At 35.1% G+C, this 144179-nt stretch overlaps 1 protein-coding gene across 1 annotated transcript; it reads right to left on the bottom strand.

Annotated features, from left to right (window-relative positions):
* Nucleotides 1-30215: 30215 nt before the first annotated feature.
* On the bottom strand, nt 30216-142320 carry LOC149083416 (guanylate cyclase 32E-like). The gene is made up of 22 exons (XM_089236706.1): nt 142020-142320; nt 130997-132579; nt 109824-110124; nt 92023-92175; nt 89007-89179; nt 77976-78111; nt 74935-75104; nt 73537-73636; nt 69480-69549; nt 65252-65369; nt 60139-60315; nt 59778-59882; nt 57305-57376; nt 56883-57048; nt 55790-55939; nt 51388-51571; nt 45416-45556; nt 39847-39970; nt 38680-38923; nt 37275-37373; nt 35467-35558; nt 30216-34225 (listed from the first exon to the last, which is right to left on the bottom strand). Exons 2-22 carry the CDS (start codon nt 131432-131434, stop codon nt 33803-33805), a joined length of 3636 nt encoding a protein of 1211 aa, XP_089092832.1. The 5' UTR covers nt 131435-132579; nt 142020-142320; the 3' UTR covers nt 30216-33802.
* Nucleotides 142321-144179: the final 1859 nt, after the last annotated feature.

Genomic DNA, 144179 nt, shown 5'->3' with positions numbered 1-144179 from the left:
AATGCAAACAACGTTCGTAATGACCGTATAAGGGGCAAACAGTCATTACATGGAATTCAGCGTTGTGGGAAATGCCTCGCAAAAACGCGTCATTCCCGATTTCATTACACTTTTGTCTTGCGTTTCACGTTCAGCGATGGTGAAAAAATGTAGCTTTGTGTCACATCACGATTTTTTTCCTGCACAGCACTCTCATTAACTATTCATATAGTCATTCATAACATTCAATCATCATACAAGATTCATAATATTCTCGGCCAAAAGAAATCTCTTAGATCTCGCATCTTACTTCCACTGTTTTTCCAAGAGCGAAATAAAAGTAATGAAGTGATGGCGAACGTTGATTAGAGAGAAAAAAAAAAGCATCTATCATTAAAAATCATTTTTAGTGTTATTTATTTGATAACTTTTTTGTGTTTAATTATGTGAGTTTAGCTTTTACGTAAATTTCTGCAGAAACATATATATTGGAAAAAAAAAATCTTCAACAAGTACATCAGATTTGTGTTGAAATTCCCTGCTTTTCGCACTCAACAATTGCTCTAAAAATTCTACTAGTGGGAATGTGGAGCCATTCCACACATAGTATGAGAGAGAGTTTGATACCTCACATACTCCATCTCTTCAAAGAATTGATTTCGTGCTGACAGTTACGTGATGTCTCTCTACAGAGAGCGGGTAGGCTTTAATATGATACATAACGTGAAAATATTCAAGCATTTATCATGCTTCGATATACGGCAGTAATCGACCATTGAAAAACCGGTTGCACCCCGCTTCACCCCTCACAGAGATATCGACGCGTTCCCGAAGGTTGGGTGTACCTAGGAACTCATTGATATGGACGAGAGATAGCGGCACTTCTCAAACACGAAACAAGTTTAATTCGGTCAACATAAATAAGTTGGGGATGGGGCATACACACAAACATTCCAGCATGTACCGATTCATTAGAAATTTCGCAAAGGAACTTGCACGAGGTGCATGTACAGTTAAGCAGTATTTAAGTAGTAGTAGTGACGTGTATCAGCTGCCACAACACGGATGTAATAGCAAGGATATGATTTTTTCCCGCTGGAATAGAAAAGATGGCGTGATGATCATTGATCATTTTTGTCGCACCACGGTCATTTTCTGCACACGAGGGCTAATTAGACCGGGATCTACAATTTATTGCCAATTCCGGACGGCAAGCTTGTTTTATACTCATCGAGGGGTTGGTGCGCTAACTCCTCGATGTGGGACTCCCTGCGGTAGCAATTTTTTCCGTGGTGACATCGTCGTTTTTTGTTGTACCCCTGTGTCAGGAAATTTTTCTGACAAGGACGAACCGGGTATCGAACTCGCGACACCTCTAAACATCTTTTGGTATTTTAGGCGAGCATCGACCTGGGCTACCACGCGTGTAATCATATAATGATTAATTCCATATAATTGAGGAAAATGATTTTATGTACTTATCATGAATAAATGTATTTTTGCCCTTGGAGGAAATACGAGTAGATTCAATGAAAACTGGTAATGATTTCATTCCATTTCGGTGATTTTTTTTCATAGGTGTATAAAGATCATGGCACAATTAATTAAATAAATTCGTTAAATGGATTCATAGCCATTTGTTACAAATAATAACCAATTTTTGTAATTAGGTCCATAATAAAAACAATGCATTTGAAAATTAATTTATATCTGTGAGTAAAATATCTGTAAACCGTTTGAGCAAGTTTGTAATAAATTAACTAAAACTAATTATCAATTAAATTAACTTTGAAACTAAAATTTCTCGCATGTGTTCATGTAACACGAAGCAACTTTAATACTTGAAATAAAAAAAAAAAGAAAAAAAAAACTTGAGCTAACAATAACCACTAACAACTTTCACGAAGTTTTCCTAACGTTCAGGCTACTCACAAAGCTCATTTCCTAAGCAAAATTAAAAATGTATCACTTCATATATAACACATCATAAACACAAAACAACATGTTGAAAAGAACGGCTTTGAAATAAATGAAAGATTAAAAGAAACATAGGATGTGTTGAGTTTGTGATATGAACTGAATAAGATACGTATCAAAAATGAGTTATGGTGTCATTGTGTTAACACACACACACACACACACAAAATAACAAATAAATAAATAAACACGTAGAGCAGAATTTCTTGCGACTACTTTCCTCAACCTTAATTAATACTTAAGAAGAAAACGCAAAGATTCACAAGACGTGAAATTAACGAGGTTGTTTTTCGAAAAACGGGTAAAAAAAACTCTCTCTGTGTGTCCTTGAACGACTTACTGAATCAAGTAAAGGAAAAAAAAAAGTTAGTGTGTGGGAGGAAAAACTAAAAATTAATTAACCGAATATGTTTACGCGGCTCATCAAAGAGTAATTCCAAAACTTCTTCACCTAGAATAAATAATATTTGAAGTGAAACACATCTAATTAACTGCGGAAATTTCTTTTTTCCTCCCTCACTCATGTAAAAGTTTCCTTTGAACGAATCCTCATTCGGATACGTTATTGAGCAAAAAATAATATTAAGTGACGGGGAAAATATTCTGGAGCTTCCTCGATTGATTTCAGAAAATTTGTTTTCGAAGGAGATAATTTGCTACTTCAAGCAGATTTTCAACGACTCGTGACAAGTTCGAGACCCGAAAGTTCGCAGAACCGGTAGATTTCAAGATTCGACTGCTCTCACATAAATTGCCCACTATTACATGCATCTATTAGTATCTTTTCACTCTAATGCTGCAATTTCTTACCGGCGTGCTTAGCACCGTACGCTGACGCGAGATCGGTCAGGATTGTTTGCGAGATTATTAACAAGAAAATTAATTTGGAAATTCAATTTACAATTATGTCCAGCTAAAAGACTTTCCGTTTTCCTAAAGTGATTCCTCCACTTTTCCGTTCATCATGCACTACAGCATACAATCTTAATCTACGATCCACGGGCAAAATGTGGCCCATGACATTCAAACCCAATTTTGTAAAAATGAACTTAGTAGCACATTTCCAGATAATTTAAGGCAGTGTTTCTCAACCGCCGAGCCGCGGCCCGGTACCGGGCCCTGGCATAAGTCAAACCGGACCGTGAGTAGCTCACCGATTCCTTTTTACCCATTTATACTCCATTAGGCGTGTGTATGACCGGGCCTTCCACTCGTATGAGAGAAATCAACCTGGCCCCGGAGTTCCAAAGGTTGAGAACCACTGACTTAAGGGACCCACAGCATACTCACAGATCGCTTGAGTGGCCCACGGTGCAGTTTCACGTCACTTTAGCGGCCCGCAGGACATTTCCATAATTCTTCGATGTGCCCGCAGTATATTCACAGATCACTTTAGTGACCATCGGTACAGTTCCACAACCCTTAAAAGACCCGCAGGACATTTACAAATCCCTTGAATGGCTCGCAGTGCAGTTTCACATCACTTAAGTGACACAACTTATGTATGTATAATATGTATTTACAGATCACTTAAGCGACCCGAGACGCGTTTTCAAACCAATGAAGAGGCCCTCTCTCTCCTAAAGGTTGAACACCCTTGGACTAGAGCAGTGATTCCCGACCTTTTTTTTCCTTCCCGCAAGCCCAGAGCAATATGACTTACCTTCTCGCACCCCTTGGAAAATACGTCTTTTTTATGTGCCAGAAAATTTAGGGTCTTTTTTGTGGAATTCATTACATTAATTATCCCATAATTAATTTCTGTGAATTCTTTTACTTATTGTCTATTGCCTTTTCGGCTATAGCTAATATTTAATTTTGGGTTTATTTATTCTTTTTTTCTTAAATTAATTCAGAAACGAAACTAAAAAAAAACCACTACTTTTTTAAATTTTTTTTGAGAGTTGGAAAAGGTGATTCATTAAATAGTTCTTCACGTATTGATTCCAGCAACGATTATGAATTAATGTTTCTTTGACACTTGACTGAATTTGTTGACGTTTTTCCTGAGTCGTGTGTTCACGACCGTATCAAATCTAAACGCAACATGCTAATAACACGAGGTACCAATGTAAATAAACCACGAAATTGTTTAGGTAAATAATGGTATATTTCCTCAACCGAAATGGAACATAAGTACGATCGCTAATTAAAAAAAGAAACTTTTACAACGAAAAATTCGTATAGCGCATTTATGGGAGCAGAAGTCAGAAGATGTGTGTCAACATATTGGTATGATTCATATTTTTTTAGGAATTGAAAAATTTAATTTTTTATCATCATTTCAATTTTCCTAAATAATCAGTCAACATGTAAACGTTTTTCCCATCTCGCACCCCAAATTTCTTTCCCGCTCCCTTAGGGGATGTGCGCACCCACGGTTGGGAACCACTGGACTAGAGTACGCCGTAAGGATTTGGAGATTATACTTACAGAAGGACATTGACTTGGTTGAGGGAGTGTAGAGAAGAGCCGTATGTGCTCTTGTTGACACACTGGGCTTGAACTATGAAGAAAGACGACTTTATGAATATGATTACATTGCAATAATGTGGGTTACGGAGGGGAGGTATGATCAATGCGTTCAAAAAATTTTATGGATAGGATGGACCATGAGTTATTTTTACAGCATCAATCGAGAGTACTTCGACAAAGAGACGCCATTACCGATTGGTAAAAGATAAATGCGGGTTGTGGTGTCACTGGGAAGATTTTCTCCAACAGGGTTGTGAATAAATGGAATAGCTTACCCACGGGTGTCGTGAGTTCTACCATATATGGCACATTAAGAAAGAAATACCATAAACATATTGGGATAAATTGGGAAGTTATCCATAGTTAGATAAGAAAATCATGTTTTTATGAGCAGTATTTTGTTTTATCATAATCATGAGTTTTTTGGTGGAAATTGCTCATATATTCTGGCTGGATATATTTTAGATATATTTCACATCGACATTTTTTATGGGCATCTTTTTTGTCACCTTCTTGGGCATTTTGCTTTTTGTGGCCTGTGTATTTGTATTGGAAAAAAGGTATCCAAAAATTCGTACTGTCGACAGCTGCTTCGAGACGAGTTGCAGCAGTTGCGCTGACTGTCAGCATGGAGGGTTCTCACTGAAGATGGTTTTCAGTGACCTTCCAACTTTAAGGTACAAACGCGAGATGGCCTCCTATTTCAAAAGTCTCTGTGCAAAGAGCAGTATAACATTTAAAAATCCCCGTATAGTACATGATACAGGCGAATAAAAACTGCCGAGTCATTCACTTCCGAATTCAGATGACAGCACCTTTAGAGCACACAGGTATTCTTCAGAAATAAACTTGACGATGGTACACAACGAATACACGGCACATTCCGACATGCATCAATTCGTTAGAAGTTTCTCAGAGGAATGTTTACGAGGTGCATGTACGAAAATAGTTGTATTAGAATGTGAATACAACATGAGGTTCAGTGAGTTTTTAGGCTGGCTGAATTTGTGACGTGTTTAATGTCGGGTACAAGCAGCGTGTATATAGTCTGCAGTTTATTCAATAACGCCTGTGAAATACTACTGAACGATTAGTAAGAGATCGTGTACCATTTGCACATCTGCAGAGCAAATAAAGGTGCTCACGTTGATCAAAATTTTAAGGCATATTTTTTGCAATTTCATGATTTTCGATAAAAAGTAAATTTTTTCCTCGATATTCCAAGCCCGCTTTAGACTGGTTTTTGCGGTCTTTGATTCTGACGATATAAATTTGATAAATTTAAATTATATAATAAATTTATTATAAATTTAAATTAATTTATAATTTAAATTCAATAATTATCATTATTGAATAATTATTTATTCATTTTTTTAATTTTTTGCTTTTCTAAAGCTGGATACATTACTTAGCTAAGTATTTTTACCCATAGATGGAAGCAGATTAATTCTAAATTTGTAGGGAAATGCTCAAAAAAAAGAGAGAAAATTTTGAGGGAAATTTTGGCTCGATGGGGGGTATTAGTAAAACGAAGAATTTCTGTTCATTCAATAATAAGTAATGGTTCAAAATAGTTTATATAGCATCAACACTTCTCATTCTCATAATTATTTTGCTGAAACTAATGTTATTTGAGACCGGAATGAAAAAAATTTAGGACATATTTTTATTTTTTATTTGACATATTTACAGTTTTTAAGAGCAAAATGCATATTTTATAGAGCATTTTTTAGAAGTTTTTAGAGCATAAAAATTCTAGCCCTAGTAATCATGTGTGGTTCTCTCAATACATTAATTCATTATTTTCGGCCAGGATACCATGTATTGAACCTACTATAAAAGAACAGTGTCTTTCATCCAAAGTGCCACAGTAATTATAAGTGAGCATCGAAGTGCTTCGAGATCCATCCGCAATGTATTCAATAATCTCAAGAGTTCTCCAAACATAGAAGTTTGGAAATCCCTGCCGTAAAAATCACATTTACGTGATGAAAAATATTCCAACAAATTAACTCCATAATTTTCCCTAATCCTTAGAAATACAATTTTTTTTTACAACGAATTAAAAGCATATAGATGATATTTTAAATAAATGGTGAATAATAATTTAAATTTACGAAAAATTATAAACTAATCCTTTTAAAAATCTAATTGGATGAAGAATATCTCTTCTTTTACTTTCATTGTTTCGATCGATGGAAAAAAATTAATTTGTTATAATATTCTGAATTGTTATGATTGAATAATTCAAATGAAAACTGTCTAATAAATTAATAATCAGAAGTTGAAAAATATTTCTGTCCTTAAAATGAAATAATTCTCAAACTTCACTTTCAGAAATTTTCCTAACTCATTATAGTTCATTTCAATCGTTAAAAGCTTTCAAAATAACCGAATATCTGATTTTATTTTATTTTATAAAAAAAATACTTATTTTATCCTGAATTATTGAAATAACATTTTCCCTTTTCAAAATAAGAGCTTCATTCAAGTTTATATTCCGAGGAAAAACTCATTATGAAAAAAGGTAAAACTTTCAGTTCAAACCACTTGTAGAATATACTATAATGAGAGTAATTTTTTGCTTTTACGAGTCAGTTATAGAAAATTCTGGTTTATAAACTTATTTTTATTTTCGAACATCGGTTGTTGAACTCTTTGGATTTTTTTTTCTGAAAAATTCTAGAAACCGCTTACGGATATGTAAAAAAGTAATTCAAAAAAAATATATATATATGTAATCCTTCAGAGATTCAAAAGATGAAGAATTCACAATAGAGAGTAAACTGCAGATTAAAGTGAATCAAAAACACAACTTTCAAGAGAAATAGCTCTGAGAGAATAGTCTATCGAGAATCTCGAAAAAAAAGAATTGCTATCCAGAACGATTCCAGTAGGACATCTATCGGTAGTGAATCTGATTCATGTGGACGTGTACTCCATTTAAATTCCAAAATATTCCGGAATCAGCAGGGTTTTGTAGAGTTGCATGTTTTTTTTTTTTTCTGCTATGAGTACTTACGCTGAGAATCAATTCCCCCAAAACGGCCAATTTGTCTGAATGAAAAGAGGAATAAAATCTAAAAAAAATAGATAAATTTGTAAAATTTTTTATCAAAGACAAAAGTTCTACCAATATAAAAATACAATCGACGCTCGTTATAACGACCCCTTCGTTCCGCGAAAAACGGAAGTTGTACTTTGAGGTCATTGCATCGAAACTTTTAAAAAATCATAAAGGTTAGCTTCCGGAAAGGAGCTTCATTAGGTCCGGAAATTTTATTGACGGAGTAAATATATAATTCATTTCTTTGGTTATAATGTTGCGAGGAAAATGTATCTGGCTCAAAAAAATTAAATTAAATACATAATACATTGATTGTATTTATGAAAATACTGAATATGGCCTAAACTTACTTTATTATTTTACTACATGCAGCAATATAATGAGTTCACGTGCCTGTTTTTCTGCCACTGAGAAATTAAGTAAAAAATTGTGCGTGAGTGGGAATCAGTATAAGAATTTATAGCAGAATGGTAATTAAACGGGGGGGGGGGAATAAAACCCACACAATCCAGTCGACCCAGGCGATTTGGATTGCCCAGTTTCCAGATATGGCGCTAGTTAACCACCTGGTTTTCCGTAGATATGCCAACTCTTTATCTTTAAACCATCTTTGTTTCATACCATTTCATTTCCAAGCATCTAAGGCCAAACACAATCGCCGAAGGATTTTGTTCATGTCTTTCCAAGAAAAAAAATGGTGGGGCGAGTTGAATTCGGTCGTTGTAATAGATCGAATGATATTTGCCAGTCGTTATATTGGATAAAAATATAATGATGGAAATTGTGGGTGGGGTATTTGGAACCTGTCGTACTAGTTGCTATAACGGGCAGTCGTTATAACGACCCCTTTTGTTCTAGGGAAAGCAGACGTTATATTGGGAGGTCGTTATATTGAACGTTTTCAAAAAAAATCAAAAAATTTAGCTTCTTCGCTTTTTACAAATATTATAATTTTTCCTCTCGTAATAGACTAAGCAAAGAAGTAGAAAAACCCCAACTCTTCTGCTTTCATAATTGAATCACGGTTTTTAATTAGGGTGAACATTCAATGATTAGGCTATTTCGGTTTTCGACATCAATTTCTAGTCAACTTCCGCCAAAACGTTCGATTTGAAATAACCCTACATTAGCCGGAATGTCGCAAAACTCGAGGGTCACCAGGTCATCGAATGTTTGGTTTTGGTGCGTTCCCGGCATGCCGTAAAAAGCAAGGATTAATAAGGATCACAGTATGCATTCAAGCAATTAATTGTTTTTATAAAAAAAAGATATTTAAGAACTATCCGGAATTTGTGATTCGGATTTTCCGGTATATTATGCTGCTCTCTCTCGATGTTTCGTGGTATACCGGCTAACGTGCAGGAATACGGTAAAAATAGAGTACCCCGTTAGTTTAGTACAGATATGTCGAATGAATGATTTCCAGAATGAAAACATAGGTTCAGTTAACTGTATATTCTATATACCATTGAGAAATTAAGTAAAATTGGGAAAAATCAACCACGTGGGAAGTGAGCGTGAGAAAATAAAACAAAATAGTCAGCTCAGGTTGGGGGGGGGGAGGAGGGAGGCATCATTTAGTCGACTCGTGACTTGCTAAGACTCGCTCTGTTCCCAGTCAGGGTGCTACTTAACTACAGAGTTTTCCGTAGAAGTGACACGACGCTTTATCTCTTTCCTTCTCCAAGCATGAAAAGGTCAGTCAAACAAACGGAAGCGATGGATTTCGTCCATCTATTTGCAAAACAAAACGGGAGGCTGAGCTGAGTTCGATCGTTGTAATGGATTTAATATTTTCTGGTGGTTATATAGCTTAAAAAATAACATGACAGAAATGTGAAAAAAAATGGGACCTGTTGTAACGTTAGTTATAACGGACTGTTGTTATAAAGAACGTCGACTGTATACATATATTTTTGCAAAGAATGACTGTTCTGTGGTACAGGTATACTAAAGTTATTTTATGCGGTTTTCTTCATCTTCGACGCGTGAACGCGAGCCTGTCTTCTATTTGAAAAAGTCTCTCCACAGAGAAAAATCAGACGTTCAACACGATGCTGTATAAGTGAATAATTTTTTTCTGAATAAAAATAAAACCTTCATTAAAGTTTATATTCAGAAGAAAAACTCATAATTTAAAAAAAAAGTCGAACTTTCAAACCACTCGTTCTGTTTAAAACCACTTGTATAATATTCTGAGTAAATTTTTTTTTTTTTGTATATAAAAATATTTTTCTTTTTCTTATACGGCTCAAATAATTATAGAGATAATTCTAGTTGGAAAACTTATTTTCATTTTCAAACATCGGTTGTTGAATTTTTTGGATTTTTTTTGTCTTGAAAGATCTAGAAACCGCTTACGGATGCCTAAAAGAGGAATTCAAAAAACATACACGTAATACTGTATATTCTAAAATACTTTGAATAATGGTCTAAAATAAAGGGAAAAAATACACACATATACAATGAAAACATTTTTTTTAAATCTCCAACCAGTTCAGCACGACTTCTGAATTGCACACTGTAATTTCAAGAGTGCTTACCAGCTTGTGAGGGTTTCTTTCCAAGTTTCATGGAGTTCCCCAAAAAAAAGCATGCTCTTTGACGCCAAACAAGATTAACAAGATATTTATTTATAGTTGGTATAACATACTTAAGTCGTATCCATTCATGTTGAGAAATCTGATTAATGGCAGGCTTGTGATGTGGCAGAACCATCCATTTCCGAATTCATCATCATTAGCTTTCACACGAAAAGTGAATGATGATACACTCTTATGGTTATCACATTTACATGCCCAAAGAACCGGTCAAAATTACTGTTATGCGGAAATCCATCGAATCGTTCGTTTTTCTTCATTTCCAGTCATGCGGTACTTGCTTTTGAAATACCTCTCGCGCATGCATTTTTTATAATTGACTCCAAACATATTAATCACTTATGCTTCTCAAATACCTCCCCTAAAGGATGTAATTTGGTAAAAGAAAAGTACATCAACACTGAACAAGTCTAAAACGTTTCCGAGTCAATATTGCAAAAACATTTAGGCTACGGAATCTTTGTCGAATGGTTAGTTCCTGTAGTACGTGCACAACACGATACTTCATTCACGAATCAAGCATTTGCCATTTTCACTTCAAAATGTGGTAGACAGATGGTAGAAATAGTATAACACGAAACAAACATAAATCCGACAACATAAATACGTTAGGACCACGCATGTAATATTAAACATTTTTGGCTGATGGAAAGGACTGATGTCCCTTGTGGGGTGCATAGTTTTTGTTGATGCACTTTTCTTTTTGTTGTTTTATTTTTTTTGTTTTTCTCATTCTTCGTTTATTATTTTGTGTTGTAGGAGTGTTCAAGTCAAATAAATAATTAAAAAAAAAACCACACGCACACAACACGATCCCGCGTGAAAACAATTCGTGCACAATATTTTCAGTCCGCGGGCCAGATATGCGGTATTCCTGCCGCTTACGGAAACTTGTATTTATAGCTTGCCCATATGACCCGTATTTTACGGGACATTCTCTTAATTTTGTGTGATTGTATCAACATTTTCATTAAAAAAAATGTCCCGTTTTCTCCCCTTATTTTCAACGAAACTTACTTGAATTTTTGAAATCAAGATTTAAGATTATTGTCACGATTTACAAATTACGTCTTTTCGTTCAATATTTTTGGCTGGTATTAGCAACTTTACTTTGGGAATTTTTTCGAATGTAATTTACAACTTCACTTGCCTTTGACAAGTTTTTTGGCAACTTTACTAGGTTTTGATAATTTTTTATCTGTAATTGGCATCTTTACGTGCCTTAGAAACACAATGGTTTTTGGCTGCAATTTTCGATCTTAATTGTCTTAGACAATTTTTTGACTGCAATTGGCAACTTTATCTGTATTTGATAATTTTTTGTGATAATATTCCGTATGGGTCCCAATTTACCGTATTTTTATTAAGGAAATGTGGTCAGCCCATGCTTTTATCGTGTTGGGTGTATTGACACTTTTCTACCGGAATACCTTTCGTGGGTCGGAGGTTGTGCACCCTGCCTGAGAGGAATGTATACGAGTAGCATTTCCGATTATAAGTAGTAGTCAGTTTCTTGGGTGTTACCAGCCTGTATTGCCATGAAAATGTTTTTGAAATCTAATTTAATTATTCTAAATAATCTCATTTGAGAAGGTGATGTTCATATTTTTATTCGCTACCTAGAGGTGCAGGCATATCCCTAGTCGGCTATGAGACATAACCGAAGACTTTTGCACTTGGCTTCTAGCCATTTGAGATTCATGTAATGCTATATATTTCAATACCAGATAAAAACTAACACAATAATTAAGAGATGGTATGTTTTCGGCCCGAAATATACAGAGAAATTGAATTTTCTGGATGTTATGCCGAAAGGTGATGTTTGCAGAGACTGTTTTTTCCAAATATTAGTTTCGACATAACATCCAAAAAATTCGATTTCTCAGTACACCATAATTATTCACACTGCATTGAGAATTCCAAAAGTTACACTCATTTATTCAAATTAGCTCATTATATGAGTAATTTTAAAATAGTATTTCTAAGATGTGCAGGTCGACTGCCCTTACGCTTTCAGAAACAGGAGCCATTTGCGCTCACTTCAATTTTTAAGAAGAACAAGTAAACCCTTCATTTCTTCTGAGGGCAATCGACCTGCTCGAGAAAAGCGTTGGAAGATGAAACCCTTAGATTTTGAAAGCAAGACCGAACCCCTTTTAAAGATAGGTTTTGGCAGCCATCATTTGTTAATAGTAATTGGGAAAACGTGTGCCAACATTAGTAAACTAGTAAAAATGCCCGTCCAAGAAAAATTTTCAGTAATTGACAAGAACTGACAAGCTATTGCAAAGGGATTAAACACATTCAAAAACATATAATTAGGGAACCACGGCACCTAAAGTAAACATCCCAAAAGTCATTGTCAAAGCTGAGGAACTATTTTCTCCCGGGCAGTATTTCAAAAACTCGTTTAGCTCTCAAAAACTTTTAAAGTAGTCTATTATTCATGTCGGTTCCTGTTTGGTAATACGCAAACTTCGGTCAAAAAATCGGTCCAAAATTGTAGATTTGTATTAAAACAAACAAATACACGCAACGCACACATACAAACAGAAAATTAATTTTGAATACATAGGTTCATCATCAAGCCGAAAATCAGTTATGCCCACTAATCTCAATTTACAGTACACTGACTTTTATAAAATTTAATTTGATGAAGTGTGAAAATATACGCGAATTCAAATCCTAAATATTTCACTTCGCGTAAAAGAAATGATAAACCATATTTTACGCATGAATACGAGTAATTTCTTCATGAGTTAGTTATTGCATTAGTTCCGCAGGAACAACTTGGGTATTTATATATTTTGAGGTCTCTCATGCTGCTATTATAATAATAAGTTACGTTAATTCCTTTCAAATTACTCAAGATTTTTCCTCGAGAAATTATCGAAGAAATTATCGTAAAAAACTGGTGTAATTGCCATATCCGCGAAGATTTCACATAGTCGTTCAAAAAATCCCGAGGAAACATTGCTTAATTGGAATATGTGTGTTTCTCAACGATTTATTCTCAATGAGTACTTCATTAAGCTCTTCGTAGAAGGCAAAATGGCTCTTTTGGCTAATGATATCATTGAATTCCTTCACGTTTCAAGTTGGAAGATAATGGGATTTTTCGTAGTTCGAAGTGAAAGGAATTCTAATTAAAAGCTACCGTCATTAGAGAGTGATTTTCTCATTTAGTAACTGAGTAATCGAACGTGACTCCGATATGCACGTGTCGTTCCATTCAGTGTTTTACGCTTGAGGCATCAAATTAGAGCTCTTTATAGAATAATTTCAGGGTTTCTGCCAGTTGCGGAAGGTGGCCATTTCGTAGGATCCCAAGTTATCCAAGAAAGCATAATAAAATAACTATAAATAATTTAAAAAAGGTTTTAATTGTCAAAAAAATCGGTTGATGTTAGGGTTGGAAATCGATCAAAATTTTTACCTGGTAAATCAAAATTTTTTAATCGATTAATCGAATACTTTTCGTAACCATAGCAACCCTAATTAATGCTTTAAAAACACTCACTATTCACTAGATGTAAACAAATATAGGAATAGTTTAAGAAATTAAAACTGCCCACTTGAAGAAATTTAATATGATGAACATATTTTGTCAAAATACGAAATTTCTTTTCCTGGATCTTGTCGGATTTTTTAATTTGCTATTTGAGGCAAGTCATTTATTTCCAAACTGCTTTCTATTGTTGATTGTTTTTCTAAAAACTCACTTCCCAAATGGTACTTGTGAGGAGAGAGGAGCTGATGCTTCCAAGAATATGAAAAACTACTGTTCATAATGGAAACAATAAAGTTTGGTCTTGTCTCCCATCAAACTCAATTTGGAACTGAAATCGCCAGTTTTCGTTGAATCAACTTATATTTTCCCATGCCGAAAAATTTGATCAAAATATTGATTCAAATATTTTTAAATATGATCACTTATCCAAAATATTAGGTATAGGTACATAATTAATGACATCTAATCGGTTTCGTAAACAAATCAAGTTAAATTACAAACTTTATGTCCTTGCCTCAATACCTTAAAAGTAACCCCCCAAAATTATGTAGTTTTCTTCGCCCTAAATCAGCTGACCCTTTTCCCCTTAAAATTGATAACATTGACCTGGCTTCTCACCTTGATATCGCCACAGAATTTAATCGGGCTTTCTCCTCTGACCCAACACTCCTTCTGAGTACTCCTTTTCCGATTCATTATTCAACTCTGGTCCTGTCTTCTTCACTAAATTAGGCCTTATGAATTTTTTAAAAAAATTGAAACTCCACTCCACTGGCTCCGATTTGATTCCAAATGATATTCTTAAATTTTGCGCTGATGAAAAATTTCTAATTATCTTTTAATTATCTTCAACGTCTCATTAAACTCCTCCAACTTGCCCTCTGACTGGAAAAAATTAATAAAATTATCCCAATTCATATATAAATCCGGTTCTCTTTCAAATTCCCTTAATTTCAGACCAGTCGCTATCACCTCTACATGCTGCAAACTTTTTGAGCACATATTTGCCAAGGAAATCCACTTACTTCTTGATTCAATAAACTTCTTTTTCCTTAATCAACACGGCTTTCGATCATCTTTATCAGTAACTACACAATTACTCTTTCCATGCATGATTTATGAACAGTATCGACAAAAACTGATCGTCCAAGCAGTATCGTTCAAACTGATATAATTTTCTTGGATTTCTCTACAGTTTTTCACAGGGTGCCCCACAATAAACTTCTGCTTAAACTCCAAAACCTTGGCCAATGTATTCAACTGCTTAAATGGGTGGAAGAATTCCTCACCAACTACAGTCAGTTTGTCTCCTTCAAGAGCCATAACTTCCCCATTTCTCCAGGTTAAGTCTGACACGCCCCAGGATTCGGGCGTGTCAGACGTTTTAAATATATAAATATCTATAACAGAGTTAAAAGAAGAACACCTATAAATGAACAAAATAATTATGATGAATCGTAATCTAAGAATCGAAGTCTAAATAATATTATAGTGCCTTTAGCTCGTCTGGAACTTGCTAACTAAAGTCACGTAGGTGTCAGTCCACGTCATTCAGTGTAAGTTTGATTCATACCTGAAGTAATGAGACAGCTACTAAAACGTGCGTGCGTGTTGTAAATGTTTTTCTGAGGAACTTCTAACGAATTGGTGCATCTCGGAATGCGCCGTGGATGCACCTAACGTGAGGTTTATTCTCTGGGAATGCTTGTTATTTGTTTCAAAAGAAGTTCTACTACCCCCCAAACCGTGCATACGCCCCACAAACATTCTTCTAAGAAATTTTTAACGAATCGTTACGTGCCAGAACGTGTGAACTGAGTGTATATGCAACTCTAACGTATTTATGTTGGTAGAATTATGCGTGTTTTTTGGTGTTTTGCTGGTGCTGCCAACTATGTCCATATTTTGAAGGGAAACGACAAGTGCCCGAGTTTTCATGTTATGTAAGTATCGTTATAAAAGTCTGCCTGTTCTCTGCGGAGAGAATTTGTTTAAATTAGGGACCGGCCCACAATCGGTACCTCGAAGTTAGAAAACCGCAGAAAACGAACTTCAGCCAACTGCCAGAGCGCCACCGGGGGGGGGGGGAAGGGAGGGTTCAAATCTGAATTCTGACGAGGTGAGTCAAGCATGATGCTTACACGACCGCACAGCGGCTAAATAATTCAATCGTCATGTCGATTCCTAAAAATGAGAAAAAATTCAAGAAGTGCTGTCACCTGTCGCATGAATTCGGAAGGAAACAACTCAGCAGGTTATTTTGACTGTTGTATTATGCGTGAATTAAATTTCAAACTCCGTAGGCCTGATTACTTTCTTTGGATAGACTTTTTTGAATGGGAGATGAGATCAACTCACATTCGTGCCTTTAAAGTCGGAATACAACAAACGAGTGGGGGCTCGAACCGGGATCTCGACGATGCGAATTGCCCATCACCACCTAGGAGAGCTGAAATTACGCCGGTGGTTCTGTTTGTACATCTAACGCTTGTGATGCCTATTTTCCATCATGAAGTTTAAATTCATCTGATGTTACTTCAGACTTCAATATTTAGGTGTGGCCGCTGTGGTGGTCGAGTGGTCATAGTGACGGACTCGCATCGCGGGGACCCGAAACCGACCATGGCCCCCGCTCTGTCCCCATAGGGGATATAAGCTGGTCACCCAGAGGGTTTGGGCCATGGTGGAAGAGCGATGCAATATCCGGAGCACTAAGCACCCAAAGACCACCAGCGGATAAGAAGACAAAAAGTTGAGGTTACATGGGCAGGTGCATACGCACGTCGCCAGCAGGCCACGAAGGGGGCCCACAAATAACTATAGACACACATATATAAGATACATAAACATATATATACAAGCACTCATATATATATAATATATACAAGACAGGCGACATTGTACATTGACAGCAACGGGAATCAAGGAACTTCATTGTCTATCAGAAGTCGCGCACAAAGACACCGTGAGACAATCCCAAAATATCGCATTTCATGCCAGAGGATCATAGTCTGAGTCTGATGAAGGGTTGTTATCAGCTTGTGAGGGAGCTGAAACATTCGTACTTTGGCACTGTTTCGTGACTGTTAATTTGTCTTCGTTTGAAATGACGTATCTAATAAGGCGCTTAATTCTTTCGATTCTGGAGTGTTTTCTCAGTAACTGTTTCTTCCAAGTGGTGTAATTCTGTGGCGTAGTAGAGCCAAAATGAAAGTCCTTGGTATACTCGCATGCCGTAGCATAGTGAAAGACGGTTCCCTCCCCTCCACATTTACACATGCTTGAAAACCTACTCTTATGAAAACGATGAAGATAGGAGGGGAAGGGGCCATGCTCTGAAAAAAATAAAATAGCCTCTCTAGACCAGCCATAACTAGAGCATTTAACTTGTGGGAGAACTTCATATATCTTACGACCTGTTTTCGTGTCATTTGACCATCGCGATTGCCATTTCTGTAACAGATCATTTTGCAACTTCTTCATCGCCCACGACTTTGGAAGAAGGATAGAGAAATCTGTTTCTGGTCTTTCGGTCGCTCTTTTGGCTAACCGATCAGCTGCTTCATTCCCAGTATTTTCACTATGCGCTTTGATCCACGAGATATAGATATGTCTATTTGGCAGTAACAGGTCTCTAATTTTCCGAGCCATCATGTGGCGTGATAGGGGGTCTAGAACCGCATATAATGAAGAAAGTGAATCAGAAAAAATGTGTGTTTCTTTCTTGCTAGCGCTTGCCTGTTGCGTAGCTGTGAGCAGCGCAAACAGCTCCGCCTGAAATACCGTATTTAGATCATTGAGTTTATTGCTCCAGTTACTTATCTCCAAGTCATCCTGAAAGGTAACCATGGCCGAAGCCACTCCATGCTCAGTCTTGGAGCCATCAGTGTAGATCTTATATTCAGCCTGTGGGTGTATTTCTCCTTTTAGGTCAATGCGGCATTCCTCCACAGATTGTGAAGGATGCTGGGACCATCCTGTGATTTTCCTTTCCATCTGAACGTAGGAAAGTGTCTCGCCATTCCCCAGCGTAACAGGAGTTTTCAGACGGGTCAAGAGGCTAAATTTGGCTTCACATTCTACCAGGAGACTGAGTGGGGGCAATCCCAGTATGACTTGTAGTGCATTTGTGGGCGTAGTTGAGTAGGCCTTAGAGATATATAGCAGATATCCCCTCTGAATTGAGTCAAGGCGCTTCTGTAGGGATACGGTAGCATTGGCTCCCCATATGGCGGCTCCATACACCAGAATACGTTGTGCGACCGTGATGTAAAGAGTCCTGCGCATCCTAGTGTTGATTCCCCAATTCCTGCCTGCTATGCAGTGAAGCCTCGTGAGTAGTTGATTGGATCTTGTGTTCAGCTCTGTGATATGGTCTTTCCAGTCCAATTTGTCGTTAAAATGGATACCTAGAATTTTAATTTTGCGGAGTCTCTTGATGAAGTTGTTTGACGAACGAATTTGTGGCGGACGTTTCCCTTTGGGGGAGACCCATAGGAAGTTTGTTTTGTTGGTGGCTAATTTAAGGCCGTTCTCAGTTAGCCAGTTGCTGATATCAGCCAGGACGCTGGAGGCGTTTTTACCAACTCCCTCCACCGTGGGGCCCGAGACCAATACGATAATGTCATCCGCATAGGCCTGGACCAGCACGTTATTTGGCCACTTGAGCTGGAAGATGTTGTTAAGTACCAGATTCCAATATAGTGGGCCAGAGCAGGACCCCTGTGGGCAACCTTGAGTTAATTGTTTCGACACTGCTCCACTGCCAGTAACTATTGAAACTGTACGGTTAGAAAGAATGTCTTCGGCTATTTTCTTTAGCTGGGAGGAAATTGGAGCCTCGTTTAATCTGCTGCGGATAACTGGATATTTAACAGAGTCGAAAGCCCCTTGAACGTCAAGAGTTATGATTGCCATGTCGTGCTTTTTCTTTTTCTGTGTATTAATTTCTTGCTGAATGGCAACCAGAGCGTGTTCAGTGGAGACACCATGTCTGAAACCAAATTGGTGGTCATTGATCCAATTAACTTTGTCTAACTCGAATACAATTCGTTGTGCAATTATCTTTTCAAATATTTTTCCTACAGTCGACAGGAGATGTATAGGCCTATATGACTCAGGTAGGCTAGGATTTTTATCTTTTTTCAAAAACAGTAATACTTTACTGTTTTTGAAGTGTGTAGGAAACAGCAGAAGTCGGAAGCATCGGTTGTACATTACGTACAAAAATTCAGGGAACGTCCTGTTGATTCTTTTGATCAGGATATTGTTGATCATGTCCATTCCAGGCGCTTTTTTGTCATTTAGATGACTAATGACTCTTTTGATTTCGCTAGAAGTAATTTCTGGTTCAACAAAACAAATGCGCTCGCAGTCAGCTGTCTGGGAAGACTGACCTATTTCATTTCCTTCATCAGGAAAAATGTCGGAAAGTAATTGTTGTGCTTGCACGCGTTGGCTGTCATTGTCTGGGTTATATGAGAATATTTGAGGCGTAATTTTTTTTTGCCTTATAGCTGCCTTGAAGACCTTGCCAAATGGATTAGTAGAAGCCTCACAAAATTGTTTCCACGCTTGGTGTTTGGTCTTTTTGATAAGCTTATTATGCAAGGCCCTTCTTCGATGGAAAATCTCTTTCAATACACCTCTATTCTGATCGGTGGCCGCGTAGAATTTTCGCTTGCTAGACCGTAGAGCTTTTCTCGACACCTCCAGTTCTTTGTTCCACCAGGGTGCAGCTTCTTTGGTGGTTGTGGTTATTTTGAGCCACCTATTGCCTATTGATGATATTAAATTAAACGAATTTGAAATAGAGTTGTCTAGCTCTTCTCTATTTCTCGCATGATGTAAGTCACTAATGATATCAGGCATTTGTCTACCGAGAGTTTGAAGAAAATTTCTAACTCTTCTTTCAGAATTTGAATACTTGGCGATGGTTTGTAAATTAGCTTTTTCGGTCAGAGCTAGATGTATATAGAAGTGGGGACTCAAGCTGTCTTCATCAGAAATGCTCCAGTGGGTTCTCCGAAAGATATCTACATCGTTCGTTAGCGTGACGTCAGGGCTGCCCGAAGCATCCTCCCAACTATAGGTGCAGCTGCCATCATTGAGAAGTGAAAGATGTTGAGCCCTGAGTAGATCTAAAAGTTTACGTCCCCTGCTGTCGATGTCCTTGTAACCCCAATGTATATGGTGAGCATTCATATCGGCACCGATGATTGAAGAAGTTTTGCCAGTTGTCTGGGAAATAATATTGAGTTCAGTGATAGTGTCTTCTATTTTTTGGGATGGGGAGGCGTAAGCTGATGTCAGAACAAGCTCTTTATTTGTCAAACAAATTTTTACGGATACACTGTTTCTGAATGTCAAGAAACTTGATGCAATTATTCTGTTATTCGGAATTATTATAGCTGCTTTACAATTTTGTGAATTAAATTTCATCCACATACCAGGAAGGCCCTTAAGCATTCCTCTATACTGCCACGGTTCCTGGATTAAGGCTATATCTATTTTTTTCTCAGAAATATGGTGCACCATAGTATAAGTGGCAGTTTCACTCCTGTTCAAGTTAATCTGAAGTATTTTAAGGTTTGTGAACATTAGTACTGTTATAGGCTAGAATACGTAAGTTGCGGCACCCTTTGCCGATAGATGATATTTTAATTTGAAGTTATTTCCAACAGCGACACTAATGACCTTAGCCGCTAATGAGTGGGCGCATTTCACTACTATGTCGTTTTTCCTGGGTATAATATCATATATATAGTCAGATAGTTGCTCATATTCCATTTGTTCATAGAAGTCATTTAAGATGATTTTTCGATTGATGTAATCATCTTCAAAGAATTTCAAATGCAGAGGGAAATTGTTTATATTTTCCAATGCATCAGCATATGAGACCGTCCTCTTCGGATAGGAGAGTGTGGTGCCATTTGTCAGCTGACGTTTAGGTATCATCCCACCTGCAGTTTTTGACGATGAATAGGATGTTATCGTGCCACGGCCAGAAAGTGACGTCCAAATTCTTGGTTGTTTCCTGCTGGCTTGACATCCTTGTTTTTCAAAGGATCCTTGATTTTGTTGTGTCGCTCTTCGACCCTGTTTCACTGAATTAGGTCGTGGCAGATGATCATCTGGAATTACGACAAAATAAAGTTGCCTCAGGATTTTGTCATTTAAAATCCACCGCTTAAGTTCCAGGCGATCGTTCTGGTTTAAACAGTCTATTGCAGTTCCACCTTTAATATTCCTGATGTTACTGATTTTGCTGTTGAAAATATGAAGGGAAGTTATATTACTAGTGGCTTGTAGATTTTTCATAATTTTATTCCTATACAACAGCAGGGGGAAAGTTTTACCACTTGTGGTTTCATTTGCTGTGGTCCGTTGCTTTCGCTTTTGTCTTTTGTTCAGTACTTCGGTGAATGTACCACTCTCGAGATCATCTTCTGTATCTTTGCCATGGTTTTCCAAATTTCTCCCGGTTTTTGATGTTTGTTGCAGGGACATGTTATACAGCCTTTTCTGTATATTAGTTCTATGTGGATGAGTCTTCTCATCCATAGTTTCTCTTGTATAATCCACTTCTTCGACGGTAACATACTGGCTAGTATCACTGTCATCTTCTGTATCCCTTCTTTGGTCCGACGCTTGTATTGACGTTGGCGTGTGGTTATTGGGAGTTGTCTTATGCGTGATATGCATTGGCACCTTAGCCTCAGTGGTGTGTAGATAGTTGTTTTGTTTATTCGTTGAGCCGTCCTTACATTTCCACTGTTTTGTCTTGTTATTCATTTGCCTCTGTGGTTGGGACTTTTCCTTACTGCCTGTGAGTTCATTGTTTTTGTTAATGCCAAAGACTTCCTCGATCTCCCTCTGCGATTTCTTGTAACATTCTTCAGTTTGTGTGATTATGTCAACTCCAGTGGGATGATTCCAGTCATGCCTTTCGTCAGTTTGCTGTGTTTGGGTGGCTCTTGTTGTAAGAGTCTTCTCTTGGTCACCCAACCACAGTAATAGGATATCAAGCCTCTTCTTCGCTTTTTTCCGGTGCGTCGCTGGTATCCCATATTTGAAATTCTTACCCACTCCCGTAGTGTAATTTATGATTTGAAACAAGTCCTTGATGATGTCATCTACCTTGAAAGTTTTTCGTGCGTTAATAGGAAGCACTTGAGGATTCATTTTGGCGTTGCAGGATTTGTCAGTCCGTTCATGAATAGTTCTCCCAGCTGAGCTAGGTGATATCTCATTTGCTTTTGAGGATTCCTTTTCATCTGTGTTCCGATTTTTGGAAATATCCATCGGATCTCTCTTGGAGTCGGGAGGCTTATTCCACTTTGGTCTGTCTCCATGTGACGATTTATCCTTAAGAAAAGGACTGAGGCTGCTATATATGGCCTCCCTTTTCTTTTGAGAAATGTTCTTTGAATTTTTAGTTTCTCTACTGGGAGAAAGGATATCATCCATATCTTCTTCCTCTAATGGAGCCCTGAAGAATTTGGAGCTCAAGGATTGGTCTTTGTAATCAGAAATTGTATGGCTTCCCCTATCGCCATTTGTCTCATAATTATTTAGGGAACTATCAGCTCCTTTTCTATCGAGTATGTTCATTTGTTCTTCGGGGATCAGATCTATTAATTCATCCAACAGCTGACGAATGGAAGTGTCAAGTTCCGAAACTGTATTAATTCGGATCATGCTGTTGATCATGTCGTGAATCGAATACAGTTGTTGATCCTTTGAACTCTTGCTTGATGTTGTCAATGGACTATGTGTTGCCGTTGATTCATTTTCCTCTCCTATAATTTCTTGTGAGACACCGTCTTTGTCATCATACTGAGTCTGCCAGTCCTCTGTAGATACAATTTGTTCATCATCGTTTAGTGGGGGTGTTAACTGTGTCGAGTTCAGAAAGCTCTCCGTATCCATATACGAGTCGATCTCTAAGCTATGAAAAGTTTCAGACCCGTTTGAAATCTCTACGGTGCTGTCGGCTTGTTCCTCGTCCGACGATGAAATCATTTGGAGGAATCTATCGACATTTTTGTTCTTATTTTTTACCCGGGGAGTTTTCTGTTTCTTATGATGTTGTAACTCAATGGAGTCGTTGATCTTTTTATTTCTGAAATAATAGCGTCCGTCCGCAGACCTCTTTGGGGTTGACAGCACTTTTTCCGTTGGTGGGGGTGTCTTTTCCATTCTCACACTCTCGGATATTTCAGTTTCAATGAATTTTGAGAAACCAAAACGGAACGTATGACCTGGAGTAATATCATGTGTCAACACAGTCTGCAGCATCAATTACACTATTCGAGGAGAAAACGGTACGAATACGGGACAATTGGTCAATGAAAGTCATTTTGATCGGGACACATGGTCATAAATTACAAAATTCTAATCGATATAGTATATCTTTATCGTTTGGCCGCAATGTTTACATAATTGACCAGGGACTCCTGGCACAAACAACATATTTTGAAAAATCATATAAAAACTTCAATTAATCGTAGAAATTCGGTTCTTGCGGCGGAACAATGCAATCAAAACATATTATCCAGGCAAAATATTGTGCTATTTTTAAGGACAATTCGTAAAAAATTGTGTCGCTATAAAGTTACACCATGTTAGACTCTCGTAGGAACCATTACGAGAAAATTTTCAAACGATTGTAAATATTTAACAACTACAGATATTTCGATGCGGTTTGAAGAGGAGAGAAATATACAGGTCTCTTAATAGGAAATTTTCAAAATTATGGTCAAAATAAACATAGAAAGGATTCAAAAAATTTTTCTAATATACCCCATAGACTTAACATGCGCAGATCAAAAATTCATATCTCTAGAACAAAGTCACCGAATTGAATTCAAGTTATCTCAAATTGTTCCTCTGGTTATTACCCTTCTTATTCGCAGATTTAATTGAAGACAGCTCACCGGGAAATTTCAGGAGACCATCTTTAAAAGTCACACTCGATCAGTGACGTCATCAACGTTGTAGCTCCATTAGAAGCCACGCCGCTTCCAGTGTCAAATTTAATCGTCCGTAACTTTTTAACGCGACGTCAAAGAAACACCCGGTAAGAAATTAAACGAACCGCGCACTTTATTAAATCCAACAGCACGTTACTCACAATCAAAAATACGCTGGCACATTTCGAAAGAGATACGAACACAGGAGCTTTTCCTCTCCCTGCATCTTCATCGCGGGGCCCCCCATCGCGGGGACCCGGGTTCGAGCCCCACCGTCGCCACAGTGGTGGTCGGCTGAAGTTGGTTTTCTGTGGTTCCCAACTTCGAGGCGCAAATGCGAGCCGATCTCCCCGTTAAAAAGTCTCGCCACAGAGAGCAACAGACCTACAAACAGTACAAATATTCAGTCACGACACATCACTCACTTCACTTCTGAGATATAGATGGCAGCACTGAAAAATCATACACAACACTAGATACGCACTCAGACTGTTAGGTACACACAATTACACTTCCGGCACAACTCACTAGGTAGAAAATTGCCTATGGCGATAGACCTGAGTTGTGCTCGGTTAAAAAAAAAAAATATTCAGGTGTAGCGTGAAGGTATTTTTTTTCTTCAGAACACGATGCAAGATCTACGCTATTTTACGTGCAGTTCGTGATGTCGATAACGGTTTCTCCCTATCCCCATGTAAAAGACGTGTCAAGTTCATCGACTTCGAACAAGAAAAATTGTCATTGCTCTTTTGTCTGGCACACACATACACACAATGGCTGCTTACACACATCGCGTGAACAATAACCTCGCGTTGTTAGTTACTTGAAAGGTTTCGTGACAAGTGAGACGACACACAACCACCGTGAACTATTCTTCTTTGTCCCTCTAAAAGACCATCCGTTTTCGAACCGTCCGTCAGTTCTATTTTCGGCTTGATGTTGATGGTTCCGATTCACTTTTGTAAAACGCTATTGACAATATATGAGGGCATTGAACACTTGAAGTGGGCGAGAAATCTATCGTAATGTGTTGTTATAGTTAATCGATATAGTAATATATGTCACTCCTATTTCGATTGACTCCAATTTCCAAAAGATTCACAGTATCACTATTCTTCTCTCTCTCTCTGCTTTCTCAGTCAAACAAAAGGTCTTATATGGACATTATGCCGACCACTGAGATCGCAATATTTTTAGTTATCGTTTGGATAATTCATTCATATGAGATCTTCATATTGGAGCCCTCGCATTTACGTATTTTGATAATTGCTGTTGTCAAGGATGCAACTAGAAGACGGAAGCTGGGTCTCATGATCCAGGCGTTGGACCAGGGAAAGGTCGACAAGTTTTTACTCTTTATTTTTTAAAATTACGAGGAGGGAGAGCCAAAATGGGTACTTGTCCCGGGCATAGATGGATATGGAGAAAGGCGAAGAAAGCTATCAACCCCCCCCCCCCGTTTAGTGAAAATGTTATATTAGTGGCTCAGGCGGTAGAGGGGTGGGAGTGGAAATTCGACCCCGTTCACTATAGACACCCTCTGCCATTCACCCCTCCCCCGTCATAAGCGGATGCAGATTCCTCGAACAAAGGGGTGTGGATGTATAGTGAACAGAGGGGCGAATATCCACCTACAAACTCCCGCTTATATGCCAATAATACAAAATTTTCACTGAACTGGGGTGATCACCCACTCCGACCACCGTATCCGTCTATGTCGTGCGTTCGAGGAGTCTGTATCCAGTCAATTTTTGATTCCAGTTGCGGCCCTGACTGTTGCGAAGGAATTGCAACAGTGTGAACATTACTGTGTTTGAAGATATAAACATAAGGTAAAACTATGAATTTTTTTCTCGAAACTATCAACTAACCGACTATATCAAGTTTTTTCGCGATTCGGGGAAAAATTTACGGTTGGGATCAAACAGATAGTTATTAAGAAAAACTGACTTGATTATTAAGTGCCAAACTATCCATGGGTTCAAATACGCCTGATTTAAGCAGTTCTTCAAGAGACTTGCTGAGCGATATTCGTAAAGAAATCATCGAGGGCCTGGTAGCACTCACCATCGAGGAATTCAATGCTTGCTCCAAGACAGCCGGACAAATTACTGATTACCACGCGGAAAGAGCAACGAGCAAATTAAACTTTGGCAAATTGGAAAATTTGGCCATTCAAGAAGGTCGAAGATTCGTTCAGGAATTCAGGGAGGAGATCAAAAAACGCTTACGTCATCCCGACAGCGGCGACGAGAACGCCGTTCCAGTGACGACACAAGATCAACCCTCAACTGGAAATTCAGCCTCAAATGCAAATAATGGTTCTGATCTCAATGAAATGACACGAACTTCCCCAGTGTATGCAATCCTGCGTCACGCGGATTCACAACATCAGCCCTCAACCGGAGACTTGGCTGCAGAGGTGAATAGTAATTTTGTTCCAGGTGAAACAGAGCAAAAACCCTCAGTCTCCGGAACTCCGCATCCATTGGGGGTTACGCAAGATCCATCTTCAACCGGGATCTTAGACACAGAGATGAATAATGGTTCAACTCCCGATGAAACAGGAAGAAAGTCCCCCTTCTGCGCAATCCTCAGTAATTTACAAAATCTTCAGATAAATACGGAGGCTGACAAAATCGACAGCCTTTGCCCACCCCTAGATGTTCAGCTGTGTGAAACTCAGCGTATTGACGATGAAAATAGTCAAATAGTCAATAGTCAATCCGAGCACCTTTCGAGCGAATCGTGCAAATCGAAATTCGCCAAGACTTCAGAACACGATGACGTATCGACGGCAAGAAACATTCGCAAACAATCCAACAAGTCGGATGAAAACAATCGTGAACTCGTGGGTGAAGTCAACTCGGGGAATGCCGTTGGTGACCAAGCTTCCAATGATGTGGACGAGACCGTTAATGCGACACCACTTAGAAAATTCCTACCTGAATTTCTGAGCGAAAGGTACTCGCCGAGAGTCGCAAACCCTGGACAAAACGAAAGACAACAAGAATCGGTGTTTTGCACCCCCGATAGTCAACAATTCCAATCTGAGCAATTCACTGGAGATTACGAACAAGACGATGGTAATAACGATGCTGCTGAAGAACAGGGTAGCACCACTGGTACTATTGGTTCTTTCCACGACACAACGTCTGTAAAGAGTGAAGCCGAAGGTGAGGGTGCGTCCAGCGGCCCAGCTGAAGTGCAGCAGGAACCCATCGTTCCACCAAGTGATTCCGGTGATAGTGTCGAACCGTACCGATTCACGTATTTCGGCATCAGGACTAGATCCTCTTTAATTTCGATACCTAGCACTTCCGGCTTCGAACCGGATCAATCCGGATCAATTAATCAAAAACAGAAACTGGACATCCTCGATTACAGCGAATCCGAAAATCGGAGGGTAAAGATTTATTACTTGAAAGTGATCAACGTGCAATTAGAAAAGGAAAAAAAATGAAAACGTATACAGTGCCACCTGGATTTTGTTTTTGGTCAGAGCCGAGTGAGGAAAAAATTGAAAAGCAGATCAAATAAAAGATAATGTCTTACGAAAACAAAAAAACGATCCATTTCTGAAGTTATAAGTGCGTGTGTATATTAATCTCATTATTTTCTTCGAAATGATGATTTTGAACATATTGAATCCACTAGGAATTTTCTATAATTCTCTTGTATCAGCGAGTAAATAATATATTGTTTGATATCTCAATGTTTTAGCCAAACTGCAAATTGAAGAAGGACGGAAATATTTTTTTTATCCTATTAAAATATATTACGTGTTTTATAAGGTTTTTCGTTTACGCTCATGCCATGCAGACACATTATATCGATAAATATGATTCAATAAACCTTTACTGATTTCCAACTCAGTCCATGACGTTCTGAAGTTACGCAAGTGGTATTGTAGGGTGGGGGGGGGGGGTATTCAGTTGACGGTTGCTGTAGTTCTGTAGATGCCAGATCAGAACAGAAAGTTTCTTCCGGAAAGTGAATGAAATACAGCGATACCTCTGCTAATGAACACCTCAGATCACGAATTTCTAGGACAACGAAGATTTTTTTAATGCAATATTTCTACCACGGTTAGGCTAACGAATATGGATTCGGTTGGGGAACGTTTTAGTTGTGGACGCATAACACAGCATCGTTGTGAGTTGGATTTTTACACAATCATCATTGTTAGAATTACTGTCTATAGAGCCCGAATTATCTAATTAGGCCTCTGTATCACTTTCTATACAGGGTGAAAGCTTGAATCCCTTTGTCCCAAATTACTAGCGAACCGTTGATTCTAGAATCATGCTTCCCGCTAGGAAAAAATACCCAAATCACGTATAGACTTTACATACACCGCTCATATTACAAAGCGTTGTATATAATTATTGAAATAAAAGTATTAAATTCTCATTTGTGCACTATGTTCAAAGAAAACCTAATTAATAAGTGTTGTTGCTCTGTCTCTCTTGAGTCCAATCAAAAACAATTCCATTTTTTTTGAGTAGAATATATATTCGCTGATAATAATTCCACTTAATATATTTATTTTAATTCAAAAATAAGTGGAAAATGTGTGAAAAAAGCATGATGAGTTTATCCGTTAGCTTATGTGCCTCTTTCCCTCATTTTCAGCGATTTTCGAATTCAAGTATCTCAGAGAATACTGCACTTAGAAACGTGGATTTTCTATTTTTTATTTCATTTTTATTTTTTTGGAAGGGAGGCTTAACAAAGATAGGGAAATAAATTTCTAGTTGGGTTTTTAGGTTAGGGTGAACAAATTAATAATTATTTTTTTATTTTAATAATTACACAACCCCCTTGCAATATGGAATGACGTAAATGAGATCCACACGTTATTTGGATACTCGGATGATCCCTCTAGGATCACCGGTTTGCCAGTAATTTGCGGTAAAGGGACTTTGCGCAAATTATATAAAGTTCACCCTGTGTATGCCTCTATTTCTCTTCGAGAAAGCTTTGATTTTGAGCCGTTTCGTGTAAAATGAATGATATAGAACAGGAAAAAAAGAGCATCAAAACTAAGAGCCCACACTTGAATGCTTTTTTGCACGTATTCTTTCGGTGCAACACTCTTAGCATGAAACGGAACTTAAGTTAGACTTTACGGTGATTCTTTACGGTTTTATAGCACTTATCTTGACATTTTGGCCGACCTGGAACGAACTGAACGATTTTTCATAGAAATATACGGAAAATAGCGTTTAGGCTAACGGATGTGGTTCCGGAACGAATTATCTTCGTTACCCGGATATGACTGTGTAAATAGTCTAATTCCCCAAATAAACAAATTTAATTGGTTGATTGCATGCAACGGTGTCACGACAGTTCGTGAAAATGTGGATAATATTTTTTATCTCATTTGTGGCTTCAATATTGTTTTGTTTAAAATACCAAATTGACAAAATTAAAACAAAAAACACGGAAGCAACGCCAAAGTTATATTTTAGCAAGTCTGCTCCAAATTTGGCATGTGGTCCAACTGAGTTAATTGCCTATTATGTTGGCATTCCACCATTTTGGTATTCCCTAGCGTCAAGGGACTGCGGGTAAAAATTGATTTAAAGTTTATGCGGAATAAATTTAGGCCGAACGTGTAATAGCAAAATACATATATTTAATTACACCACAATACGCAAGGAGGTGAGCAAGCTTTTCACGTATTTCTAAAAAAGTGCGCACACCTACTATGCATTTATTCTTAGAGGCATTCAAGCCAGGCTTGGATTCAGGGAGATTCGCCTGTAAGGACGACTAATTATATATTACATATACATATACATATATTACAATATATTACATATTATCCGGTTCTTGAGGGTGCCAATTGCCCCGACTTACGCATGCTTCTTATAACACATTTCTATTGATAAGTAAAGGCTCGTCTACATCCACGTGCTATGCGTTTTTCTTGAGTGAAGAACTATTACGAAGTTTTTCGTAAATACCGTGATTCCCCGAATATAAGACCGGGTCTTATATTAATTTTTGCTGCAAAAATGCATTAGAGCTCATTTTCGGAGTAGGGCTTACATTAGGAGCATCCTGAAAAATCACGCTAAGGCTTTACTTTGGTAGAATAACTCATCTTTTTGAAGACATTTCTCACCAAACGAGTGCCTCCAAATCGTTTATTACGGCAGTATGTGTTCCACATGACCACCACAGGGGATAACACATTGCAGGCGAGTCACAAATCCAGCAACGGAGATTGCAGTAGGTCCACATACATTACAGGTTTACAACGGTGAACTGGTTGTGGATCAGGAGCTCAAGTTCTTATAACCGTCTCATTTGCATATTTACACTGAAGTCGCTCGTACCAGCACCACCTATCGGTTATTTTTGAGTTTTTTTCCCGTCTTAAAAAAAAATTCCCGTGACCTAGCGATGCTAATCACGATGCTAATTTTTCCGGTTTTTATTCCTTTTTGAAGTTTCTACGGACTTTTTGCCCACCCTTAATTTGGATGCACTTAAATCTCCTTTGACCGCGTGATCATTCGTATCCCTTACAATAAGACAAAAAAAATCATAAAATTAATTTGATACAATTTTTTTTTTTTACAAATAAATATGTTTATTCATTTTTTTTTTTAAATTTTGCACAATTTTTTTAAAATATCCAGAAAATAACAATGTCGACATTGACACAGTATACAGTTTTACAAACACGTAAAATTGAATATGAAAAGAACAAATGAGACAGTATAACCGTATATAATCATCACCGGTGGTTGTCGCATCATTAAAACAGGAATGCTGATGCCATCAAAAGTTTTTTTTTTTTTCAATACCTTGTAAATGAATATAAATATTTTCAAGTTATATAGATGACTAGATAGAGATGTGTGTGTGGGGGGGAGGTTGAGAGAGAGAATCTAAATCTAAAATCACTACGAACTTTCTATATAATGTCGTATACATATTTAAAAAAAAGAAACGTTAAATCACAAAAAAATTGTGTAGATCACAAAACTCACAAAACACGATCTGGTCATTATTATCATGGCCTTTTTTCCCATGAACACCATGCATTTTGTTATGTACAGAGAGAGAGAGAGTGTTTCTGTACATATTATGTTTATGATATATATATTATGTTATAACGAAGATTTTCAACCTGAGATTCACAACTTATTGATCAAAATTAAAGGTAACGGAGCGCCAGATTATAATAGAATATGTCACCTTAATCATTGAGATCAATCGGTCATTGACAAAGGGACATTGTTAAATATCTCTTGTCAAGAACACATTACGCGTTTGGATCCTCCAAATAAACAGTTCTTACTTATTTAAATACTTGAAGTGTGACAGTAAATGTCGGTTAGTCTCACATTTTATCACTGCGCCATTTGACTTACACCCAGTTACTATATGTGAGCAACATCGAATCAAGATAGATAATTTCTGTTCATCATGATCAATTTCTCATTCAATATTTTGCGATACAGTCGACGCCGGTTATTAGGATCAGGGATAATTTCATCATTCGGGTATTGTTATCACTTTTGCAAGGAACGTAACGGACCGATGCCATAACGTGGCAAAAATTCGTTTACAGTTATTGGGAATTTCGGGTGATTTTATAAAAAAATTTTCCCGTCGAAACTTTTTTGGTGCATTCTGAAGCTAAGGTTTAACCAACCTTAATTTTTTAACAAACCTGTAAGTTATCGTTATCAGGCTGCAAGACTAGGAGGCTGGAAGGTGTTCTCTTCCTCCTTTGATGACCATCATTTCCGTACTCGATGACTTATCAGTCCATAGTATTCGCTGTGATCCAGCTGCTTTCGCAATCACCTCCCTAGAGTAAAGGCAAATGTATGACAAAAAAGCCCTTTCCTTCAGTTCTGGATCTGTTTCTTTCAGTTGACCAGATTCAATTTCTTTTTTGTTCAGAGAATCGTAATTTGTAATATATTAAACAGTTTGATTCTAACACCCCACAAAGGCAGAAAAAATTTTAGCTTGGTGGGGGAGGTCCCGTTTTATAATAGAACAAAAAAAGGGGAACGATTAAACATTTTGCTACTAATTATGTTGGAAAGAAAAAAAATCGTTCCATTTTACCAATACCTGTTTACCATACATCCCGTTTGGTCGAACGGGATGTATGGTCACCTTACTTGCAAAACTAGACCTTTTCTGTATATAATTACCGATTGGTTATTGTTGTCAGAAAACGCTTGTCCCGATGTAATCACAATAAGCGGCATGGACTATAAAGAATCGCCGATTTTTTATCGATATTTCGTATTCGACGTAAATAAGAAAAGTTCACACACACTAGACCAGTGGTTCTCAACCTTCGGAATTCCATAGCCCGGTTTGACTGATGTCAGGATCCGGGCAGTGGTCAGTGGTTGAAAAAACACTGCCCTAGTTGAAGTTATTAGTAAGGTTAATTAATTTCAATGGTAAGCTCAGTATGAGATCTGATTGTTCAGATGGTTCTGGAGAACCAGTTATCACGAGAAAATGAAGAAAACAATTAAATGTACAGAATTGACCGAAAATTCACTAGACTTTTTTTATGCATTCATTAAGATTGAACAAAAATAGTCATATGGGGTGAGTATCAGATATCTCCATCATAATTTATGACATTAATTCAGATTTTATAGTGCCGAAAAAAAAGTTAAACGATTTACCAATAGCTAGCTAGCATTTCTCCGGTGTGAGTACCTACTCGGCCGCCATGCAAATGAAAATTTCACTTTTGAAACTCTTTGTTCAGAAAAGCAGCTTCAATTTATTATTATAGTTTATGTTCACAGACGTTCGAGATGATTTCTTGTTCGGAATGCGATTTTCCGTTGTGTAAAACACATTAAACTTTCTAAGCGGCAATTGCTGAACACCCCTTCAAAATACTATATCGTTTTCAGTGAAGTAGGATTTCTTCCGATTTCCAGCAAGTGCAAACAACAAATTCAGAGTAAAGTGTTTCATTAAAAAATCTTCTTTACAAAATAGCTGGGCTTGTAAATGCTAAAATTACAGGCTTTTTGAAAACCGAGATATCTTGTCAATGCCGCTTACAGGGTTAAACAGTTTATGTTGTAAAACACAATCTAATAAAGTGACTATTGCACTACTACACAATTGTGCACCTAGTAAACATTCACCCGGGGAAATTCTAACGAATTCTTACATGAAAGAGCATGTGTTCTTGGTGTATGTGTGGCCCTAACGGATTTTTTTTGTCAGAGTTTTATGTAGGTTCTATTGGTGCTGCCATCCGTCTTCCATATGTTTATGTGAAAATGACAAATGCCTGAATTTTAATGTTACGTTAATATATCGAAAATGGGAGAGACCGGCTCACAGACTAAATTCTACTACTAAGCCGTAAAAGCGTGTCATAAACATTCCTCTGAAGAATTTCTAACGAATTGGTGAAAACCAAAAGGGCCCAACTATGAATGAGGGCAAAGCAGGAATTAAGGAAGCTACCGGGTAAATGCCCCACTTACACATGTGGAAATCGAGCCCTGCACTTCGGGAAGTGTTGTCCCGAAAGTATTCATGATGTTAGAAATATTTCATCAGAATTGCCGCCTTCTCTCTTCCATATTGGAAGTGAAAGTGGCTGATTCTTAATGTTCCTGTTTTAGTTTCGCGTTGAAGGCTTGCTCTCTGGGAAGAGCCTTTTTTTAAAGACGAGACAGATTTTCATTTACATATCGGAAAAACGAAGCGAATATCTACCATAAACGTTTTCAAGTTTAAAATTACAACACGAAGTCTTCTAGTTGCAAAATGAAATCCAAATTCCGTGACATGAATTTTGGTATTAGCGAAAACTCGAGAGCCGATTTGTTAAATTTTTATGAATTTTCAAAAAAGTCTAGTGACTGGTTCACCCTGTGTATATTCATAACATTACTAAGCTCTTTTCGCAAATATCTGGAGAGAATTCGATTTTTTTCGACGAAATAAATTTAAGCTAACGATCCATTGAACAATAATATGTACTAATAAGTATATAACGTACAATATATTGTAAAAAATGTTCATTGGTTGATGTTCATCTCTTGAATTCAGCAGTTTGAGTTGAGAGGAAACACCACATACAATACTAACAAGGTCAAATGCACGTTTAGCACCAATCATTGAAAAGAACAACAACAATCTCGATTTTTTTTAAAGTGAGGATTATACTTGTATACGTGAATATTCTTTTTTTTTATAGAAAGTAATTGTCGGAATAGTTGGCAGGCGAATAGAACTCCCTGAAGCTTATGATGGGTGCCGACCTCATACCGTTACAAGGGTTCTTCCTGTTGGACGAATCTTTCTTCTGGGCTTCGATGCTTTTTCTGTATTCCTGGTAGATGCTCAAGCAGCTGTTGAGGCTCGAAGAGCTCAATCGCGTCGCCGCTTCCAAATTATCGAAGCCACCGTCCTTGTTGCAGTTTCTTGCCAGAAGATCCATGTACGGTACCAGACAAGACGACGGGTCTTCTTTCTGGTGTCGAGGCGACGCCGTTTTGTCAGTTGGTGACGAACCACCGCCGCGTTGTTCTTCTTTCAAGAACTTGGGGCTGTTGGAATCTTTGTTTGAATCGGCCTTTCCCAATAGCCAGAATGTTCTCATTTCGCCTTTGCCCTTAAACAGATAAATAGAATGGAAAACAGTGATGTAGAAATTTAGAAATTTCCGATGAGTCAGGTGTTTGAGATTTTTTTTTTGCAGGGTGTTCAACTTTTGTCACATTACGGACCAAATTAAAATTTTCCACGAAGCCCGCAAGCCATTAACTCAAGGTGTGGTATTTAGAAAGGTGAGGGTGTACAGATTCACATGGGAGTTAAGTCAATGTACAGTGGCGTCTTAACGGATGAGCCAACAGGGGTTCCGGATTATTGAAGACAGTTTTAATTCTGAAAGTCTGCATTTCTTTCATTAAATATGAATTTTCAATAATTCTGAATTTATGTTTCCTACCAATTCTGCATTTTTCTTTTGCCTTCGATTAAATAATTATAAAATTGCTTTCATGAATTATGTTTCTCTCATCAAGTCTGAAAATATTGCTAAAAGTAATTATAAAGTTATTTTTCTGATTAACTATAAATTTTCATCAATTATTACTTTGTGTCAATGATTCTGGAATTATTTGTTTTAACAATCTAAACTTAATCTTAAAAGTAATCATGAAATCATATTTGAAAGTTATTCTGGAATAATTTATAAAAATAATTCTGGAAAGAAATAATTTCAGAGTTTATAATACCTTTAGAAATTATATTTCTTTCAATGATTCCTGAAATATTTCTAGAAGTAATTCTGGAATTTCTTTCTAAAACTTATTCTGGAATTATTCCTCAAAGTATCAAATTCTGGAATTCTTTCAATTATTATGCGATTTTTCTAATAGTAATTATATTTCTCTTTCAATGATTCAACTGAAATTATTCCTTTCGGAAATATCTTGGAAATAATTCTGAATTCATCTTTTTCATCAAAGTGATTCTCAGAATTTCTGAAATTATACGTTTCTATAACTACTTTTTGTATCCTAAATTTCACCTTGCGAAATATTCGAAATTAGGATTCCCCAAAAGTGGTAGAGACCTACTCCCCTCCCCCCCCCCCCCGAATTCATTAACATGGTGCTCGCAATGTGTAAAAATCATCTCACAATTATTTATACCGCAATAAAGCACATCCACACACAGTGAAAAACTAATTTCAATTTAATCCCTTGTTCATTGTAAAGTAACGATTATCTCAAAATGGTCGGCTAACCATGGGAAAAAAATCTGAGTGCAATAAGTATACCTTGTTTTAAAAGTATTATAAGTTTATAAGTAATAATATAAGTTTAATATATTACATAAGTTTACCTTGATTTTAATCAGTCCCCTTTCTTTAAGTATGAAGCCACCAAGTTTATCGAGGATGGTCTTGCAGGCCTCGCTGACGTGAATTTTCAGCGCTGAAAAAAAAAAATATTGAATAGTAATATCTTTAATATTCAAGTAAGAAACGCATCAATCTATATCACAGAATGTATGAGTGGATGAAATATTCATGAACTTCTTAAATGCATGTGCATTTGAATTTAATTAAACTTTTAATTACGAAAAACTCGAGAAAAACAGAATCTTCATTTTTCTATTACGTGTTTGCTGAGACGAAAAGCTATCAAAAACACGATGCTTTTTTCTACAAGTTTTTCTTTTCTTCGAAAATTGAGCCGTCCAGTTTCAAAACCAGGTAGTTTCTAGTTTCAACGCAAACAAATTTTTCAAAAGAAAAAAAATTAATTAATTGCATTATTTATTTTTTTATCTTTTTTTTTTACAAAATGATACCAGATAGACAAAAAGTCTTAAACAGTTTTTTTTTAGTTCTGTATAAATACTACTCTAAAAAAAAAATCTTTTAAAGTTATCTGGGGTTTTGCAACTAATCTATAGGAGCTATTTTTATGCCTATCCCCATCTTGATCTATCTGCTTTTGAAACTGATTTCTTTACGTTTCTGGTTTTTCAACCAAACCTACTTATACCGCGGTAAAATAAATAACACCTAGCTACTTTTTAATGTTATGACTTCGCCTACTGATAGGGCCGTGGGAAAACTAAAAATTAATGAGATAATCTGAAAATCGAAGGAAATGGATCTATCTCTGCTTTTGAAACTGGACACCTCAATTCTCAATTCCATTTCACATCCATCCCTCTCATTTATGAAATTGCTAGCTGTAACCCGCGGCTTCGCTCGCGTGGATTTGGTCATCTGAAAATTGATCTGCAATTATTTCCCTCATATAAAATTTGCACTCCGTTGGGGGTAAAATTTTCAGAAATCCCGTTGCACTGAGTCATTCTCTGTATTATAAAATATAATACTCATCAAATTTCATATTTATAGCTTCTACTGTGAGGACTCAATGATGATTACGCCATATAACTTTTGAGCCCCCCCTCTCCTCCCCCCATACGACTCTCTTAAATGTTGAATTTTGAAATATCCCTTTTTAGTGACTCTCTACATTACAAACTAAAACTACTGACCAAGTTTCATAATTATAGCTATAGCTGTTTTGGCTCAGCATGATTTCGCTATATAACCTGTGAACACTCTCCCTCCTTAGCTGTCGAATTTCGAAAAAACTCTTTCGTAGTGGGTCTTTACTTCCTGAAATGAAACTGACCAAATTTCATATTCGTAACTTCAGTGGTTTCGGCTCGTCGATGATGAATCAGTCAGTCAGTCAGGACATGTCATTATATATATATAGATAAGTAACTCGTTAAATCTTTTAATTCAGAGTTCCAGCAACGTTTATAATACAAATACAAACACGAAGGCCGCAACAGGCACATTGCCCAACGAGATGCCTGAAAAAAGATGGCCATTAAAAAATATGGATATGAAATATAACTGAAGTACAGCAACCCCCAATATAAGAGCATATAGGGCACCTAATAATAAACAACACACTGCCCCATAAATAAGATTATGGTTGTCTTTTTTTCTATGTATGATAGATTCTCGATTTATCCCCAATATGTTCATCGTACTTCTTTTTAAACAAATAGAATTTTCTCTTATATGATGTGATATGTGATATCTCTGTATGATGTGAAGAAAAAAAAGACAAAAAATTATGTATTTTTTAAAATAAAGGACGGGGTGTTCTTACCTTCACCCGTTGATTCCATTCGGGATGCAGTGTTCACAGTGTCACCAAAAAGGCAGTACCTAGGCATTTTGAGCCCGACGACTCCCGCGACACAAGGCCCTAAAAAATTTAAATAACTAATTTACATTATTCGCTTTTTTTAGGTTTTCTGATACAGATAAATCTTGTACACAGGGTAAAAGTTCTCCAGTTCTGATTTTTCTAGAGCCGTAACTACTCATCAAAAAGCTGCAAAACTTTGGGAGGAGCTTATTTTCAAAAGAAACGCATTTCCACTTTTACTAAATTTACAAGAGAAGTAAAAAAAAATAGAATCGCTCGAATACGATTTCTTTACAAAAGCAGGAAATAGTGGAACAGGTAACATATATGAATGTCTTAAGAATATTTAAATTCTTAGCTTGTTGATCAACATTCAAGGGAGTTATCTACAGTTGAATTTAGGAAATGTTCCATTTTGAAAGAAAATTGGTGGAAATGTTACTTTTTGATCAAAATTGAAGCTGGTAAAGTCTGAATAATTGGAAACCTCTACGTCACCCATTGATTCCAGAAGGTTTCACCTAACCGAGTGAAGTATCCTTACTTCTCTCTTGCGAATGACATAAAAAACACGATCATTCTACAGTGGATCCTCCCATAATGGATACCCCAGTTAGTGGGCACCTCCACTAACGGACACTTTTTTGAATTACGTTGACGGAACTCAAAGTATTTTGCTTTACATAAATGGACAAAAATTTAGGTCCCCATGGGTGACTGCTATCGTGAGATTCTACCAAAAAATACCGAAGTGAATGAACAAGTTGGATATGTATCCTTCTTGGCCGAAAAAATGAATGAGAAAATGAAATAGAAAAAATGAATGTCGGAAAAAAAATGAAAATGTTCCTTCTGGAAAATAAGCTTCTCTTGTGATGTTTTCTATGCGAATTTTGATGCTCACGTCAAGTTTTTGTAAACCTGTGACCAAAGTTTGGTCACCAAACTGCTCAATCTTGGCAGGTTATGTGACTTTTTCAGCAGATCCATTCCCATTCACATTTCTCTGGTGAAGAAAGAGTATGAACTTAAATTAAAGAACACACATGCTTTGCTCGTGAAACACTTTTTAGAAAACGCTGACTAAAAGCCATGCGCAAATACTTCGCCTTCAAAGAGTTAATAAAAACTTTTTCCATTCCTCATTGAGACGTTCTCAAAGTTTTTTAATTTTCTGATGAGTAGTTAAGGCTGTAGACACCTTAGAACAGGAGAGCTTTCACTATGTACATTCTGCACATTAGTTCGAAGATTTTATCACATATAGTCTATAGCAAATTTTCCACGAATTACTCGTTAGTGTACACATGTTATTCAATGATCTTGAAATTTTCATTAGCGCAAACTCAATCGTTAATCTCACCTGAGTTGATGCCGATCCGTAGACTGAGCCTTTCTCCCGGTCGATGGCGTATTTCGAACGTCCTTATAGCGTCTAGTAAACGGAGAGCGCAAGAGGCGATTTCACTGGCGTGCTTATTTCCATTACGAATCGGCAGACCACTTACCACCATGTAAGCATCTCCAATCGTCTCGACTTTGTAGACATCATAATGACCGATTATGGAATCGAAACAGGTGTACAGGTCATTCAATAAATCAACAACCTGAAGACACGAGAAAAGAAATTGATTATGAAACGGCATTTATTTAAAGTGATGTTCAAAAATAACAATTTTCATCTAATAATCCAGTTTGTTGCAAGTGTCGTGTTTTAATCATTACAAGTTCAGTTAGAAAATTTATAGAAAAGTTATCAGATATGGGACGTCTTTATCAACATTTTGACACGTGAACATTCCTTGTGATGCATCAGTACTCGCATAAGCTGTATTACGATCAGACGAGAGCAAAAATTTAATCACCAACAATTTGCCACTGGAAGATTCAAAGAAAACAGTTCAACTCCACTCAATTCACAAAAAGGAAAATTCGTTGCCACGGCAATTCACCAACATCACAATTCAACGCAAAGGAAAATTCACCAATAAAAAAAACCATCGACAAAGGGACATAGAGAGTGAGTGGATGAGCAAATCCTCAAGTGAGTGAGTAGGTTAGCAGATGATCGAGTGAGTGTATGGGTGAGCAGGTGATCGAGGGAGTTAGCAGGCGAGCAAATGAGTGAGCGAGTGAGCAAAGGAGCAAGTCAAGTGAGCAGGTGAGCGAGTCACTCACTTAGTCATTCATGTGGTCACTGACTCACTCAATCGCTCACACACACGCTCCCGTCTTTCAATCGCTCACTTCCTTGGTGACTTACCCACTCACTCAATCGCTCATACGGTTATTCACTCACCCACTCATTCGATCACTCACTCAATGGTAAAGAGCTGTTGTCGGTGCGTTTTCCCGGCGGTGGTTTTTTCGTCGGTGAATCGCATTTCGATGAAGTTCCAAGCGGAGAATTTTCTTATCAGTGAGTTAAGTGGCGGTAAATTGTGTTGTGTGTGTGTATGGGTGAATCAGGATTAAAATTATATGTATATACTGATTTAGTCGTATACTTTAGTATATAAAATTACAATACCTGCAAAGGCGTACTAACAGCTGACAGTGATGTGAAACCTACAATATCACTGAAATATATTGTCACGGAATCAAAACTTTCGGCCTCGACAGGTTGACCTCTGAGTAGTTGTTCTGCAACCGGCCTGAAAAAAAAGTGTCAAATATTCATTAAGAGTGGAGAGAGATCTTGGCACAAAAGTTTGCAAAAAAAAAAGAATATTCCAATATTTTCAATACCATAAACTTTTCAACGTTCGAATTTTCATTCCATATATTAAATAGTAAAATTATTTATTGCATATTTTCCAGTATTAAGTTTTCCATTCAAATATACTATTTTGTTAAAACTGTTTTTTGCCATGTAGCGAACATTTCTTCAAACACTACTCGTTCAAATGTCTTGAAACTTTGAATGACTATTGGCACTCTACTGTTACGTGCTTTAACGACAGTCTCATAAAAATCATTTCAAACAATTGCATGGCATAAAATATGGGTAAACTTTGGTGATTTTCGAAAATTAATGTTGAAAGAAATGTTTGAAGAAAAAAAAGAAACAACCAACCGTGAAAATTCCCCCCCCCCCCTAAAATCTCTCGTTAAATTGTATAGAAATATTCACAAAGTTCCCGAGAGAAAAAAAATTGATTGCCTAAAGGGAATATATAATTTTTTTTTAATGTTCCTTAAAGGCAGGTGATTGTTTTCCCATTAGAAAACATTAGAAGAGCGAATATCGTGCACCGACCACCGTTAATAGCTCATCTCAAAAGAATTTTATTCAACTACTAATTCAAACTTTGCAACAAATTAGATTTGTTTAACCCGCTACTTAATACGTACAGCAGCGAGCTAAGATGCCTGGATCAGCCGCTAATAAACCGTGTGCCGAAAATTCATTGCCAGCAATTCACCACCACGCAATTCACAGATATGACAATTCTCACACATTTAGGAAAATTCACCTTCAAACAATTCATCGACAAAGTTATATAGTGAGTGAGTGGATGATCAGGCGAGTAAGCAAGTGAGTGATTGATCAAGTGAGTCAGGGAGTTGGTGAGTGAGCAAATAAGCGAGCAGATGAACCATTGAGCGAACGAGCGAGTGAGGCACTCACTCAATCGCTCACTCTCATGGTTACTCACTCACTCTGCCACTCACCCATTCACCGGGTTCACTCATACATTCACTCAATCGCTTACTTATCTTACCCACTCACTTGGTCAAAGTAGTTAATTACTAACTGAGTGAGCAACCGAGCACTCAATTGCTCACTCAATTGGTAATTAAACTTCTCTCTCGATCATTAATACGGCTACTCAATTACTCGGTCACTCACACTATCAGTTGATCACTTATATGATCAATCACTCAACTCAGTCATTCATTCGGTCACATTCTCATTATTTTTTTTCGCTAGTCCATTCATCAACTTATCCAGTTACTCACCCGCTAACATATCATTTCTCTTGCTTAATCATTCGGTCACTCACTGGTGGCGAATTGTTGTCGGTGAATTTCTCAGCACTGGGTTTTCCTATTAGTAAATTTCACGTCGGTGAATAAACGTGATTTGAAATCTTTCACGAGATTTTATTGAAACATTTGCTTGCCATTCAAGTATATAAAATTTAATTGTTTGTCCTTTAATCAATGAATACCCAAAAGCTTTGGCAATTTTCCTATCTCCAAAAAAAAAAACGGAAACAATTATTTTCCTTAATTCCACACTAGATCCACACTAGATTTCCCATCCTAAAAACATTCCCGATAACAATCTTATTTTTTACTTTTCATGCGAAGATACATTTGAAAGCACGCAAAAAACGTCTCTTATTTTCTAATTATTTCCCAACTTCAAAGCAGGACACTATTCAAGTATCCATTTATCCCCATTCCAATAGATACCGCATTGTTTTCTTGTTATTCCGGTATGAAATCTCGGCGGATATAACGAGGTCATTATCCTAAATATGAAATAAACTACAACATGTACAAGTTGCGAATTTTAATAATTCTCTTTTTTTTCCCTCCACGTGGAAAATTTTCAGTTTTTTTAAAGAGAGAGAGAGCTTTCTTCAAGAATCCAAAGAATTTATTTAGTTCAGGTTATATTCAATTTATTTTTTGCTGCCGGAAAAGAAATATTTTGCTTTTTCTTTTCAGTTTTTTCCCACAACAAAATAGAAAAAAAAGAAAAGAAAATGAATATATTGAAGAAGAATGAATGTCATGCGGTGCCAGACGTGAAACTTCCGGGTCTCTTCAAGGCAGAATAATTTTCTTTTAAACTGCTTAAGCACTAGCTTGAAAGACAAGCGCTAATAGCACAAAAGATAAGCTAACGCTGTAAATCATCGCTAATTGACTGCTGAAAAAATGTATCGTGCGTTTGGTTAAAAATTGCCCGGATCGAGTAGTATTTATTACGTGCCTCGAGGTCTTAACACAAAAAGATGGAAATGCCGGTTACCTAACGATAACGTCACGCCGCTAATAAAATAATATTGATGTTTACTTGAATATAAATGATTTTCGTCCATGATTTAGAGTTTCGACCTGAGGAGCCGGAAATAATAGCAATCGATCAGTTTAGGAGTACCCAGATGACAGTTGACGTGAAATGAAGTCATCCTATGATGTTATTCAATTTGCGGAATTTCGATACACGGTCCTTTAGAAAAACAATCGTTCATAATTTCGGTACGCACTATTGTGCTCAAAAATATTAACTAATAATATTAGTTCATAAAGTTCGACCTTATAAGTCAGCCCCGCTTAATTGGATAACGGATAAAAGAATAGCCCGAGTGAACGGAGATGAAATCCTCCAGCACAAAAATTTCTCCTATAGAGACAATGTTGAGTTTCCCCGCTTAATATGATAATTTCAATGACTTCTCCCCGATTAATCGAATATTACGCTTCATATGTTAACTCTTAATACACATCAACCACTACACATACACACATAATGTTTTTATTCAATGAAACATATTTTTGAATCAATTGAAAATGTGTTACACTCCAGGTGTTTAGGCTATCTTCAAAAACTACAATTACTTTTATTTTTTTACTCTATTGAGCCAATAGAGGGCGCTAAATTTTTAATAAAAGTAAAATAACTTAGTTATTGTGATCGTTGTAATTGAACATAATATTCATTTCATTTTTTATGTCTGATTTGTTCGAGAAACTTCATCAATATTGATGAATATATCTTTTATCAGTTTTCAATACACGAGCTATACTAACGTTCTAAAATTTAAATGGAATTGTTCCCCGCTTAATCGGATATCGTGTGGCAGTGCCGTCTTAACGCATGGGCTCACCCGGTCACGGCCCGGGGGCCTCAAGAGAAGAGGGGCCTCACAAAAATGAGATTTGGTTGAAATTTTCTAGAATTTACCAGGTAGGGCCTCAGAAAAACCACTTGGCCCTGTCGTGTGATCGAATCGTGGATATCCGATTAAGCGAGGCTGACTGTATCATGTCATGTGACGTGCAATGCCCTTCTGATTCACTGACGGTCCACAACTTCAGTCTCTCCCCATAATAGTAATTTTACCCATTAACTTTTTGCAGGCCAAATTCAAATTTCGATTGATTTTTCATGTGATATTGATTTGTTTTCCCTTTTATTTCCTTTAGTTTAGAGACATCAACCAAAAAATTCATGGAAAAAAATGCAATGTATGCTGCCTGACTTGGGAATGTCCATAGAAAAACATTGAAAAAAAATGTTATTTCTTAAACAGAGGTGACTAAAAAAATTTTCGTTTACGGAATGAGTGCTGAAATGAATGATATTTTTATTTTTGTTAATAAAGTATGCAATCTCACACCTATAGAAAGAAAAATCAAGTGTTCTCATGAACGAAATATAGTTTTTTTAATTAGTAAATCCGATATTCCCAATTGGAAACATTGACCACTAAAAGGTAAAAAAGGTAAGCCGGGTGGTAATTGTGCCATTAAGTCCATAAGGTAATGTTTGCGTACGTAGAGTAGGTGCCGCTACCTACCTTCCATTTTGGAAGTGGAAAGTTGCGACGTTGAGTTGATATTTTCAGTGTAATTTAATTTTGTGTATCTCTCTCTCTCTCTGTTAACTTATCTGATCATGTTCACTTTATTGAGTTTACAGGGTCCAAAGGGACACTTCTTAAGCCGCGTGATGGCTCAGCCAGGAACCGGCAAAAGCTTACATTCTGGTCTGGTGGTCACTTTATTGAGTTGTGTTTGGAAAGGATCAGATTTTTGTTTTAAATTTTTCATGTTTTGTTTTACTTTGCCAATTTGTTTTTCGAATTTTATTACTACAAATCAAAATATTGCGTGTGTGATATTTTCATGCATTAAAACCTTGGGTATTTCATGTGATACACCCCTGACCCAGCCTATTGGCCATACAGGTTAATTGTAGTTCGGACGCCGCCATTCTACTCAGTATAGATCTGACTGGGAGAGGTGGAAATTGATTCCTGAAGAGTCCGCGGAGCCAGATTCGGGGGGGGGGGGTGCCACTCCTTTTACTGTCCGTGTCGTGGTTTTTAGCTATAGCAGCAGAGATAAAGCCGTTGACCCCAGGGCTTAGTGCTACGTACACCAAGCAGGAGTCTCACCCCACTGTATCGATCTGGAGAACCCCAGCCTGTCAATAGTATGGTAAAACTAACCTATCTCACAGCATTCAAAACCTTGGGTATATAAAACTATGAAATCATTAAATTTTTAAAAGGAAATGTACAAATACCATGCAATATTATATATATAATTTTTAATTCACAAACCGGAAACTTTCTCTTTTGAGAATTATGCATGTTATATGCATAAAAAAGATTTTTGTACACTGAAAATAAAAACTCTGATAAAAACTATCATGTTCTTATTGCTAAACTTGCAAAGAAATTATATTTTGGAAATTTAAAATTTTCATGCAACGTTTGAGAATTTAAAAGAAACTAGAGCTTATCTGGGGTTTTTTTTCATTATTTTTCTCTATAATGTTTAAAGATTTCGTTTATTGTGAATGTAGGAAAGCTTTTGAATTTTTTAACTTCATAAACTAACAAAATTTTGAACATTTGCTTCCAGCTAATTAGTTTTTGAGAATTTTTTCTTTCAATATTTATACTTGACGTTTTTATGCTGGGATAATTATTTTATATTTACTTTTTTTGTTTAACTTTCTTCCACATTTGTTTTGAAACTGAAAAACTTTGATGACATTAATTACCAATTACAATTTTATTTTTGAATGCTGAAAAATGAGAAATAAATTTATTCATGTGCGAGAAGTACATATGAATTGACATTTAACATTCACGCAAGATAATATTTACAAAAGGCCAAAAGAAAGTCACTTTTGATTGATTATTTTTTTAACATTTACCAGGAAATTGTACAAAAGAAGTGAATAAAATTCCCTTAAATAATTTATACATTATTAATTAAAACTAATTTTTCATGATTGAGGAAAAAGTAAGAATTTGCGGGAAATGGTGCTCAACGCTATTATACAAACAGAAGTTGAAGATGGAATTTGTAAAAACAAAAACTTTCTATATAAAACGTGAACTTACTTCGGAAGCATTCGAAGAAGCAAATTTTCCGTCTTCTTCTTTTCTTCGAGTAATTGATTGGTCCTGTCTTTGACGACACTTTCCAAGTTGTAGGCGTATTTCTCCATAATATTTATCATGTTGTCAAAGATGTTGCTGTGCCTGCAATAAGTAATATGTGGGCGAGGAATGTCTTCACATACCAAACTAATATGCGATAAGTAATCGATCCCGCGTAAAACGTTTGTGGACCTAAAATTGGTTTTTCTCACCATGAAATAGCCGTATTTAGGTGAGGGGAGACTTATCTAAAGTCTTCTGAGACACTTTCTGTAAAATTTCTAGACATTGGTCTAGTCTCTTAGTTTCAATAAACATAAAACTCTTTCTTTCTGAAAACTAACTCATAGCAACATTCTACTTGGTTGCATTCACGGAAATTCTTCTCTGGCCTTTTCTTTTCAGGAAAAAAGCAAAGAAATGACTTCATCGGGCACGGCATTTTTTTTTTCGAACTATTCCCAGTGAATCACTTCGGGAAGTGCTTTGGACCCGAGCCAAACTGCTACTAACTTTCAGAACACTGATGAATGGTGGCATTCTTTTGCTATAAAGATCGTAAATGAGACATTATGATCTCACTAATTCCAATTCTTAATTCTGGTTAAACTAAACTCCGTTTGAATGAATAATCCGTAAATCATTACTCTGACCTTCAATCGATCTTAAAGGAATTGAGAAATCAAACTCTTTTGTTTTATGCTGGGACTTGGTATATGCATACATTCAGGATGTTTTAGAAACGACTTCCTAACTTTGAAATGACATAACTTGGAAACGTGATAGATAAAAAGATATCTGAAACATGTATAGAGTCGAGTACACTTATTACTACGCCTCGGATTTCATGATTTTCGATAAAAAGTAAAATTTTTCCTCGCTATTCCAACCCCGCTCAGACTGGATTTTGCTGTTCCCGCCTCTGACGACAGCTCTTTCAGGGTTAGGATTTTCATGCACTAAAAATGGAACATCGTTGTTGATTGGTAAAAAAAATTCGTGAAATTCAAGTTTTTCAACCAATCAGCAATGACATTGAGTTGTCAGAACATAAAAATACCAGCCCATCAACGACACTACTTCACCAAACACCAACTCAGGCCATATCGCTATATTGCAATTTACTGCCGTTAGTGAGATGGGTTGGAAATGAAGACGCTGTCTATCGTGGTTCTGCCTCACAAATGAACTTTTCAAGCTGATACAGCTTTTGAAAACCCTTTGAAGACTGCTGCAAACAATGCCGTTCGGTTGGCCTCACAGAAAGGTCTTGAAATAACTGGAAATAATTGACTGTGTCACCATCGGTTAGTTAAAATTGTAATTAATTTTGCCGGTGTATATAAAAATTCCTGCCCAACAAACGTACCACTTATTCCTTCTTTCTATCTATCACTGTTTCTAAGTTATAACAATTGAAAATTAAGGAGTAATTTCTGAGACACCTCTCAGATCGTAACACTATTTGTTCACTTCTACTCACTGTACTGTTTCCTTATTTTTGTTCACGGTGTTTTTAGCGGATTGAACATAAATTTATTTGTAATAGATAATATGTTCCTATCGATTATTTATAATCACGAGTTAACAATTTATATCCCGAGTAGTTTTATGTCTTATTTATCGTAAAGTGGTCATTTGAATTTTATCTGGAATATCTTCGATAAAATTAATCTAATACTTTTAAAAATGTCTGTCAAATGTTTTAAAAACATTTCTCCAGTGATTTGCAATCGATTTCAAAATATGTACAATAATGACCCGTAATTCTCTGGAGCTGCCTAAATTTGAGTGTTCAGAGGAAAGAAAGATACAGAATTTCGTCATGGACTTCAGGGGAGCAGATTTTCAGGAACGAAAGTAGCTGCTGTTCCATCACTTGGGCATTGTGTGGGATTCGCCTCAAAAGGACACGGGTTTGAATCCCAACTGTGGTGCAGTAGTGGTTGGCTGAAATTTGTTTTCTGTAGTTTTCCAGTTTCAGGCATCAATGTGTGAGTCGATCTCCTCGGTCAAAATACCTCGCAACAGATATCGAAGAGCCTCAACCAAACACAATTGCCGCCCGGAGCAGGTACACATTTTTCGGTGCCACCTCCTCATAAATTTGAACGAACAAAAAGCTAACATGGTGCTTTTTGATGGTTCGTTGCCCAGAGCACCAAACACAGTCGCTCTTCCTCACACCGTATTGCGGCTCTGCGTACAGCTGTTTAAATATTCAAGTAATTACACTTCACCGCAAATTCGAAATAGAGATTGCAGCACTAACTTCAAGCACAAAAATATAAACACCCGAAGACTAATCATATTATGCATCAGTTACGAATAAACATACACACACTCTTACGGCACAACTCATTTACTTCTGAAAGGGGATAAAACGGTAATGAATTGCCCAACCACGGTAGGCCGGAGTTGTGCTTGCTTTAAAAAAGCACCGATTGTACAACTGTGTGTATGGTATTTTACTAAACATGTTAATATTCCAGCATGAAAAACCAGCACCGATTGCAAAACCAGCACTGCAGCAATATTGAAATTCGTCTCAAGAAACAATCAACGAAATTGTTCAAACTAGACGTCTGCTTTATAACGAGCCTTCTTCAAAGATTGCTCCTTCGAATTTTTTAAAGTAATCTTTGTCAAGCAGTTCCTTCAAATATTTCTTAGAAGAAACTAAACAGTGGCAGTTTTTTAAACATTTGGAAGCTGCATCCGATAAAATGCAGTGTGATTCTTTTTCCAGCATGGCCCAGAAGACCACTTGCATATATATCTTCGTTGAGACAGAGCGGCTGGCCATGCTCTGGTTAGGACGAGAAGTGATTCTTGAACGTACTGAAGACAATCAATCAATCAATCTTGATCGTACCAAAGAACAGTTATTGTGTATAAGGTTGGTACTGTTTTCATCCGCCCGAAAGGTACTTTCACCTTGCCGTGGTGAGTGCGTTTAAGCGCTCTGACAACCTCGAGAGCTATGCCGGTGGTAGCTTAGCTACTGGTAGGGCCTCCCAAGCCGGACAGGTCTTCGTGGGGTATGAGCCAGACTAAGAGAGGTGCCTAGAAGATGGTAGACTTTGATTCAAAACTACCCTGACACTGGGCAGCAGCAATGTCAGTACTGGTCTCTGACCAGATAACTATTCACAGAAATGTGGATAGCACTGTGAGAAGAAAGCAATGGCAAGCTACTTCTCATCACTGCCAAGAAAACTCTTATGGATAAGTCTCAATCATTATAGAAAGAGAATTAGCAGTGGAGCAAGCAGGTTTCAGAAGAAACCTGCCAAAAAGAGAAAATAATCGATTCCTTCGAACTTTGGTGCTGGAGGAGGATGCTGAGAATTGCATGGACAGCTAAAAGGCCTAACAAAAGGCCTGCTAAAAGGCCTGTTATCGAAGAAGTCAAGGTTGACTATTCTCTAAAAGCAACAGTCATTGAACAGAAACTCTCTTGCTTTGGCCATGTAATGCGTTCAGAAGGCTCACTAGAAAAAATGGTAATGCTTGGAAGAATGGAGGGAATGAAAGGAAGATGCAGACCAAGCACCAGATGGATAGAAGACGTGTTGCAAAGCACTGGAATGAAGCTAGCACAACTGAGATATGCTGTGAATGAGGGACCAGCTTGGAGAGCCATGATCGATATAGTCACCAGGAGTCGAAATCGACTCGATGGTCCCTAACAACAAACTGTTTTCATTTGAATTTGGTGAGGGAATTTTATTAAAAAGGGGTATTAATGAATTATTTGTGTGGTTCTTAAACTTAATAATAGTAGGAAACAATAACTGAAAAAAACAGGGATGGAAATAATGGGAACATCATACGATTTTTGATTAATAAAAATCCGAGCCCTATTTATAAGCCATATTTGACAATTTTTTCGTCAACTCGAAACATTTTCGGTGAGAATCCTCGTTGTCCCGTGTTTATGATCACCATTTTCTGTTTATTTTCGACAAAATATAATCACCCCAAACATAATGAAATATGCAGTTCGCGTTCGCACATATGATTGAAATAGTTTTCATTATTAAATGGTCTTAAAACCATCCATCGTGGTTGTTAGACACATTGGTATAACAACAAAATTTAGTTGAACCTTCGATATCGTTATATCCGTGTTTGACTATATTTGTTCAAATAATGTATCTTAAATACGAGTAAATTTTTGTTTTGCATTCGGAAGACAGACTATAGCGTACACTTACACAATATGGCGATAGACCGACGTCCAGTGTGTCAGATAATTTTACCTTTTCGACGTGAATAATGAAAATGGTGAAGTCCTATTATATAAATCACAGTCACACGGGAATCCGAAAGCAACCCGCTTGGATATGATAATACAGTTTTCATACACATCGTATCTCAAACCCTTTCACATCTGAATGACACGAATGCAGAACCTGCTATATGGCCTAATTCAACTGTGGCCCAGGAGCAGAGTTAACGTTCACAGCCGTCGCCCAATGACTTACGGCCCCGCAGCTGCCGAAGTGGTGGTATTCTAACCAATCACAGCCAAAAAAAAGGGACTGTGCTGCACGATCATAACCTCGCTTCGACTCTCCTTCGTTACCGAAGGTTTATTACACTCACTCGTGCCACCGAGATAAATATATTAGGTGAATTCACGCAAGGACGCAGGATAAGCAACCCGCAAGAGCATGCACCCCCTGACAATCCCGCTCTGCTTCCTCTCTAGACAGAGGCACGTAGGAAATTCATCTCCTTATATACATGTAGATCAGTTTTGTGATTGTTCGAATCAACAAAAATGGAATTCAAGTGTTATTCTTGAACAAACGCAACAGAGGGTGGGGGGGGGGGGACAACAATGAAATTATTTTGTTATTGGATTCGGATGTCTGTAGCACCGTTACTGTTGTGATTAGTAAATGTAGTCGGAAGCGGATTTGTAATGCCTGTTCTGTGCATGTGTAAGGTTACCAGGTTCAGAAAATGTAAAGCACGTTCGTACTCTCTGGCAAACGACTCACCTTTTCTTCGCGACAGTGGAATCCCCCCCCCCCCCCACCGCCCTATACTACTACTTAAACGTACATGCACCTTGAATATATTCCTCTGCGGAATTTTTAAGGAATCGGTACATGCAGGAATGCGTGTTTTGAGATGTATGTGTGTCTCCTAAGTACTTATGTTTTCAGAGTTGTACTTTATTTTGTCTTCCATATTTAGAAGCAAAGACAGTAAACCCTCGAATTTTCATGGTATGTACGTATCGTGTTGAAATTCTACCACCTCTTTGCGGAATGGCATTTTCAAGTCGGATACAGGCTTGCATTCGCCGATTGCATTCACAACCGATCACCACTGTGCTGCCAACTGGCTTAGAAGCTGGTTTCTCACGATGACAGCCCAGTACGACCGCACAGCAACGCAAGCGTAAATCAGTTATTTCATTGTGATTAGCATACTTGGTCGAGGAAAATAAGAATCATAAATACCGGACAATGCCCATTTTCACCGAAAACTATTACCAGTTGTCACCGAAATCGCTAAATGTTTGGTATAAATATAACCCTTGGAGTGAAATGTAGTGCTATAACAAGTCTGCAGTAAATTAAAATGTTTTGCATTTCGGATAAGTGTGATTAATATTTCTAATCGTATTCATAAAAATATAATTGATAAACTATGCAAATTATCTTCATTAAGAAATTTAGTAAACGTTATGAATCAATGTATGTAAATGGCTTTGTTAATAAAGCGAGAAATTTTTATCAAAGCATCGAGAAGGGCAAAAAATTACAGAAATGTCTCGAATACTGGTCATATGAATAAGTATGATAAATTACCTTAATTATGATGAATGAGTGAGACTAAATATACAGTACTTGAAAAAATATTATGTGTTTTCGTATCGATTGATGAAATTAATGTAATTCTGGAACACTTACAATCCAGAGTGAAGCTCACGTAATTTGACTTTAATGAATCGAAAATCTGGTCGAAGATCGGGATCTTCTTCTAAACACTCCTCCATACACCTCTTGATATAGTCGGCGCAGCTAAGCTCTTGAACTGGAGGACGGTACAGCTTGCCTCCGTACTGATTGGGGTTCATCAGTCTTTCTTGGACGTCTGCGTATGCGTCCATTAAAAACGAAATAAAAATTATTCATGGTATTTAATGGATTATGTACCAGAGCCAGCGGAAAGTAATATACATACTAAAAAACCTGATTTCACAGGAAGAGCCAAAGAACAATTTTTTTAGCACAAAGCCAGTTACTAAAACTTCTTCTATATAGTGCACAGAAATGCTTATATCTGATTGCTTCATGCATACATGCTTCATGCATGGCATCGATAAAATACATAAAAGTAAGCAAAACTAAAAACAAATAATAATAAAATTGTTTGAATTTTAAAGTATAGTGGTTTTAAAGGGGTTGGTGCATGCAAATTTTCCAAAAAAACACATTTTCGAATTTTTCGATTTTGCAGTACAATAAAATTTTCTGCGTCTAAATGTGTTCAAGATTTTGTTCTACCTGTACTAAAAATGTATTAAAAATATTTTAATATAAACTGCTGGCAGGCATTATATATATGTGACGTTTCCACTATAAAATGCTCTTTTCTCAAAACTAAGTTTTTTGTTAGGTAAGAAACATTTTTTCTAACACCACCCATTCAAATGTCTTGGAACTTTGTGTATCTCTAAATACTATGGTGTTACATACTTTTAACTTGAGGTTTCTTTTATATAAATTATTAAAAAAAAATTTTATGGCACAAAATTTGGGTAAATTTCACTGATTTTTGAAAAAGTTGCATGTTTTTGAAGTTAAAATTCGATAAAAAAAACTAGCAACTAAAATCCTAGATGCTCTTGTTAAATTGTATTAAAATATCTATAGCATTTGAGAAAAAGCAATTGAATGCCTAAATAGAAAATTTTAAAATGTTCCTTAAAGGGAGGAAGGAGATTTTTCCCATGAGAAAGCGTGCGAAGCCATGATCGTGCGCCAACCCCCTTTGATTACACGATTCCAATTTCGAAATGGTCGGGGAAAAAATCAATACTTAGTTTTGAAATCTTGCATGTACAATTACTGAATTATCACGTTCAAAAGCAATGCAAAAGTAGTAAAAGTTTACTAGTGACATGATAAATGCTCAACAAACTGTCCTCCACATTCTGATACAAGCTGAAATTTAAAACAAAAACATGCAACTATAGATAAAATAAAGAAGTGACTGTCTCTGTGGGCCAAGAGAAAGACGGGAGAGAGAGTTTGAATATTCATACAACGTTTCTCCAACACCAGTGATTGACTATAGACTATCATGAACAGAACAGAATCAAAACTTCTCTATTCGCTTCAGTCAGTTTCATCCAATATCTCCTGATGACCATTTCCGCTGTAGAATGAGAAACGTCTAGTTCAGTGATTCCCAACGTGGGCGTTAACGCCCCCTGGGGAGCGATGGAATGTTCCAGGGGTAGAAGCTATGGATTTAACATGGAATCCTATGGGTTAGATTGCGTTGGGGGGCGATGGAAGAAAAAAAATTTCTGAAGAAGTGGGCGATGGGACAAAAAAGGTTGGGAAACTATGGTCTAGTCGATACTCAAACTCACAACGATATCTTGTCTCAAGAGACTCTCATTGAGAAACATCCCCTTTTCTCAAAAACATCTAACGAATTGGTGTTGTGTACCTAACATGTGGAGCATGTTTCTGAGGAATATTATTCCTGTTACGTGTTTAACCCTTTAAGTCAGTGTTTCCCAAAGTGGGCTATATCGCCCCCTGGTGGGCGATGGAATGGTCCTGGAGGGCGATAGAAGCTACGAATATAACATAGGATCCTATGGATTCATTTGAGTCCGGGGGGCGATGAGAGGAAAAAAAATTCTGCAGGAGGGGGTCGATGGAACAAAAAGTTTTGGAAATTATGCTTTAAGTGATTTTCAAAATTTCCCTGATCCGAAATTATAACTGCCACAGTGGAAATCATTAAATCGTCTGCAAAATGCCACTTGTTTTCAACAAGAATATTTTTTTCCCCAACCTAACGTAGCTGATACATGCCTTCTACCCCAACACCGAGAATGACAGTAATAAAAAAGGAAGAGGAAAACTATCATTTTCCGTTGTTTATGCTGTACGCATGGTCTTATACTAGTTCAAAGGAAAAGGAAAAACCATAGTCTCTTTCCTTCTGTTATCAGACTTTGAAGAAAAGCTGACTCCGCCCACAACCTGATCGACAGGTCGATGAGAGGGGGGAATGGGAAAACATGTTAGCAGGGAAAGACTGTTGCACAGAGCTAGCTGGGCTAATCATTGCTGAAATGAGAGGGTTTTAAGAACCCGAGATATTTCGGGATTGCTGAAAAAAAGCGGATCAAGTTAGACGAGATATTGATAGATACTTGTCATTGCCGGGGCAAGGGTTAAGAATTGCTGTCATCTGAATTCGGAAACAGGCAGCTCGGCGAGTTGTTTTGCTTGCTGCGTGATTTTAAAGTATTGTAGGCCTGATTCTTCTCTGAGGAGAGACTGCATCGGCACAAAGTCACTACGTGGAGCGACAATAAATTATTTATAATCACATCATCAATACCAATTGATTGCAATCATTTCGGAAATGACCGGATAGTCATCGACCATTTTCCACGAACAGGGTTCGATTTTTTTTTTTGGATGGAACAAAATTTTTTCCGCCCTTGTTACATTCGCCATCTTCAGATACGTTTGGGCTGGAAATCAATCCCCATTGAAACACGGAAACATTGTGAAAACACGTCACGAAAAAGTATCTACTTGAATGAAAAGAAAGAATTTTCAAGCTGGACTCGATCAATATTTTATGAGCGCGGTTTCGTCCCGATAAATCCAGAGTAGAGTATTTTTATCAATATAAACTAAAGAACCAAACATCTTATTTGGAATCTCTCTCTGAAAACAAAAATTTCCTGGTTTCCGCTTCCTGTGAGAGAGAGAGAGAGAGAGAGAGAGAGATTCCTCCGAGGAAACTCGATCACAAATGCAATCGAATGGAAGTAAAACGATTTGGAAAACTTCCAAGTGAAAAATTATTTTTCTCTGGAAATCTTCGAGAATATTTCCCATATCTGACTCAATTCCGCAAAGAAACAGATAAGAGAGAAGAGGTAGAAAATAAAGAGATTCATTTCGGTACCAAATAACCAGAATGGCTCAATAATAATACCGTTTGAAGTTTTCGAAGTATTTCTTGAAAAACGGATATTTCCGTTCCATTTTTCGTTACGTGACGCTCATACATGAGGTATTTCGTTGGTGAAGATTGTTTTTCTTTGTGTGTGTGTGACAAATTTAACGTCACTGCATCCGCGCATTGGATGTCGAATATGTCTTGAGTGGACACTTAGGAAAGGAAATGTGAAGATATTTTTATTCGCATTAAATGAACTATATATCAGCAGTGATATTTGATTGTGCGTTCATGTGCTATATGGTAGTAATGAAAGCACCATTACATTTATATATTTCGAAATACAGGGTGTCTTATAGATTCTTAAATAGGTAAAAAATTCATAAAAAAATAAAAGAATTGGTATATTCAAATGCGGTTTTCGTGAAAAAAAGTTATTCTGAGGAAGGGGGAATTCTCTTCTCTCCCCCCTTTTTTTTGGTTGTACATAAAGAAAAAGTGGTTCAACTTTTTTGTCGATAGATAGTCAGGGAAACCCGCCGAGCAGAAGCGATTAGACTTCAATCCCTTTTGTGTCCGAAACGTTTAGCTTCAGCTGGCGATTCATGGTTGAGGTGAAACAACTTCACCAATATTGCTTCATCCGCCAATGTAAGCATCACAGTGAAAACCTTATGCAAGCACCGATAACAGGAAAAATGAAAAATGAGTTGTTAATCGTACTCTCTCTGCATTTTTTATAGAACTCTCATTTGCGTATTTCGTGATTTGCTTCCGTGTAGTGGCCTCTATCGACAAAAATTTGAACTACATTTTTTCTGTACGAAACAAAAATAAATCCCTTCGTGAGAATAAATTTTTCCCAAAACACATTCAATTTTCTAATTCCTTCAATTTTAAGGAATTTTTAAAATATTTACGAATTTATGGGACACGCTGTACATAATAATCATTGATATCATGTAAAATAGTTTTTATGACCTAACACGAAAAAAAAAATCACTACACAATATACATTTTTACGACGTTTAACAAGCAATCGTAATGTCACACTTTTGCTTTAATTAACGTTCCATGAAATGAAGTTCTTGTTTTTTTTAAGCCCAGAGCATGCATTCATCTGCCAATTAACTTGAGGATGTTGCTTACATTTAATTGATGGCTCGGGTTGTCCCCAGGGTCCCTTGCGCCCCATTATTTCAAAGAGGATTATCCCGAAGGAGTAGACGTCGCCTTTCTGAGTTCCACGACCCGGCGTATTCATCATTCGCAGAAGTTCGGGAGCTCTCCAAAGAATACCTGGAATAGCAGAGAGAACTCAAATAAGCCAATGTACAGGCTTTTCACAATAAAACATACCTAACTTGGGGGTGTTCCACTCGTCAAAATGACACCGAATTTTGGACAACAGACAATTAAGATTTTGCGCTCATAATTTAAGAAATAAAAACAATGCAGTAATTAAGTGAGAGGTTGCGCCACTTCTCGACAAATCATTTTGAGGTATATTTGAATACAGAGAGCCGTTCCCTAAAAAAATTGTATTATTGTATAGGGGAGAGGTGGGAGGTGCACGCACTCCCACCGTTCTCTATACACACCCTTGGTAATTCGCCCTCTCATTCGAAGTGCCCGTATAAGCGTATGTTCTGAAGATATTTAATATGCGTTAATAGCCATGTGTGTTTTGCTTTCCCAAACCTGTGTTTTCTACTGCTGAAAATGCTGCCTTTCACACCTGACAAAGTAAGGGATTGCTCTTGATAGACTTGCGAGTAGAAAGCATTGTGAAAAACCGGGAGGGGGGGAGGGGAATGTTGACTACACAAATGCTGAATGATTTTTTCGGTCGTTGGTGCTATCTATCAGGGAATTTCTGTGCTAATAACTTTCAATTTGATGGCGAACGCATTATCTGAAGTGTAATCGTCTGAATTTTCGGTGTCATTTAGATCAGTAGAACACTCTGCACAATCCTCCAAGTTTGAGTTTTAGTCCAACAACACTGTGTGTGGTTACAACCCAGAATTTTTCTTTCCACGTTATAAGTATGTGAGATTTAATATTATAGTTTAGACAATGAGGTATGTAAATAACTACAATCAATCACCTCGGCCGTAAATAACCAAGAACCGCTATTAAAAAACCTATTATAAGACACTTGTATTTTGTGTTACGATTTCAAAATTTTATCATAAATCACCTTAATTTCCAATTAATTAATGGTGAATTTAGAACTCACTCGTACTCCTTACGGCTTCGACTCCAGGTGGTAAATCTTGACCTGCTTTGAATTCATGCAGGCCAAAGTCCGTGATCTTCAACATCCATCTACTGTCCACTATGCAATTCGAAGATTTTAAATTCCCGTGGGAAATTATGTCACTTTCGTGAATGTAAATCATACCCTGTAATAATAAGAGGGAGAATAAAAAATATTTTTCATTTCATCAAACATCAATTTTTGTTTTTCTTTTAACAGCTGAAGATATTTTTTATTGCAAAAATGAGTGCATATCTGATGAGATCGCTTTATTTGAAGTAAATTTGTAACAAAATTTGTTCCATTAATGCGTTATTCTTACGTTTAATAACACATTTAATTGGTAATAATTATCCAAGTATATATATTGATTCACACAGAGCGTGCACATAATTGATTACCTTCACCAAGTCTGCGACCAAAGATGCTATAAACATCGTATCCAAATGCAGGTCAGTATTTTTCAAGACATCCTGAACAGAGAAAAGTAAAAACATTCGTATCATTTATTGGATAAAGTAAGCATCTGGAAAAAACACACGACGTTCAACTGCACTGTTTAGCAGCTTCTTTCCAAATATAAAATGTTTACGTTGAGGTATTGAAGGAAAATAAAAAAGATTTTTGCTTCATTTAGTAGCCATATGTAACTTTATAAGTCGTATTAATAATTTTGAATTTCACATCTCTCAATGCTGTTTTAAAAACTCATTCAGCAATAGATGATTCTCATCTAAAAGAAACTAATAAAGTATAAGTTAGCTTATATAAAGTATTTTTTATAATTAACTCAAAAATATATTTTAAAATTAGCCGAACATCAATTAGACTAATGCAATAACTTAAAAATCATGTAATTTTTACTCGGGGATAATTACGTTTAATCTTTAGTTCATGATAAATAAATTATCATGAATAATGAGTAATATAATATCATGAATAATGAGTAATATAATATCATGAATAATGAGTAATATAATATCATTAATAATGAGTAATATAATATCATGAATAATGAGTAATATAATATCATGAATAATGAGTAATATAATATCATGAATAATGAGTAATATAATATCATGAATAATGAGTAATATAATATCATGAATAATATCATGAATAAACACACATTAATCGAAAGTGCAGTCTGCGATTTTATGTATTATAAGAAAGCGTTCTTGAAGGCAAGAAATCTTGAAGTAAGAAATGTCGTATCTCTCTCTGGCCCATCGCCAGACGTAGAAAATAATGCGCCGGTTCTTGTCCAGTTCCCCATAAAAGACATTATTAAAGTGCGCACCAGCATTAAAAAAATGAAGCGCAAATGCCAGCCGATCTTATGTTTGGAAAAAGTTTGTCTGTCTCCGCAGACTGCAGGCTGAACTTCAACACGATACTTTCATAACATAAAAATTCAGACATTTGTCATTTTCACTTCAAAATATGGGAGACAGGTGGCAGCACTGCTAGAACACGAAACACATAACTAGAGGCCGGAGGAATGCCACAAATGCCATTTTTTGCCTATTTTCAAACATTTTGGCAGCTTGCCTTTTTTGAAATATCATGCCATAAATGTCTATTTTAACATAGTTTTAGGTTTATTATTGCATTTCATTTCAGAGGTCATAATCTGTAAAACTTGGATATTTTGAGCATTGAGAAAATAAATGCTGTTTTTAAAATTCTCCAACTCTCAGTATTTATTATCATCAGAAAACACCCCCCCCCCCCAAAGCCCTATATCACGCCAACAAGTGATGTGAAAGACTGGTGTTGCCATGCATTAACTTTGCTTTCACCAGATGGCCTTAGAACGCGAATGAATTTGTTTCACATGAACGCAGCCCGTGTTAGAAAAGTAGAGGAAAATTAGAAATGTTTGATTCTCCCCATGTTTCACATAATGTCTCGCTCAGGCATTGGACTGCGTTGTATGTACATAGTGGACCGATGATTGTCGTAAGAGATCACGAATTGACGTTATGGCTCACACAAGACGGGGTTGGAGCAGACAGGGCTCTCGGGCCCATCTTGCTTTTTGCACCATAAATGGACTGCAAACAGCCATGGCTATTTATTATTAATAAAATGTACACATTCAGTTTTCGATTAAATTGACCAGAGTCGCTATCAAAGGTATGCGACAGATGCGGCCACACCGGGCCCCGCGCTTGAAAGAGCCCTGAATACGTGGTAATATAAAAAAAAAAGTTAATTTTTTAATTAATTGTTAATAAAACAAGTTAGCTACGTTTCAACTATAGAAATATGATAATGATTATTTCAAATAATACAACAAATAAACCAGAATAATTCGCAACTCGAGGGAGGCCCCACAAGTCATTTTCTCTACCGGCTTCGCGTCTGGTAATGGTGGCCCTAGAAATGGACTAATCCTGAGGGTCTTTTCACATTTTATTTTGGACTTGAAATCAATCTAACTTGAATAATAATGTGCAGTTACTATTATCCAAGTTTAATTATAAATTATAATTAAAACAATAGACGGATTAAGTGGAACCAATTTTTAAGATAGTTTTTGGATCCTTAATGTATCTTTTGTATATTTATTTTATTTATAATTTATTTTTTCTTCCTTCCAAAAATAATAAATGTTTTTTTAGTTCCCATTTTAGGCATTTTTAGTGCCTTTTTTTAGTTTCCATTTTAATCAATTTTTAGTGCTTTTTTGCCTGCCTATTTCGACTATTTTTAGTGCCTAAACTCTCTCTCTTCTGGGCTCTACTCATAACTTCATCATTCACCCATGCGTGATATATTCTTCAAAAGAATGTTTATGAGGTGCATGTTCGGTTATATAATAGTAGCATAAAAAAAATGGAGAGAAAAGAACATGTTTAATTTGCATACCTGCAAACTTCCACGAGCGCAGAACAATGTTAAAATGCAGATGTTTGGAGGATCCACGCAAGCTCCAATAAAAGGATTTATGTTTTCATGGCGCATTTCCCGTATCTATTGAGAAGAAGAATTGAGATTTGTTGAAGCAGAAAATTTTGAATATGCAAAAATCTACTTAAAACAGAAATATATATAAAATCTCGAAGGGGGGGGGGGGAATTAAAATTTCAAAACGCTTCCTCAATCAGCACCCCATTTATCTCTCTCCCGATATCAGGGATAAATGTTTACATACAAAACACCGAAGCTTTCATATCATTGTCGTAATTTTATTTATAATATAATACATTACATTTATATAATGATATACCCTTATCATTTCTTTCCGAATACTTCTGGTAATGTCAATGTTCTTTTTGTACACGTGGTAAATGTACACAGCATTTCCCTTATAGAAACCAATCTTGGATTGCGTTCTTCCGGATACCGGGTCCTCAAACTTGGGCTCGGATTCCGAATTCAAACGACCGGCAGTTGCTTCGAGTTCCTTGAAAAATTTAATTAAACAAAAAGTTATACTCGTATATTTATGGTTATAACAGGTGGAAAAATTGCGTAATATCAGAGTAAAAAGTATTATAATTTTTGTATAGTTGTAAATAGAGTTTTCTTTAGGACATCTTCAAATACAAAATAATACGCCTTCAGATTATATTGAAAGATGAAGAAATTGGCCCAAGGGTGCCCAACATTTAGGAGAATACGGGCCACTTAAATAATCTGTAAATGTATCGCGGGTCGCTTAAGTGATCTGTAAATATGTCGCGGGTCATTTTAAAGATATAGGAATGTTCCGCGGACCGATTAAGTCACGTGGAAGTGTGACGCGGGCCAATTGAGGGATCTGGAACTGCGTCACGGGTAACGTAAGTGTTGTGGAACTGCTGCTCAGGAGCCATACCCCACGTCAGTGATCTGTAAATATGTCGCGGGTCACGAATGATCTGGCCACTTGAGTAATGTGGAACTGTACCACGGGCTGCTTAAATGCTCGGGAACTGTGTCGCTACTCACTCAATCATCTGTAAATATTCCACGGGCCACTTAAGCGATGTGAAGACGCACCGCATTAAATGATGTGGAACTGCACCGCATTAAGTGATATGGAAGTGTCCCGCAAGTCACTTAAGTGATCCGTGAATGTGCTACTTAGTTCATTTTTAGAAAATTAGGTTTGAGGCCGTGGGCCACGCCAGATGACTCCGAGAGCTACTTTTGACCTCCGGGTCATAGGTTGGGTACATATGAAGTAGGCTGCGAAGAGTTGATCTTTAAAATGCAAGTGTTAATGTAAGCATAATAAATTGCACATGCCCCACTGACCTAATACGAAATTTTTCTCTAATAAACGATACAAAAAAGAGCTCATTATTTGGCAATATCCATCTGAGCTCCGGTGCAGCCAGTGGTTTAATTAGTTCTCATCCTTTAGTTTAAGTTCTATCTCTAGAGCGCTTAGGAAAAATGATTGGGCCTAGCTTAAAGTTTACTTGAAGAAACGTCTGTCGTTGAAGTTTTAATTGATTCCTCTCAAAGAAAATTGGAAGTAATTGTTTTCTCCTCTATTCGGACTAGATTTTAGCAATTCGGCTGCTCAAAAAATTGGTTACATTTCCACACGCGCAAAATTTCCATTACTCTTCTTTTGCCCTTCTACTCGTCCCCTGTGAAAGATAGATAAATGACACCTGCCCAACAATAAAAAGTTGCTGATTTATAATTCCAACAAACCCAATCTTCCCGAATTTACTAGATAAATGAAAAAGAAAAGAAGTCTAAAATATATTTCCATACACCCACGTGTACAATCATTTCACGCATCGGTAGAAGGTGTGGAAACTTTTTCACGAGCACATTTTCATTACACTTATATACGTATTCAAACTTCAGGGTGGTTATAAAATATTTTGGCCGATGTGCGAGCCCCTAGAGGCCCCGAAAATCAACGAATGTGAATGAAATTTGAGATATAGGTGTTTCTCACAGCACGCGCTCTAGAACAAGTGGAGAAACAAAAATCCAGCTCGTGCAGTTATGGTTACCACAAGAAAACTTTAAAAAATGCAAATCACAATACTCAGTTTGGTGTCAGTGGCAACATTTACCTTTGTGCACTTTTGTGCTAGACGCAAGCAAAGGAAAAAAATCTTGCCAAGTGATTGGTGCGCTAACCCGTGATTTGGAAACTTCCTGCGGCAGGAGATGACCGGCATTGGTTGTTTCCACATGTTTCTTTGTCTTCGTCTAGTTTACGGTGCTGTAGGTACTGTTCCAATGCCGTTCATGATTTTTCACTGCGCCGATCACTTCGCAATGCATTAGTGGGTGTTGTCATTCGATTTTTTTGAAATTTTTAGCTGTGACCGTAATCACGCGAGAGCAAGTTTTTTTTTTCGTTTCTCATCCTCGAGCGCATTCTGAAACACATCTCGAGTTTTATTTGCATGTGTCGATTTTTGCGGCCGCAAGGGGCTCGTTCGACAACGTTATTTTATTGCTTCCTCTGCATACACGTATGCTATAGTCCGTGTTGAAAACATACAGTCTTCGCGAAACGACCAGAAATTGATCGGTCAATCTGAAGCCAGCGTCTTAACCAAACACAACTGCGAGACTATTGACATTGGGGGAATTTACCGCCGTTTGACTCACCTTTCAGTAGTAAGTGAGTCAGTACAACTCTGACAACATGAGTACGTTACTAGCCACACATACACTTCTGCTACCGCCCCTAAGTAATGGTAAGCGAATTTTGCTGGAAATATGTGTATGTATCTCATACGCAGTCTGCATGAGTAGCTAATGTTGTGTGTGTTTTGACGAGCTCCCTCTCGAAAATTTTGGAAATTATCATCAAAAGGCAGTTTGTGAAGTGGATAGACGAGAATAATGTATTGTCGGATAATCAGCATGGGTTCAGGAAGGGGAAGTCATGTGTAACTAACCTCCTTTGCTTCTATGATTACGTGACTAAGGCTTTGGGTAAGAGCAAAAATGTCGACGTTGTTTACCTTGATTTCCAGAAGGCATTCGATCGGGTACAACATGGCAAACTCTTGAAGCGTTTACACGAGATTGGAATAGGGGGCAACTTGCTGAATTGGATAGAATCGTGGTTAAGAGATAGGTCGCAACGAGTTATGGTGAACGGGGAATTCTCTGGTTGGACAGACGTCACAAGTGGAGTTCCTCAGGGAAGTGTCCTTGGCCCCATACTTTTTTCACTTTTTATCGACAAACTCGATCAGGGTATCGATGGAATTACTAGCAAATTCGCAGATGATGTGAAGCTAATGGGGGTAATCGGGAATGAAAGCGATAGGGAGTTGCTCCAGACCAACTTAAACAAGATTGCAGCATGGGCAAATGAATGGAGCATGACGTTTAGCGTAGATAAGTGCATGGTCGCTCATTTTGGTTCGAACAACCCACGGTTCTCTTACGAGTTGAATGGTGTCACTATCCCGGATGCAACTAGAGTCACCGATTTGGGAATTCTCATTGACGAGCGACTTAAGTTTTCTGAACATTGTTCAGCGGTTGTCAAAAAAGCGAATAGAATGCTTGGTCTCATTTTCAAAAAGGTCTCTTCGCGTTCTCCTAAAGTCATTCTTCCGCTTTTTCGAGGCTTAGTTCGTCCTGGACTGGAGTATGCGGTAAGGTTTTGGAGACCATACCTACAGAGGGACATAGACTTGATTGAAGGGGTGCAGAGAAGAGCTACGCGTGTCCTTATTGGCACACAGGGCTTGAGTTATGAAGAGAGACTTCATTTTTTGAATATGTTTACATTGGATGAACGCAGGTGTCGAGGAGATATGATCGAAATGTTCAAAATTTTCAATGGGATGGACCATGGACTTTTAGTACACCACCAATCGACTGCTTTTACAAGGGGACACCAGTATCGATTGGTGAGGGACAATGCAAGGTTATGGTGTCGCAGGAAATTTTTCTCTAATAGGGTTGTTAATAAATGGAATAGCTTACCCCCGGAGGTAGTAAATTGTAACACAATTGACACGTTTAAAAAGAAATACGATAAACATGTTGGGGTAAATCGAGAAGCTATCCATTCTTAGAATAAGACAACCATAAGTATTCTTTATGGGCATTGTATAATATTTTATCATGTGTATATATTGTTTATAATTTGTGTTAATTGCATTTTTAATGGAGTTGCTGTATTTTTGAAACATATGACATCCATATTTTTATGGGCATCTTTTTATCAGCCACCTCGTTGGGCATTTTGCCTGTTGTGGCGTTGTATTTGTATTTGTATTTGTGTGAAGTTAGTACTGTCATCTATGTTCCGAAGCGTAATGATTGACTATTTGTACCGTTTTCAGGTTTATTGAGCTCGACAGTGAAACTTCGTAAAGACGAGATCGGCTCGCAGCATCGAAAACCAGAAAAAATAAACTTCAATCAAACGCAGTCTCTGAAATCTGGGCAATGTTCAAAATTTGTAGCCACTTCATGAAGACGCGAGACTTTGGACACATGTACCATAACATATACAAATACAAATACAAATACAAATACAACGCCACAACAGGCAAATTGCCCAACGAGGTGGCTGCCTTAAGAACATCATGGATCCCCTAGCCCCTACCTACTACTGCTACACCACACATGCATCCCCCCCCCCCGCGGAACCCCCCAACGAATCGGTACATGCGGGAATGTGCGTGTACGTGTAGTGCAACCTGGCGTAAAGTTTGTTTCTGTGTAATGCTTGTTATGTGTAGTGCTGTCATCTGCCCCCAGTTTTACTAACTATGAGTGAAGTGTTATGATTGAATGATTTATCGTTGTAGGACTGTTGCTCTCTGTGGCGAGACTTTTTAACGGGGAGATCGGCTCGCATTTGCGCCTTGAAGTTGGGAACCACAGAAAACCAACTTCAGCCGACCACCACTGTGGGGTTCGAACCCGGATCCTCGCATCACAAACATCGCATGCATAAACAAATTATATTTTCATTAGTAAAGGAAAAAATACATCAAGTTTGACGTTTTAGATACTATCATTCTGGAATTGAGTTTTGAAAATGAAATTTTAAATTCGCAACTCACGAAATCCGAGCTGTTTGCTCTAGAATTTTCCATTAAAATCTCGAAATTTGTGTGTTGAAAACAAGCTCAACACGCATCCCTACATAATTCTAATGAACTGCTAATTTTATTCATAACACATACAAGCATCATGCTGAAACGTTGCGTTGTTAAGTCCCTCAACGCACTTTGTTAATTGTTAGTATTATTATTATTAATATTGCACTTCAAAGACTAATCTTGATTAAGTAAACAATGAGTATCTGTTCCGAGTGGCCTGAATGACAAACATAATAATAATTATGTTGTACTTACAGGTGAATAATAGAATACAAAAAAAAGCTAATATCAAATAATTCTTACGCTGAAAGGGTTCCTGAAATGTTGAAATGCATCGTCGTGGTCCGACCTGAGAAGTATCAAGTCTTTCATCTCCACTTTCCACAGCAGGCAGGCTAATTTGTGCTCATATCTGTAATGACTGGAACATCATATCTCATAATCTACTAATTACGAAAAATCAAGGTTTGTTCACTAAAGTTTACGTGATCTTTAATAATGACCATTACGAGAACCGGAATCTTCCCTCATCATGAAAGCCTTGAAAATTCTTCAAAGCTTCCAAGAATGACATTTCAACTACGTGAAATAGAATTGATTCAACGTTTATTCATTATATATCTTGAGAGCTCTTTTTCATTGGTGATATAGTTTATTTTCATATCAAAATACAGATCACGGTTCAGTTTTTCAGCATATTACGTATGAATTTAACACCACTTTTCTATTTCAGCAGCAAAAAATAACTTATTTCACTTATCCTTATATCGCGAATGATAATAGGTTCTGACGTGCTTTATTAATATCTCATGAATATTGCATCCATTATCATAATAATCAAAACTTTGAATAAAGTTTCCCTCGTTTTTACCCAAAAAAATACCGTTTGGTTTTTATTTAAATAAAAATACGGATGTGTATGACTGTTGAATCCCGTTATAACGCCGCCCGTTGTAGCACCACAAATTTTCAGTGAAATATTTCATATAGAGATTATAATATAAAGAACACGTTTTTTAGCGCCAATTCCTTATAACTCCAACTATGGATGTCAATGCGCCATTTTCCAAAAAAAAAATCCACATTTCTTCTTCCATCATTTTGCTTCTTTTCTTTTTCTAAAGGAGTTGAGGATTTATCCTTTTTGTTCCACTGTTATTATCAGTCAACATGGCAACAGTTTAGAGCAGTGTTTCTTCTCCAAAGTGAGCAATGGAAAGGTCCAAGGGGACAATAGAAGCACAGAGTATAACCTAACATCCTATGGGTTTGCTCGAGTTGGGAGAGACGCGAGAAAAAAAAAAAAATTTGAAGAATGGGGCAATATATATATGGAGGAAAAAGTTTAAGAACCTACAGTTTAGAGCGAATGACTTATAAGGAATAAAGAATGGTGTTGTCACGATTTTTAGAAAGCACATTTCCCATGAATACCTGAACGTGTATAAGGACTTGAAAGCTAAATATTGAACTTATTCAAAGATAGAGATTTATTGATAAGGGAAATTGTGCAATGAGCTTACTGCAGTTTCTTCAACGTTGCCAAATTTATACAGTATTAAAATGATTTCAAAGATAGGTGTTAGATTTTATGTTAAGTTTTATATCAAGAAATATTCAAGTAATTGTGCAGTGTTTAAAATTTTACGAATTTTCTCAACTTGAAATAGAATGAGTATAAAATAGGTTATTTTATTTATGGAGTAACAGTTATAAGGTACCGTGATACAGTAGTTCGTAATAAACGTGTGAATTTATGTACTGGAGCTTTTCTCTGAAACGCTATTCCAGTTATGTTCCGATATAACGCCAAACTCTCATTATATCGCCAAAACTCCATGGGACTGATGGTGACGTTACAATGGGTTCGACTGCTTATAAGGGTTATTTTATTTTATACAGGATGGACGAGAAGTTCTGAAAACATTTTAAAAATTAATTACAAATCATCTAATTGACATAAAAAGTTGTGGTTTTGCGCTAAAATACTTATCATGGCCTAGAGGTTTTTTCTTTCAAAATTTAATAAGGAATGTTAAAATTTCACTCACACACACACAGGTGGTGCTCTAAAACTAAAAATTCTACATAACACATAACTGGCAGCACAAAATTAACGTTTACGACAATTTGCGTTGTATAAAATGATCGCATTTCAACATGATCTTCCTCTTCAGCTCCGGATATATCTAGTGAAAAAGTACTCATGTTGAAATATGGCAATCATATGTAACGCAAATTTCATAAATATTAATAATTGTTTGTGTTGCATTTATGTGTTAAGTCGAGTTTTTCATTTCACAGCTCTTTCTACCTTTAATTTATCAAAAAAAAAAAAAACCCAAAAAACTTTGGTTGATTTTTATTTATTTTATTTTTTCAGGAGTTTCAAAGACTTTTCGTCCACCCTGTATTTATTTTACAAGAAACGCGTTATCTATTGTGCAATACGTATGCAATATATTGAATATTTCTTATGGGAGTCGCATCGTTTTGACCGACCGGGAACATGAATATATTCATAGGAAATATTGACAAAAAATATATTCTACTGTATGATCAATGATATTCAACTGCTAGAAATTCCAGACTGCTATTCCAATACTAATATTGCCCCGCACATGTTTTTCACAAACATTCCTCCAAAGAACGTTTATGTTAACTCCTTTGAATAGTGGGACATCCCTAAAAGTTTTATGTACGGTAAAATCTCTTTTACCGGTTACCGCTTTTTTTATTGCCAAAAAAATAGCTGCTCCGTATTATCCCTGACAGTTTAAGAATATTTCTGAGGCCGCGAGTGTTATCTATCAAATTGGGAAGTAAGAAATATCGATTGCGTGTACGTTTTTATGCATGCAGTGTGCGTTGTGTGTCAGTGACTCTCAGTAAGCCTTTTTGTCATTTTGCGGAAAGTGAAAAGCAGCTCGATATTCATTGACCTTTAAGTCGAAAAATGAGAGGAAAAACAACTTCAGAAATATTTCAGGAACCAAGAAATTTCAGATTTGCAATGGATACAAATAGCACTCCTTGAACTTGGTTGAAAAGACTATTGCCTTAACGTTTTTTCCACATACACGAGGCGTTTCGAAATTCATGGTAGAAACGCTACGGGAGAATGAACACAACTGGTCAAGCACAAATCCCCCTACAATGCATACTTCGAAATCAAAGCTCTGAAGCGCTAGACGCTAGAGGGCTGTACCTGCTGTGTCAAGAAATGATGATTACTACAGTAACTACTCAAAAGCGTGGCTTCTAATACTAACACAGGCTACACTGCTAAACGACACATGCACTTAATACATATTCCTCAACGAAATGTCTAATGAATGAGTAACACAGGCCTCAAACCGCCAATGTAGTCACTACAATCACTACTTGATCGTTCATGCACCTTGTACACATTCCTCTGCCGAATTTCTAATGAATCGGTGCATGCCAGAATGTCTGTTCTCTGATTTGTGTGGACTCTAACATATTTATGTTGTCTGAGTTGTTCGTGTTTTCTGGGGTTTTTTTTCTGGTGCTGTCATCTGACTTCCATATTTTGAAGTGAAGATGGTTAAATGCTTGAAATCTCATATTATATAAATATCGTGTTGGATGCTTATAAGGTCTCAGTGGAGAGACATTTTCAAATGGAAGAATGGCACGCATTCGTTCCTCGAAATTGAGTAGTCGCAGAAAACCAACTTCAGCCAGCCACCAATGTGCCAACGGGTGTCGAACATAGATCCTTAGGATGACAGTTCAGCACGAAGCTCACACCACGGCATGTAGCGGTCGCCTTACATTGTCGAAAACACAAGGGATGTCTCGTATGATACCAACAGCTTCTAGAATCCTCGATCGCGCAAAAAAAGAAAAAGTTAAAATATCTGGACTTTTCTTGAATTTCTGTACGCAGTCTCATACATCTGATACACCTACGCTTTCTCATGATTCGTATACGCATCTACCTGTCAGTAATCCACAGCGCATACGATGACAGTTTCTACGAGCAGATTCCTCTAGCACATCACACCTAGAGTTCTAAGCATGCATTGTAGTGTGTTGTTTTGAGCTTGTCTAGCGCTGCGTTTATCATGTTTTTCACCTGCTTTCATTTGGACCATGAATTGTGAAACACCCTATGTATTATCGACGAGTTGGTTGTTTTAAAATATATGATATGTTCCATTTCTCATACAGGGTGTCCTGTAAGTCCCAAGCTGGCATTTATCTCGTCAACCGTTCGTCGTAGATATATGGTTATAATTTAAAAGAATGTTCAATATATCGGCGCAAAAATCACCTTATACCAGTTCTGAGAGTGAAAATACAGCGAGTCACCAAATAAAAAGCCGAATTAGGACTTACAGGACACCCTGTATATATCACAGGTGCTATTACTGTCATAACTATAGCATAAGCAATGATTAATTAACATAAAAAAATGGAATATAAACTACACTGATGTTTTTTTCATGTTAAAAAACTGTATTTTATTTTACAAAGATTTTATTATTCAAAGTGTAACACTCACCGTAGCACGAAAAAGCTCGCAACGATCACTACAAATCCGCAAACCGAACAGATTCCAATCAGTCTCCAATCTAAAGAGGGACGTAGAGCACAAATCTCGTAAGAAGTATATTTTGGAGAAATTTTATTTACCTACTTAATGATTTTCATAAGTAAATCACATAAGCCGTTAGTTTGGGGGGGGGGAGAGCAACATGTAAGGTGCATAGTAGGAAAGAACCATTATTCAAATTTCTAGTCCAGCGATCCTCAACCGGTGCATCCGGAATCCTTAGAGCTCGCAGGGGCTCCGAAGCCACTCGAGGAAAATAAAATATATCGGCAAATTTGATTACAACGGCAACGAAGATTCCACGAAATTTTTTCGTTATAACCGAATCTAACGTTTTCAAGACCTTTTAAGTATGAAAAGTCTTTTCAGGTTCAGTCAAATATTATGCATCAAGTTGTTTTATTATATCCAGGAAGACCATATTTCATCAGGAAAAATACGCGAAATTGAAATTATAAAAACGGGACATCGCCAATTCCCTCTACAATGGTGCCGATTGTCAGACAAATATCCAATTCCTTGATAATAACCATTTGCGGGAAATATAGTGCTACAAAACAGTCTATAGTGATTTAAAATGCATTTTACAGGGGAAAAAAAGGTTGAACCGGCCAGGGCCGTCTTAACAGCATCATAGGCAAGTGATTTTTCTGGGGCTTCCTATTTGGATAGAAATACCTGCTACCCAATTTTATACTCACTGTCGAAAATTTTACCAGATCTTATTTTCCCGAGGCTCTTCCTGACGCTCGTGCCCGGGTGAAACCATGCGTTAAGACGGCACTGAACATGACAAATTGATACTTATAGCCATAATTACCACACACACACACACACACACACACACACACACACACACACACACACACATCCGTCCCCTGTTTTAGTAAGGCTTATAAATTAAAGTAAGCTTTGTTGAAAAGAAAGACCTTTTCTAATAAGATAAAAAAAGTCAAGAAGGGCAAAATTACGAAATTTCCCTTATACATCTCATGTTATCACCCCAATTATGGTAATACGGAATAACGACGAAAAATGTGTTGTTATATCCGAGGTCGTTGCGTTTCGATTGAAGTTATAAGCGAGATCAGTCAACGTTCTCCATAGGAATTTGTCGGTCTCACCAATTATTGTCGTTATAACCGAGTTATCGCTACAATCGAGTTCATTCTATACAAAAATAGAGGCCCCAACTTGGCTCCGCCATAGATATTATATACTAAAATGGTCTCCGTGACTCTAAAACGGTGAGAAGAGCTGGTCTACTGATCCTTTTTTCATACAACTAAGAATCACCACCATTTCGGAATTTTTCGTTTCATTTCTCTCTACGGGTTTTTTATTCTCTTTGCATATATGGGAGAACAAGCACGTGACCTCACATTATATAACCTATATAACGGATAATATAATATATATAACCTATCATGGAAAACAGCGTTTATTTTGGTTTCTATTTGCTCTAACAAATATGAAACTGATATAGTAATCACACAATATCGCGGCACACGATGGTAGACAAAATAAAAGCGCGATGTAACCAGCACATATACAGCCACGACTTTGTTCCGAAGACACAAAATTATGTAATCTAATACAGTGTTTCTTAACCTTTTTTTTTGCCCGTAGCCCCCTTTAAACCATATCTTTTTTCTCGTGGCTCCCCTGTCTTACCCAGAGTCTTCAACTCTCATCTATAAGAAGATAGAAGCAAGATCCTTTATACGTATTAAATTGATTTTTTCAGTGAATTTATACTGAACGAAAATTTTGCAAAGAAGATTGGCCTCCAGACCACTGGCCTAGAATTTATTGTGCTCCCCGCTTGTCCGAGTTTTATTCAAGACCGTCTCAACATCATAGACCCTCAAGGCAAAGTGATTCTATGGTAGTCCCATACTTAGCTGGAAATGAACAGCCTACGTATTTTCTACTTATTTTCAAAATTTGTTGTGCTATACAAAATATCATAAGGTGGGGTCACTTATGGGCATGACACCCCCGGGCATAACGTCTCACAAGAATGGGACTGACAGCTCGAGACCTGATATGGTTTTCATCATTTTTTCTTTTTTCACTCTATAATTTAATATAGGAGGGGGTCTGTTAAAAATCTAACCGGGGGCTTATGAAAAACCCCATCCTAGGGAACCGCTGCAAAATGTAGTTGGTGAGGCTCGAGTGGGTCCATGCCCTTAGACGGTACTGTTTTTATGGGTGGTTTTGTTGAATTCTGTAAATGTATAGTTACAAATATAAAAGCTTTATTTCTTCACACCTTAGTTTTTCTTCTCAGCTCTCTATAGCCCTCCAAACCACCTGTCATGACCCCTTTCTCCATTTTCTTCCGTGGCCCCCATGAAGTATCCCAGTACCACCAGGGGGCCATATGGCCCCGGATTGAGAACCGCTTATCCAATACATTCAACATTGAAAGACCGGGCACATCCCGCTTCGCATCTCATCACATATCAAAGCAGCCTCGATACGTGGGTATCTGTCTCGTAGTTCAAGTCTCGAAAGATGGGGTGTATCCGGAAGTTTTATCAATTTTTTTTTTTAATATAAACTAATACGGCAATATAATCTAATACAATGTTTCCCAAAGTGGATAATATTGTCCTCTGGTGGGTGATGGAATGGCCCAAGTGGGCGATAGAAGCTACGAGTGTAACATAGGATCCTATGGGTTCGTTTGAGTCGGGGGCGATGAAAGAAAGAATTTCTGAAGAAGGGGGCGATGGAACAAAAAGTTTGGGAAACTATGATCTAATATAGGGCTTGACAACCTCCAGCTCACGGGCTGAATGTGGCCCGTGAACGGGTCCATCCGGCTCGCGAAAATTCTTCCAGTAGGAAAGTATCAACACGCAGACCACGATAACTACATAGACTGACCATGTTTCCTCTCATTAAAACACGGGATATCACTAAAAAAATTTGTCATAGCGAGGTAAAGTTGACAACCAAAGTTTACAACCAAAAAAAGTTGTCAAAGGCAATCAAAGTTTTCGATTACAGCCAAGAAAAATTATGAAAGACAAGTAAAGTTGCTATTAGCTATTGCTAAAATTGCTGAAATATCGCCAGTCGCGGATTATGGTGGGTATTGCAGGTCAAAATGTAATTCATCCTAAAAGCGTACATTTCTGACAAATATGTATACATATGACTATAATTAATTATGATAGAGTCATAATTATCATGATATAATTAAAAAGTCATAAAAATAATCTTAATTCTTGATTTCAAAAATGTATTTAATTCTCTTTATAAAAGGCGGAAAAAACGGGGCATATTATGAAAAAGTTTGGCCGGCGAAAATCGGGGCAATATTCCGTGTCGTATGGTCACTATGTATGGCATACAAGTTCTTTGCCCTTGAGCGGAAGAAATATAGTATCTGGAACGCGGATATATATATATACACACACACTCACACACACACACACACACACACACACACACACACACACACACACACACACACACACACACAAAAGCTCGAATAAATCAGAATGCGTGTTGTAACGGGGGAGTACAGTATCTTAATTTCCCTTAAATTAATGGAAATAATACAATTAATGCACATACGATAAAATAATATGTGCATCGAGTATAATATATTTACATATACTCGCATATGCGACACATAGTAGTACAATTTATAAATTTAATTATATATGATATGATAATATATGTTTAATTATACCTTAATATATTTTTAATTTTTAGTTTAAAAAAAATGTAAAAAATCTATATAGTATTATTATAATTTTTTTAAATATTAAATTTGAAAATATTGACAATAGGTGTCACTAAGAGCAATACGAGTTTATCAAGGCGAATAACAACATATGGAAACGCTAAAAAGAAACTGAAATAACAAAAACAAATTTTATACTTTTGATTGATCTCATTGAAAATTAAACTGTTTCGCCTGCGTCCGTTATGGAAGTTACGAGTTATATTCACCATAAATAAATGTCACGAATTTGATGTATACCTGGTTTGTAAGTGCAGAACTCGTTCTTGAATCCACATGTTGGTTGACTCAGTGGAGGCTCTCCTTTTATCCATTGTATCGATTGCAACATTTCCAACTTCTTTCAAATGGGAAATGTGAGTCCAATGGAAAAATATTTCGAACGACAAAAGTTACAATCGAAGAAATTGCAAAGCAACTGAATTGTATATACATGATAGGATTATGATGCTTTATTATGAGGAAATTCATTGGTTTCATACAGTACATAGATTAGTGTAACGTTGTAGGCTACCTATGAATCAAAACACAGGGCTTGGACTCAAAAACTGAAATGAATTAAATTGTCCTCGCATGCTTTTTTTCTTATCATACATACAAGCCTTCCCAAAAAAGGTTTTAATAAAACTGTATATGTTTTAGACACTTTCACAGGTGTCCCATAAATTCGTAAAAGTTTAAAAATTCATAAGTGAAGAAATTGGTATATTTATGACCTGGCCTTTCACTTACGCAAAAAATATTTACCGGGCCGCGGGATCCAAAGGTTGAGAACCACTGCTATAGAGGGTAGGTTAGTAACAGGGCTACGACATTTTACTGGGGAACAGTTGATCCTAAAGATGTACTTATAAAAATAACGAAATAACATGTAGTACATAATCAGATATATCATTCCTGTAGCAAGGGGATGTGTAGTTATAAAATAAAAAAAAAATAAAAAATATAAATTTTTATACGGTTCCCAAGTGCTTCCAGTTAGAAAGTCGTTGCCCTGTCTCTCCTGATGCCAACAAAAAAATCCTTGTATCTAAGTACAATATTCACAGAAATATTTGAATTCGAATAACAAAAAATTTGGGAAAGAACAGCGTCAAATGAGGGTAAAAGGATTTTTCCCGCATTTAACGCTGTTCATTCCCAAATTTCCTCCGTTTTTCGAATTCGAGTATCTCAGTGAATATTGCACTTAGAAACGTGAATTTTTTTTAGTTAGCATCAGGAGAGACAGGGCAAAAACTTTCTAACTGGGTATTGGGGCTCATGGGGACTGTATAAAGAAGCTATTTTTTTTTTATAACTATGCAACCCCTTGCAACATGAATGACATATCTGAGTACTATACGATATTTGGGCACTTTTTCCTAACTGTAAGTATGCCTCAAGAATCTCAACGGTTCTCCAGTAAAATACCTTAACCCCCTGTTACCTATGCACCCTGTATATACAGTTCTCTTAAAATTTCGAGTTTGCTAAGTGCATTATTGATTCGGAAAAAAAAATGTAACACGAGAAAAGAGCAATAACATTATTACGAAAGTAAATATTCATATGACATATTAGTGTGTGCATGTTGTAATTAACTTAAAAAATCGTTGTAATTAAAGGCAAATTAATTCCCTTAAGAGTCGTCTTTACCGGAAGTCCAGTAGTACCCTGGTGCGTGAAACCAGCAATAGGCTGTATCCTTTTCGTCTGTGACCCGTTTTGTCCATCCTGGTTAGTGAACGTGTCAACCAGAGCCATCACAGTGTAATTTCCTTCGGCATCCCCGTTCTCGTCGATCATCACGCTGAATCCGAGTATACCTTGAATAAAAATCGTTAAGAGGCTGTTTGTACTGCGTATATGTTACCGTCAAAGCCTGAAACTGGCCAGTTGATCTGGCCATTGTCCGAAATTCTGTGGAATAATTTCGTGCATTCGACAAAAGTGGCTGAAGGTACCAAAAATACCGATATCAATCCCCTAAGATATCGGTGTTTCACTTCCTTTGATATCGTTAGAGTTTCCATTGCTAACCATAATTATTAATGGCCATAATTATCACAAAAATAACGACAACTCCGCGATGACGGCGAATGATGCTTTTTCTTTGACCAGGGATCTCCAGACACTTCGCGAACTGGCTGTCCATAGCCTGAATTTCGTACATTGACTGGATCAACTGGCAAAATTTCGGGCTTTGGCAGTAACATATATAAGTTCTCATTTTGCAAATTTTTATCTCAATCTCATGCATATTGATGATAATTCGTACGTCTTAAAATTTGATTTGGTTAATTCTTCTTTGCAATGCTATAACTATTTAATGTCATAGCATTGTCTGAGCACTGTCTATATTGTTATAGCACTGTCTCATTTAATATGCATCGCATCAATTAAACTACCTGAATGTAAGAGTTTATTTACATTCCTTCCGGTTATAATAGTCATAAAAAAAATGAAATTTTTAAAAGACTAATTTCTGATTCCGTGAAAGTTTTACTATCGAACGGAAAAGAAAATTTAATTACGACGAATGGAAATAATTTTCTTTTACGTAAATTGACATGTAGCAAACCAATTAGTGGTCTTCAATTTTTGAAACGTGCGATGCATAATACAGTAGGCGCTGCTTATAAAAATCACGGATAATGTTATCATTCAGGTATTGCTATCACTTTCACAACGTACGGGACGGACCGATATCGTATCAAAATTAGTTGGAAGTTTTTTTTTTTTATCAGGACTTCGGTTTATGATATCTCTTTTTTTTCCTTTTTTCATATTTTGAAACTAGGGTTGGAGCAGACTCGTTTTCCCCTATAACTAATCGTTATCAATCTGAAAAACTACTGAGGAGGTCAGAAAGGTCTCTTATTATTGACCAAAATTTCCGTGCTCACATCACAATGTCTTAATCGGGTCGTAATAGTCGCTATGATTCATGTACGTGTAGAGCTTTTATTTGCATTAAGAGATGGTATTTTTTCGGCCTAAAATATGTACCGAGAAATTGAATTTTCTGGATGTTATGTCGAAACTAATATTTGGAAAAAAAGTGACTTTTTTCACTTTTCTTGAGAAAATTGAGAAAATTCAATTTCTCAGTATCTTTTATTTGTAATTTCTTTTACTATGGTAATGGCATGTGTAAGGTAAAAAAGTGAAGCGTACCGTTCATTATAAAAAATAACGTAATTCGTAATACACATTACACCAGTGGTTCCCAAAGTGTCCAATGAGTGGGTCATGACCCTCCTGCGGGGTAGCGTCATTAAACTAGGGGCGCGCGAGAGATTCTCCAATATAAAAACGTCCAAGTAAGAAATTTATTTTTATTTTCCGCAATGTAAATAAAAATGTGGCGGAACTAAAAAATGTCTTTACTCATCTCAACTACTTACCATGTATCATGATTGTGCTCAGATGGAAAAATGTTATGAGTCATTTTTTATTTTCTTATTTCAACATATCAAATTGTAAATAAAATTTTGCCAATATGCGATTCTGTGGCTTTTTGACTTATTACAACTTTTCTCCGTTGTTTTCTCATAAACTGAAAGAGACGACATCTTTCCACCTTCTAAAAATTAACGAACGAGAAATGCGATAAACTTTTCTTTTGGAAAAGTGACTTGTAACATTTTGCCATCTGAGCACAGAGGATGCAATTTTATCAAATCCCTATCTGTACAATGACCAATATATCAAGTATCATATATGTCTATGACCAATATATCAAGGATGACTAAAAAAGAATCACATAATTTCTAAATTATATGCATTTTTTAAAATTAAAAGATCACAGAGTCATAAATAATCTATATATATAAAATTTATTTTCCGTGTGTGTGAGTGTGTATGTTCTCAATAAAAATCTGCAATTTTCGACTGATCATCGCCAAATTTTACACATATGACAAACGGAGTCACAGTTGAACGATAGGCTATTTTAAAAGTTTGTGAGAGCTGGGCAAATGCCCAAAATTAGCAAAAAAACAGTCAGTTCCTGGGCCTTAACAATGACTTTTGGAATGCTTACTTTGGTTACCGCAGCTCCCTAACAATGCGGGACTTCAGACATGTATATGCATTTACAATGGTTTGTCATTTCTGTAATGCTGCAAATACTATGTATAATAGTTTACGACTTTATAATATTTTGTCACTTTTCCAATTCTCCCGCTAATTGAAGAAAACCCGGGCAGCGCCGGATATTATAGCTAGTGTGACTTAAAGGAAAATATCTACGTTTTATGAACAATATTTATTGATGGTCGATTTCAAGTGAAAAATCACTTTGAAATCAGATGATTTTTTTCTGAATCATCCTGTGTATCAAAATAGAGGAAGTCATACACCTGCTACACCAGGAAAGTTCTATCCATACTTAGAATAAGACAACTATAAACATTTTTTATAGACATTGTATAATATTTTATCATGTATATATATTGTACAAGAAACAACAAAATTAATATTTATATAACTAAATTAAAAAATAATGATAATGAATATCGTTAAAAGTCAATATTGCCAAATTAACCGAGAGAATCAGGCGTCCCGAAAAGTGCTTTTGGGACAGTGTATTTACTTATATCGCGAGAAATCGAGAATGTTCCGGACATATGGTCGTGCCATATGTGACGGGTTAACCGATAAAATACTTGGGATAAAGGTTTTCTCCGTCTCACTTTCATAAGGCCTTGAATGGATATGTTGAAAAATGGTTTCTCCATCAGTTTCCGATTTATTTGCTGCTAAGACTTCAGTCAACGCATGCGCGTAAATCATCACTGCGTCATAGGCCAGTCCAGCGTAGATAGGAACCTGAAACAACATAAAAATGCATTCTTAAAAACAAAATCCGCATTCAAATACAAAGGCCACAACAGGCACACTTCTCACCGAGGTGGCAGATAAAAAAACCAAAAATGTGCCCATAAAAAATACGAATGCGAAATACAGGATGATCATAAAATAACTGTGCCAATATACGAGCCCCTAGTGCCAGCAAAAATCGACGAAGGGAAATGAAATTCGAGTTATAGGTGTCTCCTTTCAGACTATGCGCTCGAGAATGAGAAGAAAAACAAAGCCTTGCTGTAACGGCCGCAGCAAAAAATAATGCGAAGTATTTTTCCACTATGCCTTACAAAGTGATCGGCACTGTGAAAAAAAACTTGAATGGCCTTGAAACGGCACCTGTACAGCGCCATAAACGCCGGCTAGACGCAGACAAAGAAGCCTGTGAAAACAAAGCCGCTTGAAAGATGCTCTCTTAATGCAGCTTTGTGTGAAAATAACCAATGCGGATCATATTAGTTTCAGGAAGTCACTACCTAAGGGTTAGCACACGACCCCCTTGGTGAGACCGTCTTTTTTTGCGTCTGGTGCCGGCGTTTGTCATGCTACTTGGGACGGGGTGACTTCATGGGGCCTTGGGCGGAAGAAGCCAGCAAATACAATACATATTGTTTGTACCACATTAAAAAATAATATGCACAATTTTAAATGAGAAACGTAAAATTCTCATTTAAATATTTCACAATAAATGCTTTTCTTCGCACTCTCACATGAGCAAAATCATTCATATTGTCACCAAAATCTAATGTTTGATTTATCTTGTCTTCAATACAAAATAAAGCTAAAGATCGCAATTTTTTTTCTTGTAAAAGACTTTATCGAACTGATGAACTTTCTCTAGAACAGTTTGATATTGGTGATGTTGTCAATGCTGTCTCAACCATGGCCCCCACATGGGTGGGGCTGACAGGGCTCTACCCCTATTCTCATCCTTTTTTTGCTTTTTCACGCTACAAATTAACTATAAAAGGGCCCGTGAAAAGTGTTACCGTGGGGCCCACGTGAGGTCCCAGCCTAGGGGTCCTGTTCCAGGTTGTGGGGACCATGGTATCAACATTTGGAAACGTCACTAGCGTTAGGGGCCGTTCAAGTATTACGTAAGCAAATTTTTAGCCATTTTTGACCCCTCCCCCTTGTCAGAAAAAGTCAGCAAAACGCTGACCCCCTCCCCCCCTTGTCAGAAAAAGTCAGCGAAACGCTGAACCCCTCCTCCCCCTTGTCAGCAAAATTTCGTCATCAGCTCTGCCCCTCTGAATCCTAACTGATATTTTCATAAAGGGTGGTTGATGACGTAAGCATTATCCAAACCCCCCTCCCCCCTTGTCATCAAAAGTCGTCAAATCGGAACCCCCCCCCCCCCCCATCGATGATGACGTAATACTTGAATGGCCCCTTACTTAAAATTGTGGCATTGTGTCACCAACATGAACCAAGGATGAAAATTGTTGCGTTCGTCTGAAAAAAAGTGTTTCCAGATCAGGTGCATCAAGTTTTACATCTAAAAAATCAGAATCTTCATGAAGATTTGGGGATTTCATGTTGATCAAACATGCAAACTTTCTTATCATCGTTTCATAAGTCATTTTACGGTCAAGAAGATGTGAAATTAAGGATTCGAATTGTGAGACATTGAAACATATTTTTGCCATGGAGTTTATTGCTACTGTGATTACATGCTGTGTAAAGTCTATTACTGATTGGTATAATATTAAAATTGATATTTAATAATGTTTGCTAATAATGGGCACTTTGAAAATAGTATGCGATTTCGGGAAAACTCTTTGATTTTTTCCAAAATTTTACCTAATAAACCTTGTAAAAATTAGAATAAAATATATAACTATATTATAAAATAGTGGGAACCCCTCCCCCTTAACATAAGGCCCTGCGTAAATCAGACGCAGCCTGCTCCGATGACTTTGCAATGCATAAGAGTGAGCGTTGACATTTGAATTTTTAGACTGTGACTAAAATATGTAAAGCGCCAGATCAATATCACACACACAACTATTATTTTCTATCTACATCTCCTTCATCTTTGGGATCACTAATGACGTGATCACGATTACTGAATATCACAATTATTTCTATTTTTAAACTTAAAACCTTAGAAAAAGCTGTTCGTACACCCTTCACTGTGCATTCAGCAAACACACGCAGGATCGGCCAGTCTTCCAACGATCTCTTAGAAAGTTTTTTGCCGTGACCGTGAAAGCGGGAGAGATGGGAAAGGGGGTTTATCCTCATTCTCAAGCGCACACTTTGAAACACTTATGTGTCGAATTTCATTGGCATTCGTAGATCTTTGCTGCCGCTAGGCACTCATTATACAGTGATGCCTCGACTAACGAACACCTCCACTTACGAATTTTTCGGCTTACGAACATTTTCGTTGATATGGATGCATGCGTTATCATAAAAGAGCCACGTCGTGATGCCAATCAAAATAAATTCACTGATTAAGTGTCACTTGAGCGAAATTAATTTATTTCCTACTCAGAATTGCTTTCTAGATACACACATCTCTCTTTCTCTCAGAAAGATTTAGAGCTATTTCATGTAAAATGAATGATTAAGTTATGAGAAAATGCATTAAAAAATAGCCTTAGACTTATATGGTTTCTGTGTATAGGGTGAGACTGTACCAAACTGAACAGTTTGGACATTTTAAATATCTTTTCTATTTGCATGTGTGAGTGTGAGAGAGGAATGAGCTGACTATATCACATAGTGCATCTCACTCTTTTGTGTGTGAGATGGAATGTTCTATATCACATAGAGCAATCCCACCTCTCACACAAAAGAGTATGTAATGGTGGTGATTTTTTTTCACTATGGCTCACGAGCTGAATTGCATAGCGTACATAGTGTAAAATAAAATATATGTTTTGTATATCATATCATCTTCTTATAAATCCCCCTTTCTAAAATTGTGAAGTTTTCTCAGAATTCGAGCAGTGTTTGTATTTTTTTAGTGCTTCTCAGTGTTTTATAAAAATTTATGAGAAAATAAAAAATAATGAGAATAAATAAGAAATCAAAAAATAGGAAATAAGAATAAACAAGAAATAAGAATAAATAAGAAATAAGAATAAATAAGAAATAAGAATAAATAAGAAATAAGAATAAATACACAAGATATAATGTGTATAATAATGTATATAAATAAACACAAGATATAATGAGAAATAAGAATAAATAAGAAATTAAACAATAGAACGAACTAAACAATTTTTCATAGAAACCTACAGAAAATCACGTTTGGTTAAAGATTTCGGAACGAATTATCTCAGTTAGTCGAGGTACCACTATAATGGGAAAGTTATTTTGTGACAACCTCCCTGTATGTCTAAAATTAGCAACACCAAAAATAAAAGCAATTTCCAAGATTCTCATCAATTAATTACCATTGGTCTCATATGTAATCATTATACAATATAACATCATTTCTCAACTAACTTGCACGATAAATAATAATAAAGATACACATTTTATACACAGTACTCTACTGGGTCTACTAAAACCAAACTGATACCTCCTTCTCTATAACAATTCCTGTGTTCAAATGCAGAATATACGAAATGTAACTTCCGGTTTACTTTCCCATAAATAAGCCTCTAGCAATATATACTTTAAAGTTCTCCATACATTCTCGATCTGTGTATCGAAATACTGAATGTATCGTATACCTGAATGCATTACTTGTAAACTCTCCAGCCACATTCACTGCATTCATTTTTTTTTTCAATCTATGAAATGTTTTTATTCAGGATAAAAGCAAGACATTGGAGTTTCGAGAAGTATCGGATGTGGAAAAAATCTAAAAGACAAAAGAGTGCTCGGGGTGTTTCGTCGATTACACATCCACGCACACTTCTCGTTCCGCATCTTCGGGACATATTAAGGAAATTTTTCTCGAATTTATCGCTCATACTTCGAGGCAGTTATGCTCTCTGTGGACGTATAAACTATCATTTATCCTGCGGTGAAAGCCGTTATTATATAGTAGGAGTGGCGAGAAGGTTCTGGAAAAATTGTTGTTTTCGCGCAGTGGCTTTGTTGGTCGAGCATTCTATGGAGGAGAGAGAGTCCGTCACGGAAAGAATATACAAAAGCGTCCCCCTCCTTCTCGATTTTCCTCTCAACCTCCAATTCATGGGAAGCCATCCAACATCCAGTTAAGATAAATAGCCATCTTATGACGCAATTCACAAAAGCCTTCTTCACGTCAAGAAACGTTGTTCTTCGTTTAACAAAAAACCCTTGAAAAATCATTGGCCGGTCGTTCAATTTTTATTGGATTTTTCACTCGAGTTCCAACCGATCAGTATCTACGAGACCCGAGATCAAATGACTTTTTTTTTTTAGAATGAGGAAAGTTATTATTACTTTAACCTTAAGGCCAGATTTTATTTTTTCCAAAGTTTTCAATTTATTTACCTATTTCATTTTTTATCGAAAGCTATAATGAATGAAAATCTTCGGGTAAAAGAACCGATTTTCGGCAGGTGTGATTTAAATAATTATTTCCTTCATCTTAAAAGAAAATTTTCTACTATTTTCATATTTTGCTTGACCTGAGAGATGATGTTATTTTTAAATTAACTCGGGAACTACAACAATTTCCTACGTACATAACGAGCGGAATACGCGTTAAAGAAATTGAGATTCTTAGTGTGGGTTATGTACCGTTCTATGCACTGATACCACTATTACCTAACTATACAAAGGTTTTTAACAGCTGGCTGATGCGAAGATATATTTTGGAAAGAGAGAAAATTCAACCGCCCCTGCGGTTAATCGAACCCACGTCCTTTCAGTGAACTCCCTAGACTACAAAGACAAAGAACATCTCAATTTTTCCTTGGAGCTCGTGTGTAATGAACGGGACCGTACATGGACGGTCAAACCTAACTCATGGCAAAGCTCAAAATTGCTGAAAATGCTACCAGATGGCGGCTTATCCGAGAAGGGGAGTGACATCATCCTCGGATACAACTGTATATGCATCTTGTACACATTCATCTGGAGAATTTCCAATAAATCGGGGCATCCAGAAACGTGTGGCCTACATATTTATGTTGTCGGAGTTGTGCTTGTTTCGTTCTTGCTGGTACTGTCATTTTTTTGCCATATTTTGAAATAAAGATGGTAAATGCTTCGATTTTCATGTTATGTAAGTATCATGTTGAAGATCTGTCCACTCTCTGCGTGCTATCTGCGGTTTTTTCCCCCTAAGAGATTCGAATGGAAATAAATGTTTAAAAACAAAAATTTGTCAAAAATATAATAATTTTTCAAAAACGTATAGATGGTGTATAAATGCTACAGACACAAGGGCAACTAACTTTTTTTCCTATAAAAAACGAGATTAAACCTTTCCATTTCTTAATGTCTCATTAATGGTGAATGGAATTTGCATATGCGAATTATACGAAGCTGCGGGCAAGGCCTATTCATTTCATGGGAAAACAGGGCACATGTTAAAGGTCCACTAGTTTGCAGCGAGGCAAAAAATTATTGTTTTTTGTGTATTTCAATCAATTACCTACCTTCCACAGAATGCAGTAAAAGAATTTTATAATATGCTGGAGGAAGTAGCGAGAAAACTCAATCTTAATGCAATGTCTGATACCACAAGAAAAAGAAAAGCACCTAGAAGCAGGTTTCTTGTTGATAGGGATACTATACTTTGGTAGATCTTTCTCCTAGGGACAATTTTATAGTAGCATGTTATTTTGTATTATGTAATGTGTTTGACATTACATAATACAAAATGACATCAGAAAAGTTGCTTGTGAAAGTATTATGGAAAAGTTTTCTTTCCTAATTGCAAAACAGATGAACACCTTCCAGGGCCGGTTCTGAACATTTTTCAAATATAAGCGAATGATATTTTGGTGATGAAAAATCGTCCCTTCCCGTCAGCTGGCGCCCTAAAAAATCGGCCCCTTTCAGTTGGCGAATTCTGCGGCCGCGTAGTTCGCAGGATTCAAGATCCGGCCCTGAGTGCTTCACAAAGCCTCAGTGTTCCAGCACTATTGTAATACTGACTTGAATCGTGATTTTGAAAAAGAATTTCAGCAATTTTTGCCAATTGAAGAGTAAATTGGAAACGCTAGTGAAGTTTTACAAAAGTGGCGTATAGCCTTGATATTACAGCAACTTTCCCAAATGCTATTACTGTTCTAAAAAAAATTATTTACTGTTCTAAAAAAATTTTATTTACTGATTGACGGTTTTGACCCACACACACAAATGTTATATTATAATATAAATACCTGACAACAATTCACTTTCCATTAATTTCTAAAGACGTATTAATATTGTCGATGATAATTTTTTATCAAATTTGATTTACGAAAAATATCTAATAATGCTTTTTTTTTCATGGAAATATGCACTAGTTGGAAAAAATAGAGCCTCACTGCATCTTCATGTATCGTTTGTCTATATGTTGTCATGTTTATTTTTAAAGTCCAAACTTTATGAGTTTGTTCTGCATCTTCAGTTTCCTCATCTTGTTGGATTTTCAAATGCGAAATTGAATACCTTAATAAAAGTGCAAAATAAGCTAATGGTTGCTAACGTGGTTCACAGTGTACGGTATGAATTTATTTTCATAGTAATTGTACATGATTGTTGCATGATATGCCATTTCCATTTCAAAATATGGAATCACCTGTAGAACACAAACATTCATAACTCTGACAACATAACCTCAACAAACGTTATATATATGGGGGGGGGGGGAGCAAAATTTATGTTTGACAAAAGCAGGAACTTATGATGAACGGGCCTAGTTGCATTTTATACGATGACTTTTTTTTTAATCAAACTAGTAAAACTTTCATCCCCGGATCTTTCGTAGAAAATTACGCTACGTTGAGACATCTTCCAGTGAAGTAATCAGTAACAGTTTCTAGTATTTTATTATTTTACCATGTCCAATTTAAAGGTAGATTGCAGCACCAGCAAGGAAACGAGTTCAATTCTGACAACATAAATGCGCGAGGGCCGGACATATACACGCACACACAACACGTTCCTGCATATACCGATGTGTTATAAATTCCACATAGGAATGTGCACGAGGTGCTTATACGGTTGGGTAATAGTATTTTTAGGTGCAATTAATAGTATTTTAGGTGTAGTAGCGGTATTTTAACTATAGTAGTAGAACTTTAGGTATGAATCTATGGTCATTTCTTTCTTTCATTTGCTAAATTGCTGTACCAAACTTTCTGATATTAAAGCAAAATAAATACCGCTGCAATATAAAACTTACAACAAATAAAAGTTCACGCCCAGCATCATAGAACCCATTTTTATCGATTTCATGAAAATTTAGTGGCCGTGTATAGATCTCAGACATTGTTAACATTTTCAACGAAGTCTATAAATTATTGATATCGGTCAGTACCCTCGCGAAAATCGAGGAATGTTTTCTTCATACCTTGAAATACATTTTTTCTCCAAAAAACATAAACATATGTTAGTTTGCCAAAAAAAAATTACCATAGCCTTTTTTTTTTCGAATAACTTATGAGCTCTAAAAAATTCAATATCATACAAAGTTAGATTCTTCTTACTACAAAAAATACTTCTCCTCGAAATATATTCAAAAATTCAAATATTTATACTAAAAGTAGTGAAATTGCATGTAGTTTTATATAAAAAATAAGCCGAAGAAACTTTTTGTATATTTTGATTATATCGAATTGTTTTTTGTTAAAAAAATATCAATACTGCATATACTTATGAATTGATGGAAATATTTTAATCCCTCAAAGAGTATTAACAAAAAAAAAATTTATAAATTCCTAAATTTATTTTACAGGAGAAATAACATTCATTAGTTTTGCTGATATAATTTTATTATAGTTTAGAATTGGTATAAAATTAATATATAAATATGTAAAAAGACTAACGAATAATCTTGTAATCCCTGATAGGAAGTTTTTGTCTGGATATTAAATATCTGAAGTTTCATTGCTATCTTAGAAACATAAAAATTAAATGCGATGTATTTTACGAGAGTTTCTCCTTCACTTACTCTCTGAATTCTTGGTATCGGGATTTAATCAACTTATTTGTAAAACCTTCATATTTATCAAAGAGAAAATTAATTCCTTCAGCCATGAATGTAATATTTCAAGTAGGTTCAAATATTTTTGAGATTATTTGATCTTCGATGAAAATTCATTCTCATTGACGAGCAGCTTAGGTTCTCCGAACATTGCTCAGCGGTGATCAGAAAAGCGAATACAATGCTCGGTTTTATTCCTGAAAAGTTCTCCTTAAGTTATTCTTTCGCTTTTCCGAGACTTAATTCGTCCTTCACCGGAGTATGCCGTAAGGTTTTGGAAATCATACCTACAGAAGGACATAGACTTGGTTGAGGGGGGTTACAGAGAAGAGCTACGTGAGCTCTTGTTGGCACATAAGGCTTGAGCTTTAAAGAAAGGCTCGATTTCTTGAATGTGTTTGCATTGGAAGAGCGCAGATGTCGAGGGGATGTGATCGAAGTGTTTAAAATTTTCAGTTGGTTGGATAGGATGGACCATGAGTTATCAATGCACCGTTAATCAACTGCATCGACAAGGGGACACCTATCGTTTAGTAATAGCCCCTTCCCCCCCCCTCTCGATTCGGAAGTAAGAGATTCGGAAGTAAATTGCCCTTAGACGATTTGCTGAGGCTATTGTCAGAAAATTTAATAATCTTTTAGTAAAGGGCAATTCCAGGTTGTGGTGTCATTAAAAGTTGTGTCATAGGGAGTTTTTCTCTAACAGGGTTAGGGTTGTCAAAAAGCGAGAATAGCTTCCCTCCGGAGCGGGGGGTCGTGGATTCTGACACAATTGATACGTTTAAAAAGAAATATGATAGACATAGTGAGATAAATCGAGAAGCTATCCATACTTAGATATGACGACCATAATCTTTTTTTTCAACCACCTCATTGAGCAATTTGCTTGTTGTATTTGAATTTGATAACATCATATTCTGTATTTGAGATTATGTAACTTTTAATGAAAGTTTATGCAGATTTTCTCAAATTTATATTTGACTTGAATTGATAACATTATATTCTATAGTGAGTTAGATCTCCAATTTTATATAACTAATTATCTGGTAATTGGAACACGGAAGTGATAATACTCCATACTCGCCATAATCTTCTTACTCGATGAATGCAGGTCAGGATTGAAGGGGATTGCTCTTTTTTTATTTCTGTTTCTGAAGCAGCAATGAGAGAAACATGTTCTCTAACAAATCGATATCAATCCCGCCCAAGAGATGGAGTCTTCCTTGGTTTGCTTCTTCTATGTGCGGGTGTTCGATGTTCTTACGAAGAAAGCAAATTTAATTCTCTATATCTTCTTTGCTCAGATATTGAGCAAAGAAACAAAATATTTCAGTTCAAATTCTCCGAGGACATTCAGTTTTCTTTGCTCTTCCTGTTATTCACTACCTTAGGCTTGATAGTTTTTTCCTTGGAAAGTTTCACTTCCTTGTATTCACTTCCACTTTCATAAAGAAAACTTCCGTGAGAAATTTTGAGGCAATATTTTTTGATTGCATTCTTTGAACAGGTGTTACAAATGATTTCGATCAAAATTCAGTATACCTCAGGATTGTAAATTTGAGAGCAAAGAAAATGAAGTCAAAGAAAAAGAAGTAAGAAGTGTTTGAATTTATTTTTGCAATAAATTTCCATGTGAAGGTATTATTTTCCACTTTTGTTAGTAGCATACATTATATGATTTGTTTTTAAATAAAATTTTTGATATTCATGAAAAATGATAGCGGAAATGCGAAGATAAGTTCCTCGTTCGTTTCTTGTGCCTTTTTTTCAATCAAATTCTGTATAAAAATTTATTATAAGGAATCTCTAGAAGTTTATTAAAACGTTGACCTCAACTTTTTTATACATGTTTTTAAATTGGGAAAGAAAATCAACTACTATAATTGAGTTTTGTGATGCCGTCATCATGTAAGTGTCCATGGACTTTTCTTAAGACGTTTTTTGATACATCAAAGATAAAAAAGATACCAATTTTGTTTCTTCGACAGCGCAAGATGTCTCGGAGAAAAACCAGATTTTTTTTTTCTCAACGATAAGAAATCAAGAAATAATAAGAAATAAAACAAAAAAAGAAATCACGAAATAAGAAAAATTAAGAAATCAAGAATAAGAATACATAAGAATAAGAAATAAGAGTACATAAGAATAAGAAATAAGAATACATAAGAATAAGAAATAAGAATACATAAGAAATAAGAATACATAAGAAATAATAATACATAAGAAATAAGAATACATAAGAAATAAGAATACATAAGAATAAGAATACATAAGAATAAGAATAAGAATACATAAGAATAAGAATAAGAATACATAATAATAAGAAATAAGAAATCACAAGAAATCAAGAAATAAGAAATCACAAGAAATCAAGAAATAAGAAATCACAAGAAATCAAGAAATAAGAATTGATAAATAATCAAGAAATTGAGAAATATAAATAAGATAAGTATCGTGATGTTTCTTGCCTATGTTTTTTTAACACAAAAAGAAAATAACGACCATCAATTCATCAAAACAGGACATGAAATCCGAATATTTTCGATTCGGCACGAAGTAAACCGAAGATGCGGCTTCACGTCGTGAATAACGACTCAAAAACAACTTTGGAATACCTTCAGAACATCAGTGCTTGAGATAAATTCTTGAAATTATCAGTTTTTGCTAAACCTTTGTATGAAAACATGTGTTACAATGATTGGTTGGAATGGTATAAGATTTAAAGCGTGAATATTTTGTGTTTACTATACTTCATGCGTATCCAACTTACTTCAACTTTGATGACTGGATGGAATGGTATAGTGAAAGGTTCTACACTGGAATATTCTATGACTTTCTCTTGAAATTTAGCGTATTCTGGATTTATTGGTGCCCGTGGTGTCAAAAGTAGCACTGACCGAAATGGTTTTGGATCCGCGAATACACCATATGCCACTTCAAACTCTGAAAACATATGACAAATGATCGTGAGATATTAGAACATGTCTCTGCAACAATACTCTTATATAAATAAACACGATCAAGAATTTCTAAATAATTTTATATGAATGCTTTTAAGAAAGAAGGCTATATCCAAAATGTTAACGTGAGGGTAACGACACGTTTACTTCGAATTTCTTGTTATTTTTCTTTTTCAAAAAATTCGTAAAGACGTTTCAGTTTAAATGAAATTCTAAAAATACTTTTTTTCTAAAAAAATCCTTTATGTGAGATTAAATTTTGATACATTTTCAAACAATTCGTTCTGCATGCGTGCCCAACCTCCATTAAAAAGTATTAGTTAAAGCAGCAATTTTCCTCCAAAGAAATCTATTTTCTTGGCAACATTTCCCTGCTTTTGTTTAAAAAATCACTTTTGCTACTAAAAACAGAAAATCGTTTGTTTAACCTCGTTAAAAGAACATGAAATTAAGTACTGAATTATTCATGACTATGTATTATTGTCCATTTTCAATTTAACCTACATTGTCAGATTTGGAAACGAATAGTTATTAATTACATTTAGTTACATCAAAATATTTAATTCATTTATGAAAAATTCATTCACTTACTTAGAGACCCCGCTATTTTAATATGCATTAACATCATTAATTGCATCATTAATATGCATTAATACGAGTATCATTAAGGCATATTCTGAAACTTATCACGCATGTTTGAAAAACTTATAGTGCTCAAATAAAATATAAACATATACTAATTTTTTACAGGAATTGGAAACCAATTTTTTAATTTTAATTATTCAAATAAAATGAAGTTTAAGTAATACCTTTAATGAATAGATTTATCCTCCCATAACGAATGATTAAGTTTAGAAATAAAAATAAATTACAGTGTCACAAATAAGTTCAAATTACTTTTTTAATTATAAAAATAGTAAATTCATGTACCGTCGTCTTTAAATTAAAACTACTTATACATTCAGGGCGAGTCAATTTTTTTTAGAGCTTATATATTATTAAACGTTCATAGTTTTTTCGTTTAATTCACCTTGCTATTATTTTTCATAACGAGGCTTCTTACTTAGCGGATATATTAGTTTTATCTGAAAAAGAAAATAAATTCGTTAACGTTTTAATAAGTTTTATTTTTTTTTCATATCGTTTGCATAAAATGTGGAAGTAGGAAATTACTTGAGACTAGAGTTGGGTTCATTGAACTGTTAAAGTAAAACTATTTCTCTACCAGAACCAACATTTCTACGTGGGCTGATCATTTTCTCTCGAGTATGAATGAATCTTTTCTTGGGAGATTTCTCATCAAAATCCTTGTCGGGAGGATGATAAATCGACTATTACCGCGTGCTTCCTTATAAGTTCTTTTCTTTATTATTCCTCTGACAAGTAGAGGATAAATTATAGCGATCTCATCAAACTGATGACGCAGTTATAGGTGATCACCATTACTACTGTCACGACACGATGTTAATGCATTATAGTTATTAAATATGAATCAGCATATAGAACACTTCATTTATTGCAGATACGTTCCATCATAACTTAACTTGTTTGACAGGATCAATTTTCTTGGTGAATAAATTTCAAACATATGTAACTAACACTTATGTGTTAGACTTTTGAACAAATCATTTAGATAAAAATCTGAATTCTCTTAAATATACTTTTTTATTCATTTAATTTCATGCGATCAACGATCCAAGAAAAAGTGGTTACTTGAAGACCGTGAAACATTCAGAATATTCATAATAATATCAAAATATTTTGTAACAATTGGCGTTATGTAGAAATAGATGTACTGTATATCTATATATTATATTGAATATACAGTATATTGGAATATGCTCGAAGGCGAAGTATATGTAAATTTTGAGATTACATATACCGTATTTTAACGTGTATAAGGAACCTCCGTTTTCCCAAAAATTGGGCCTCAAAAATAGGGGGATTGTTATACATGGATAGTATTATCGATACAAAAATAGATATATATAGGTAGTATTACAGATATAATAAGCAAATTACTCAGTTCCTCGAAACTCAAATCTTCATAACTGGGAAATTTTTTAAGAACCCAGTTATGCTAGAGCAAGATCAGTTAAAGGTACACTTAACAGATGAAACAAAGAAGTTGGCAAAAAAAATTAGAAACCCGATTGGGCAGTTATTTCCGGTTACTTTACGAGCCACCTTTAATCTCTGGACGTCAATATCAACAAAACTCCAAGACACTAATGAGGGAAGAATCAGTCACATGGAGGCAAGATGTTGACTCCAACCTAACACCAACAGGAAGAGTGAGGAAGCCAACAATTAGCAAGGTTAATAGCTGGCTGAAGAAGTCGTGGAATGGAGTGAAAAAAGAAGTGATTGTAAAGGCCTTTAAAAAACTGCTCTGTAAGCAACAACATGGATGGTACTGAGGATGATGAATTTACGATGAGAGTGACTCTGATGATGATAATGAACTGGTTATTGTAGCTGATTACGATGCATCAGATGAGAATGATGACAAGTTTAAAGGTTTCTATGATGAATAAAAAAATACCGTTTTTTTATATCTTAAAATTAAAAAAATATCTTTGACGGAAAATTTTTCCCAATTTTAATCACAAAAAGTCAGCTAGTTCTTTAAACACAAGGGCTCCTTATACACGTTGGGATACGATATATGTTGGAGTTGTTTCGAGATTTTGCTAATTGTAAGAGAGTTTTTAGTGTTTCCATCTACATTCTCCGTAATTTCTCTTAGAAATCGAAACATATTGCAACTCTAAGAAAGTAGTGCCTTCTATTCATCATTTATGAAGAAGATAAAAAGTTCCGAACCTCTTCTTATATATTGCAGCTCTTTCTTCGGATCGTAGAACTCTTCTTCCTCGACTGATATGATGACGTAATCTCCACTGTCCAGCAAACCCTTCTCGTGCATGAAGCGGACGAAGTCCACCAGAGCGTAAGTGTCAGCTATAAGCACATATACTGGATATTGGGAGAAAAGAAAAGGCAAGGATATTATAACAGAAATATATATGTATAATTTAATTTCTTTTTAATTTACCCAAGGTCGTGACGATAATATTAATGAGAGATCGTTCTTCGAATTTTTTTCTGATTTTGGTTTAATTTAAATATAAAGAAAAAATTCATACTATTTTTTTTTGTCTCAGAATTTTGTATTGTTTTCCCCAGTTTATTCATCTACAAACTTTTTTTCCATTGGAAAGATTTATGAGTGGGAAATCTGAATACAAAATTCGGGAATGTAATGAAACCATGATAAAAGAGCTTTTCAAGAATAAAATATGAAAATTTTTGCAAATTTGTGCAGTAGAAGTTGGATAATGATTTGAAATTATAATATCGTATTTATTTAACTATTTTTTGTTGTCACTGATTGAAAAAGAACATTTTAAATGGTTCTTTTACGCATTGTCTTTTCAGAGGTCATTAATTTTTACGGTATTTATTACGTTTTTTACGACTTTATTTTTAACATTTACTATTCCTTTTTTGAAAAATACAAATTACTCATTAATTACGAAAAACTGAAAAAAAAGATAATTTCAATTTTTAAAGTACATTTAACTTATTAATAACAAAAAGTGGGAAATTGATGGTTTGGCCTTGGGTTGTTTTTTGTAATTTAGATTGTTTTTTGCACATAACTAATATAACTGAAGATCAATATAAAAAAAATAAATGATTTTTTTCGTAAATCTCGTCTCAGTAGCATCTCTTATTTGCAATTCAAATCGTTCAGAAAAAGAAGCTGTGGATAATGAATGCATATTTGAAAGGGAAATTACTAGTATAGGTATGCGTTATTAGTTTTGTTGTATATTTACTAGCACTGTTTGGAAACCAATAACAACTCTTTGAGTACTGAGCTTTTGGAATATTTAATATTCAATAACTTATCTCCAGATCACTGAGATAAGGTTATTGTTTACCTCAGTAATAATGCAAACGCATAGGCATTTATATTTCTGCTGTTTCTTTCTGAAATTACGCGCACATCCAATCTGTAAGTTAATTATAAGCCGGTTACTCAATTTCGTTCTTTTCCGATACGTGTCTTGCCGAAAGGAAATGTAAATTCTTCGTTAATTATTATTGCTAATCACACAGCGTGTGTGAATAGTTTTCTTTTCTTTGAGTCCTCCGGCTCGTCTTCGGATTAAGATGAATAATTGATGATCTAATCACGTAATTAATCACTTGATGACGATAGAAAATATGGAGCGTGGTTTTGCTCTTAATGAACACAGCGACGAGAACATTCTTCATTTTTCGCTTCATTCATCGTAAAACCTCGACACACCCTATTATAAGATTTTTGTGACCTTGAGCTTGACGACAGTATCTATTATTATTACGCATATCATCTTTCTCTCTAGAATATGTTCCAAAAGAATTAGAATCAGTGAGATACCTGCGTTAAGATATATGATGTGTTTTCCGTAGTAGAGTGAGCTCCGAAAAGTACACGGACTCTGAGGTTGCTTTGAAAAAAATAAATTAAATAAACCTTGAGCTCTGAGTATTACAAACCAATTATATAATTTTTGGAGTAAATATTAAAATTAAAAGATTTTTATATGGTTCCAAAAGGGAAATAATTCGTAAAACAGTTCATTTTCTTCTATTTTACCAAAAACAAATTTAATCATTAATATTTGAAAGAAAGAAAAAATTCGACGAAATTAATATTTTTGATCATTGTCACATTTGGCGTGGCAAATAGCTTAAATACAATACGAAGATTGTCAAACAAAGTGATGAAAAAATCAAGAATTTCAACCATCGATTTCTCGGTGGAAAAATTGGGATAGGGGCAAATTTTACTGCGCAAATTCTAACGAATTGGTAGATGTGGCGCTCTGAGGCGAGACTTTTTAACGCGGAGATCGGCTTGCATTTGCGCCTCGAATTTGCGAACCACAGAAAAACCGATTTCGGTCGACTACCACTGTGGCGACGGTGGGATAATACAAATTTTATTAATTGCCACCGTTTTTATTCAGTGCCGGTGAAAATGTTACTTTTATATTAATTATGTATAAATACCCAAGCGTCGCGCCGTCGGTAAACTTCATAAATCGTACTATAGGCTACGATATACTATACATGTTAATTCATGCATGTGTTGTATAATTATGTCTGGATACTATCGTAAAATTTGTAAACATTATATCGGGGTCCGACTATATTTATCGCAAATGAGTTCTACACTCATTGGGGTTTTTTCCCCCTATTTATCGAATTCACTAATCACACTAGGGTGTTATGCGTGTTCACGAATAAAGGCGATAAATTTCCAGTATGTATCAAATTTTACAACACACTTGTGTATTATACATAATCTCCTGTAAAAGTGATAAATTTATCAAACTTACCAAGACGGTTGGTAAGTACGCATAGTAACCGATTTATCACATTTACATATATATAATTAAATTAAAAATTGCTCACCAATGCTGTGTAAATAGAACAGACTTTCATTGGAAGTATATCTGTAAATGTGATAAATCCAGGGAATATACATAATCATCGACCATTTTAGTAAGTTGGATAAATTTTGTGAATTTACCCCATTTACCAGTGATTATGTATAATCCCAGCTCGTTATAGTAAATATGATAAATCATCGATGAATTACTTGAATTTACCGGATATTTTGCTCAAACTTTAGTCTAGGATGGATTCGATCGGTTGGATGCTGATTATGTTTAAAAATGTTGATAAATGTCTGAAGAAAGCTAATGTCACAAGACTGATAATAATTTATACATTTTTATCCTTTGTAACACCTAATTTAATTTAATTTTTATGGCAAAATATTTGTAGTGCACCCATCACGTAAGGGAGATACTAATTTCTGCACGAGTTCTTCCATAATTATCATACTTACCAACTTCATTCGGGGATTAAGCATAATTACCAGTAAAAGTGATAAATGTAGGGTTATTTAATCAACAATGCTGAGACGATTGGTTGTTATGCATAACAAGTGATTATGGACAATCGCCGATGTATCACATTCACCGTAACATATCCACACATTCGAAAATATATTACGTCATTTGTAGTTATAACGGAATTTCAGCTCTAAAAGAAATTCGATTCATTTGGCTTCGATTATGTTTATTCTCGAGGGTAACATGTCCAAACAGCACTTTCCCGAGTGGGTTTTCAATAAGGTTTTGAGAAAAACAATTGTTAGAAAATCGATTTTTCGAGTATCGTGTTAATATAACAAAAAATATACACGTATTCCACTTTTTTATTGAAATGTTTCTTTAAAGAATTCGACAAGATTTTGAAGAGATGAAAACACGGACAAGAAACATTCTCTATAAAATTCCACGAAAAATAAAAATAACATGTATGTATATTTCTCGATGAGCCAGCTGGTTTCGTTGAAAATCTTTCAGTGCGAAAACAAAGGGGGAAAAAATCGTATTTCTTTTTCCTTTGTTATGTTCTGCATATTTCTGTTTTATTCATTTCTTTTACGAATAGAAACATTTTTTTCCCTCTATCTTAAAGAATTTCCATTACACAGCCTATAATCTCCTTGCCTGCTATGTTGCAGTTTTTTTTCTCAAATTGTTTTCTCTTATGAACATCTTGAGAAACTGAAGCATATATTAAATCCGTGAACAATTCCAGTAATATATTCCAAATTGGAACTACAAATGAATTTCAGCCAATATGACGAGAATAGCAGATTTTCTGTCAAATTACCATATTCCAAAAGCTATTATATTGGCAACAGCTGGTCTTGATTTTATTTTTGTTCTAGGGAATATGGAAGAAAGCTTAAACTCTAGCATTCTGAGTTTGTATACGATGTAGCCCTACGTGACTGTAGGACATTTTTTGCTTTGATAATATGAACAAAATTTCTTACGGGATTATATTATATTCCTAACTAAAATTGAGACGAACTACATCCTAATAATTTTTCCGTCAATTTAAAATACCCTTTCTCTACTGGAGTTCCAAGGAGCCTTATCGTTATGGGCTCCCTGTAATAATAGTTAACATTGCAAATAGTTATATTACTGAATAATGGTCAATTTATAGCAAAAACATTCAGTGAAACTATGTGGTTGCAGTAATAAATAGCCAAATGGTTCATTTCAGTGATGCTGCGGAAGTTTCGAAAGTTTTAATACGTCGCACAGAACCATTAATTGGTACGGGAATTGCTCCACGGAACAAAAAAAAACAAACAAAAGTGAATGTTCTTCTGATATATAGGTTCTTTTTTTTCTTTCTTTTTTTTCATCACGAGGGGAAACTTTCAGAGCTTTTAATACCGCGGAGCCCCAGGGTTTCATGGCACATCGAATTCAAATAGTGTATGCAATAGAGAACATGGATGTTGTTTCAGGGGGTTCACTAAAGAGAGGCAATGGGTATTTTTCACGAAATTCTTTTCCAAGTTTTCTTGTTGAAGACAGTTGCGACCTCAAAAGTTTTCTATTGCATAGGGCTGCAGAAATTTTCCAGAACATGGAACTTCAAAAGTTTTCTATTGCATAGGGCTGCAGAAATTTTCCAGAACATGGAACTTCAAAAGTTTTCTACAACTTAGTGGTGATTTAAAAAGTTTTTCTAAACACGGATTTGATTTCAAGAATTTCTTAGAACATGGATATTTTTCACAGGTTCCCAATCATATGGATATCGTTTCAATGGTTCCCTAGAACAAGCAAAGTATTATAATAATTCTGCTAGGGCAATGGTGGCCAACTTTTAGCTAGCTCGTGCTTACTATCAAGATCACAAATCTCTTACTGCCACTCATTTTTCGTCATTACTCTCATTTATGATTGCTAGACTTCTTAAATGTATGAGATTGTTCCATATTTTTGAAGAAATCTCTAGTTGATTCAAAAAGGTGATTTATTATTTAATAAAAAATTTAATTCGCTTACCTTCGTATATCCTCAAATACTGTGAAAAACTTGGAATATGTTTCAAGAAAACTTTTGCATACGATATTTGGCACGCGTGGCACGGTTGTTCATCAATGCTGTACGGCAAACGGGTCGAAAAACGCTGAACTAAAATCAGAAGTTAATGAGAACGGGATTGAATCTGGTCCCAAAAATCTCAAGTATTTGTTTGTCATTGTTCTGAAATTGATTACAAATTGATTGACTTAAGCAAGAAAAATAACTGATGGTCTTTAGTTTGTCACTTTTTTTAAGAAATAGTTTGATGATGGTCATTGTTATCGCAAAATCGCATTTGGAAAACTCAAAGCAGAAATTTCTTTTTCTCGTGACACTTCCAAATAAAAATATCATAGCCTCAGATCATCAATTTTCAGGATTTTCTATGATATGATAAATGTTCTTTCTTTCCCCTCGGAGAACTAAACAAGATTTAAATTTAGACTCGGTGTCATTTACCGTTACTATGCAGCAACGTCGTGTTTTTTTCTTTGAAAAAAGTGATCTTTTGTGACGGTATATAGCAGCATTTTGACACCTTATTCTTGGCGGTCATCATTCATATGGGAATAGCCTCAAACGGGAGATGAAAAATTCAAACGAGAAGACAATAAAAATAACTTCTATTCCGAATCATATTTCAACACTGCGTGACTTTTAGATCATTTTCGCTGTGATATGTAGCAGAGGCGCATTAATGACTTTACCCAACGACGGTATTATGCCATAAAGAAGGGGATTTAAACCTATCAGTCCAGACTCAACAAACTTGGGTCGCAGCGGGCTTCTGAGATGTATCTTATAAATGCACTTACAATAAATACCGTTATAAATGCTTTTGCTGCTCTATTGGTTTCGGGCGACTTTAAACGATTTCGGCAGCCTGGGTTAAAGCAAAGACTACTACTACTTTGTCCTACATGCATCTATTATACATTCTTCTGCGGCATTTATAAGAACTCGGTTCATGCAGGAACGTGTTGTGTGTGTATATGCACGGCCCTAGAGTATTTATGTTTCAGAGATGCGTTTGTTGCGTATTATTGTGAGTGCAGAAATCTCTCTTCCATATTTTGAAGGGGAGATTGTATAAATGCTTGAATTTTCATGTTAGTAAGCATCCTGTTAGGACCCAGTATGGGACCCCTCTTCAACAATGATTTTATTCATTTTTGGTGGGAAGTTGGCACCCAAGAATGTATACCATTACTATAAAATTAAAGAAAATTCAGACGCCATATTTGACGATTTGGAATTAATGAAGAAATTACTAACTCCAGAGAGTGTTGATAAAAAATACTTTCAAGGATTAATGAAAGAAATAAATTAAAATTAACAGAAGAAAGAGTTGAAAATTAATGATAAAAACAACTTTAGAATTTGGTAAAACTTCAGACTTTATGAAATAGAATTTTTTAAAATTAGTGAAAAAGCTTTCAATAATTTATAAATCCTATTTTAATCCGATGCCTGGACTCAAGCCCCGTTTGCCCACCTTTTAAGGTGCACTGACTATTTTCACAAACAAAATTTGGAAAAAACCAAAAATTTTTTTTGTAGAAATACTTAATAACAATTTTTAAATTCAAATTTGTACAATGGGCCACAAATTTGATCTCACTGTTGATTTTGGGCCGTGACAAAAAAGTTAAGAAATCATTCCACGCAGAGGCTATTTGGTATTGTTTTCAGTACATGTACGTGTATCGCGTATGTTAAAAGGTTATGAAGAGTTACTGCCATCCATCTCCCAAAGCAAAAACGAAAAAATTGAAAACTTTCAAATCGGGAAAATATTTTTATGATTGCTCGAGTTGTATTCCGTTGGTTTGCTGCTCACTGAAGTGATGCATTAAAAACTGTGACTTTTTTGTTCAAGGAATTAACAGAGGACTTTCATGACAAATTGTTTTCTAAATATGAAGGGATCGTCTCCAAGAAAGGATACATATAGGAAGCATTTTTCCATGCTGGTTAATCATGAACATTTTAATGAATATTTTAATACCAGCATGTATGTGTTACTTATAAGATAAATATTTTAACGTGACTACGTATTTTGTGGTATTTGAATATATATGCAGTCGTGTACAACCACCGGCCCGTGGGGCAAATGCGGCCTCTTCAAGGAATTCCATCCGAAAGGTGTTCCGGTCGAAAACTATCAGTAGTAAAATGCTAGCCATATTTTCTTCAGAAAAATACTGGAAATTCGGGTTCCATATGAAAAAACGCCAATTACTCCTACCACCAAAAATATTTGTCAATGGTGAATGAAGGTGTCAATTATAGGTTGAAAAAAGTCAAAAGCAAGTAATTACCTAAATTTAAGTCACAAATTTAAAATTTTTGAAAAATCGCCAATAGCGAGAACTAGAGGCTACTGCAAGTCGCAGTGGATTAAAATGTAATTCATTAGAAAAAATCATATATGTTTGACAAATATGTGTGTGTGAAATTAATAAATTCCTTTGACTAACTAGTCGTAACTAGATTTATAATTATTACACTGTAATTTGTAAGAAATGAAAATAATTCCAATCTTTGATTTCAGTCAAGCATAAAAACTCACGTATGCTTCGCTGAAAATAAAGGGCATTTTATTCAGATGATTTTATAAAACCTACGAGAATGTCCTGTAAAATACGGGAAATACAGTCAGTCATCTTATATACTCACTACACAACTTTTTGACCCGCGAGTTACAGAATGACGGCATATCTGGCTCGTGGACTGAAAAATTTGTTCATCCTTGGCATTGATCTTCCATTAAAAAACAGTGGTACCATCTTTCAAAACTGTTATCACTGACACGTATTATGGTGTTTTCTAATGACAAATGGTTCTATTGAAATGATAATGTTTTTGGAATTAACTTGTATTTTACATAAAATTACCAAAATCCATAAAATTACCTTTTTAAAAGGATTTATTTTCCATTATTATAGGCCTACTGCATTTAGCTTATGATTCAAATATTCAATATTTAATTATTCCTAAGAGTTTCGTCACAGTAATTGAATACAGGACAATTCCGCAAAAAATAAACTTTTAATTAATGGTGAAATGCGTCTATCTGCTTCCTACCTTTACTTCAGAAAGTTTGATGCGCTGGGTAGTACAACGCAATGAATTGCTTCGAATTTATACAAGAGGTACGAGATCATCCTTAATTATGTTCGAATTATGAAATTCCTTTAATCTTCGAGGAGTTGGTTTCCGTGATAAGATGGGCACGTAAGAATTCTCTTACGGAGCGACTAATTTCAGCTTGTTCTCTATCTTTTAGCGCTCTCGAGTTACGCATCTAATTACTTCCAAAATGAGAATTTTCTATTATCAAAGGAGAGCTTTTGTTGTTATCTCAACGTTGTTTTAAGCGAGTGGAGGATCATGGATAATTTGCCATCATTTCCGCTATTCGCGCACCGCCTGGCTTCCTTACCTAATTCTATTTAACGGCAAACAGGGGAATAACCTAAATTTGTTTACCATGCTTTCTACTTTGGTATTAGTTTGTTTGTCTCTGTACATCGTCTTCTTTCTCTTTTGGTAGCAGCTGAGACAGAAGAAACCTCTTTCGCTCGCTAAGAAATACCGAACTTTGATAAACAACTTCATAACTTTTGCCAAAGTCTTCAAACATTGACCGTCGCAATCGTGGAATGTTTTGAAATATCATTGAAAGCACTTAAATTCGCATAAACTCAATGTTTAATAAATTTTTACTGGATTCTCTAACGACAAACCTTAAACGATTTCGTTAATTTCCTGTGCCGTATTTATACGAGTTTATTTTGCACTTATTGTAGGCCTACTTATTGAGCTTTTATGATTCAAATATTCAAGATTTAATAATTCCAGAGAGTTTTGTCATAGAAATTATTATACATTATTTATAAAGTTGTAATTGATTTTTTTTTTTCATTTCAAAGACACAACACACATAATAATACAGAAATAAAGCAACATAATACAAAAAACGATCAATATAAACTACACAAAAAAATAGAAAAAACGAATACACATTTTGTGGTTTAAAAAAAATTCTTCCACCAGGTCTAAATGAGATAATAATTTGAATTTCTGACAAGGCAACAGCATCCCCCTATTTAGTTATTATATAATGCATTTATATTGTACCTCTGACATCATATCATTTTTTTTTTCATAAACATAACTCTGGAAAAGATTGAGGTCAAGTAGTTTGAGATTTATGGTAAAAGTTGCTCATTATAAGGGTTATATAGATTAGTATAATTTTTTGTTTTGTAACATCAATTTTTTTAGACTCTTTTATTTATTTTAAACAATAAATTTATCCTATTAAATTATACCTTCGATAATTTAAGTCTTTTATAATTGAAATAATGTCTTTTGTGGAATTTGTTATGTTGTTAGTGTTTCTGTAGCGCTATGTGATAATAGTTTAATATTTTTTTTTAAATTTCTTTGTCTATATTTGGAACGGTTTGAAGTAAGAAACTTGAATTTTTCAAACTTAGCAAAGTTTTGTTTGAAATTCTCAATATACAGGTTCGGCCACAATCCAACATCCATGAGAAATTAAAAAAACTTATATGTATAAAATCAGCAAATTTTTTGACGTATGTGAGTGCAGCTGAAAGTAAAATATCTGTCATGGGAGAAAATATATCTTTAGGGAAGAAAAAAAATAGTTCAAAATTAAACGCATAGATGGCGCGCTTGAACATAAGACACATGCAACACTGGAAAAAATGTGATAAACGATTATAGAACATATTATAGAGTCAGTTTTTCTTTCCCTCTCAACATTTCAACACATACATCCAAAACAAAGCTCAAGTCACATTAAAAAACACGTCATTTCAATCTATGCATTTTCTCACCGTAAAGAGTAAGTAGACGGACCTCCAACTCGATATTTGCACAACACGAAATTTAGGCATCTGTCATCTTTAATTCATAATATGGAAGACAGATGGCAGCAGCACTAACAACACAGAACGCGCATAACCCGGATAACATAAATATCTTAGGACCACGCATACACTCAGCAGACACGTTCCAGCATGCATCAGTTCGATAGAAATTCCCCATAAGAATGGTCACGAGGTGCATATATATATAGTCAAGTAGTAGTATTTATGCATATGCGAACACGGATTGCGTTAGTGTCGATTACGCGCGGGATTCATGTTTTCAAGCGTTCAATGTTTAAGCGAATACAAACAGTACAGCGCCATTTGTGTATGAAAATTTTACCTTATTTTTTTGTCTTTTAACCACTTACTACCGCATTATTGAAAATGAAATAAGAAGAAAATGATAATAAATAAAAATATGATAATAGCAATAAATAATTACCACGCAAATTATGTGGTCTAGGTCATTTTATTTATGATTAAAGAGAAAAAAATTGTTTTCAAGCAATTAGTACACATCAAATTTTCTAACCCGGTATCTTGAAGTACCGTCATTAAGGGTTAAAATAAAATATAATTAACCATGACAAACATTTCAATGAAGACGTCGGTTGATTGTTTTTTTTATATTTTTGAAATGTTTCATTGCTTTTCGCATATGCCATAACTTCATAATAAAAAGAGCAAATATTTCCATTGTAGATATGTAGTGAAAAAAATTCCCCTTTTATACTTCACGAATGAAGTAATGTATAAATGACGTGACAAAAGAAAAAAAAGCAACGCGTTGTTGTTTCTTGGATGAGAAAGAAAGAAAGAAATTGATCAAGAAGAAGCAGATTTATTGAGAAAAGTGAGAAAGGCTTTTCGCTGAGAAACGACTCTCGCGAGAATATCGAATGGTCTCTTTCTTCATCTGCTCAGACAGACTGATTTCAATTTCAATCCGCATCTGATTTAAATCCAATTGAAATAGACAGCTTCTAGAGACCTTCCTTCAAACCTTTTCCTGTCTTTTTCAACGAACTCGTTCGACCTAAAATAACTTTGAAACTTCCAAATAAAAAACCAGAAAAGAAAACGCTCTATATACAGCTCCATTCATTTCCCACAATAAATGAATAAATCCTCCCTCCACATCAAAAGCAAATCCATTACCACCGTCAATATTGAAGCATTTCTTATCAATTCGAAAAATGAAAATCCCTTTATATCTCTTCCGTTAAATATTAATTAGACATCCATTAAAAAGAAGAAGAAAAATTAGAACTTAATTTTCTTCGTCTAATGGGAATTTCACTTTTTAAATTGATAAAACGAGAAAAATCCTTGATTATCCCCGTTCTATTAGTAATGGGAACAATCTTTATTTAAAATTTAGATTTAATTTTCTTGATGTTCTTGAACTCCTTTGGTTCAATGATTACGACTAAGCTAAATACAACACAGAAAGTGTTTTCCTTTAATTATTTTATGATCAGAATATGTTTCTATTCAACATTAAAAGAAAATCCCTCCGTTTGCACTCAAAACAAGAGTAATTGTACTAATTTTTAAGGTCGTTAAGCAAAACTGCTACTTTACTACCAAGAACAAACATTTACTACACGGTTTCTTTTTTCTTTTTTTTTTCAATATTACTCTATTCTACAGTGGGTTTTTTTAAGGAAATAGAAAAACTAAAAAACTTCCTAATATTTACGAGGTGGCTTAAAATAAACGTGATGGAATATTTTTTGGAGGGCTGTGAGCTGCAGCTAAAAATGGAAAATGATCATTTTTTTGTTTCTCTTTTTAAACTTCATCGTTTCCAGCTGACGGCTTTTTACTTTTTCATTGCCTATTACTTAAAGTGTTACACGAAGAATAAATGTGAATTTAAAACAAAAAAAAAAAAACATTTGTTTTTGAGTAATGAGGAAATGCTACGGGTACTTTAATATGTCTTCGTTTCGCAAAAAAAAATTGCGTGAAAAATCTTTTAGATCCCTCAGTAGGTATTGTTGTCTTCCTTATGGACTGGGTATCAATCATCAAACTGTTTTGCCTACCTCGTATGAGATTGTTTGTTCTTGCTGTTATTATGTTGTTGTAGCACTTCCTTCTTCCGTGTATTATCACCAGAAAATCGCAATTGTTTGTATGTTCACGGTAAGGGGTACTAGGAAGCAGACAATAATTTCAATCAAGAATTTCTGGCTTCGGCAGCTTACGTTATCTGTTGTTATGCGTAGTCAGTTTTAAAAATAGGAACTGGGACTCGCAATTTCGAAGGCGACGATTTAACATACAGTAATCTTTCACTTATAACCGGGGTTTCTCATACTGTGTGCCGCGGCGCCCTGGTGCGCCTCCAACGTCTATCAGGGGCGCCGCAGACAAAGGTTTTTCGAAAATATTCTTTGTTAATTCTTTGGGAAACAGCTCTGGGGAGCCGGTGGAGCTCGCGGATAAGCATTGAATGGGAAACAGGGGCGCTGTGGATGGAAAAAGATTGAGAACCCCCGGCATACCTTGCTCTCACTTATAAGACGATTTTCTGCACTCCGGTCAAAGATATAAGTAAATAACCTATTCACTTAATAGGCCTCTCTCACTTATGCGACTTTTCGTTCCTTTGCATTGACGCGTAATTGAGAGATTACTCTAATACCTTTGACTTTTGAAGACCGGGCACACCCCGCTTCTTATCTCGGAGAGATACCGAAGCGTTATCCGGAAAATTTCATTTAAAACAACGAAACATATAGTCGACTCAGACGAAGTCAACAAAAAATAAATTGATTCAATCATCTTGGAACATATTTTTCATTACATTTTTGTATTCAATTTTATTTATTCTCTCATTTTTTTTTAAATTTTATTTCCTTTTTTTTGTATTTAATTTTACTCTTATTTCTCTCTAATATTTATATATGTATTTATCCCAATTATCATTTTAAACGTATGAGACTATTGAAGCTCAATTTTCCTCTTTTTAATGCATGAAATTTATTTTTCTGTTCAATGTTTACCATTATATCTGATTTTCTGAAATCTTCCATCCTGAAATCTAGATGTTGTTATAATAGAAACCTTTCTGATTTTAAACCTTTCATCATAACCAGAGAAACAGAATTTTCTAATTGAAATTCTCGGTTCTACACAGATATACCTCCTATTGGCCGGGTGAAAATGCTACTTATTTATCGATATAGTGTCATGCAGATATCGATTTCGAATTTCGATTCGACGGAAATGTCTGCTAACTGTCGGTGGGGAATCGAAATATCGAGCAGAAACTGTCAAGATCTATTGAATACAGAAATATTTAGATGTGACAAAGAAAGAAAGAGAGAGCAATATGCAAGGCTTTGTTACTTGGGGTATTTTCTTTGAGTACAAATTTCACTATCTTCTTAGAAGGATAATAAAAATGTTATCTTCGAGACCAGAGAGCAAAAAAAAAAATTACAGCTGTATTTTGAAAGAAAAAAACTGTTTTTCTTCGTCTTGAGTCTAGACGATACAACATGGGATCTATATACTCCTAACGTTTACAATAACAGTAGTATGGATAAAGTTCCCTAGTTTTCACTTCTTCACTTGGGTTGTATAAGTAGCATGTAAGGAAAATTCCATACGTGACTTTATAGTGAGTCATTGGAGTCTAACCGTTGTTATCTTGTTTCACTCTCTCCACAATAATAATTTCTATTTATAAGAATATTATAGTGAACAAAGTGAAAAAAAATTGTTTGCAACCTTTAAAAGCTTTTTGCAATATCAATTTCAACAACTTGGTCCTGTTTCCTACATGAGAACTTGACCGTAAACGTAATATATACTGGTTTCATATAGATTTTACATCACTAAGAAAGTGTATTTTTCTTTGTGCACATAATCTTTATGTATGCAGTTCAATGGGAAAATTATTTTTCATAAGCTATATTCTATATAATGTCCAGTGTTTTGCCAACAGTAAAAAAAATGGAAACTGATTTTTCGTCAAGAACAACTAAAAACGGGAGCTAAGCAACCAGAATTAATTTAAGTTACTATTTTCGTTAAAATACATTTATATATCATGTAAATAATTTTTATAAAAAAAAGTAATGTAAAGTAATAAAAGTAAGTAAACTAATTACAGAAAGGAAAATGTTTGATACAAATTGTTTTCAATATCTAATGACTTCACTTATCCCTTTCAGACCCGAACATTCATTTTTTAGAATTTTCAAAATGTTTTGCATTTTTGATACTCATAAAATGCATTAAAACGTAAATGTCAGCAAATTTTTATTTTATACAAATTTTCATTTTTGTAAAGAAATAATTCACTTCGTTCAAATTTTATAGCCAAAATGATGCAGGGTATATTCATCTTCGCATACAATTTCTTCCAGAGTTTTATTGATAAATTTTATGTAGTCAATCACACTTTTTTTCAGAGGCACTTTATCCTGAAAGCCATTTAAAAAAAAAAAACCCCTAAAAGTTTTAATTTGGGTGCAGCCCTCTGATGAAAGTCCCCAAAGTTCATATTCACCACATTTCTAATTCAAAACTTACACAATCCTTTAAGTTAAGAATTAACTCTTTGAGCTCAAAAGAAAAAATTCTACAGTAAGAAAAAGCGACCAACACATTTGTGGCAGCAGGGTCTGAATGGGCTCTAACGTTGACATTCAGTACAATTTTGTTTGCATTTTGTATGACTGTTTCTTTCTCTATTTTCAAGATCGATGCGAAAAGTTAAAAGTTATGACATAATTTATTTCTTCCGCGTAGGTCAGTACGAGTTCCAAAACAGTACTCATGTTTGTACTGATTCTGATTTCAGATTCGTATCAATAAGATTTAACTGGATAAAAATTCTGAATACCAATTTGTAAAGACTTTGACGTTATAAACTATACATTTAGAGCATTTAACCTTTCATTCATAATTTAATGAAAATTTATCGGAGTATTTTCGAAGAAATTTATGTAAGTATTTTTAAGGGTCCACATTATCGAAGAAACAAAAATTTGACTAGGAATACAGCGCAGGGCCGTCATTTCAACTTTTTCCGGGGGAGGGGCGGGGCAAACTTTTACCAGGGGAGGGCAAAGAGCATGTATTAAAGGTACGCATATATATATATATATTTGTATATATATATATATATATATATATATATACCATTTGTAGTGTATTTTCAAAAGCCGGAGTGTATTTTCCTCCTGCCCCCCCCCCCGATTAAATTGAAAATACTTTCAGCGCAACAAACATCTAATTTGAAAACACAGCAGTGTGGAGAAAAAAAACTAAAATGTTTTCACACGTTCTTAAATCTCAGTAAACCATAAAATAATATGAATATAAACAGAAGAAAGCTGAGAAATGATGATGGTTTCTCTCATTCTCCAAAAAAAAATGCACAACTTGGATTACTTTAAGTAATGAAAAGCTTTTCCTTTCCGTAAATGTATGTAAATTCATTCTGTGGTATTTCCTCTTCTGGTTTTCAAGCCGAAGAATAAAACTGTTTTGTTTTACCCCCTTTTGGTTTCGTCGGAAAAAAAGTACATTTTCTTTAAATACTCTCTGCATAATATTCATGAATGAATGGAAAACGAATACTAACAAGAAAAAATTGGCAATCTCTCAGTGATTGTTTCGCACTTAAATATTCATCAAAACTGTTCGTGTTCATCGTTCCAGGCGGTGCGATACTCGTAATCCCATGAAAAATCGTGAATTCTCTTTGAATTATATTTTAATGGGATTTTTAGGAGCATGCATGACGTGATTTGACGTAAAAATCAAAATCGGAAACTACTTTATAGGTCGAATTATTATAAAGGCTTTGTTATAAACACTACGCATAGATTTCCTTTTTTTTTCTTTTTTTCCTGTATTTTAAGGATTTCCTGAGGATGCTTCACGAAGAAGGTAAGAAAGAGAAAAAATTGAAAGATATTGTTTATAAAATTTAAATAATACATATATATAAAGTATCTACAACAACGAGTGAAGTAGAATATCCAGAACTATGAGAAATATAAAAATTACAATTTTTACACGGATCTTAAAAACGACGACGTATTTTCCTCATTTCTTTTCAATTTTTAGCTCGTGAAAAGTGACAAGAAATTCGATTATCGTTGTCTCAAAGAATTTTCATTAAATATTATAACAGACTGAATTTCTTTTTGAAAAAAAAGAAGAATAAAGAATCAAACAAATTTTACTAACTGACCCCCTTTTTTTTATTAGAAGCTGTTTAAAAATTTCAATTTAATTTTTATGTCGAATCTCAGTTTCATAGTTATTTATTAATTTTCATATTTATTTATGTTTTTTCTATTTTTTATGATTCAATTTTATTTATTTTTCTTCTTTTTCATTTAATTTTACGCTTATTTCTAATGTCCATATATATATACTAAAGAGGTAATTAAAAAAAAATGAATACAAGATGGAATTTTATGAGAGTGAAATAGAACCTATGCAGTGGATCGTCATGAGGCGGAACCCCATGCAAGGTTCGAGAAGAGTAAACGTTTCTGAAGTGTGGCTGTGCGTGATTGCATTAAAAATGCCAGATCTTGTTCCCTCGACGCCTGCCTTCTTAAAAAACATGTTGGACGAAAAAAAATGACAATAAAAAAAATATGTTAAACAAATACAATACTAGAAAAAAAAAACATATGCAGCGCTTCAGATTATATATATATAAGCAACATGAAGCATGAGGAAAAATATATACAAAGTTACAAGAATACAGAAATTACAGGGAATATTTTACAGAGATTACAAAAAAAATGTCAAAATGTTCAATGTTCTGTATTCTTGTAACTTTTTACATATTATTTTTCTCATGCTTCATTTTGCTTATATAATCTGAAGCTCTGTATATATTTTTTTCTAGTAATTTATTTCTTCAACGTATATTTTCATTGCCATTTTTTCGTTCAACGTGTTTTTTGAGAAGGCAGGCGTCGGGGAACAAGGGCATTTATAATGTGTCGTGAGGTCCCCCCCCCCCCAGTCCACCCCATTCATGCCAGCCCAATGAACCCCATTCATGGTGTTCCCCCCGATGACGACCCACTGCATAGGTTCTATTTCACTCTCATATAATTCCATCTTGTATTCATTTTTCCTTCAAATAATTATTTTTGAATGAAAAGTGAGCAGCACTGGTCTGGTGTTTTGTCATTCGAAAATCTATTTTTGCTATTTCTTTATTCTATATCTTCATTTCTCTTGATTTTTGTATAAATATATATATATATTTTTTTAACTTATATATTTATTTTTATATTTACCCCAATTATTATTTTAAATGAGTGAAACTATTGAAGCTCATTTCCCTCTTTTTTTGCTGATAATATTTCATATTTTAATTTTATGTTAGAAACGACCATAGAAATTTTCTACCTGTGAAACTAACTCTTCGTGATCAAATCAGCATGCCATTTTTACATGTAATCATCAATGACTACTAAATACATCATTTGCGTGCCATGTAGTATTTTAATCGAGTGTGTATGTGTGACTTTTTGGAATGTGTATCGTGTATCAGTGAAAAGATAAGCCTCCAGTATTAGGGTGAGTTATTGGCGTTTGTGTTTATGAACCAAAAATAGAATTGAGACTTGGTCTGAACTAAAGAAAAAGGGGAGAGGACGCTACTTAATTCCTTGGAAAATGTTTCTGAACTTTCCTATGTTTTTTTAATTGTTAGAAAGGGGATTGAAAAAATATAAAATTTTGACGTTGTTACCTCTAGTTTCCATGTATGTCTTCGAGATGATGGTCTTCAGCGTATCGTTGTATTTAGTGAGGTAATCACCAGGTATCCTGAAAGTTCCCGTGACGAAGATTTCTTCGAATTCTGCTAATGCGACTAGTGCATCAGCGGTCTGCTTGTCCGAATGGTTATCGGCGACCAGGAGAGTGATCCTGTCCCAATCGAAATGCTTCAACAGCGATATCACCGACTTGGACACTTTGGAACTTGGTGGCAGAGTTCTGGCAAACGTTGAAAACACTGTTTTTTGGGAGACTTTTCTGTCCGAACATTTCTACCAGAAGTCAAGAAAAAAGATAAAATTTATATTCATTGATCAACCCACAAAAAACATAATCGTACCACTTTTTCCACATTGATTACTATTATATTAATTTTATAATTGTAAATAAAACAAAGAGACTCTTGTTCAAATCTCTCTCTATTTCCTGAATTCTCATTGGTTTCATAATAACTTTTATAATTCAAATTTTTTTTTATGAACACAATTATCAATTGTTCATGATTTATATTGATTGATATTAATTTCATGGATTAGTATCACGCTTCGTTCTTCGTTACAATTTTCTTACTAAACAAATGTTTACCCTTCCCACGAGATATCGCTACTTATCGTATAAAAAGTCAAATGCATGTAAAGTTGCAAATTATAGCCCAAAAAGGATCCAAAGCAAGTAAAGTTACCAATTAAAGCCAAAAACCGTCAAAGTCCAGTAAAGTTGCCAATTACAAAAAAAATTGTCAAAGTCGAATAAAGTTCCAAATACAATCAATGAAATGTGAAAGTCAAGTGTAGTTGTTGATTATACAGCCGAAAAATTACGGCTAAAGTTTCTGATTACAGCCAATGACCCGTCAAAATCAAGTGAAGTTACCAATTACAGGAAAAAAAATTGTCTAAATCTAAAGCAAGTAAAGCAACCAATTACAGCCAAAAAATTGTGAAAGCGAAGTAAAGTTGCCAATTTGAGCCAAAAAACTTTCACAGGTGAGTAAACTCATTGTCATCCATCCGTCACTAAAATTACTGAAAATCGCTTATAACGGAAAATAGAGGGCCTACTGCAAGTCGCGATGGATAAAAGTGTAATTCTCTAAAACAATGTAATATTTCACAAATATGTGAAATGAATATACCTTATTTATATGACTTTAATTATGATGGAATCGTAATTATCATAGTTTTCTTCAGAAGTCATGAAACTCATTTTAATTGCTGATTTAAAAAATTCAAAAAACGATTTTAAAAAAATCCACGAGACATTTTATAAAAATAAAATCTGGGTGGCCAAAATTATGGGTCATATGGTCACCCCCTCCCATATATACAGTGACCCGGGAGGGACAAAAACACCGCATGTATCTCTGGCCCTATCTATTTCTTGATAATATGCTTGAAACACGTTTTCTACATAAAATATATATTTTATATATATAAATAATGCATAAAAGCGGTATTTTGCCGGTATTTCTATAAAAAAACGACACGTATTATGAATAAAATCAGAAAAGAATAATGATAACCACAATCACTTTGGGAAAATAACTTATTCCAAAACTTAAGAAAACTCAGACGTAAGAAAATGATAAGGAAGGTAATTTTAGCAAAGAAAACGTATTTATAGACAGAGAAGTTTTAATGAGCTGATTTTAATAAACCTCTCATGAAGCTTTTCTTCGGCATTAAAACGCTTTCTTTGATCGTGATCGAAATTTCAATTTCCTTAAAGGAAATAATAATAAAGTTTTTTACAATGGACCTTTATGCTCAGTTTTTTTCCCCCAGAAAAAATTCCGAATGAGCCATAAAAGGATGGAAAAGGGGAAAAAAGAAGTCTGTGAAAGTATAAAGATATTTTTCTTTTCACGATCAAAGAATTTTTTCAAGTGAAAGAAATACTAAAACAAAACAAATATTGAATTTTTAAAAAAATATGAATTTTCTTCTGTGTTTTCAATGGAATTTTCGTTAAAGTTTGAGACGAAAAAATTTTCAGCTTTTGGGATTTTTTTTCTTCGGGGGGAAAAAATCCCCATGTAAATTTACAGCGCTTTTCATCCGAGTAGAATATTCTTTGAAATTTGACATTTTCTTCATGAATAGTTTTATTTAAAAAAATTTTTATAAAATGTTTATTTTTCGTTTTTTTTACGTCACAAATTACTGTTGTCATCCGTTCCTGAATGGAATTTTATTCCGTGAAATGAGAAAATCTTGTAGAATAATGAATGCGTAAAAACGATATTGTAAAAGCTCGAAGATATGTAAATCCTAGGTGTTATCAAAGTGAACTGGTTAACCCTTTCACTACTGACGGTACTTTATACAAGTACAAACGCAAGCACAAACACAAAGGTCAAAGCAGGCAAATTACCCAATGATGTGGCTGAAAAAAAGATGCTCATAAAAAATATGGATGTCAAATATAACCAAAATACAGCAACTTAATATAAAGCATATGTCACGAAAAAGAAAAAAAATAGGAATTCATATTATATAATATACTCCTCATAAAAATAGATTATGATTGTCTTAATCTAAGTAAGGATAGCTTCTCGATTTACCCTACTATCTTTGTCGTATTTCTTTTTAAACGTGTCACTTGTGTTAGAATTCACGACCGCCGGAGGTAAGCCATTCCATTTATTAACAACCTGTAGTGCACCATAAAGGAGAATTGACAGTTAATCAGGGGATTGAAATGCGTACTATTATTGTACAAACAGAAATTTTTATTTGGCTGTAAAAGAGGAGATGACCGCATCTGAGGTGGGCGGGCGGGGGGGGGGGGTTAGTCATTTATTACTAACTATTAAAAACAAAATGTTTATAAAAGTTGTTATTCCTGGCTTTTATAAGTTAATTTCCCTAATTTTGTGATTTAGCAATATTTAAAAAAATTGGAAATTTTAATTTTTCAAATTTTACATTTTTGAAATTGTAATTCAAAATTTGTTTATTTTATTCAGTTAAAGCTCAATTTATTTCGAATTTTTCAAATTTGAAAACTTTTATTGAAATCTCAGAATTTTTCACTATATGTTAGAACCTTTGAAAGTTATTTCTACCTTCTACTTAAAGCTAAAAATCTCAAATGTTGATGAATTAACGAAAATTTATAATTGGAAATTTGACTTTTCCTCTATCATTTCATTTATTTTTTCCAATGCAAACAAAGAAAGTCACGGTTATTTTATTATGTATTATTTGATATCATTTATTATCATAATTTTCCTTTTTTTGATTTCGAATGTATAAGGGAAAACCAAATTTCTGACTCAAGTACTGCTGCTTTCAATGCACTATTTAAGTAGTCGGACTGGAACTTGAAAGGATTCATTAGGATTCTCCGACGGTATAAACAAAATTTACCAATTGTATCTTGAATGCAGACAGTATTAACTCAGCTACTCATTAAAGTCATTTAGTTATCAGAAACTTCTTTTTTTGTAGTTCAGAGAACAGGACACAATGGCCGAATATATGGTATATTTGCATTTCATTGATTTCAATTCGATAAATTTAGTCTCATCACAAAGAGTACCTCGGAAATTTCCCAATTTAATTAGCATTTCAATTTAAAAGTTTAAAAATCAGCACTAAATGCTTCCGACGGAGGAACTAAAAGAGAATTTGTGAAAACTTTTTTCATGTCTCCAAGGAAAAAGTGGGATCTGAGAAAAACGCAACATTGACTTTTTTGATCCACAAATGAAGCAATTTGAATGGGAATTCAATTGTATAGCGTATTTGGATACATTAAAGTAAAATAGTAATAAAATTAATCACCTTAGTTGAACAGAAAAATATGTGATCATTATTTATAAATATCTATATAGGATGATTACTTAATTTCCCCTGCAGCATTTTACTGGTGTGAATCGTTCATCCTAGAGGCATATTCCGAATTAATAAAAATCATCCAAATGACGTGTAGAATTCGGATACGTCATTCATGTTGCAAAGAGTTGTACAGTTATTAAAATATAAAAATCAACTTCCATACGAACCCCTTTCCTCGAAAACACAATTACAAAGTGTTTGCTCTTTCTCTCCTGAGGCCAACAGAACAATTTCCACGTTTCTGAATGCAATCTTTGCAGTGATATATTATGAATTCAAAAATCGGAGAAAAGTTGGAAAACAGCAGCAAAACTAAGGGAAAGAAGCGTTGTCCGTTAGTTTTTGATGTTCTTCCCCAACTTTTCACCGTTTTTTGAATTCAAATATCTCAGTGAATATTGTACTTAGAAACATGTATGTTTTTTCTTGGCCTCAGGAGAGAAAAGACAACAGCTTTGTAATTGTGTTTTTGAGGACAAACGTATCCATATAAAAAATTTATTTTTTATTTTAATAAATGTAGTACAACCCCTCGCAATATGGATGGCCTATCTTAGTTCAACGTGTTACTTGGATACTTTTGTTCAATTGGAAGTACCTATGTCTCTATGATCAACGTTTCACCAGTAATATACGGAAAGGGAGGGGATTATGGAATCACCCTTTTTTTTATGATGATGCACCGTTTACCGATTTTAGGTAACTTTTGTACATGATCAATTGGATTTAATTTCATAGTTACCGCAAATGTAAATTTTTGTTATTTTTTATTCCTGAAATTTACTTATTTTGTAAATTCATTTTTATAGTATTTATTGCTTTGAGCTACTTCATTAACTTATGTTTGTTTCATGTGGTAATTGGACTGGGACGTGAATATCCTCACGGTGAAATTCTATTGCTTTACATTGACAGGTCAATGGCTACCAAAGAAAGGCTACCTTTCCGTTCTTTTACTACTATTCTTGGCAACTTCGGGAGAAGACTTCTCGGAATTTTCTCTACCGAGTAATTCCCCCTTTGATCAATAACTATTCTGGTAGATATTTTATTAGGGATCCACAAATTATTTGGTTCCTTTGGGAACCGGACAGATACGACAGCTATACTGAATATCTTTTCCATGGGAGAAAAATTGGAGACCTTGCTTCGATGCAATAAAGTTTATTAATTTATCCGCTGTCCCAAATTATTCTCACAGCAGATATCTTTGCAAGCGTTTACTTTGGAAACATACTACCAAGGTTATCAAATGACGTGCAGTTACTTTAAGTCTCAAAATTTGTTTGAAAGATCACATACACATAAAAAAAATTACAAAATATTTTATACAGTTCCCGTAAGCTAGAAGTTCCAATTATTGAAATGTATATCCCGATCTCAGAAGTCATTTTCAAAAAAAAATCATATTTTTAAATGAAATATTTATTGTGATATTAAATATACAAAATCACACTGTTTTGGCAACTTATAACTGCATTAAAAAGGTTCCATTGGCTCAAAAGTTGGAATTTTTAAGGACAATTATGCAATGAAAACTCAATCATTTTAATTTTTTATTCTAATTAAATGACAATCATACATTTTAACTATTGCAGAATTTTTACAACTTTAAATTTGATTTAGGTTTTGAAATTCGGGGACCACAACCTCAATCATTTATGACAAATGCTGAAAACTTCAAAGTCAAATATCTCCGTCAATATTAGATTTAAAGAAATGTTTCTTTAACAGAGTTCACATTTCACTAATTGGAAGTTTTAGTATTCAGAGTATACATAAACCACTCCTTTACACGTGACATCTCGCAAAGGAAGCCCTACATATTGTGTGTACACGTACCGACACCCCCCCCCCCTCCCACGACCCCCTCCTGCGTTGCTGATATTACTTTGGACTCAGTCTGGCAAGGCTCTATGATATTTTATGTGTATAGTTTAATTGTTTCTTTCTCTTGTTGATTCACCCGCAGTCCCTTGTTTAATACAAAATTTGAAACCCCTGGTTGGGATAATTTTGTATTTCTTTTGTTACTTTTCTTTCTTTTTTCCTCTTTTTTCTTTTCTCTTACTTACGCTGCCAGCCTACCGACTGGAATTTTTTTCCGTCACAACCGCGTCCTCCGGGGCCCTGAGCTTGTATCGCTAATGCAACAGAACCTGGTACTGATCGGTTTGTTCGATTCAGGGTATACGTAAAGAGTTAATTTTTCTAATTTTCTTTATATATACAACCCCTTGAAAAACTACGGCATTTTTAACAACAGCACATCATTTGAAAATGTTTCTCTACAAAATAATAGGGTCTGCCTGTACAGTGTTAATTTACCTAACTGAACAGTTGATGTATTTTCTTCCAATATTCGTTATCATCATCACATAATGTTCTGGATTCCATACACATAAATTTTTTATTAAATATGTACATTTTTTGCTTAGATTATGTATCATCGAATTTAGTAATTACTAAGTAGTACTACGTAGTGGGAAATTAAGTTATCGTAATTAATAAATGGAAAAAGAATCGTTGTATATTGTTATTTAAAAAGTAGATTGAAAATAACGTAATTAAGTTCCTTCTAATCACTTTGTTAACATTATGTTCATCATTGGCTTATTTGCATAGGTAATCAATGCAACATTGTAACCTCTCTTGTCGTTGATGACTCTAACGAGATTTGCTTCCTAATCGAGGAAGAGGCTCGTTACGACGAAATAGTTATACCATATTCCCGTGTACATATATATGTACATAATTTGAGTTCAACGGCTCGGGAATAAGACACTTAATGTAACAATTTTCTACAGTAATTGTGAGATAATTGCTAGGTGCTGTGACTAATTCGCCCAGAGGAATAATGTATAATGACCACCAGTTTCCTTCCCGTCCGCAACACAACGCGTAGAGGATCATCAACATTAAATGTTTAAAACTATAGTTTCACGCGTTTTCAGGTACCAACATTAGGTCCCGACAGCGTGAGAACTTTCTGCTTCAATGAAATTATGAAATAGATTTGCAAAATCAACGGGAAATAACATTTCCGTTGCGACGATAAGTTAACGAAATGTATAATTAGGACTACATTTTATAAGCCGAGAGATTATGAAAAGAATTCATAATTTTCTTTTAAATAATTCGGAAAATAAATTTTTTCACAGGCATGAAATTTTTGTCCGAAACTTTTCTTAAAATTTCGCAAAATATTAATTCGGAGAATTTCATTGATTATTAAGAAATATATTATGCAGAAATTTCAGGAATTCGTGCTGTCATTTTGCGTCAAGTGTAAGCAAATGTAGCGCTGCAAATATTAACAAATGTAGTCATATAGAAAACATATAAAGGAGATGACGAGATATACTCGTAGTTTTATAATATATGTATATATATTATTCAATTGCGCTTTCTATGAACCACAAATTTGAAAAACTTTCTCAAATATTATGCATTTTTTTTTAAATCTTTTTTTTACACCTCTAAAGATACTCATTCATTGATAGTTTATCGATTCCGATTTGGAAATTAGATGGCAAACTCTGAATGCACAAAAGACAAATTTTTCACGAATCTTAGAGAAATAGGTGGTTAGATTCCACAATAGGACAACTCCGACTCAGAAATTTTATTCGGAGGCGCAAAATGCTACCAAAGTTTCATACATGGCGGTAGACAGAGTTATGTACAGGTACAAGTTATAAAAATTGAAGGAATCTGTAAATTTGAATACGATTTGTGAAAAAGTTATTCTCACACGAAGGGATTTAATGGCACACATAAAAAAAATTTGTTCAAACTTTCACCGATATAAATCACGGCATGAAAGCATATACAACTGAAATTATGCAAATAAAAATCCTATAAAATGCAGGCTGTACGATTATCAGCTGAACTGACGCTATTACTGACGCTTACATAAAGTTTCCATAGTAATGTTGACATTAGGGGATAAAGTACTATTAGTGAAGTTGTTTTACTTCAGCCACAAATCACCGGCACCAGCTTTACGAATGTTTCAGACACAGAAAAGATTAAAGAAAGGTTCGGGTCCAATCATTCCTGCCGGACTTCCGTGCAGCGATTTATATCGGGGAAAAAAATTCGAATTAATATTTTTTTTCTGCACCAAAAAAATAATAATAAATAAAAACCCCTTCGTGAGAACAACTATTCGCTACCCGCATAAATATATATTCGTAAATATATGCCAATTCCTTCAATTTCTATAGATTTTTAACCTATTTACAGATTTATGGGACACCCTGTTTTTTAAGTAACGTTTCAAATTACATATAATCGAGCTACTGATAATAGGAAATTCACTTTTCTTCCATTGACTCATCATGCATACTAATTCACATTACTGAAAATATAAAAATAATCATGATTATTTTCGTTTGAAGTAAAGAAAAACGGATTAAGTCCGTTTAAATTAGGGATTCGGGGAGATGAACTTTATAATATGCCATTTATTTCAGACAAATCTATCACTACCCATTCGAGTGTACAATTAATTGAAACTTCATTAACCAGTTATTTTATCCCAAAAATATATCGCAATTAAAGTCTATTTTTTTTACTCTAAAAAAATAAATTTCTGATAAGAAGGAAAAAAATTAAATTGATGCTATGTGTGGAAATTTCCTTCTTAGAAAAAATCAGATTTTTACTTCTCGGATGAACCGTAATTATCAAGGTAAATACAAAAAAATCACAATAATTCCATCACTTTTTTTTCTCTTCTTTAAAGAATTTTCGCTTTATCACTGAGTATAAACGGTGACATGTAACAAGTTTGTCGAAGTAAAAAAAAAAACAAGTGTTGTCTTTGCCGTTTAAAAATTTAGCGGCATGGAAGAACGATGTTTTATAAATTTACCGAAGCTCAAAATGATTTCTAAAAAAAGCTTTTAAAAATGTTTAGAATTTCTGTAACGACCGCGTTCTTCTTTTATTGCTTCGAAGTAAAAACACTAACTTGGTTATAAACTCGATACAAAATAGAATAAATGGCGCTTGGACCAGAAACAGGGAAGAGAGGTTAAAACTGGATATCTCGAGGTAGAGTTTCGGACAAATTTTATAGCCGCGGAAGATCGTATTTTATTCTCGTTCTCGTGGTGTTTAAGAGCATCGGAAAACTTATTTCAAAAGCCTCTTAAGGTTTACGATGATTCCACAAAATTCTGCTTTTTATCGTGAAAATAAATGTAAAATACAACGTTTCAAGTTCATTTTTCATTTCTATTACATAAAAGAATACAAAGAATTTCAATGATTTTTATCGAAAACCTCAGTATGAAGTATGAATTTTCCGGATTTACTCACTACAAATAATATTTGCTTTTTTAAACATTTTTTTTACTTTTTTCTGGAGGTTTTTTTTCCTTGCTTTAATAGCATTATCATCTTCATTCGAAAATATGGAAGACCGCTAGAAGCACCAGGAGAATGTGAAACAAGTGCAGGTATGACAACATAAGCCACACATATACGCGCGCAACACGTTCCGACATGTACCTATTCCTTAGAAATTCTGAAGAGGAATAAGTACGAGGTACACGTAACGATTAAGTAGTAGTAGGATATGAAGTATAACTTTCAAGATTATGATCCCATGGTATGGCATTAATTGACTTTTTATGAAATATAAGTATAAAGGAAATTACCTGAGAGAGAATGCAATTGGAAGTTAGGAGATATTACTGATAATTTAACAGTACATGCACTTTGTAAATAATCTTCTGATGAATTTCTTATGAATCGGTTTATGCCGAAACGTATGTTATGAGTAGGGCTCAAATTTTTATGACCTACAGATGAAACGTCGTTACTGGTCGATTAAGAAACCTGAGAGATTCGGGTCACCTATCAGCCACGTTGTATACGACATATCTATGCTATCATAGTTATATTTGTTCCGTGTTATACTACTACTACTTTACCGCACACCAATTCCGGTCAAATTGCCATACAGCAATTAACTACCGATCGAGCTGGGTCGAAAATGAAAGAGTCATCTATCGTTGGTTGCCTCATGTTCAGTTGGGAAAACCGTGTTATACTGGTGCTGCGTATTTTGAATTGAGAATGGCAAATGCCTGAATTTTCCTATTATGTACGTATCGAGTTTAAAGTATGCCTGATGTCTGTAGAGAGACTTCCAAAAGTGAGGAGGGAACCGGATCGTATTCGTACCTCGAAGTTGAAGTTCTAAAACCGAATTCAGCCGACCGCCACTGTGTCGTCAAAGAGGTTTATACCTAGATCCTCACGACGAGAGCCCAGCACAATACCCACACGATCGCACAGAAGCCAGTAATGTTCCTTCTGTGTTCCAACAAAATGCTGTATCTAATAAAGTTGAAAGTTAATGTTTAATCAATACAATTGTGTGTGATACAATGTCAGAATACAAAAAAAAATTCTCGGCTATCAATATTTAAAAAAATTAATTATTCATGAAATTTGAGACATTTTAGAATTCCCTAAACACCTTTTCAATCGTGTAATACGCAGTTTTAATGATATAAATAATTGTAATTAATGACTGATTAATTTAATTACCAGTATTTTTATTTTCAGTACCTAATTATTTTTATATCAAATTAATCCAATTAAAAATTTCACCATCAAGGTTTTTGAACGTGATCGATATACATGCCACCTGCTTATTTAAATCGCAATATTTTTTTCTCTATTTCAAGCTCGTACCCATTGTATTCCTAATGGGTTTTTAGGTTAAAATTAATTAATTTCCATATTTCACAAGAAATTAATAATTGAGTGCGATGCTTTGAATTACGGATAGTCTCACTTTATATATTTTTTTTATATATTTTAATTAAAAAATGGCAAATTGAGGTGAATTTCGGCATTCGGATGAATAGTGAATGTCTGGTAGATTCTCAACCAACTATTCCTTGATAACTACATGGCAAGATCTCATATATAGATTAATTAGCTAATTAATGGATCAATTGGAATTTTTATTATCTGCACATTAATTTCCGTCAGTATACTGAACTGTAGCATCGGTTACTAGAACCATGAAAAATAGTGGTAATTTGATGATTTGTTCCATACTATTCAAAAACTTTCCGTTAGTGGAAAAGTGTGGAGTATTAACCCGTTAGAGAGAGAGAGAGGTTGTCGAACTCGAAGGTTTCTTAAATTCGCAGAATTTAATTATTGAGTTTTACTTGGTATAAGATTGGTTTTTCCTTCGAAGAAAGGGCTGAATATAATAAGTTTTAGAAACGGAAGTAACTAACTTCAAGGTATACGTGCGTATCGAAATCCATTTCAAAAGGATTTCTCTTTAGCTATTCTTTGAAACAGTTAATGCCGTCTTTTTATTTATTTGTAAACAATTTTTTTAAATTTCTAATTTGCATATTTGAGATCAAGGAAATACTTCCGTCTCAATACGAGAAAAGGTATATTTCTGTATAGAAAGCTTGTTTAGTATTGGATATCAATGGGTGCGGTTTATCCTGAGAAAATTCAAAAACGATGGTTTTAGTTATTTATTTATTTATTTTTTATCACAGAAAAAGTCATGTTTTTCATTAAGGTATCCAACGGCCTTTCTTGCACTTTTCTATAAAATAGAGTCGGAGTGAACTTTAATAACATTTGTTGCTAGAAAGTGTCTCGATAAAATGATGAAAACAATAATAAACTTTGGACTACCTATGCCATTTTCTATGAAAAAGTCATTTTTATGCCAAATTTTGAACAAAATTCATGTAATATTCGAAACGTGAACGATTGCAAAAAATTAAAATTTAAATAATTGTATATAATTTTAATAACTTTCAAATTCAAATCTTGGGATGTACGAGGGAATTTTTGACATTTCATTTAACATATCGTGTATGCAGTATTAACCACTTTATAGACAAATACATGCGATAGACCTTAGATTTTAGTTCACAATCAATGTTAAATATTGTTATGGCAAAATATTGTATTAAAATTTTGTAATGATATAATCAATAGCTCTCTTCATAGAAATCATGTTTCAAAGTAAAGTCTTTATCGCCATATTGCTTGATGTAAAAACACACTGCTACTTAACCGTACATGCAGCTCATATACACATTCCTCTGCTGAATTTCTAACGAATCGGTACACGTCGGAACGTGATGTAAGACTATGAACAGTAGAGTCTCGATAATTTGTGTCTTGAAAGTTGTAGGTTTCGGATAATCCAAGGCGCTGGAATTTTTAAAACTTCTTTCTCAAGAAACCCCAAATGAACAGTTTTGATTTTAACTGGTAGGCCAATAAAACAATTTCCAGTAATCTGAGGTAGTCTTGGTCCTGTTCACCTCGGATAATCCAAAATTTAATGTATATGCACGCGCTAACGTATTTCTGTAGTCAGGTGTTGCGCTTGTTTCGTGTTCTTGCTACTACTACTTTATCCCACGCCATCTCCGGTCATACACAATACGACAATTTCCAACCGATAGAGCTGGGTGGGAAATGAAGGCGCCATCTATCGGTGGTAATCCCAGGCTCACGTAGGTAAACAACGAGTCCGTGGTCCCTGACGGTAGCCTTCATGGTGGAAGATGAGCATCTTATCACAGAGTTGTCAAGGCAATCCGCTGGTATTTTCAAGTGAAGATGGTAAATGCCTGAATTTCCCTGTTATGTAAGTATCATGTTGATCGTCTGCAATGAGACTTTCAACCCAACACTCATTAAATTTAATTTCGTGGAAGAGTTGATCAACTTTGCCCAAGAATATGAATAAGTCACCAACGAATAAGGTAAATTACACGAAAAATATTTTTTTGTATTTTTCGTGTATTTGCCCTATTCGTTGGTGACTTCTTAATAAATTTTATTTCTGTTCCGAGAGTGATATAAACAAAAGAAAGCTTGTTTTGGAATCACATGAAAAGAAGATTTCATAAAATTAAAAATAATCTCGGTAATTTCTTCGAACATGAAGTTTTAATCGTAGTCGGATTCCTTAAATTAATTTCTTTTTTCATTTCTTATTCAAATGTGCAAACAATAAAGAAATTAGAAAATACTTTCATTAAGTTCTGATTTCGTAAATACATATTTACATCACTAAGTTTCAAAAAATAAAATGATCATAATATTTATAATTAAATTTTTTCGATACTGCACATATTTACTAAAATGTATCAATAACTTAAAAAAACAATAAAATATTCATAATATTATTCACTCTAATTGAGTTTTGCAACAAACAATCATATTGTTAGAATCCGGTGACAGTAAAATTTAATCAGATGCTACCAATAATGAAACGGTCAGGAAGTAAATTTTCTCCTCACAAAATATATTTTTTCAAAGATTTCTTTATGAGACGACAATTTTATCCTTTTTTTTCCGGGAATAATCATTATACAAACTCGATGAGGCGAAATTCTTGGAGCTTAACGAACTTAATTTCGCAAACATATTGATTATCGTCAACTTCGAAGATACGATTTATAATGAAGGGGCAAAAAAAAACGAGGAAAAACCCCTCAGGGCGATGTAAACGTCAGAACCAGGCGGTAACATTAAAACTTCCATTATATCCGCCTTAGGTTTATTGAGATAATTCATTCGCGAAGTTCTACATAATCAACAGAATAATTTTTCGATGAGATTTTTATATAATGTTTTTCGAGTTAATATATTCATGACGTGTATTTCCTGTTATAGCGTATTGGTTAGCAAAAATACTGTTTTTAGGAGGATTAAAAATTGTCTAAATAAATTGCCGACCGAAACGTAAAATAAATCACGTCGTATAGAAGCTACAAGTTCTAGAAGGAAATTAAATCCGCTTTTCAAATTAGCTGATATTCATAGACTAATGCATATTGCATTCCAAGATTGATAGCGTAAGTATAATTTATCGGTAATGAAGAGAAGTGTTTACAGTGATATGTTTGAACAACTAGAAACGGTTCCGACGAGTCAAACGAGAATCTTCCTTGCGTTTGATTATATAAAGCTCATTCAATTAAAATTATACATACGTCGGATGATGATATAAATTTTATATAATGTGCCGAGAATCTGCGTGTTTTATTGTGATTTAATAAAAATATTTATAGCTGTATATTTGAACAACTAAAAATGCTTTTGAACAAGTTTGAGAAAAGTTTGATGTTGATTCAATTCAAATTATGCAGGGTGCATATTTAACAGCACGCACCGCAAATTATTGGCGTACCGTTGGCCTTAGGGCCATAAAAAAGTCCAATCAGAAAAAAATGCCCAAATAACGTGTGGACCTCAGATAGGTCTTTCGTATTGCAAGGGATTGTTTAGTTACTAAAATAAAAATAATAACTTTTTATAAACATTCTGTGCTCAAAAACCCAATCAGAAAGTTCTTGCCCTGTATCTCTTAAGGCCAACAAAAAAATTCCACATTTTCAAGGTTTCAAGGGCAATGCTACAAATTGAAATGCTTCATTCATGAAATATTTTAATTTAGAAAACGGAAAAAAAGTTGAGATAAAACAGAATAAAAATCAGTTTTACCCGCAAACGCTTTTCCAATTTTTCCCTGTTTTGCAAAACTCAAATACCTCAGTGAATATTGCACTTGGTAATGTGGATTTTGCTTTTTTGGTCTGAGGAGAGACAGTGCGACAACTTTCTAATCGGGTTTTTGGTCACAGGGTATCCGTATAAAAAGTTATCTTTTTTATTTTGATAATTACACAACCCCTTGCAATGTGAATGACTTATCTGAGGTCCGCACGTTATTTTAATACTTTTGTGATTGGAAGTGTGTCTCTAGGATAAATGGATCGCCAGTAATTTACAGTGCATGCTGTTAGCTATGCACCCTGTATATGATGCAGGATGACATACAGCAATGTTTTCAAAAGTTTCGTGTTGAATCAGCACGTGATAGAAGGTCTCTGCACTGTTTGCCATAAACGTCATTCAGACTACCTAGCAAGTTTGCCTCATTTTGAAACATAGCATCCTATTCCGTTTCTTCTTATTTTGGCGTAGAATCTTCCTGTTGGCTCCCAAATATTGATCGCATAATTATTGGATGTGGGGCATAGAAATCGCCAATTCTGAGCCCGATCATTTCTTTTCCTCACAATGATAATACTGGCACGAGCAGGGTATTTTTTCCGTGAATATTCTGAGGGAAAATGGACTACTTACTGACGCCACAAGCAAACTGTGGAGGTCTTCTATCTCTAGGAGGTGCTGGTTGAATGCCTACCTGCTCGCTACAGAGAGATATTTTCAAATGGGAGGCCGACTCACATTGTCGCATTGAAGTTGGAAAACCACAGAAAACAAACTTTAGCCTACCACCACTGTGCCGCCAACGGAGTTCGAACCTGAATCTCCGCAATAACAGTCGAGCACGATACCAGACATTTCCAAAGAGCGGCAGATATATTGCTACTACTTAAGCGTACATGTACCACTTAAACATTCCTATGGGGAATTTCTAACAAATTGGTGCATACAGTTGTGATATGTTGTGAGTATATATACATGGCTCTAACACATTTATGTTGTCAGAGTAACATATTTATGCTTGTTTCGTATATTACTGGTTCTTCCATCCATCTTCTTTATTTTGAAAAGTGATATACTCCATGTTCAACATCGTCAGGTTTTGTGTAGAGAAAGATGTCCTCTCAACTGGTTAACTCCTCCAATGTTTCTGACGTAATATTACGTCGGGAGTTAAATGGAAGAAATATAGAAACACCATTCTTTGTTGCTGCTGTTATTATGCCACGTGTGTGCACGTAACAAAGCAGCCCTGAAACCTTTCGTGTGGATTTTTATTCTTTGTTTTTTTCACTTAAAATAATCTTTTTTACCTCTCGTCTTTGTCGGAGAGACAATGTATTATGTATTATGTAATGACTTATGTATTTAAAAAGGAATTCATATAGGAATAACGCGAACGTATAGTATGGCAATGCATTTTTCCTACGTATGATTTTCTGATCAGAAATCATATGAAATCAAATATATCCTCCGTGTGTTGTATACATACGTGGTTCCACGTCACGTCACTTCAAACTCGCCTAGAAAAATGTCCGTTAACGGAGAATGATAGTTATGGGAACAGTCCAGCGTCTGAAAGTGCGGCCCTGTTGTGTTTGATCTATGCTGCTCTGTATAGCGCAAGAGTCTGGAAGCTCTGATCAATACTAATAGAGGGGAAACAAATCTACACAATTCAATAAAAAAAATCACATAAATTGTACATAAATATCCAGACTTTGAAGGTAGATACCAATACATATCACTACTGAGAGCAAATTATTCTTGACTTTGATTTATGCGTACTCACGAAAAACGGACGTTTCATGCATCTTTCGAGCTCGGCATAAAAATATAAATTCACCGAATATTCACTCATAGACGTTCTCCAGTTTTCCGTGTGTTACTGTAGACATACATCGTCTATTATTGTAGCTTAAACGTTCATTAATATCTGTTTATATTTTCACGGAAATGGCATCATGAAAACTAGTTTGGAATCCCCACACGGGAAAAAAATCTGTAACTGCACATCACGTTTCCTCCCTATTACCGCTCATCAATGTAATCGTATCTTCCGCCAATTTCTGCTCACAGAAACCTGAAATCTATTTTGTTTAAAGAATTTAGAGGATTTGAAACATTCTGGGGATTAATACAAGATATACTGAAAACTGGCTGGTTATGTTGAGATCTTGCAAAATTTTCACCTCTGTCCCTACTGGGACTCCAACCCCAGTCGAGTGTTCTACCAACTAAGCAACTAAGCAATAGTGACAGATTTCTACTTTGGAGCGCGTAAATATGTATGCGAATACTACCGTGTGATGGACGTTGACCGATAGATACATATATCTATCCCTATAGCGTAGTTGGTAAAGCACTCGACCGGCTTTCGAGGGACGTGTGTAGGTGAAAAGATGAAAATTTTCCAAAAATCACTGAAAAACCGCCAGTTTTCAGTATAACTTGGTATCGTCAGATTGGCAAACTTTATTTTGAATTAACAGTTTATATCTCTTAATGGAGGATGGGAGAGGGGAGTAATCCCTTTACGTCATTAAATTTATCATAGGTCATTCAATATTCGTCAGAGACTTAAATGCTAAAAATTAGAAATTTATGTATGTGTAAAGAGAGGTTCACACATTTTAGCATACTTGATACACTTGCCTAATAACGTCACGGCGGCGAAAATATTTGTCAACTGGAGAAAAATCGATAAAACAATATTCACGTAAAATGGGCCGATGAATTCCAGTATATGATTTCCCCGTAAGGAATGCGATGTTTTGGAAGCAATGAGAAGAGAAAAAGAAAGAGTCAAAATGAAATTTGAATCACAAATTCCAGGGTTTCGTGATTCAATGCTAGATTATATTTTTCTTATTTTGGCGAGACTATTGGACTACAATTTTTCAAGCTTTTATTTCCCGCTTCGAGGAAATATGGCTGAAAACGAATGAAAAATTCGAATTCCTAAAACGTTGAGGGAAAATTTCGAAGCTCATTAAAGCGGGAAAACTGTATTTCTGGATAACGCCATTTTATATATTTTATGTATATACGCGCACACGCATATTATACCATGTGTATTTGAACTTTTTTTTCTGCGGCATCTCACAGTTAAATAAATCCGGCCGGTTATATGTCTGGTAAAATATTTGACTTGGCTCTCAAGTTGGGTGGAAGTTTCGGATATTCATTACGCTGAGATTCGAAACCAATATATTCTTAGCCCAAATATTGACTTCAAATGTGAAAAAAAAATCGAAATTCAATTTCCATCGAAATGCTTCATATTTTTTCGAAAACGCATTGATATCTATACGCCTATACAAAATTGTTATAACCGGTTAAAAATTGTTTTTTAAACTTTATGATGAGCATTTTCAAAAATGCGCTAATTACATAGTTACACCACAAATGCTATTATTAATGCTATTATTATGAATTAAAAATTTATTTTTTAATGATTAATGAGCCCTTAGGATGCTCCCATTATCCACAAATGATCAGCTTAATATAATGATCTGGTTGTTTTCCCCTTTTTCACATGACGTATAGATGGCGTACGCATATATATTTTCTATATATATATCTATTTTCTAAGAGATTTGCCTGTATAAGATGGATGTACATTGTCGAGTAATGGTAGAGTGCCTGCGGGCCACTGATCACTATTTTGCCGATGATTGCAGGTCCGTCATGTGGGCGGTCCGGGGGGGGGGAAACTCCCTGGCCTTTGAAAATACACTAAACTCTAAAAATGGTATATATATATATATATATATGCGTACATTGAGTACATGCTCTTTGCCCCCCCCCACCCCCCTGTAAAAAGTTGAAATGACGGCCCTGGATGATTGTGGGTGCGAACCCGGATTACCTGTTTGTATTTCGCTTTTTTTTTAGATTGTATTATACCGTGAAACTTGTACGAAACAGACAATCAAGAGACTGAAATACAGTCTCTTGATGTTACACATACATATACTGAATATACTCATAATATTTCATTTTGGACCGGTTTCCATTTTATATGTATTTGTATTTGTATTAATCAATGAAGTGACTATTTTTTCTTCCGTCTCGTACAGTGTCCGTCTAGGATGGATATCAGTGTGTTTGAAACGTATGAGTTTTGAGAGCCATCTATCTTTCAAAAAGACAACTGAAAAAATAGAAATTTATTTATACTGCTGTTTTGAGAGAAGCATTTCTCCGAAATTCCCGCAGCCTTAGTGTTCTGTTTTCAGAGTTTATGGAATTTAGGTATGTACGGAGTTGGGTATTTTCAATCATTAATTTGTGCAACATTTTACTCGAAAATCGAACACTGACACCCCGCCACCACCGCCATTCAGCACTTGCCTAACACGTCAATAACATTCAGAAATAGCGTCCAAGCAATTAGTCTAACCTCGTCTCTCCAATTGACTTAATATTCCTTACGGAACTTCTAACGTAAAAGGGAAATTAGCAACACCCTCCTACAGTCCATCCAACTCATCTGGTCAAACGTGAGAAGAACGCTTTTCGAAGCATATGTGTATTTAGAAAAAACGAAAATATATAGTGAAAATAACTCCAGCTGACTGATCTTCCGGCAGCTTTAACTTCACGTGATGAAGTTACATCAAGAGCACCAGGTTCGAATCCTATCGATAGAATAGTGGTGGTCGGCTGAAGTTGAGTTTTATGTGGGTTTCTCACCTTTAAGACGTGAATGGCAGCTGATCTTCCATTTGGAAAAGTCATTCCACAGAGAGAAAAATAGACACAACTCTACTGCAATTAAAATTCACGCAAAATACACCGGCACAATAGCCTGCTGAGTTGTTTACATCCGAAATCAAAACATAGACGATAGCACTTCTGAGAAACGTATGACAAGCATTCGTCAGAAACAAACTTAACGTCAGTCTCACACAAAACACACACGGCACTTTCCGATATGAACCAATTTATTAGAGATTCTTCAGAAGAATGGTTAGGAGGTACGTGTGCGGCTCAGTAGTGGTAGCGCTGAACTCTGTATATTGAATAACTGCTACTTAACCATACGTCTACCTCGTCAACATTCCTCTGGGGAATTTCTAACGGATTGGTGCATGCCGGAATATGTGTTCTGAGTGTATGTGTGGCCATATAACACTTACGGCCGTATTCACCAACACAGTTTCAACTGCAATCGCAGGTTAAACGATCAGCGATCGACACGGATTGGTTAAAATCCTTAATTTAACCAATCCGTTTCGATCTTCAATCCTTTCACCTGCGATTGCAGTTGAAACTGTGTTGGTGAATACGTCCGTTATATTGTCAGTGAGTTATGCGTGTTTCTTAGTCAAGTGCTATTATATGTCTTCCATATTTTCAAGTGGAAATGGCAGATGCCAATTTTTTGTGTTGTGTAAGTATCTTATTGAGGTTTGTCTGCTTTCGACGTGGACTTTTTAAAAGACCGGATCAAACTAAGACATTGAAGTTGGAAAACAGCAGAAAACCATCTTCGCCAACCACTGCTGCTCACCCGGTGCCTCAAAGGGGAGAGGGAAAAACATGTCAGTCTGTATTGAAAAATTGAAATGTTTTAGTTGCATGCGCACAGTCGAAGCTTTTTTTCAAGTAGAAATCTCGAGTGAGATATCTTTTCACTCTCTCACTCTCAGATATCTCAGAACACCATATAGTAATATTTAGAATCATATAAATAGTTATGCCAGACTCTGTGATGGGCGATGCGTCGTTTAAAAAAGAAAAAGAATTCATGGAATATATACGACACATACATATTTTACCTAATTTCTGTCAAAAATATATTTCACGGTAAAATATCTTTGTAAATACGTCTGCAATTCATCCCACAAGTACTGAAAATACAGTAAACGCACTGTTTACGAACGTCGTGGTTTGTGAATGATTCGGTATACGAACATCCAAAACGTTCTAAATCCCGAAAGAAGCAGAATTTCGGAAGGCTAAAAAACATTCCCGACAGAATTTGATTGAGGAATTATTATATATCAGCAGAGTAAAGTTCCCACCACCAAATGCGGCTCGTCTTCAGCCCATGGATCAGCGGGACATTTCAAACTTTATGAAGCTCCGAAGAAAATAAGTTTTTCAAAGATGTTTTGTAATAATATCCGACATAGAATCATACATCAGTAATTTCTGGAAACTATTTCATCATCCTACATTGCATAGTTCTTATTTACAAAGCTTGGCAGCAAGTGTCTTACAGAACCATTAATTCCGCTTAGAGTATATTTTGTCACCATATAGTGTTGTGCGCAAACAGAGATTTTGAGGGCTTTGACATTGCGATTATAGATGATACGCATCCACGAAACCAGACTTTGCCCTTGCGTCGTTTTCATTCCGTTTGTATTTAATCTCTTTCGAATTATGGTAACATTTTTCCGTGTTAGCTTAATGATAACCATATTGGTTATGCACAGTAAACGTTCACACTGAAAATCTTCGGGGTCCAGGAACGGAATTCTTCAATACATGGATGTGAACATTCAATACATTGATTTCTATGTGAAAAATTATTTCTGTTTGCGAACGGACTTCGGGAACGGAGTGAGTTTGCAAACCGAAGTGTTTTTTACTATATTTTTAGTATCACTATGTTTTTTCATTAAAAAACTGGATTGGGTAATACTTTTTTATCAAAAACATTCTCGGAAAAAATATTATCTTCACCTAGAGACGTATTAATGAGATAACTATAATACGGAGGAGGGAGAATTCGGCATTAAATACTTACGTAAGTTATCATGGGAAAGTTCCAAGCCGCAGCCACCATGGCTTCAGAGACACAGCTATGATCAGGCCCGATGAAAGCAACGACACCTTCTTCCCTCATCTGTGTCATCTTACGTATTGTCACTGGGGTGTTGGGTCTTCCAGAATCGTACGCAATGAACTGCAGGTTATGGTCGGGCAACAGAGTGCCGTCCTCGTTGATTCTTTGCACCGCCAATGGAATCGCACCCGCAATGAGTTTGCCTACTTCCCGGAAGTTACTCAGAAAACCGATGGTGATGTTTGGTTTCCCTGGATCCATCCAGGTCTTGTTGACGTACCTAGAGAATTCTTCGCTCTCCGTAGACAAGTCAGTATCATTGTAATGGGTGCTGTTCAGTACGTAGAGTTGTATGTAGAGTACCGCCGAAATCTTGAGAAGGTGTACAGGTAATGGCATACTGATTGCACTAGATGAATTTAATCGGGGTGACCAATGGAGGGAAGGGATAGGAAATGAGGACCTTCATAAAAAGCTCATTTTTTTCTGTTTGAAAAAAAGAAAACTACAATGTCATTCAAAAAAACTACAGGATTGCTTCATTTTCAAGTTCACTCTTCTCCGGGAGTCTTGGACACTGATAGTCCGTGGCATTTTATCATCTGAGGTAGAAACTGTTTAATTATTATCATTAGGGCTCAGCCCGATTTTTCACCAGTCGTACATATTACATACCGTTACCATAAATTAAGCTACACATTTCGATGGAATGAATAAACGTCAAATCGTAAACAAATTGAATATTTCCATTTCACTCTCTCAGTTTCTATCTCATTGCGTCATAAACTCCATTTCGTAGGTTAATTTTGCAATTCAAGGTAATTCATTAAATTAAAACTTATTAAAATTTTGTTCGAACTAAATTCCAAAAGCTCACACAATCTAAAATCTAACGTCTTCTTGTTTGTCGAAACTTTTTTTCCAAGTGCTTTTTTCTGCTAAGGGAATGTTAATATTAATTTCTTCGGAATAACTTGACAGGTTTCATCACCCATATTATTGTGACCTGAAGGATGAATATTTTCCAAAGCGCATCCATATCACTTCCATTTCCACACATCTCGGAACTAATTAGTACAAATTTGACGTCACTTTTAAGACTTCATTCGAACGTAATATCGGTTGTGGCAATCTTTCGCAGGAAATGATATCGAATGCTTCTAGGTGTATTCATTTCTTAATCAATGTCATGCAACGTGAAATATTTTTGAAGCAAAAAGAGCATAGAAAATATGCGTTGATGCCAAGAAAGGCTTCTATAATGATCCACATCGCTTGAACTAATCCTAATCTAATCACCAAAATGTTTCAGTACCAACTTTGAAGAAAAAAAATCAACCATTCAAATTTAAGATTCCTGAGAATAAGTTGAACCAATCTATCTAGATCACCATTGTTGTTATGGCAGTGTTTTGTCGAGATAAGTCACTAATAAAATATGGTGATAAATGTAAAAGAAATGCACTTCATCTTCCTGATGCGGTAATAAAATCTCTCTAAAAAATCAGATAAAGTCTCAGAAACACACGTCTGTCTTTTGATTCCTAAAATAATACAAGAAAATAAAATGATATAATATACAGAAAGATAGAAAAGAAAATATAATATATGGTAGAAATAAAATAAATATTATATATATATATATTGAACTACTATTTTCTCAAAGCATTGACAACATATAGAAAATAAATTGAAACACCAAATGGAAAATGCGTAATTCAATTCAATCGTAATTCAGTTCAATCACGTTGAACAAAAGCTAAAATTTTCAACAAAAAAAATTACGTATAATTGTTTCCTCACGAAAAATACATATTCAACAAGGAATTTTATCGGATTTGGAACGAAAATCAAACCGCTTTCTAAAATACCTATAATATTTATGATGGAAATTGGAAGATTTCCTGTTCTCTCTTTCTTGCTTTCAGTTATCATTTTTCTTCTACCGAAAAACAATCAAACAATTTTCAAATGTGAGAAATGAATTTAGCAACTCATGCGTACAGCTTTTCTTAAATTTTACAAAAGTGATTAACTTCCAATAGATTTTCGTAAACTTATCCATATTGTGACTGCAAAAGAGGATTTCTATGTGTCAGTATTGCATTAATTGTGCCCGTATTGAATATAAATTAAATTAATATTATGTTAAGAGTGGAAAATTTTCAAGAACAAAAGAACTTTTTAATTGGATTTTGAAAATTACTACATCATATTTATTCTATTATGGTAATTTTATGGTAAAGATGAATACATGAATAATTATTTTAGTTTATTAATTCTTTTTTCCTATTCTTTACGTTCATTTTATATGTAAAGTTCGAACTGGAATTTATTAATTAATTTGATATTTTTATTTTATTTTTATACGTCATACGTAAATTAAATACTGCATTCCCTAATTTCTTATGAAACGAAATTTTGTGAAATTTGTTAGTTTTTCAATTTAAAAATTTTATAAAATGCAACCAATAAGCGTGTCGGGTACATTCGTAACCAACAGGCCCATTAGTTGTTTTTTTTTTCAACTTCGTAAAAGATCTTTCGTCAAACTTTCATAGTGTAACCCCGACCTTAAAAGAATTTCAATAGAAAGAGCCACAAATGAAGAGGTAAGGTACTGGGTATACATTGTAAATTATAATGAGCATTTTTCTTAAAGATCACTAAGACATTCAGCAAAATATATTAACTGCAAAATTGTGTGATTAATTTTTATATAAAAGGTAAAAATTCCATGAAGGCAGAAACAATGGACTGTAGTGTCATAAATATTTTGGAAGTTTGGTTTGTGTAGAAAGTTCTAGGTAAGCCTCCTTAACAAGGTTTTTCCTCAGAAAAGAATTAAAAAGAAATAAATTTATGTTAGAAGAAAGTTCTCCGTCTTTTGTGCAAAGTAGGTACTTGTTCTTTGTCAAGCGTATAATGACTACGAAAAATTACAAAGCCTAGAGATAATGACAATTCATAACATTCCGGGATGTCTTCCTTGGGAATAGTTTAATGCTTGTCAAACAAGTCAGCATAAATTTTTTAATCCTTCTTTATAAACATGCTTTTCTTGTTATCAAGAGAGACATTTTTCCGTTCAGTTTATGACTCGAAATTCTGAACGTAATTGGTAGAACATCTTCAGTTATTTTTGAGTTTTTCTTCATAAATTTTTACTTGACAACAAAAAAGAAAAATAAGAAAATATTTATTTCATGTTAATATCATTTTTCTGTGGTTTTTTTTTTTTGCATGAAAAAACAGACGATTCATCATGATAAAATTACATCCTTCAATTAGTTGTGTTTGATTAATATTTTTAATTATTTTTTTCCTGTGACTGATATTGCAATAGGTTATGATTTTTCTTTATTCGTGAGTAATTTTCAACGTAATAGTTTGTTTGGCAATGTATTTCTTTCGCTTTTGGAATTATCATGACCAATAAAATTTATGAAAATTTAAATTCAATTTTCAATGAGAGTTACATTTTCAAGATATATGTTTTACAGATTCTAAAAATTCAGGATAGTTTATACCAGGGGTCTTCAACTCATGGCCCATGGGCAACATTTAGCCCTTGCAGCTTTTTGTCGTGGCCCACCGATTATTTTAAAAAAAATGGTAAAAAAATCGAAAACGATTAATTCCAGAATTGATAAAATAAATACTTCCAGAATAAAATGATAAAAATTCAGAATTAAGGAAAGAAATAGATCTAGAAAAAATTGATGAAAATTCAGGGAATTAGTGAAAAAAATAATTCCAGAATTGATGCAAATTCAGAATTAATGAAAAAAACAATGTTTGAGTTTTTTGAAAGAGTAACTTCAGAATTATTGGAAAAAAAATTATAAATCACTGAAAGAAATAATTTCAAAATTCGTATTAGAAGTTATTATTTAATTATCATCAAAAGGCAGTTTGTGAAGTGGATAGACGAGAATAATGTATTGTCGGATAATCAGCATGGGTTCAGGAAGGGGAAGTCATGTGTAACTAACCTCCTTTGCTTCTATGATTACGTGACTAAGGCTTTGGGTAAGAGCAAAAATGTCGACGTTGTTTACCTTGATTTCCAGAAGGCATTCGATCGGGTACAACATGGCAAACTCTTGAAGCGTTTACACGAGATTGGAATAGGGGGCAACTTGCTGAATTGGATAGAATCGTGGTTAAGAGATAGGTCGCAACGAGTTATGGTGAACGGGGAATTCTCTGGTTGGACAGACGTCACAAGTGGAGTTCCTCAGGGAAGTGTCCTTGGCCCCATACTTTTTTCACTTTTTATCGACAAACTCGATCAGGGTATCGATGGAATTACTAGCAAATTCGCAGATGATGTGAAGCTAATGGGGGTAATCGGGAATGAAAGCGATAGGGAGTTGCTCCAGACCAACTTAAACAAGATTGCAGCATGGGCAAATGAATGGAGCATGACGTTTAGCGTAGATAAGTGCATGGTCGCTCATTTTGGTTCGAACAACCCACGGTTCTCTTACGAGTTGAATGGTGTCACTATCCCGGATGCAACTAGAGTCACCGATTTGGGAATTCTCATTGACGAGCGACTTAAGTTTTCTGAACATTGTTCAGCGGTTGTCAAAAAATCGAATAGAATGCTTGGTCTCATTTTCAAAAAGGTCTCTTCGCGTTCTCCTAAAGTCATTCTTCCGCTTTTTCGAGGCTTAGTTCGTCCTGGACTGGAGTATGCGGTAAGGTTTTGGAGACCATACCTACAGAGGGACATAGACTTGATTGAAGGGGTGCAGAGAAGAGCTACGCGTGTCCTTATTGGCACACAGGGCTTGAGTTATGAAGAGAGACTTCATTTTTTGAATATGTTTACATTGGATGAACGCAGGTGTCGAGGAGATATGATCGAAGTGTTCAAAATTTTCAATGGGATGGATAGGATGGACCATGAACTTTTAGTACACCGCCAATCAACCGCTTTTACAAGGGGACACCAGTATCGATTGGTGAGGGACAATGCAAGGTTATGGTGTCGCAGGGAATTTTTCTCTAATAGGGTTGTTAATAAATGGAATAGCTTACCCCCGGAGGTAGTAAATTGTAACACAATTGACACGTTTAAAAAGAAATACGATAAACATGTTGGGGTAAATCGAGAAGCTATCCATTCTTAGAATAAGACAACCATAAGTATTCTTTATGGGCATTGTATAATATTTTATCATGTGTATATATTGTTTATAATTTGTGTTAATTGCATTTTTAATGGGATTGCTGTATTTTTGAAACATATGACATCCATATTTTTATGGGCATTTTTTTATCAGCCACCTCGTTGGGCATTTTGCCTGTTGTGGCGTTGTATTTGTATTTGTATTTGTATTTGTATTTATTTTACAATTAATAAAAGAATAATTGCAAATTATCAAGAACTAAATAATGATTAACTAAACAGAAACTTTTTCAAAAGTAGTGAAAAAAAATTATTTCAGAACAAATCAAAATTAATAATGAATAAAATAAATAATTTCGGAATAAATAAGTCTTCAGTAATTTTTGCACCTATACACTTTGGGACCACGTTTGCCCCGTCTATTGAGATGTCACTGTAAATTACACCAGCAAAAGCCCTTGAAAAATCTCTGGGTTCTTCTTAGAATTGTAAATACCTCAGTATGAGTTGGTGGCCCACAGGCTCCGTGGGCAATTCAGTTGGGACCGCCTTGTCTGAAATGTTGAAGACCCTTGTTTTAGATGGTTTGAAAACTTATTTTGTACGCACTTCCGGAAGGAATTGCATTCATTAATAATTAGCATATATGTAAATTTTTATTATTCCCACGATATGTTCAGTTCTGTGAAATTTATTTTCGATATTACCGTTTCCCGTAACATTTTTCATTAATAGCAAATTACTGTTCGACGTATCTCTTAAGTTTTCAATTACCGTTGAGAAAAGTAATACACGCTAAGATCTTTTCCGTGAGGAACAACACCGACAATTCTCCCCTGATCGGAGAAATGATTAATTTCGAAGGATTAATCAATCTTCACTCCCTGAGCATTTCCTTTTGTGTAACGGAGATTTCTCATTGCCAACTCAACTGTTCTAGAAGCGAATGTCTGAAATTTAATACAATGCTTGCTATAATTAGAAGGCTCTAACTTTCGCGAAACTTCTTATTTAACTCTCGCAATGTAATTGAGAAAACATATGAAAGGTGTAGGGTGTTTCACAATGAGTGTTCGAAACAAATAAAAATTGTATGATTGATTCATATTGAACGAAATATGGGGAATTTTCAATAAATAAAAAGAACTGGTGTTATGATATCTTTAATCCCCTTAAAGTGATCAGGGAAAAATTTAAAAATTTAAGTTTATATACGATCCTCAACTAAAAAAATGTCAACTATGAAATTCATTAGGCTCATCTCTTAATTGTACCTATAGAAATTCATCTCGTAATATTTTAAGAAAAATTCACATAGAGATTAATGATTAATCTTTTTTAATTTTTGCTACTTTTTGAAAGCTAAAAATGGTCAATTTAAAAGAAAATACCAGGTTAGTTAAGAGGAGATAGAAAAATACACGCATTTAAATCACCGATATTGAGATCATCGCAAGAGTCTTCAACTCATGCTTCGCGATCCAAATGTGGCCCTCCGAGGTTTTTGCTGTGGCCCACCGACCATTTTTGAAAAGCGATTGAATTCCAAAAAAAAAAAATTAAAAATTCGTTAAAGATCTCTTGGTACTGAAATCTGTACCGCTGTATTTGGAACTGTGAGATACTTTCCATGTTCAATAGTAATGCTGTGCATTTAGTACATTAAAAGGGCCGTCCTAACGAATTCGGGGAACCCTGAGACAAAACAGTTTTTGAGGCTTATGATTTCTTATAGGCTACATATTTCGAGAGGCGAAATTCGGCATCCCAAGGGTATACATAATTACTGAATTTAAAGAAATACCAAAAAATGCATTAATGAAAAAATAATTTTAGAACTGTTAAAAAAAAATTTCATAATTGATGAAAATTCATAATTTATAAAAAAATTATTTCAGAATTACCGAAAGAAATAATTGCAGAACCAGTGATAGAAAAAAATAATTGTATTCATTACGGTTCAGCATTTTGAGAATAATTTCAGTATGTCAAGAGTAATTTGAGAATTTTCAAGATTAATTATTAATGAAAAATTAACAATTTTTGTAAAGAAATAATTTGATAATTAATAAAAATTTAAAATTTGTGAGAAAATAATTTCAGAATTATCGGGACGAACTTTAGAATAAATAAAATGAATAATTAATTAATTAAATAATTAAAGAAAATTATTTGCAAATGAATAAAAATTCAAATTCAATATCGGGATCATCGCAATAGCATAGCATTTCAATAACCGATATTGTGAACATCGCGGTGCAATAACATAGCATTTCAACAATCAATATTATGCTCATCGCAATACCGTAGTATTTCAATCGTCGGTATTGTGATCATCGCAACAGCATAGCATTACAATCATCAATATTTTTACTAAGATATTACGCAATTGGTCCTCACACTTTTATCATCAGCGGTTCCTTTGCACTGAAAATGTTTTTCCGTGCCCGCCATGCCCTGACAACATTTATCTACACACACACACAAGCGTAGTCTAAAAATGAGCCACTTCAAAGTACACACCACTTCAATCACCAATGTCGACAGCTCAGCCCGACCCCTTTAGGAGCCGCGATGCACACTTCGAGAAACCAATGTATTACGGGATGAATTGAAGTTCTATCGGTAAAATAAAGAGTGCCCCCCCCTCCATTTTATTTATTTTTTGCAGTTCATACTGCAAAATACGGGAGGAAAATGCTGTTACTTCAGTAGCCCAAATTCGCAGTAAAACTAAATTTCAATTATTATTCAAAAAGAATTAAAAATTTCACGTGATGTTTCAAACTCAGATTTCTTCTTTTATTTGATGCTTTATATCCATGCAATATAAGTAAATTAAAGATACAGCTGAAGCAACAGAAAATATCCATGATATGTCAACGTCATAAGAAGACTGTTGGCACGCCCTACGGTTATATGTACCGATGGGGAAGCATTCGGGCCCGGAAGGGACTTCACCCAACTTGGGAACATCTATTTTAAATGATTTGTGTTTGCAACCTTAACCTTCATCTCCATCTTGACGAGTTTGATTTATGAATTCGAACGTTCACAACGCCCACTCACTCGAAGGATATTACTCATGTGAAATTTGTGTGTTGCGGTTGTAACGTTCGCGAGGCGTCACAAAAGTCTAAAATGCGAATAAATTCAACGTGAGAGAGAAATTCTCGAGAGCTCCGAACAATAAGATGAACAAAAAGAAACGGTGACACATTTTTCAATTTACATGAAATATAGTTACCCCTTCTTCGGGAAGTTATTACTGAAACTTGAGAACATGATCTCATTTTCTTTTCCGTATAAAAAAAAAAGAAGAAAACTTTAAAAAATTGTCAAATTTCCATATTCCGTATTTTTACTCTCACACACTCACATGGCATTTACTTATCCCGTTCATCTTTCCTGATAAACTCGTAACACACTTACAGCAAGCTAATAATAGCCCGCAATAAATATTTATTAAATGTGATGTTTTTCCCCCACAACCACGCAGACAGCGGGAAGCCATGTGAGTTAATGGAGGAGAGTAACCAATGGAAATAAAACTCGTCACTGAAAGAATTTGCTCATAAAATGTGTCGTAAAAACTCAATCTTGATCTTGAAGTTCGTTTACAAAAATACCATTATCCTAGACATACCAAATTAGCACATCCCCGTGGTTAATTCTCTTCAAACAGGGAAATTATCAAAATTTTTAAAAAGAATGTCATTACATGAACTAGATAAAAATCTGATTAGTCAATTAACGACATAAATTTGTTTCATGAATTTTAAGATGTGAGAATATAGTCATTATTTAAACAAAATTACTTTTTCTTTCATCATGAAAAGCTGATAGTTTTTTTTATGAAGCGTTAAAAGAAAACCAGTAAAAATCGTTAGTTTCAATCTAGACTTGCTAATTTTTTTTTCTTATTCATTTGGAAGATTTTTTTTTACTTATTTTGATCTTTCTGATATAATAACTATTCATCAACAGAGAAATTAATTTAACCAGAAAAAAAAAACCGAGTCAGTTATTAAGTCAAGTTAATAAGTATTTGAAAATAAATGTCGATAAAATAACAGCTAATGCAATAGAAAGAGAGAAACTAAATAACACTTGCCGAAAATCAGTGAAAATTTTAACAAACTATATTTTTTTAACTTGTTTGCATACGCAACTGTTTTTTAAAATATTTATTAATGAATTTGTGTATGTTGTAATGATACGTGAACGATATATATCATATGAAGGGAATGAAAATATAAAACCCTAGTATGTTTTTCGATCTGTGTGTCTGTGTGTGCACAATGTTGTCTCGTGTAACTTTGACGAAACTAGTAAAATTTTAACTCAATCGCATGTGAAATGAGTGAAAATTGCCACCATTATGCTATTCAAGTTTAACGGAGTACAGGTGACTTTTAGAAATCTGTTAATCAAATACTATTTATTTCCCGACGGGATAAGTTTTTTTTTTTTCATTTTCTAATAGTTCAGACGTTCGGTAATTTTATAACAACATTTTTATACGATTTTATGCAAAATATTATTACCTTTTGGTACTAAGGTATATTTAAGGATATAAAGAGGTTTAATATATACATAATTTGCGAAACAAACTCAACAACACATACAATGAATATTAAACAGAAGCTTCTCGAATTTTAATGTTATTCATTTGGTGTGAAATATCTACAAAAAAAAAAATAGTATTATCGCCAACTTTGAACGGAATATCACGAAACAGATCATTTACAGAACTGGCTTCTTTTGTAAAGTAACGTTCAATCACGTCTCCATATAAACGAAATCATTTCGTCGAAATGGCTCGTCCCGTCGAAAAATCGTTGTAGAAAAATAATGTTCGATACAAAACAAATTAGCAGAAGAGCAAGTGTTTTCTTAAAACTTTTATACATAGAGAGGTTTTAAATAATTATTTCATATAACTGAACCAGACACTGTACTAAACAACTATGTTCGTTGAATTATGAAAATTTTCAGAGATCACATTAAATTTTTTTTCATTATCATAAACATACTTCCCATATATACATATTTGCAGATATATATATACGGGAAATATATTTGTTCCCGTATCTGCTTTATATACGATATGACAAATAATATTTATACATCACACGATATAAATTTATTCAATTTAAAAGTTAATTTTCTCTGAAATCAAAAATTAATACTATTTGTTATTTCACTTTATTTCAACAACCCCATATAGATGTTTGTATGTAATATATTTTAGCATCTGGCAGAGAAATAAATTGCTGATAAAATGCATTATATGTATAGTTTTTATTATATCAAGAAACAAACTTTTAAAGTTGGTACGACTTCTTATATAAACAATTTCTAATCTAATCAAACGCTATCTAGCATTATGATTAAAGAAATTCAATAAAAGGAAGCGAAAAGATATTTTATCATTAACTTTATGTGAGCGGTCGTTATTTTATCATAATTAATCATGGTAATTTAATACGAACTCGTTTTTGTTCAAGACTAACGCAAAAAATATCTTCTTTTACGGAGGAAAACAATTTTTTATTTAAGAACCAAAATATTTCTCTACGTAATTCTAGTTATTTGGCTTTTTTTAGACGTTATAATTTGCATTTCAAGAAGATGATAAAAAAATGCACGAGTTTTTTTTAAATATAAATATGATTTAGATTTCTTTATCACTCATAAAATTACAAAACTTCCAAAAATTACTTTACAAAAATTACAAAAAAAATGAATAAACCTTTTGTGTTCTGATTTCATCAGTGTAAAAAATATTATAAATTTCTAATGGGTTAATTTATTTTGATTTTTGGAGTCAATATTACTTACATATATTTTCAGAAGTTTCTGGATGTATTTCTCCACTGTAAATTTTTTTGGAATTAATAATTTTACTTTCATATATTTAAGTAAAATTCCACGGAGGCGCGTTTATTTCGATGCAATTTTTCTTGTAGGCTGTGAGTGGCACCACGATGTTCACACGCTTTTAGAAACACGAAAACAACTTATGAAAATAAACGCACGTTGTGTATGTTTGAGTGTTTCTCTCTGTATGATAAGAAGATGCTCAAAACAGCTGATCATCTGGTGGGGAAAGATTTGAGGCAGAGAGAGAATCTGTTTCGGAGTTAAGATACTACGAAACTGAACGGAATTTCAGGAGCTGTCGCTGATCCAGTTTTCCGAAACTGAAACGTCACCAATAGACCATGATGCTTTGCGGTTCCCGTCTCGGTAATGCTATTGGTCGAAAGAATAGGAACTGTTGCGCCAAGAAAATAAAAAGTCATACCTTTTTCCTATTTTTTTATTACTCGGAATTCACATTCTTCAAAAAACTTTTTTTTTCTGTTCATTCTAAAAAAAAACAGAGAAAAATTTTGTTTTTCCGCGTTTATTTCATAATGCGTGGAAAAATTTTAAGAATTCAATGCATTGATAGATAAGAGTTGAGTTTCCAGGATTTTGTATTTTAATGTTATACAATGGTGGAAATGAAATACGAACACTAAGAAGAAACGTCACTAAGTGGACAAAAATTACAATATATATTTATTTTAGAATGTTGCCTCCCTCATTAGAAGGGTCTAGGGTAGAGAGTAATGAAAGCATGTGTAGTACATCCAATGATTTTTTCGCGTCAATTTTTAATAACAAAACGATATATATTGTATGGGTGTTGCTTGGGATAATAAAATCCTCAATGAGGAAGTCCTAAATCTTCTAAAAAATGTATGTGCAAGCAAAGCACCATAAATGATATTTATCCTAGGGTTCTCGGGGAATATGCTAATGAATTTTTGGGGCCGGATGCAACTAAGGTCACCGATTATGGAATTCTCATTGGCTTAGGAACAATTGTTCAGCGGTGGTCAAAAAATCGAATAGAATGCTCGGGGGGTTTCATTATTAAAAAGATGTCTTCAAGTTCTCCTAAAGTCGTTCTTCCGCTTTTCCGGGGTATACTTTGTCCTGGACTGGAGTATGCTGTGAGGTTTTGGAGACCATACCCGCATGGGAGACATAGACTTGGTTGAAGGGGATGCAAAGAACAGCTACGCGTGTCCTTGTTGGCGCACACGGGTAGTGAGTTATGAAGAGAGAGACTTCACTTTTTTAATATATTTGCATTGGAAGAACGGTACGTGTAGGGGGGATATGATATAAGTGTTTAAAATTTTAAACGGGATGGACAGGATGAATCATGAATTACTAATACGCAGTCAACCGACTGCTTTGACAAGAGGACACAAGTATCGATTGGTAAGGGACAATTCTAGGTTATGGTGTCGCAGGGAATTTTTCTCTAGTAGGGTTCTTATTCTAACACAATTTATACGTTTAAAAAGAAATGTTGGGGTAAATCGAGAAGCTATCGTTACTTAGATAAGACAAGCATAAATATTTTTTATGAGCATTGTATTATATTTTATTATGTACAATAGTTTTCAATAATTGCATTTTTAAATGGTTTGCTGTATTTTACCAAATATATGACATCCATATTTGTTATTGGAATCTTTTTCTCAGCCACCTCCCTCTCGAAAATTTTGGAAATTATTCTCTAGAGGCAATTGGTGACGTGGATAGACGAGAATAGTATATTGCCATATAATCAGCATGGGTTCAGGAAGGGAAAGTCATGTGTAAATAATCTATTTTGCTTCTATGATCACGTGACTAAGGCTTTGGGTACGGGCCAAAAATGTAGATGTTGTTTACCTTGATTTCCAGATGGCATTTGATTGGGTCCGACATGGTAAGCTCTTGAAGCGTTTGAATGAGGTTGGAGGGGCAACTTGATGAATTGGGTAGAGTCGTGTTTGAGAGATAGGTCACAACGGGTTATGGTGAACGGGGAATTCTCTGATTGAACAGGTGTCACTAGTGGAGTTCCTCAAGGAAGTATCCTTAGCCCCCACACTTTTTTTTCACTTTTTATTGATAAACCCGATCAGGGTATCGATGGGATTGCTAGCAAATTCG

This window comes from Pholcus phalangioides, unplaced genomic scaffold (genome assembly GCF_987345545.1).
Source record: "Pholcus phalangioides strain wild (caught in Gottingen) unplaced genomic scaffold, Ppha-v1.0 ptg000009l_1, whole genome shotgun sequence".
In the NCBI taxonomy this organism is placed as follows: domain Eukaryota; kingdom Metazoa; phylum Arthropoda; class Arachnida; order Araneae; family Pholcidae; genus Pholcus; species Pholcus phalangioides.
Note: the sequence above shows the minus strand (reverse complement) of the source record. Positions and strands in the feature narration are given on the sequence as shown.

What these genes read in the sequence shown, in the direction of transcription:
- LOC149083416 (XM_089236706.1), bottom strand. Translation starts at nt 131,434, where the DNA reads ATGCCATTACCTGTACACCTTCTCAAGATTTCGGCGGTACTCTACATA. An exon ending in ATTTCAGGAACCCTTTCAGC is followed by an intron (nt 60,316 to 65,251) that starts GTAAGAATTATT and finishes AAATTTTTCAAG; the next exon opens with GAACTCGAAGCAACTGCCGG. An exon ending in GGGGACTGATTAAAATCAAG is followed by an intron (nt 34,226 to 35,466) that starts GTAAACTTATGT and finishes TATCTGTTTAAG; the next exon opens with GGCAAAGGCGAAATGAGAAC.